This window comes from Phocoena phocoena, chromosome 4 (assembly GCF_963924675.1).
Source record: "Phocoena phocoena chromosome 4, mPhoPho1.1, whole genome shotgun sequence".
NCBI lineage: Eukaryota > Metazoa > Chordata > Mammalia > Artiodactyla > Phocoenidae > Phocoena > Phocoena phocoena.
In genome coordinates this window covers 140,730,756-140,874,934 of record NC_089222.1, presented here as the reverse complement: position 1 = coordinate 140,874,934, position 144,179 = coordinate 140,730,756, and the positions used below count along the sequence as shown (strand labels likewise).

General features: G+C 42.0%; 1 protein-coding gene and 1 pseudogene across 1 annotated transcript; one reads left to right on the top strand and one right to left on the bottom strand.

Annotated features, from left to right (window-relative positions):
• Positions 1 to 75,034: 75,034 nt before the first annotated feature.
• SH3BGR (SH3 domain binding glutamate rich protein) lies at positions 75,035 to 138,575 on the bottom strand. Its single transcript, XM_065876046.1, has 8 exons — positions 138,353 to 138,575; positions 130,302 to 130,487; positions 115,443 to 115,523; positions 95,690 to 95,764; positions 95,096 to 95,188; positions 86,809 to 86,838; positions 79,490 to 79,654; positions 75,035 to 75,455 (listed from the first exon to the last, which is right to left on the bottom strand). Exons 1-7 carry the CDS (start codon positions 138,395 to 138,397, stop codon positions 79,523 to 79,525), a joined length of 642 nt encoding a protein of 213 aa, XP_065732118.1. The 5' UTR covers positions 138,398 to 138,575; the 3' UTR covers positions 75,035 to 75,455; positions 79,490 to 79,522.
• LOC136122663 (dihydrolipoyllysine-residue succinyltransferase component of 2-oxoglutarate dehydrogenase complex, mitochondrial pseudogene) lies at positions 82,298 to 83,635 on the top strand (annotated as a pseudogene).
• Positions 138,576 to 144,179: the final 5,604 nt, after the last annotated feature.

Here is a 144,179-nt window from a genome sequence, read left to right as displayed (position 1 = left end):
TCTGGAATCTCAAAAAAAAAAAAAGACTATTATCTCTATAAGTGAGAAATGGAAAAAGTCTAAAATGGTAAGATAATACTAACTACCTTCTAAAGTTTTTGTGAAAGTCAATTAAGTACCTCACATTATCCAGTAACTAGTAAGCACCAGGCTACATTCTAAATCACTCCTAAGACTTCCATGACGTTAGTTTGTTTGATTCATAAAGCCCCACCATCCCTTCTTACATCTACTCAGGATATAATCACTTAATGTGGTCCTATTAGGTCCACTGTGCAGGGTGACACTTGTGATTTCATCTTCAAAATAACGCAATTCATAGAGATAGGTGAAAGGTCAAATTCTTCCAGGTTTGTGGTGGAACTGACATGGCTGTGTATGAGCTGATGAGGGGGCAGCTGACATGGAGTGATCTGACAAGGGTCAAAATGTCCTCCCCAAAATATGTCCATACATCACAGTTTCATGCTACAAGAAGCCTCCTACTAAAAGGTAGAGAGGTAACCTAGTGAGAATCTGTCTGCACAGAGGCAGACAATGAAATGACGACAGCAAGACAATGTCTAGGAAGAGAATGATGAGGAGCAAAGAACAGAATTTAGGAAACAAGAGTCAGGAGGGGAACAAATGGAGGTGAAAAGGGACCAACTGGACACATAAGAGAAAAACCAGATTACAGGCATCCCTCAGTATCCACGGGGATTGGCTCCAGGACCCCTGCAGATACCAAAATCCAAGGATGCTCAAGTCTCTTATAAAATGACGTAGTATTTGCACATAACCTACGCACATCCTCTTGTATACTTTAACTCATCTCTTGATTACTTTTTTTTTAATTTATTTACTTTATTTTTGGCTGCGTTGGGTCTTCGCTGCTGTGTTCGGGCTTTCTCTAGCTGTGGCAAGCGGGGGCTACTCTTCCTTGCGGTGCGCAGGCTTCTCATTGCAGTGGCTTCTCATGTTGCAGAACATGAGCTCTAGGCATGCAGGCTTCAGTAGTGACATGTGGGCTCCAGTAGTTGTGAGACATGGGCTCAGTAGTTGTGGCTTGAGGGCTCCAGAGCACAGGCTCAGTAGTTGTGGTGCATGGGCTTAGTTGTTCCATGGCATGTAGGATCTTCCCAGACCAGGGATCGAACCCGTGTCCCCTGCATTGGCAGGCAGATTCTTAATCACTGCACTACCAGGGAAGTCCCTAGATGACTTTTAATACCTAATACAATGTAAGTACTATGTCAGTGCTCGTAAATACAGTGTAAATGCTATGTAAACAGTTGCAGGTGCGAGGTTTCTATAATTTCTTTTCCTGAATATTTTCTATCTATGGTTGCTTAAATTCAAGGATGCAGAACCCACGGATATAGAAGGCCAAATGTAACATTCCAATAGTGTCTAAAAACTAACACTTCCTATGTGCCAACTACTGCGTCTAAGCAGGTTTTATGTGATGGCTCATTCAGTGCTCACCACACATCTCCGAGGTGGGTGCTAATGTTCTCCTTCACTGAGGGGAATCCCACAGAATGACATCACTAGAGTGAGTTCACAGTCAAAGCTAGCATCTACAGCCAGGCAAAGGTCCACAGGCCTAAACCCCACTGCTCACTCCCCTCCCCTCACAGAGAAGTGTCCTAGGGACCAAAGGAGCTACAAGGAGGAAGAGGTCATCATCAGTGTCAATCCCACAAAAAAACTATGGAGCCAGAAGCTCCTGGGCTCCCAAAATGCAGCTTCAGTGGAGGAACTGTGGCTAAAATCAGAGAGCAGATGACAATCCTTAGGAAGAAAAAGAAGGCAATGGGGGCCGTTGGCTTAAATAAAACTCTCTGTCCAAGGAACCAACAGCTAAAGAGACAAGAGTCCACAACATGGGATGTGGGAAGGGGAGGGAAGGAGTGGATCTGTTGGGTCAAGTCTGAGAACAGGACAAACTAGGACAGCAATAAATAATAACCAATGGGGAACTATGATGGAGAGAGAAAAGCAATAAAGAAATAAATGCCAGTCAATATCTTTCCCATAAGTTCATGACAGTGAGAGTATCTTATCTGTTAACAAGTAAGGGTTCATCAATAACAAAAAACAAACACCCATATTTAAAAATGGGCAAAAGACCCGAATAGACCTTTCTCCACAGAAGACATTCAGATGGCAAACAGACTCATGAAAAGATGCTCAACATCACTAATCATTAGAGAAATGTAAATCAAAACCACAATGAGGGGACTTCCCTGATGGTCCGGTGGTTAAGACTCCACACTTCCACTGCAGGGGGCATGGGTTCAATCCCTGGTCAGGGAACTAAGATCTCACATTCAAAAAACAAAACGAGATACTAGTTCACACCCACTGGGAAGGCTATTACAAAAACACAACTTTTTAAAAATTAACCAGTGCTGGCAAGTATGTGAAGACATTGGAACCCAACCTGTGCACTGCTGGTGGAACTATAAAGTGACATGGCAGTATAAAAAACAGTATGGCAATTCCCAAAATAAGAAACCCTAGACATACCATATGATCCAGTAATTCTCCTTCTGAGTATAAACCCACGAGAAGTGAAAGCAGGGACTTGAACAAATATTTGTACACCCACGTTCACAGCAGCATTATTCACAGTAGCCAAAATGTGGAAACAATAGCCCATTGATGGATGAATGGATAAACAAAATGTGGCATATTCATACAATGGAATAGTATTCAGCCTTGAAAAGGAAAGAAATTCTGACACACTACAACATGGATGAACCTCAAAGACACGATGCTAAGTGAAATAAGACAGTCACACGAGGACAAATACAAATGGTCAAAGCCATAGAGACAGCAGGTAGAATGGTAGTTGTTCAGGGCTGGGGGCTCTGGGGAGAAATGACTGATAACGGGTACCAGGTTTCCTTTTGGGATGATGAAAACGTTCGGCAACTAGATAGTAGGGATGGCTGCAAACCACTGTGGATGTACTAAATATCGTGGAATTGTGGCGAACGTGGTCAATTTAATTTACTTATATTTTACACAAATTTATAAAAAAGAGTTTGAGGGCCAATGAATTGTAAACTGTGCAAAAAAATATATGATGTGGATATTATACTCTAATAAAACTATTAAATAAAAAAAAAAAAAGGAAAGAATCAAGGGTTGAAGGGAAACCAAGATGAGAGTGAGTGGGAACATGGAGTCCTTTCCGTCAGTGTGGGGGAGGTTTGCCCACACTGCCGCACCGTGCCCACGTATGTGCCCACACATATGTCAAGCAGACTGTGTGTGTGTTGGGGGCAGAGGAGTGAGGGTGGGAGAGAGGTGGAACTGCAAGTTGGGGACCCATTGTATTAAACAAAATTAAACAGGCTTCTTTAATGCACGACTTCTGGGAAACTTTACAAAGACCATGTGCAGAGTGAACCTCAAGAGAAGATTCACAGGCAGAGTTGCCCAAATTTCTCTGATCTTCGAACAGTGTGAAACATATCCCACAGACTAATGAAGACGTCAAACAAACAAAGAACAGACTGACTGCGTGGGGTAACAGCCCAGATGGGGTGGGGCAACAAGACAGCAAAAGCCATCAGCCCCACGAATCTGAATAACCAACCACATGCAAAATGCCTTTCTAACCTCAGAAGTCTTTTTTTCTAACCATTCAAATCTCCCACATGGTGGTTGGCATCATAGGTTTTCATTAGCCTGAAAAAGCTCCTCCGTTTTACCTGATGGAAAAACAAGTACAAACTACAGGTGATCCAAGAAGGAGTTTCAATTAGACAGGTGTGCGGAGCACGTTAGAAGTCAGCAAAACAAGAACCAGGAAAAGTGGGAATGCGATACTGGATGTAAGTGCTATGCCCTAAGTCTAAAATGGGACGTGTAGATCCGTCAAAGCATAACGCAGGAGAAATTGCATATTTGCATGCAGTTTAGTTATCTTTCTTATAAATGATGTTCTCGCATGGGAAGCAACTGGTAAACTGACTCTCAGAGCAGAAGCAAACACGAGATATACAAGAGAATGTGTACAGGAGAAAAACTTCAATTTTGGAATAATGAATCTTACTTGCACTTTTCTGAGGGGTAAACTGATCAGTTAATAACTAGCAAGGAGGGAAACTGGGCATTTTGTCCTTGAGAAAGCCAAATAAGGGTATCCAAAAAATCCAGTTTCAGGATTCTCCAGAAAACTTTGAGAGTTAACTGTGGAGCATTCATGACAGGTTGTATCTATGGAATGTTGACCACCATTCTTCCATCTACACCTACACCTTAATAAGGCCATCTCTCCACCATTTATTTGCCTCATTCAAATTTCTCAGTTCCTTAATTCATGTCCAGTTATAGTAGGTACCTCTTTCTTTCTAAAGATTCCAATCACCTGGGCATGGTGCCAGACCTCATACAAAATAGGAATATTGAACACCCACTCTGACTGAAACCTAGTGGGGCCCTGTGGGATTCTCAGGCATGGAGGACTTTTTTGTCCCGTGTTTCTTGTAGGAAAGACTTCAGCCTCCATGGCCTGCCCTGAGTTCCAAAGGGCAGATTCGAACAGTTGCTAATCAAGGAAGGAACAGCCGGGAAACCACCCGAAGCAAGATTAAAGGGACCAGAGAAGCTCATCCAGATTAGGAGATCGACCACCTGAGACCCTGCACACATCCTCATCTTGCCAGCAACCCCACCCTTGAACCGTTGCCATAAAACTCCTCGCCAAACTCCCCTGGGTTGGGACACATAGTTTTCATGGGCAGGAGCCCACTGTGTCCCCCTTTGCCTCGCAAAGCAAGAAAGCTATTTTTTTCTACTTCACCCAAAATGCTGTCTCCGAGATGCGATTCGGCACCAGTGTACAGAGAGGCTGAGCTTTCAGCATCATGAGCCACTGCTGATGGGTTGAATAATATTAGCAATTATTGATATTATTACTTAAATGTGTAATAGGGTACTGAGACATTTCTTTTTCTACTTTGTCCACACTGAAATGAAACAATAAGTTCAAATGGGCCAAAATTATACAAGCAACACTCAAATGAAGGGACACAACTCTTGGCATACTCCTTGAAAGTGCTGGTCCAGGAAATACACTGGAAACACCAGAACTTTACATATACAGGTGAATGGGCAGGTGAAAGTGGGAAAAGGTGAGGAACTGAAATTCATAAAGGTCTTACTTGTTGCACTTCCCAAGCTGGAGAAAAGTGAACAGAGGTGGTAGGTAGGAAACCTGAGGGAAGTGATCCTCTAGAGCAGCGGTCCTCAACCTTTTTGGCACCAGGGACCATTTTCATGGAAGACAATTTTTCCAAGGACCGGGGTTGGAGGCGGGGGATGGTTTGGGGATGATTCAAGCGCATTACATTTATGGTGCACTTTATTTCTATTATTATTACATCAGCTCCACCTCAGATCATCAGGTATTAGATCCTGGGGGATGGGGACCCCTGCTCCAGAGTAAAATGAGGGTTAAACCTCCAGGCTTGCCTTCCCAGTTTCCATAGAGAAAGGTAGACCCTTACTGAAAGGAGAATCATTATCTCCCCTCAGAGATAACTCTCCAACAACCACCAGAACTTATCAGAAAGACAAAGGAGATGTTGCAAACAGATTAAAAGGATCAGCTTAATCTGAAAAGAGTTCCTGAAGAAAAGAACTGAGGGAATAGCAGAGAAGAAATATCAGAAGAAATACCAGCTGAAACTTTTCCAGAATGAAGATATGAGTTCTCAAATCAAAACGGCACTGGCACCGTAAGTACCCAGCATGATAAATAAAGACAAATCCACACCTCAACACATCATGGGGGCACTGTGGAACAGGGAGGATAAGGAGAAAGTCTCAAAAGCTATCAGAGAGAAAGGCAAATTGTCCACAAAAGCCACACAACTAGACTGACAGAAATTTTTCATGATGGAAGATAATGGAGTGTTATCTTCAAAATGCTGGAAGGAAATTATTGCCGATCTAAAATGTTATACCCAGTTAAACTAACATGCAAATGTAAAGCCATATTTAAGACATTTTCAAGCACACAAATAGTATGGAAGTTTACCACCCATGTAGTATCACTAAAACAATTATTAATGGATGCACTTCAGCAAGATGTCCAAACCCAGACCTACATCACGGGATATGGGACACAACAATGGCAGAGGAATTGACAAAATTTGTGATTAATAAATTAAGTTGTGTGAATAAATTAATTAATTTTAATTAATCTATGTCCATATAAAGAACTACTATTTCATGTTTAAAAAGTTAAAACCAAACTCTAGAAACAGTTACAGAATAAGGGAGAGAGGGCTTCCCTGGTGGCGCAGTGGTTGAGAGTCCACCTGCCGATGCAGGGGGTGCAGGTTCGTGCCCCGGTCCGGGAAGATCCCACATGCTGCGGAGTGGCTAGGCCCGTGAGCCATGGCCGCTGAGCCTGCGCGTCCGGAGCCTGTGCTCCGCAACGGGAGAGGCCACAACAGTGAGAGGCCTGCGTACCGCAAAAAATAAAAATAAATTAAAAAATAAGGGAGAGAGGTTGTTTGATAATTAAAGTGTGTTAAGGTCCTTGTCATGGTAGGGAAAATGATAGAAATACTGAAAAACTTTAAATTATATATGGTTAAAATGCATGACTCAAAATTAAGGATAATCACTAAAATAATGCAAATACAGTCTGTAGTTTGCAAATCAGCAAAGGGCTAATATAGAAACATAGAAAACTTTATCAATTCAACAGGAGACAAAAAATGAAGAAAAGAGAACTAAAGAAAAATGGGGACTTCTCTGGTGGCGCAGTGGCTGGGAGTCCACCTGCCAATGCAGGAGACATGGGTTGGATCCCTGGTCTGGGAAGATCCCACATGCTGCGGAGCAGCTAGGCCTGTGCGCCACAAGTACTGAGCCTGCGCTCTAGAGCTCGCAAGCCACAGCTACTACTGAGCCCGCACGCCACAACTACTGAAGCCCGCGTGCCCTAGATCCCACGCACTGCAACTACTAAAGCCCACATGCCTAGAGCCCATGGTCCGCAACAAGAGAAGCCACCTCAATGAGAACCCTGTGCACCGCAACAAAGAGTAGCGCCTACTCGCCACAACTAGAGAAAACCCATGTGCAGCAACAAAGACCCAACGCAGCCAAAAATAAAATAAGATTTTATTTTAATCTATAAAAAAATAGAAAACACTTTGGTAAAGAGAACACTCATGAGAAAATAGAATTCAATCCAAGTACCTCAGAAATCATACTTATTATAAGTGGATTAAACTCATTTATAAACAGAATTTATCAGATTGGGAGAAAAAGTCCATCTATATGCAGGTTCAAATAACACACCCGAAGTAAAGGTACAAAAATAGGTGGGACGGATACCTGCAGTACTAAGCAGTGAGGTGGGCTGGGGGAGATCCCTAGTGCAGCTATTTGAGACAAAGGAGAATTCAAGCCAAAAGTAGCAACTCAACACAGCAGTTCACCATTTAATCTTATAATACAGATCCTTGATATACCTGGAAGCCTTTCACAACACAGCCTCAAAACATACAACACAAAAAAAGACAGTATGACAAGTATAAATTGTGTACTTGTATACAGTATATCCAAGTATTACAAGGATAAATTGTATGTGTACACATTCCTCTCAGAAAGTATAAGACAAGCAAACCAAAAAACAGTAATAATAGTGACTTAATAAAGAAAACTAATGAACTTCATTTAATATATATGTAGAGAAATAAAGAATAAACACTTTTTTTAATTGCATGTGTACCATTTTTAGAATCTCAAAATCAACATAGGGGCTTCCCTGGTGGCGCAGTGGTTGACAGTCCGCCTGCCAATGCAGAGGACACAGGTTCGTGCCCCGGTCCGGGAAGATCCCACATGCCGTGGAGCGGCTGGGCCCGTGAGCCATGGCCACTGAGCCTGTGAGTCCAGAGCCTGTGCTCCACAACAGGAGAGGCCACAACAGTGAGAGGCCCGCGTACCACAAAAAAAAAAAAAAAACATAAAAACATAATGGAGAAAAACGTATGTTTTGAAACTTTTAAATTTATATATGAAATAATTTATGGCTGGGACTTCCCTGGTGGTCCAGTGGTAAAGAATTCGCCTTCCAATGCAGGGGATGTGGGTTCAATCCCTGGTCAGGGAACTAAGATCCCACATGCCATGGGGCAACTAAGCCCACATGCCACAACTACTGAGATTGCATGCCTCAACCAGAGAGCCTGTGTGCCACAAACTACAGAGCCCACGTGCCCTGGAGCCTGTGCACCACAACTAGAGAGAGAAAACCTGTACGCCACAACTAGAGAGAAGCCCACGCGCTAAAACAAAGAGCCCGTGTGCCACAACTAAGACCCAACATGGCCAAAAATAAATAATCAAATAAATCAAAAAAATAATAATAATAATTTATGGCTTAAAGAGGAATTCACAACGGATATTTTAAACCAAATAACAATGAAAGAACAACATATTGAAACCTCTGGAATGCAACTAAAATCACTTAAGAATAAATTTACAGATAGAAAAAGAAGGATTTAAAATAAGTTACACATATAATTCAAGAAGCTGGTGAAAAGACAATAAACATTAAAAAGGTAAAAATGATGGGGAAATGAGATGAGTAGCAATGAATGAAATAGAGAATAAAACAGAGGAGATACCTACATATTCAAAAACTGTTTATTAGAAACACCAATAAAATAAAGTTCTAGCAAGATTTAACCAGAAAAGAGGCACAAATGAATCATATTAAAAATTAAAAAGGTCCATAACCATAAAGAAATAAACATTTTAAATCATAATGGTATATTATGAACAACTTTATGCAATAATTTCAACTCAGATGAAATCATATTGTAAAAAAATCACAAATAACAAGGTTCACCGAAGAAGAAACAGAACCTGAATAAACAAACAGTAATTAAAGATATTGTACCTTACCCCACCCTAAAAGACAATAATTCAAAAAGATTTAGATTTAAACGTACAAAATTTAAAGGAACAAAATACTGATAAAAATCTTTCTTTTATACAAGCTGTTTTAGAGAAACAGAAATAAAAATTTCAACTTCAGAGAGCAAAAGTAAAAGAAAAGAAAATTATGAACAATATCTCCTTCAGACATAAATGATAAAGTTCTTAAATAATATATCAGGTTTCTATTAATATACTATATCAGTAAATTAAATGAAGGGAAAAATACATGATTATCTCTAGGGATGCAACCAAAAAAATGGAATCAATAAAATTCAGCACTAATTCATGATAGAGAAGGGTATTCATCAAACCCCAAGAATTATAAACATCATCCTTAATAGTGAAAATTAAGAGAATTCCCTTCAATGTCAAGATCAAGACAAGAATGTCTATTATCACTGCTTTTATCAAACATTGTACTCAAGGCCCCAGCCAATGCAATAAGACCAGAAAAAGAAATGAGATATAAGAATTGGAAGAAATGAAACTATGCTATTCTTATTTACAGAAAATACTGTATCAAACCAAATAGTCTAGATTATGCCACATTAACAAACAACCCCAAAATCTCAGATCTAAATCCTGTAAACATTTATTTTCACATAAGCAAAGTCCATTGTTGATCCAGGCTACTGTTGAAGGCAGCTATCCTTCATATGCTGATTTATCATTTTATGCTATTTTTCTTATGACATGTTCATATCAATATGTGCTTACACAAGCAGAGAATAGAGAGTTGGAAAATCAAGCAGCTGCAGTTAAATCTCTTAGCATTCACCACTTCAGTTCCCATTTCACTGACCAAAAAAAGTCATGTGACTATGCCTATCTTCAAAAGTTTAGAGAAGTAAAACCCTCTCACACGCTAGGAAAACACAGATAACCAAAATATCTAATACAATTTTCTATATAAAATATTCTAGAGAATCTACATATAAACGATTATAACCAATAAGAAAACATATCCAATTTATCAAACATCGGTGTTACTATTGTTAAAAATGCATAACTTCAATCTAGTCCTAAGAAAATGTCAGGCAAATCCAAACTGAGGAACATTCTACAAGATAACTGCCCTGGACTCTTCCAAAACATCAAGTTTGTGAAAGACAAAGAAAGACTGAGGAACTACTACAGATTGAAGGTGATAAGGAGACATAACAACCAAATGCAAAATGGGGTTTTTGGTGGGATCCTGGACCAGAAAAATGACATCAGCAAGAAAAAGGGCAAAATTCAAATAAGGTCTGAAGATTAATTAAGAGTACTGTGTCAATGTTAATTTTCTGATCTCAATAACTGAACTATTAGTGTTAACATCTTACATAACCATGTAAAGGAGAAGCTGAGTGAAAGATTTACAGGCACTCTCTGTACAATCTTTGCAGTATTTCTGTAAGCCTAGAATTGTTTCAAAATGAATACTTTTTAAAGCAGCACAAAAATGAACAAAAATCTCGTTCACAAGGGCATCAAAAACTAGAAGAAAGGTATCAAGGACTAAATCTAACTACAGATGTGCAAGACTGCTATATTTTAAAATGTTATTAAGGAACATTCAATGAACAATGCAACAGATAGCAATATAATAAATAACAAATATAACAAAAGGACATAAACTATGTATAGACATACGATGTTCATAGATAGAAAGATGCAATATCATAAATATGATTCCATTTCTCCCCAGAGCTATAAGATCTAGAAAAATGGCTTAAAAGAACAAGGTGGGGAAACTTTACAACTAATCTTTAAAACTAACCAATAAATTAGAAATGGTAAGAAACAGCATAGACAAAGCTGAAAACTTACATAGTAATGCCCAGGAATGGCTTCAAATAATTACAGAGTCAGAAGTTAAATAGAAGGCGTAGGAACCAAAACTGAGACATCAAATTAAATACTGTGGCCCTAACATTAGTCATTTTATTCCAACAATTCTGCTGTTGCTCAAAATAGTCTGGGCACACTTTGGGTGCAACTGCTTTTAAAACCAAGGTGCTTTTTTTTTAATTCAATAAAAGAAAACCAGTTTTGTTACTTCGTTTTCATTCTTGATCCAAAGCAATTTTTTTTTTTTTTTTTTTTTTTTTTTTTGCGGTACGCGGGCCTCTCCCTGTTGTGGCCTCTCCCGTTGCGGAGCACAGGCTCTGACGTGCAGGCTCAGTGGCCATGTCTCACGGGCCCAGCCACTCCGCGGCATGTGGGATCTTCCCGGACCGGGGCACGAACCCGTGTCCCCTGCATCGGCAGGCGGACTCTCAACCACTGCGCCACCAGGGAAGCCCACAAAACAATTTTATACAACATGGTTTTAAGTGCCTGGCACATAAAAGGCAAATAATAGTAATAGATATAAGTTCTATGGTACATATTACATAATGGCACTTTTGTAAAATTTTATAGATATGGAACCATCTAATCTCATAACCACCCCCAACGAAATAAATACCATTATGACCTCTGATTTCAATTGAGGAAACTGATGCAGAGAGAAATTAAGTAACTTGCCCAAGGTCACAGAACAAGTACCTGACAGAGCTGGCATGTGAACCCAGGCATTTGGGTCCAGCGACCAAACTCTTTATCCCTCCATGAATGCGTGAATAGATGGCCAGCTACTTCCTTTACCCAACTTGGTCTCACACAACTTCTGGCTCTTTTTCTTCTATTGAGGCTATGGGAAAACATTCAAAGTTAGATATAAAAATTCTGGTTGATGTGTTCTTTCAAATGAGTCTCATTCCACCATATCCATATCGCATAATTCTGGTTTTCAAGGAAGGCCACGTTCATTGTCAAAATCTCTACAAATCACCTCGCCCCCCCCCCCAATTCACCTTGTCGCTTCAGACACAGGTTCACTCCCTTCATAAACAAAGAAAAGTCTTGTCAAAACCCACAGGAGACCAGCCACAAAAAAACTCAAAGAAGCCTGGTCCTCAGGCCAAGGGCAAAGGAGAAAAGTCTGGAATTAGGAGGGCTGGAAGTAGCCCCTACCCATTTGAGGGGCTTTCCTGGGGGTGGGGAGGGGCAGCAGAGGAGGTCAACAGAGCACCAGGGCCAAGCCGAGTTTCTCGGCCATTGGAACCAGGACCCAGGATGAGGATCTAGTTCTGGCAGAGAATCAAGTAAAAATTTGATCAGAGGCTGGGTCAAATAGACAAGCATCCTGAGAAGGCAAAGGACTCCCCTGGGACACCAGTGCCTGGCTCGGAGCCCAAGTCCAAGTCCATGTCCAGGCAGGAGGCAATGGAGACCCTGACACCCTTCCAGAATTGGTCTGAACTGACCTGAGTCTGCGCTTGTCTTCTGCCTGAAGCTGGGCAGGCAGGACGGAGGAAGGAGGGCTGCGCGCTGGTGCCCTGATGAAAGGATGAACTTTGTCACCCACACAAGGAAGCCTGTCCAGGCATGTAGCCTCTCATAAAAACAGACATTAATCGTGGTCCTGGTTTATTCAAAGCACCTACTTAGAAATCATACAGAAGAAAGGGTGCCAGTGTCTGGAAGAATCTTCACAAAGACAGCACTGTCCTTGTCAATTTTTTGAGGTGACAACTTAGTGACATATATTTACACTCCGAGTTGCATATGCAGGAGTTAGATGTCAGTGGACCTCATATCGAAATCCTCTCTGCACGTATCAGAGCTTAATTATGTTTTAAGTTTACCTAACAAAGGAACTATATAAGATGAACTGACTTGAAAAGAGAAAGAAAGCATGAAAGGACAGAGAAAACAGGTCTTAATAGATGTGCAACCATTCCTTAAAAGGAAGATATACGTAGACAGATAGATAGGGTGTTTTTTTTACTATGTTAAAAAAAACCTTGTTTCTCTTGTAATAAGAACTTATTTCTCTTCTAACTGGAATCTGTACATTTTAAGCTCCTTGACCCACTTTGCCTATCGCCCACACCACCTCCACCCCTCAATTCCCTACCCCCGGCCTCTGGCAACCACCAATCTGATCTCTATGAGCTCAGTTTTTTTTTTTTGTTTTGTTTTAGATTCCACATATTAGCGAGATCATACGGTATTTGTCTTTGTCTGACTTACTTCACCAAAAGGAAGATATTAAATGCTCTCTCTTTGAAACAATTTGCCTATTACTTGTAGCTGTTTCAGAGGAAACACCATAAATGATGGCCATCTGCCAGACTAGACAACTTAACTGAAATATTTTAGTACATGTAAGGATGGGCAGAATCAGCATGCATTTAGCCACAAATGTGGTTCTATAAGACACTCTACACAGCCGCCATGTCCCACCCCCCAGCGCTCACTGGAATACGACACTTCCCCAGATCTCTATCTTCCTTAAATTCTACTCCTCCATTTCAAGAAGCGGGGGCAGAAATAGTAAATGAGGGAGACAAGGGGATGGGAGGTGATATTAATATTTACAAAGGGTAAAAACATAACAAAGATTTTTTTAAGTTTGTCATGCTAATACAAAGGAAGAGTGAAAAATAACTTCACAATATCTGATTACTGCTGATTTGGAAAGGGTTTTGGAAGCTGTATTTATCCCCAACAGGTCAGAAACCTAAACAAACCAACAAAAAAGTGAAACAGAAACAGGATTTTTTTATTTTTTAAGTTAGATGCAATATTTACCACACATACACACACACACACACACACACGACTGGCACAGATATTGCAAAAATGTTGATTATAAAATTGTAAGGCATCTCACCGCACTTAGAAATGATCTAAAGAGGCTCCCTTTCTCATCTCTTCCACAAAGTCAAAACCCTCCTGGCACTTGGTGAAAAGATGTCTTTTCATCATATTGTCTGTCAGCCCCTGCACACGCCCACGCTCTGCGGGAGCTGTCTGTGCAGACTGGTAAGCAGCTGACATCTTTTTTAGATCAGTTATTCACTTTAACTGTGAGACATTTCTATCCAATGTTAATTCCTTAATCTTCTGTTTGCACTGCGTCCGCCCAATAACCCAACTTCCTGGGTGTGTGATGTGAGTAGGGATAATCCTTCAGTAATACACTGTTATCAACAGCAAGAAATAAACAAATCAGGGCTTCCCTGGTGGCGCAGCGGTTGGGAGTCCGCCTGCCGATGCAGGAGACACAGGTTCGTGCCCCGGTCCGGGAAGATCCCACGTGCCTCGGAGCGGCCGGGCCCGTGAGCCATGGCCGCTGAGCCTGCGCGTCCGGAGCCTGTGCTCCGCAACGGGAGAGGCCACAGCAGTGAGAGGCCCGCATACCGCAAAAAAAAAAAGAAAAACAAATAAACAAATCATCCAATGGGCAAAAGATGTGAACATTTTTTCCAAAGAAGACATATGGCCAACAGGTATGTGAAAACATGCTCAACGTCAGTAATCATCAGGGACTCATCAGGGAAATGCGAATCAAAACCACAGTGAGATATCACTTCACACCTGTTAGGTTGTCTATTAACAACAGAACAAGAGATAACAAATGCTGGCAAGGATGTGGAGGAAAATGAGCCCCTGTGCCCTGTTCATGGGAATATATATAGGTGCAGCCACTATGGAAAAGAGTATGTAGGTTTCCTCAAGAAATCAGAACTACCACAGGAGCCAGCAATCCCATCTCTGAGTATAAAACCTAAAGGAAATGAAAACATCATCTCAGAGAGCTGTCTAGTCCCATGCTCCCTGCGGCATTATTCACAATAGCCAAGGTACAAACACAACCTAAGTGTGGACAGATGAACAGATAAAGAGAACGTGGGGGGACTTCCCTGGCGGTCCAGTGGTTAAGACTTTGCCTTCCAGTGCAAGGTGTGCAGGTTCCATCCATAGTGTGGGAGCTAATATCTCACATGCCTCGTGGCCAAAAAACCAAAACATAAAACAGAAGCAATAGTATAACAAATTCAATAAAGACTTTAAAAATGGTCCACATCAAAAAAGAAATCTTCAAAAACGAAAAGAAAATGTGATACACACATAGGAATGATGGAATGGAATGTTTTCAGCCTTAAAAAGGAAAAAATCCTGCCCTTTGTAACAACATGGATAACCCTGAAAGGCATTGTGCTAAGTGAAGTAACCCATAGGGAGAAAGACAAATGCTGCAAATACTGCATGGTATCGCTTACACGGGAAGCTTAAATTTTTTTTTTAAGTGGAAATCATAGAGAGTAAAAGAGTGGTTGCCAGGCGCTAGAGCGTGAGGGAAATAGAGCTCCTGAGGATCTACTGCACAGCAAGGTGTCTATAGCTGGTGACACAATATCGGATAACTGAAATTTGCTAAGCGGTTAGAACGTAAACGCTCTCAACAACAAAGGTAAATTTTTTAAATGAATACACTGTTGGACCAACTTTGATCACATCTAGTCTGTAACCACTGCCTTAATGTGCAAAGAAGAAAGAAAGAGGTCAAACCCAAGCCCGCCGTAGGCGCTCCTCGGAAGTGCGCTGAAGGGGAAATCCGCCCGGCCCCGGCCGCCGCCCCCAGCTCCCCCGGCCCCGCCCGCGCTCCCCGCGCGCCCGCTCTGCCCTGCTGGCCCTCACCGTGCGCCCAGCACTCCCCGCGCGGAGCCGGTGCAGCCGCGGGAGCTCAGAGCCGCATTGCGGCCGTCCGCGGAGCAGCGGGTCCAGGCCCAGCGCGGCTGTCCCCTCCGCTAGGCATTTAGGAGGTGGGAGGAGCGGCGCGCCGTGCGCACGGGAAATCTGATAGGTGAGGAGGCGAGGGGTGGGGGAGGGGAAGGAGGGGCGGGGACGCAGGGCGCTGCTGCTGCGGCTGCTGCTGGGGGGTGGGGGGTGCGGGCCGCCCTCCCCCTCCCCTTCCTCCTCCCCCGCGAATCCCCGCCAGCGCCCCGCGCGGGGCTCCGGGAAGTGGGGGGACCCCCGCGCCGAGCGCCAGGGGAGGCGGCAGGCACGCTCTGACTTGTTCCTCTTTGGTCGCCCCCAGGGGAAGAGCATCTTTCACGGAGCACCAGACGTTCACGACGGTGGAGTTTGCTCCGATGCCCCTCAGGCCGGGGCTTTGCGTTTACAGTCCTGCCCTCCCAGGGGACGATCCCAAAGTTAACTTCGAAAACGCTTTCCGTGCGGGGAAAAGCCCCGCGGTCCAGCACTTCCTAAACCCCAGAGGCCTCCAGAAAGAAGTCCCTCCCCCTGCCTTTCAGAAAAGAGATGCTATTTTCATAGCAAACAACTTGGTTATGAGCAGAGTCAAGGTCAGACGACGGAATGGGGAGTTAGGGGGGCTCTTAAATCCTTAGGACGGCCGAGCGAAGCTGGCTGTATCCCCATTCCCACTTCACAGATAAGGAAACAGGCGCGGGAAAGTTAAGGGGCGTGCAGCGGCTGAGGGGATGAGCAGCGAGATGGATGAGAAGATGCCGGTGGGCACCCAGCTCCCTCTGGCAGGGAAAAAATCGCTGGCTAGAGATTCATGCGCGAAAATATACATGTACGCTTGTTAAGAGCTGGGGACACGTCATGGATCATCTCATTCATCTCAACCCTGGCCGCACATTAAAATTGCCTGGGAAAGTTTTAAAATTCCCAATGTTCAGGCCCTACCCCATGCCAAAGGAACGGACTTCTTTTCCTTAATCTCATATCTGCAGTAACGTCAGAATAATGCCAGGCCTTCTTTTGCCACGGTTAGCATGTGATCCTTCTTGCACAAAGATGAAGTGAGCTCTTCTCGGGGGGAGGACGAACACCCCCCGATACTTGGTGAGCTACAGCGCCAGAGCCTGAAAGGTGCAGAACCGTTGCTGAGCTGGAGAGAAAGGAAGACACACACCCCCGCCCCCGCCCCGGGATCCAGTGCGCGGAGCTGAGGGTGGCTGGCGAATGCCCCGTGAAGAGGCTGATCAGACAGGAGTCAGCGCTGAGAGCAGGGTGGCGTGGCGCGATCACCAGCCTCACTCGGTAGATGCAGCTCGTTTCCTGCGGTAACCAAATGAGCGTCGCAGCTGAGCGCTGATGGTCCGGCACAGCCAGGCGGATGCAGCTTCCACAGCCTTTAGGTGAGGCGACCAGAGCCCAGGGGTGAGTGAGGAAATGCCTGGCCTCCCCAGGCATCCCCGTCCTCTCCCTCCCCCAAGCCCCTCTCAGTCTCGCGCTCCGTGTCTTGTGCCTCCTCTGTCCAGCGTTGGTACCAAGCCACGCCTGTCACACACACACACCTCAGCCCACCTCAGCTCAGAGGGCCCTAGGCCTCGCTTCTGGTATCCCGAGGGGCTGTGACACAGGGCAGATGTTTTTCAATCGAGGAGAGCAAGGTGGGTCCAAGACCTAGAGAAAAGGGTCTGGGGAGGATGGAACTGAGTGGTGGAAGGCCAGTGTCCCCTGAGATTGCAATGATGAAAAGCCATCCAGGCAGAGGGAAGGCTGAGACACGAATTTGCCTGCCCGTGGCTCAGTACTACCGTGTGGTGACACGGGTCAGTGTGCACAAATCACGTAGCTTTGGTTACACATGTCGGGAAAATGAAAGCACCATCCCTGGAGAAGAGCTCACTGAGGTGGGTTGGTGTTTGCTAAGCTCCGGGAGGACCCGGGTAGTGGCTGCTCTGTCCCCTTCACCGCGGGGTGGGTCTCACCTGTGAGTCACGCACAGCACTCCTCTTGAGGAAAGGATTTTGCAGAAGCAGAGGCAGCTCTGCCCCATGTCCCCCACCTCCACCCCACACCCTCTCCGCAGCAGGGGACCCGTGACTGCCAGTCGTAGGCTGCTGAGACCTAAAACAAGGGTTCCCAACCTCAGCACCATGGACATTTGGGATTAGAGTTGTGAGGACTGTCCTGTGTGTTGCAGGATGTCTAGCAGGAACCCTGGCCTCTCCCCACTAGATGCCAGGCGTGCACATGCGCACACATGGTTGTCTCCAGACGTTGCCACGTGTCCCAAAGGGAGCGAAGTTGGCCCTGATGAAGAAGCACTGTTCTAATAAGAAGGAAGGGGACCCAGTGCCCCACAAATGCTGCAGAACACGTATTTGTCAGTGATGGCCCCATAGAAAGGGGCTGTTTCTCAGATTGGAAGCCTTCACTACAGAACGGGGCCCCTGGCCAAAGTCCACTTCGTCCGGTCACAGCATCCTTCCTGTGCTCCTTGAACAGGCCGAGCACATCCCATGGCAGGGTCTGGGCACCTCCTCTTCCCTCTGTCTGGAATATCCATGGGAAGGCCACCTCATCCCCAGCAGAGGCTCGGCCTGGCACGCAGTGGACGCTTGAACCGTACTTATTGGATAGACAAGTGGGAGGATGGACATGGGGCAGAGATGTGCACAGGGGCTGGAGGGCGTGGAGAAAGCTCCGTTTATGCTGTTGGCTTGGGTCTGGGCGTTATGGGAAGCAGGGGGCAATCCTTTCCCTCCTTGGTGATCACAGCGGGTGGAGGTGGTGCCTACTTCTCACTCATCTCAGACTGGGGACAGCTGCCCCAAGCGGGAAGTCCTGCACTTCCGATAAAGAACCCGGTGGAACCAGCACCGTGACTCACACAGTCCCGGGGACCTGCATGGAAATTTACAGAACAGACCAGAGTTTCTTTGAGGCCTGGAAAACAGTGCTCCTGGGGCATCCACTACACTAATTAGAGTGATTGTGCCGGGGGAGGTGTTTCAGGCCAGCAGCAGTTTTCTGAAGCGTTAAGTAAAGCTCTCAGGGAGCAAGGTGAAGGGTTGTGGGGATTGATATCCCGAGCTCCGAGGAAGTGGCTGAAATTGGCTCGGGATCTGGTGTATGTGCTGGCTGTGTGAGGCCTCAGTGAGGAGATCCTGACTACAGCCAGGTTGGCCCATGTGGTCCTACAAGGCTGTCGCCAGTCACACCCTACATACTGGGATATTAGGACCGCCCCTCATTCTTATAGGTAGATGGGACCCCACCTTCCCAGACAATGAAGGGATTCACGCTCCGAGTGAGTCCAGAAATGACAGTCTACCCCGGTTTAAAGAGGGTCGGGTTAGGCAGAAGGACTGAGTTCCAATGACCCCGGCCACCTCCGAACAGATAGAGCCCTTCAGCCCTTAGGCCACAGCCGGAGTGTAGTAAACAGTGTATAAACTCGCATCAGTAAGTTTTGTATTTTGTACTTTCATGTAAGTATTTTGCTTTATTTTGGGATTTTTTCATCATCATGCAATTTTATGGCACATGGAAAACCCAAGGACTCAGAAAAAGACCCCTGACTTTCAGCTGCTGGCGTGGTCATTTGTACTTACTCCTCAGCACAATGAACACCATCCACGCAGGGACACGCTCCCCTTGACGTCTCCAGTGAGTGCTGGAGCATCTAAACCTAACCCAGAGAACTCCCTGGTGGTCCAGCGGCTAACCAAGCAGAGCAGGTCCTAAGCTTTCACTGCCAAGAGCTCAGGTTTGACCCCTGGTCAGGGAACTAAGACCCCACAAGCCACACAGCATGGCCAAAAACATAATAAATATATAAATAAATAAACCTAACTGGATTCTAAAGTCTAAAAATAAGTGTTCGCCTTGCCTCTTATTTTCTTTAAAGCATCTTAATTTTTTTTTTTAATTTTTGGCTGCATTGGGTCTTCATTGTTGCGTCTTCGTTGCTGCGCGCGGACTTTCTCTAGTTGTGGCGAGCGGGGGCTACTCTTAGTTGCGGTGCGCGGGCTTCTCATTGCGGTGGCTTCTCTTGTTGCGGAGCACGGGCTCTAGGCGCATGGGCTTCAGTAGTTGTGGCACGTGGGCTCAGTAGTTGTGGCTCCTGGGCTCTAGAGAGCAGACTCAGTCGTTGTGGCGCACGGGGTTAGTTGCTCCACGGCATGTGGGATCTTCCCGGACCAGGGCTCGAACCCGTGTCCCCTCTGCATTGGCAGGCGGATTCTTAACCACTGCCACCAGGGCAGTCCCGCCTTGCATCTTAAGGATAGAAGTTCCAAGCCAGGGAGGTGACAGAGAGGTGGGGCCAGTCATCCTGGTTCTGCAAGCTTCTGGCTCTGGGCGTTGGGTCCTCCAGCTCCCTCATTTGAACAGTGGACATCAGGACGGAGGGTTATGTGGAAGACAGCCACCAACCCTTGTCTCAGCCTTGCCTGCAGGAGCATTGGCGACCCTCTCAAGAAACCCATTCTTCAGAGGTATGCACCATCCTTGTCAGAGAAGCTATCTACCTTCTCTTTCTTGAGGTGTTGAAATCAACTCCACACTCAGAGATTCTTTTACGACTGAGGAGACTTTCACGTGCCCTGAGCTCTGCTAACAGCTCCTAGAGAGGCATTGAAGAGAGTCCCGGGGACCATTTGCAAGAGAGGACATTCATTTCAAGCATATAAACTCTGGAGCGTTGGCTTCATATATTGATCATCTTTTGAAGAGGGCACAAAAAAAGGTAAAAGTCATCATCTTTCTCCTTCAGGGAGCCCCCGTGGCAGAAGAGGGACCAGCTTGTCAGTAACTGTCCATTTCAGGAGTTGGATCTGGACGTGAATAAAGTTTAACAGAACGTGGTGGGAGAACAAGGAAGGGCCGCTCAGTTCTAAGTGGGGGACGAAGGAGGACTTGTATCCAGAATATATAAAGAACATTCAGAACTCAATAGTAAGAAAACAAATGCCTAAACTTAAATATGTACAAAAGACTTGAACAGTCTCCTCACTGAAGAAGATATACAGGTAGCAAGTAAGCTCATAACCGTTACCCAGCATCAGTCACCATTTAGAATCAAGACTTCATCATTGTTTTCCATCCTTTTTTAGCACTAGAAACTCTCTTTGCAAATGCAATGTGTGTGGGCCTCCAATACCCCAAAACGAGCTAGGTCAGAGTTGATCTGTAGGAGGTTAGCGGGACCCCCCAGCCCACTCAACAGCTCTCTTCCATCGTCCCAGGGATACCATCTTACACCCCTAGGACTTTGCCCAAGCGCTTCAGCATCTCTAGACCTGAGCACAGGGACGTTTCCTTCCGGTTCTAACCATCATGTCGGTTAAGGGGGAGAAGTACAGAACAGGGGGGAGGCTAAGGAAGTCAGGGCACTGGCCACTTGTTTCCGAAGCTGTATGCTGGGCCCCTCGCCCTCGACTCTGGCCTCTCAGACATTTCCTTCCCTTTAGCCCACAGGTGGGTGTGCCAGGGCAGGGCAAGGAAATCAAATATTAATCAGCCGTGACTTCTTGCCCGCTCCCTTCCCCGAGGTGGAATCACGACAAAAGCAAAGCTACAGTGCAGTTTGGAGGGCCTCTTACTTTGTCCGAACTCTCCTACTTTCAAAGCACCGTGTCTGTAAACCGTTTCATTCAAGCTTCCCATATTCCACCCCTCTACCCCTTCCACCCCTGGTGGAGTGCGTGGGAGGCTTTACTATTTTTCAGATGAAACTGACCCAGTGGTGACTGAGATCACGGGCTCCAAAGCCACTTACCAGCCCTGTGCCCTGTTGTCACCGCCGTTACCTGTGCCCATAAGGGAGGTGCAGGAAACGTGGAGGGGGGGTGGTTTTAGTTTTTTGCAGTTTTTTAATTCATACATCTTTGTTCCTTGAAGCATTCGTGGGTTTTTTTAACATCTTTATTGGAGTATAATTGCTTTACAATGGTGTGTTAGTTTCTGCTTTATAACAAAGTGAAACAGCTATACGTATACATATATCCCCATATCCCCTCCCTCTTGTGTCTCCCTCCCACCCTCCCTATCCCACCACTCTAGATGGTCACAAAGCACCAAGCTGATCTCCCTGTGCTATGTGGCTGCTTCCCACTACCTGTCTATCGTACATTTGGTAGTGTATATATGTCCATGCCACTCTCTCACTTCATCCCAGCTTACCCTTCCCCCTCCCCGTGTCCTCAAGTCCATTCCCTGTCCTCAAGTCCATTCCCTACGTCTGCAACTTTATTCCTGTCCTGACCCTAGGTTCTTCAGAACCATTTTCTTTTTTTTTTAGATCCTATATATGTATTAGCATACGGTATTTGTTTTTCTCTTTCTTATTTCACTCTGTATGACAGACTCTAGGTCCATCCACCTTGCTACAAATAACTCAATTTCATTCCTTTTTATGGCTGAGTAATATTCCATTGTATATATGTGCCACATCTTTATCCATTCATCTGTCGTAGGACACTTAGGTTGCTTCCATGTCCTGGCTATTGTAAACAGAGCTACAATGAACATTGTGGTACATGACTCTTTTTCAATTATGGTTTTCTCAGAGTATATGCCCAGTAGTGGGCTTGCTGGGTTGTATGGTAGTTCTATTTTTAGTTTTTTAAGGAACCTCCATATTCTTCTCCATAGTGGTTGTATGAATTTACATTCCCACCAACAGTGCAAGAGGGCTCCCTTTTCTCCACACCCTCTCCAGCATTTATTGTTTGTAGATTTTTTGATGGTGGCCATTGGACTGGTGTGAGGTGATACCTCACTGTAGTTTTGATTTGCATTTCTCTGATGATTAGTGATGTTGAGCATCCTTTCATGTGTTTGTTGGCAGTCTGTATATCTTCTTTGGACGAATATCTATTTAGGTCTTCTGCCCATTTTTGGATTGGGTTGTTTGCTTTTTTAATATTGAGCTGCATGAGCTGCTTGTAAATTTTGGAGATTAATCCTTTGTCAATTGCTTCTTTTGCAAATATTTTCTCCCATTCTGAGGGTTGTCTTTTGATCCTGTTTATGGTTTTCTTTGCTGTGCAAAAGCTTTTAACTTTCATTAGGTCCCATTTGTTTATTTTTGTTTTTATTTCCACTTCTCTAGGAGGTGAGTCAAAAAGGATCTTGCTGTGATTTAGGTCATAGAGGTTCTGCCTATGTCTTCCTCTAAGAGTTTTATAGTGTCTGGCCTTACATTTAGGTCTTTAATCCATTTTGAGTTTATTTTTCTATATGGTGTTAGGGAATGTTCTAATTTCATTCTTTCACATGTACCTGTCCAGTTTTCCCAGCACCACTTATTGAAGAAGTTGTCTTTTCTCCATTGTATATTCTTTCCTCCTTTATCAAAGATAAGGTGACCATCTGCGTGGGTTTATCTCTGGGCTTTCTATCCTGTTCCATTGATCGATCTTTCTGTTTTTGTGCTAGTACCATACTGTCTTGATTACTGTAGCTTTGTAGTATAGTCTGAAGTCTGGGAGCCTGATTCCTCCAGCTATGTTTTTCTTTCTCAAGATAGCTTTGGCTATTCGGGGTCTCTTGTGTTTCAATGCAAATTGTGAAATATTTTGTTATAGTTCTGTGAAAAATGCCATTGGTAGTTTGATGGGGATTGCATTGAATCTGTAGATTGCTTTGAGTAGTATAGTCATTTTCACAATGTTGATTCTTCCAATCCAAGAACATGGTATATCTCTCCATCTATTTGTATCATTTTTAATTTCTTTCATCAGTGTCTTATAGTTTTCTGCATACAGGTCTTTTGTCTCCTTAGGTAGGTTTATTCCTAGGTATTTTATTCTTTTTGTTGCAATGGTAAATGGGAGTGTTTCTTTAATTTCCCTTTCAGATTTTTCATCATTATTGTATAGGATTGCAAGAGATTTCTGTGCATTTATGTTGTATCCTGCTGCTTACCAAATTCATTGATTGGCTCTAGGAGTTTTCTGGTAGCATCCTTAGGATTCTCTATGTATAGTATCATGTCATCTGCAAACAGTGACAGCCTTACTTCTTCTTATTCAGTTTGGATTCCTTTTATATATTTTTATTCTCTGACTGCTGTGGCTAACACTTCCAAAACTATATTGAATAATAGTGGTGAAAGTGGACAACCTTATCTTTTTCTGATCTTAGAGGAAATGGTTTCAGTTTTTCACCATTGAGAACAGTGTTGGCTGTGGGTTTGTCATATATGGCCTTTATTATGTTGAGGTAAGTTCCTCTATGCCTACTTTCTTGAGGATTTTTTATCATAAATAGGTGTTGAATTTTGTCAAAAGCTTTTTCTGCATCTATTGAGATGATCATGTGGTTTTTCTCCTTCAATATGTGAACATGGTTTATCATTGATTGATTTGCGTATATTGAAGAATTGATTGATTTGCGTATATTGAAGAATCCTTTCATTCCTGGGATAAACTGCACTTGATCATGGTGTATGATCCTTTTAATGTGCTGTTGGATTCTGTTTGCTAGTATTTTGTTGAGGATTTTTGCATCTATGTTCATCAGTGATATTGGCCTGTAGTTTTCTTTCTTTGTGACATCCTTGTCTGGTTTTGGTATCAGGGTGATGGTGGCCTCATAGAATGAGTTTGGGAGTGTTCCTCCCTCTGTTATATTTTGGAAGAGTTTGAGAAGGATAGGTGTTAGCTCTTCTCTAAATGTTTGATAGAATTCACCTGTGAAGCCATCTGGTCCTGGGCTTCTGTTTGTTGGAAGATTTTTAATCACAGTCTCAAATTCAGTACTTGTGATTGGTCTGTTTATATTTTCTATTTCTTCCTGGTTCAGTCTCAGAAGGTTGTGCTTTTCTAAGCATTTGTCCATTTCTTCCAGGTTGTCCATTTTATTGGCATATAGTTGCTTGTAGTAATCCCTCATGATCCTTTGTATTTCTGCAGTGTCAGTTGTTACTTCTTTTTCATTTCTTATTCTGTTGGTTTGAGTCTTCTCCCTTTTTTCTTGATGAGTCTGGCTAATGGTTTATCAATTTTGTTTATCTTCTCAAATAACCAACTTTTAGTTTTATTGATCTTTGCTATTGTTTCCTTCATTTCCTTTTCATTTATTTCTGATCTGAGCTTTATGATTTCTTTCCTTCTGCTAACTTTGGGGTGTTTTTGTTCTTCTTTCTCTAATTACTTTTGGTGTAAGGTTAGGTTGTTTACTTGAGATGTTTCTTGTTTCTTGAGGTAGGAGTGTATTGCTATAAACTTCCCTCTTAGAACTGTTTTTGCTGTGTCCCATAGGTTTTGGGTCATCGTGTTTTCATTGTCATTTGTTTCTAGGTATTTTTTGATTTCCTCTTTGATTTCTTCAGTGATCTCTTGGTTATCTAGTAGTGTATTGTTTAGCCTCCATGTATTTGTATTTTTTACAGAGTTTTTCCTGTATCTGATATCTAGTCTCATAGCATTGTGGTTGGAAAAGTTACTTATACGATTTCAATTTTCTTAAATTTACCAAGGCTTGATTTGTGACCCAAGATATGATCTATCCTGGAGAATGTTCCATGAGCACTTGAGAAGAAAGTGTATTCTGTTGGTTTTGGACGGACTGTCCTATAAATATCAATTAAACCTGTCTTGTCTAATGTATCATTTAAAGCTTGTGTTTCTTTATTTAATTTCATTTGGGATGATCTGCCCATTGGTGAAAGAGGGGTGTTAAAGTCCCCTACTATGATTGTGTTACTGTTGATTTCCCCTTTTATGCCTGTTAGCATTTGCCTTATGTATTGAGGTGCTCCTATGTTGGGTGCATAAATATTTACAATTGTTATATCTTCTTCTTGGATCGATCCCTTGGTCATTATGTAATGTCCTTCTTTGTCTCCTCTAATAGTCTTTATTTGAAAGTCTATTTTGTCTGATATGAGAATTGCTACTCCAGCTTTCTTTTGATTTCCATTTGCATGGAATATCTTTTTCCATCCCCTCACTTTCAGTTTGTATGTGTCCCTAGGTCTGAAGTGGGTCTCTTGTAGACAGCATATATATGGTTCCTGTTTTTGTAGACATTCAGCCAGTCTATGTCTTTTGGTGGGAGCATTTAATCCATTTATATTTGAGGTAGTTATCGATATGTATGTTCCTATTCCCATTTTCTTAATTGTTTTGGGTTTGTTATTGTAGGTCTTTTCCTTCTCTTGTGTTTCTTGCCTAGATAAGTTCCTTTAGCATTTGTTGTAAAGCTGGTTTGGTGGTGCTGAACTCTCTCAGCTTTTGCTTGTCTGTAAAGGTTTTAATTTCTCTGTCAAATCTGAATGAGATCCTTGCTGGGTAGAGTAATATTGGGTGTAGGTTTTTCTCCTTCATCACTTTAAATATGTCCTGCCACTCCCTTCTGGCTTGCAGAGTTTCTGCTGAAAGTTCAGCTGTTAACCTTATGGGGATTCCTTTGTATGTTATTTGTTGTTTTTCCCTTGCTGCTTTTAATATGTTTTCTTTGTATTTAATTTTTGATAGTTTGATTAATATGTGTCTTGGTGTATTCCTCCTTGGATTTATCCTGTATGGGACTCTCTGTGCTTCCTGGACTTGAGTGACTATTTCTTTTCCCACATTTGGGAAGTTTTCAACTATAATCTCTTCAGATATTTTCTCAGTCCCTTTCTTTATCTATTCTTCTTCTGGGACGCCTATAATTCGAATGTTGGTGCATTTAATGTTGTCCCAGAGGTCTCTGGGACTGTCCTCAGTTCTTTTCATCCTTTTTTCTTTATTCTGCTCTGCAGTAGTTATTTCCACTATTTTATCTTCCAGGTCACTTCTCCGTTCTTCTGCCTCAGGCTCTTGATCAAGAGGCTCTTGATTCCTTCCAGAGAATTTTTAATTTCATTTATTGTGTTATTCATCATTGTTTGTTTGCTCTTTAGTTCTTCTAGGTCCTTGTTAAACATTTCTTATACTTTCTCCATTCTATTCCCAAGATTTTGGATCATCTTTACTATCATTACTCTGAATTCTTTTTCAGGTAGACTGCCTATTTCCTCTTCACTTGTTTGGTCTGGTGGGTTTTTACCTTACTCCTTCATCTGCTACGTGTTTCTCCGTCTTCTCTTGTTGCTTACCTTACTGTGTTTGGGGCCTCCTTTTTGCAGGCTGCAGGTTCGTAGTTCCCGTTGTTTTTGGTGTCTGCCCCCAGTGGCTAAGGTTGGTTCAGTGGGTTGTGTAGGCTTCCTGGTGGAGGGGACTGGTGCCTGTGTTCTGGTGGATGAAGCTGGATCTTGTCTTTCTGGTGGGCAGGACCATGTCCGGTGGGTTGTTTTGGGGTGTCTGTGACCTTAATATGATTTTAGGCAGCCTCTCTGCTATTGGGTGGGGTTGTGTTCCTGTCTTGCTAGTTGCTTGGCATGGGGCATCCAGCACTGGAGCTTACTGGTCATTGAGTGCAGCTGGGTCTTAGCGTTGAGATGGAGATGCCTAGGAGAGCTTTCTCTGTTTGATATTACATGGAGCCAGGAAGTCTCTGGTGGACCAATGTCCTGAACTCAGCTCTCCCGCCTCAGAGGCACAGGCCTGCCACCTGGCTAGAGCACCAAGACCCTGTCAGCCACTTGGCTCAGAAGAAAAGGGAGAACAAAAGAAAGGAGTGAAGGAAGGAAGGGTTATTAAAATAAAAAATTTATTAAAAATAAAAAAATTTAATGTAATTAAAAAAGAAAACAACGTTAAGAAAGAACCCTAGGACAAATGGTAAAAGCAAAGCTATACAGACAAAATTAGACAAAGAAGCATACACATACACAGTCATAAAAAGAGGAAAGGAAATATATATATATATAATATATATATATTTAAAAGAAAAGGAAGAGAGCATCCAAATCAATAAACACATCTACCAATGATAATAAACTCTAAATACTAAGCTAAGATAAACATAAAACCAGGAACAAATTAGATGCAGAAAGCAAACCCTAAGTCTACAGTTGCTCTCAAAGTCCACTGCCTCAATTTGGGATGATTCCTTGTGTACTCAGGTACTCCACAGATGCAGGGTACATCAAGTTGATTGTGGAGCTTTAATCCACTGCTTCTGAGGCTGCTGGGAGAGATTTCCCTTTCTCTTCTTTGTTCTCACAGCTCACAGGAGCTCAGCTTTGGATTTGGCCCTGCCTCTGCATGTAGGTCGCTGGAGGGCGTCTGCTTTTTGCTCAGACAGGACGGGCTTAAAGGAGCCGCTGATTCGGGGGCTCTGGCTCACTCAGGCTGGGGGGAGGGAGGGGCACGGATGCGGGGCGAGCCTACGGTGACAGAGGCCGGTGTGATGTTGCACCAGCCTGAGGTGCGCCGTGCGTTCTCCCGGGGGAGTTGTCCCTGGATCCTGAGACCCTGGCGGTGGCGGGCTGCACAGGCTCCCGGGAGGGGAGGGGTGGATGGTGACCTGTGCTCGCACACAGGCTTCTTGGTGGCAGCGGCAGCTGCCTTAGCATCTAATGCCCGTCTCTGGGGTCCGTGCTTTTACCGCGGCTCGCGCCCATCTCTGGAGCTCCTTTAAGCAGCGATCTAAATCCCCTCTCCTCGCGCACCAGGAAACAAAGAGGGAAGAAAAAGTCTCTTGCCTCTTCGGCAGGTCCAGACTTTTCCCCGGACTCCCTCCCGGCTAGCCGTGGCGCACCAACCCCTGCAGGCTGTGCTCACGCTGCCAATCCTCTCCCTGTGCTCCAACCGAAGCCTGAGCCTCAGCTCCCAGCCCCGGCCGCCGCAGCGGGTGAGCAGACAAGCCTCTCAGGCTGGTGAGTGCTGGTCGGCACCGATCCTCCATGCGGGAATCTCTCCACTTTGCCTTCCGCACCCCTGTGGCTGTGCTCTCCTCCGCCACCCACAGTCTCCACCCGCGAAGGGGCTTCCTAGTGTGCGGAAACCTTTCCTCCTTCACAGCTCCCTCCCACTAGTGCAGGTCCCATCCCTATTCTTTTGTCTCTGTTTTTTCTTTTTTCTTTTGCCCTACCCAGGTACGTGGGGGGTTTCTTGCCTTTTGGGAGGTCTGAGGTCTTCTGCCAGCGTTCAGTAGGTGTTCCGTAGGAGCTGTTCCACGTGTAGATGTATTTCTGATGTATTTGTGGGTAGGAAGGTGATTTCCGCGTCTTACTCTTCCGCCATCTTGAAGGTCTCTCCCCAGGAAATGTGTTTTGAACTGTGCCTGCCTGGCACCTTGCAAGCCCTCAGGACATGGCAGCTCTGGTGGCCGGGTCACTGACCCACGAACACATCTCTAGGAGGTGGGGGGCTGAGCACCAAGACCGAAGCCTCCGAGTCCCCCCTTGAACGGCCTCCCTAGTCCTGCTATTCCAGGGCCCTTTGTGTGGCTGTTTGAGTCCGCACAGAAGCACTTCTGGTCTCCAAAAGAAAGTAAAAAGTGTTAGCATTTATTTATTGGTGAAGGAATGAACAACCCTGTGATGTGAAGGCTCTGTTATCCAGAATTTTTAATTGTTGATTTCATTGAGTGAAGCCTGGGAGGAAGAATTAATCATAGTCAGTGTGACTAACTCACTGTTACTTTTTGGAGGTAAAATTATTATTAACTATTATCAAATCTCCATGCCAGTCATTACGCTAAATGTTTTATAAGCATTAACTGGTATCTTTCTCTCACTACAGTTGCGTGAGGTAAGTGCTGTTTTATCCCCATTTTATAGATGAGGAGACTGAACCACAGAGAGGTCAAATAATTGGACCCCAGAAAACAGTCTCTGGCCAACTAGAAATAACCTAAAGTAATCATGTATGTGCATCACTTTTAACCTGATGTGAATGGAAGGCTGGCAGGAGTTAGCAGAGATTTGTTTCAAAAGAAGAAACCCCAGAATCCATCATTAGTGCCTGGGCTGCAAGCTGGATCAGAAACCTTTAAAAAAGAGATAGGAAGCCAATTACCCTGCTTCCCTCTGAGGCAAAACATCCAGGAATAGGGTGGAGAGCAATAAGAAAAATTAATTAGAGACAAGGTAAAAAATGGAAAAGGAAGAGCCATGCGACAAATGATAAGATCCTCTTTAGATGTCCAGGACCAGCCCTGCATTCCATTACCCATGGTTTTCCCATTTTTCTTCCTTTTTTATGGACTTAAGAACATGACTTTTAAGGTTCTCGTGGTTTGTGTGTTCTAGGGCAGCATTTACAAAAGTCCATCCCCTGGGCGTTAAAAGTGTATTTTAAAAAATTAAAAACAGTGTCTAAAGTCTCATGTACTAACAACCTGGTCCATACAGTTTTTTAGTGCAGGACTTCTCAGAGCCTTTATGGTGAATTGTGAATGTTCAAGAGGGGCATGAGGAATGCAGGCTTTTCCAAATGTATCTAATAATGTAACCCATTTTTCAAAGAGCACGTTGTAGAACTGTTGTTCCAAGGTCCTCACTTTGGAGAATGATGTTCTAAAGCAAAATAAATCAAAGGGAAATAAATAATGGTGAGATACGTCCTTTTTGTCTATTACACGATGTCCATTTGACAACACATCCTTACAGCTGTGTCCCTGCCAGGGCCAGAAGCCAGCCTGAGCTCTCCATTCCCCCACATTGTCTGGGAACCCCATCTGCCCAGCCCTGGACTGACTTATTCCACGCAGTGCTCGGCCAGAAACAGAGCAAGCAAAAATTTAGATAAAGATCTGTTGAGTAGAGAAAGGAGATTAAATAGAAATATGTACAAATAAAATGAGAGAGCCCTATACAGTGAATCTAAAGGCAAGGCCCTTCCGTATACAAGCTCATAACCTTGGGCAAGCCTCTTACACGTTGTCAGACCTCAGGGCTGTCCAGATTCAGTAACAATGGGGCCTGGCATATGGTGACCCCAGCAAGTGCTAGATGAAAGAGGGAGGGAGGGAGGGAGGGAGGGAGGGAGGGAGGGAGTGAATGAGTGTAGGATGGGCTGAGTCCAGAGCAGAAGGTGTTAAAAAAAAAGGTAAAATTTTATTTAAATCTTTTATTGCTAACTAAAATTGTATGAAGGCTGGCCAAGACCCGTAGAGTTAAAACCAAAAGGAGTATATGTTTTTCTGGCAGGAAAGCAGTGAACTCTCCACACCCCTGAAAGCAGGATCAATGTGGATGTGGAAGACACCCCTTTCAGTGCAGTGCACTGAGGTCTTGGAGGGTCTTGCGTGGAAAGCCAAGTTCAGAGATTCCCACATATTTAGTAAGCGGACTGCTTGTTTTTGGGGGGGGGGAGGTTTCCTGACATAAAAAAGACATCCTGCATTCCTGACATCTGTTGCCTGGGAAGGTAAACACTGTTTTAAAAGCCTCATAAATTTTAAATGATTTTGCACCTTCTGTTTCACAAGTGTCTCTACACATAGTTGAACAACAGAGAACACGTAGGAGGAAAACTCTTTTTCTGGGACATGCACGATGCTAATGGCACACACATGGGTTTAAACTACCTTTACAAAGCTCTCTGCTCCTCAGGAGCTTGGACACCCTAATGAGGGGAAAACATCCTGGCCTCTGAGTCAGAGTGACATGTTTAAAGTTATATGTGGCCTCATAAAAGCTGTGTGATTGTGAGCAAGTTAAGAAAGCTCTCTGAGTGAGCCTTGGCTTCTGTATCTGGAAATCGGGGGTGATACTCATTCCCTTGTAGGCGTCCTCTGATGATGAACTCAGACAATGTAAGCCAAAGAGCTGGCATACAGCAGGCACTCAGCAAAGGCCTGTGTCCTCCATCTCAACAGGGGGAGGACGTCTCAACGTTTAAATTCACATCCAATAATAAAACCCCAAGAGAAGAGGCTCAATAAGATTTTGAATATTTTATATCAAAATAATTATTCGATAAATCAAGTTTTCTCTCTATACATTTGGAAATTATGCCTTCCCCTTTCTATTCTTTGGGTGGTTATCCTTAAAATTAGACTAGACATACATGGCAGATGCCCCAAATTAATCCACTCTCTCATCCCACCGGGCAGTGCAGACCTTACAATGTGGAGTCTCCAGCAGTCTTCCTGCTGTATCTCCCTCCCTTGTTGTCCTGCATCCTCATTCCCTTTATTTAGAGCCCCAAACTAGTCATCATTATTTTTGTTATTTTATATAGTCCATGCTTTTTTTTTTTTTTTTTCTTTTGCTAATAGCTGTTCTCTTCAGTGAATTCAGTGGAGGTCTACTGGTTTCCGTCTGGTTTCCATTTTATTTGTCTGAAAATGCCCTTGTGCACTCACGTTTTAATGATCCCCCCAGGTATAGAATTCTAAGTTGAAGCTATTTCCTCTCAGCTATTTGAAAATGTTCCTGTATGGTGTGAGAGTTATAGGCACAGGCTCTGCCTGGCTTCGCCAACTACTAGCTGTAGGAACTTGACACGTGACTCAGAGACTCTGGGCCTAGTGTCCTCATTGGCAACACCCGGATAATATAGGTCCTACCTTGTAGGATTGTTGTAAAGACATAGTAAATGTAAAACCCTGAGAACACAACAGTGCCTGCCACAAGGTTAGCTATTCTTTTCATCATCACTTTACTGTCTTCTGACTTTTACTGCTGCTGTTGAGAAGTCTGATGATGTCTAATTTTTGTCCTTTTTCTTTAGGTAACCTGACTTTGCTCCCTGCTTCCATGTAGGATCTTTGTTTTAGGTGTTTTACAATTTCGTTCCCATGTATCTAGCTGTTGTTTATTTTTATTTATTTAGGTCTCACCGAACTTCCTGAATCGAAGAACTTGTTTTCTTCCTTGAGATTGGAAAATTCTCAGCCATTATTTCTTTGAATATTGCCTCTATCTCTTGCAAGCTCAACCTTGCATTTAGAAGGATCTTTTTTTATGTCATCCAGTATTTCTAGGGTTTTCTTTAATAGCAGTAAGGTTTTCCGTGTATGTGGATCACCTCATTGACAGAAAGAAAAGTCCTAATCTGTGCACTTTTCAAGTTCTTTAAATTTAGCATTAAATTCAAATATAATACCAAAGAACTCTTTAGAGCCCCAAATTACTTATTTAAATGGGAAAATCTGTATACACTGCATACAATGACATTATTCTTATAAGAGTGCTAAGCTGATCATTGAAAGAAGGTAATGTTTGAACTTAAATTTCCTCTGACTGATGCTCAAAGGATGTTCAAAAACCTTATTGTGCCAACACCTTTTTCCCAAAAACTTATCTGCCTGCAGAAACCTCTTACCAAGGCCAGTGAGTAAAAGAAGATACACCATGCGTTTCTTTTTTCGGGTCACCAACCTGCCCATTTCTATTCTCTTGTCTGTGGGCTAATTAAGCATCATGATTTCATTCCATGAAACATACCAACATTAAATGTATATTTTTTCAGAATACTTGATAGCATTTTCTATACTTGCCAGCTTTTTTTTCTTTTTGCCTAAATTCACACTCAAAATCAAATTCCCCTATTTTCTTTCAACTTAACTCTGCTGAGAAAAAGAGAATATATTCATTTCTAAGTTAAATGTTTCGCTGCATAATTACATGCCTTCGGTTTTTCCATCTCCTGCGTTGGCATTCTTTAAGGCTGGACTTTGTTGAAATCATTAAATCACAAAATGTGAGCTCCAAAAGGGCAGGGACTCGTTCTTATTCAGCCCTATATCCTCAGCCCTGTAGGATGCACTCAACAAATATCTGTTGAACGAATGAAAGAAACTTCAAGCTTTTTCAAATGAACTTCCCCCTCCCAAAGCTGGAATCCCTTTTAGTGGCATTAGAGTAATCCAAACTCTACCTAAATATCTCCAGTGGCAAAGAGCTCTCAACAGCATACAGAAATCTATTCCACTCACCCCTAGACCTGTCCCCCACTAGACCCAGTTGTTTGGTTGGTTTGGGCTTTTTTGTTTGAGTCACTCTACTTCCTACACCTAGTCCATCGGGGTCCCAGTTGATTCTTCTGCAGCAATGCTTCCTAGGATTATACTTGATTCTGCATGATAACCTATCTTAAAAAACCTCTCCCTTGTCTTGTAATAGATTCTTAGAGTTGGACAGGATCTGAGGTTGGGTCCGTTTTTGGAATTTCCCCAGTGCCTTTGGATGCAATTGGTTCATGGGCCAGCACTAATTTGGTCACTATTCTGGCAACAAATTCTCCTCCAAATTTCTCCTCTCTTCAGTGAAACAGTCGTCATCCTTTTAACTGGGTCTGTAAAGTGATGTTCTCCAGTTGCCTTCGTCTGTATTCAGTCTAATCTGGACATTGCTTCAAAAACTATGTCACACATATAAATGGATTCAATACTCTATGTATGATCTGCCCACCACAGCCATAATGAGACCAGATGGACACCATTTTTCTATCAGTGTGGACTGAGCTTTTCCATGGCCCCAAGTTTTGTCCCATTTTTAACTCATTGTCAGTTAATTCACAGTCCACTTTTTTCTCATAGGCATAGCACCTGTAGTTGGAAGGGGTGGAGGAGACAATAAACTCAATGCAGAAATTTATGTTCACTCTTTTAAAATCTTATGTTGGCTTTTATCAAATGTTCCAGGAATTGGAGAGATATTTTAATCTTGAATATCCAATAGGAATTTCCATTCAGCTTTTTGTGATTTGCAAATTTAATTCACATGCATTCTGTTTCTTCATTTATTCACTCAACAAACCCTGATAACCCACCATGTGCAAGTCATTAGCTAAACCATCACGTGGGACATGAATTTCTACAAGACACAATGACTGTTTGCAGGGACCCTGCACTCTAACAAGCACATCTAAGCCTTCATTTGTATGACTGACAACAAAAGCCACCCCGGGGCAGAGACTTGTGGCCCAAGATTACAACTCTTTACCTCCAGACTGTGTCCTTCATCAACACTATTTGAAGACAGTCCTTCATCAGGTCAGAATCCACCTCCTGGACCTTAGCCCATATTTCCTTATTTCTCCACCGTATCAAAGAACATTTCTATAAGAAACTTCATCAAGTATTTTAAGGAGATGAAAACATGCATACAGTATTCCTAAATTCACTAATTAAAAGCAAGAAGAAAATGAGGCTAATGGTGATGGTTCTGTTCATCAGGAACCTCAGCTGGCACCCAGTGTTTGTTATCTCCTCTCGTACATATTCAGACGCCATCTGTTTCATGCACCATTCCCAAGGCTACCAGGGACTGACTTGAAGTTCACCGGTTCAGAGTCTCCATTTTCCCATTTTTCTGAAGGGACTCACATGAGTCCAGTGTCTGGAGCCCCTTCCCAGGACTGTGACTCCTCAAAGTTACCTGGTGGGAGCTTTGAGAAATGCTCTGGGATGTGACTGGTCTGAAGCTGAAGCATCTACTTGCCATTTAAATGCTCGACCAATTTTCTGACTATCTTTTCACTTCTCCTGTGTCTACCTCCCTTTCTATGTTGTTCTATGCTTTCTAACCAGAAGACCCCCTTTGGAAGAGCATAGATTGAGTGAGTCTGTTGGCCTTCCTCCATCTAGGGACAAGAGCATCTTCCTCATAGAAAGGTCTTACACTTCGCGGTCACCTGACCCTCTTCTTACAGGTCCCTGCCAAAGAGTTTTATTCTATTTATATAGAGCACCTCCCCCTCCATCCTTTGTACATTATTTCATAAAGTTGAGCTCAAAGACCTTTTTATGCAGCCTTTTGTCTTCTCTAGATGTCTTTCCCTTTAATATTATTTGTGAGTTCTAAATCATTATTTTATTTTTTCTCAAAGCTTCTATTCCTTACAGATGAATATCCCTTTTAAGAGTCTGTAGTCACAGCCATAAAAAGAAACGAAATTGAGCTATTTGTAATGAGGTGGATAGACCTAGAGTCTGTCATACAGAGTGAAGTAAGTCAGAAAGAGAGAGACAAATACCGTATGCTAACACATATATATGGAATTTAAGGGAAAAAAAGTGTTATGAAGAACCTAGGGGTAAGACAGGAATAAAGACACAGACCTACTAGAGAATGGACTTGAGGATATGGGGAGGGGGAAGGGTAAGCTGTGACAGAGCGAGAGAGAGGCATGGACATATATACACTACCAAACGTAAGGTAGATAGCTAGTGGGAAGCAGCCGCATAGCACAGGGAGATCAGCTTGGTGCTTTGTGACCACCTAGAGGGGTGGGATAGGGAGGGTGGGAGATGCAAGAGGGAAGAGGTATGGGGACATATGTGTATGTATAACTGATTCACTTTGTTATAAAACAGAAACTAACACACCATTGTAAAGCAATTATACTCCAATAAAGATGTTTAAAAAAAAAAAAAGAGTCTGTAGTCAGATCACTGAATCTTAACATCCTTTTAAAATAAATAGAAAAATCCAGAAAGTAGGGAAAGTTGTGTACAAGCAAGAGATTAAGTCGAGAGGATGCCAAGAAAATAATTTGAGAAGTTTGTAGCTGATGAAAAAAGCTCACATTCAAAATTTCAAATACAAGAATGTCAAAAGTAGGAAGGCACTTTAGTTATTATCGGAACGTAAAAGCGATATATGGGAATGAAAGCAAAGCAGCACATGATTTTTCCCATACTCGCACTAAAAACATCAAAAGTACACGTGCTTGCTGTAGAAGAACCCAGACGTTCCAGAGCTGCACTGAGTTCTACAAATGCCATGATCACTACCCAGTTACAAACCACAGTAAACAATTCTGTATGTCTCTTCCTAAGATGTAGGATTTCTTCGAGACAGTCTTTATTGAACCTGAAGATTCAAATGAGGTTTCATGGCAGAGAGATCAGAAGCATCAGACTTAGTAATGTTTAGCAAGTAGGATGTTCTAAACCCAAACTGACAAAATGATTTCTAAATAAGTCTTCAGGACACCTACCCAAGGTGAAATTCTAAAGCAGCCACTCATAATGTTGCTGAACTCACCCTCCCTGGAGGACAGAGGGTGGCAGCTTAGCCCCCAGGCAAATACACTTACTGAAGAGTTTGCATATTTTCCTATTTAAAAGGATGCCCCGTTCCTCATACATAAATAAAATGAGACTATACAAACATATGTATCTTCATCTGTGTCTGTATACATATGTACATATACATCCCTCTTTCTTGCCATCATACTTCTCTTGAACATGAGGTTTCCTAAATAGCTCTGAATCTGTCAGTCACCCCGTTTTAATGTTCTCAGGCTGCCATAACAAAGTACCCCAGATGGGGTGGCTTAACCAACAGAAATGTGTTGTCTCACATTTCTGGAGACTAGCGGTCTGAAATCAAGGTGTTGGCAGGGTTGGTTCCCTCTGAGGGCTGTGAGAAGATCTGTTCCAGGCCTCTCTCCTTGGCTTGTCCATGGCTCTTTTCATGCTCACATGGCACTATCCCCATCTGCAAGCCTGTCTCCAAATTTCCCCATTTTATAAGGACGCCAGTCATATTAGGTTAGGGGCCACCATAATGACCTCATTTTAACTTGGTAAAAACCCGTCTCCAAAAACAGCCACTCTGTGAGGCACTGAGGGTCAGGACGTCACCGTATGGTTAGGAGGGTTACACAATTCAGCCCGTAAAACATTCCCACCTCCAGCCCTTGCCCTGAAAGTCACTTTAATCTAAAAGAAGCAGCTCTTCAGCAACAAACAACAAAATCAGCTGAGAAGAACCAAGGCTCCAAAGACTATGCCCAGTTCTTGTAGAAATCCATGTTCTAGCTGGCTGAGTATCTATGGAAAACCAGCCTTTCCCAGGAGAGTAAGAAACACAGGAGACATAAGAAAGGAAAAAAAAATATGAAAGGAAAGAAAAGTATAGCAGAGAAAAGTCCCCCAAGCAGGGTGAGCGTTGCAGAGGGAGCTGCTGAGTATCTGTTTGTTTAGCCCATCCATGCAATCCCTCTCTGGGAAACAAAGTCAGCCGTGCCTGTGGCTGGAAGCCCCGGGCCCTGACAGCAGACAAGAAGGACTCCACACGCCCGCCATCCAGACCTGTACAGGCACTCGGGGTCGTTAGCTGCCATGTTTCACACCTACAAGGTCACAGTCGTAGCCTACCAACTAGATTGTTGTGTAGATCATTCATGGTCACTGAGATCCCTTCCACACTGTAGATGTGGGTGAGGGCATCACAGGATATGGGAGTGAATCTACATGCAGCCCAAGCGTTGGTCCACTACATGCCAACATGTATTTATTGAGCTCCTGCTCTGGACCAGGCACTGTGCTAAATATTGTATTTCAGTGTAACTGGGAGTCTAAGTGGAGATGGAGTATTGATGGGGTGTAGGACTCTGGTTCCTTCTATCCCACCCAGGCATCCATTTTCATAAGCTGTTTGGGGATGGGGAATGGCATTGGAGTTAATGAAGGAGGGGAGAGATGGTGCTTGGGGCCTGGGGAAGAGGCTTGGAGGGAACCAGGAGGACTTTGTGGGAGGATGTGGGGAACCCAACCCCTCCCCTACTTGCCCTTCAGAAAGTAGGGTTGTAAGTCAAGGGCAAAGAGAATGTTTTGATTAAGACTTTGTGACTTTGGGGCTCAGGGACAATTCTCTCCTCTTTCCTGTGTGGACCCTGTAGCCGCGGCCAGTTGGGGCCTGAGAAGGTCAGCAGAGCAGACTGCTCTTCCCTTAGGATCTTCTAAAATGGCAAATTTTCCCATACTTTGGTCAACAATTGATTTTGCAGGTATTTACTGAACCAGTTTTTCTTTCATATCCTCAAACTATTTTGTTTCCATGAACAAAGTTCTGAGACTTGTAAATAATTGCAAATGTTTTGACCTAACTGTGAATTATTGAATCACATACATTCTTAAATTACTTAGGTAGCCATTACAAGAGAAACATCTCCATGCTGAGTCTAGTCACTGGGGGAGTTTTTCAATGATGCCCTTTGAGAGCTTATAACCACACCTGTTTAAGAAGGAACCGCAGGACTTCCCTGGTGGCACAGTCGTTAAGAATCCACCTGCCAATGCTGGTGACATGGGTTCGATCACTGGTCCGGGAAGATCCCAGATGCCACAGAGCAGCTAAACCCGTATGCCACAACTACTCAAACCTGCACGCCTAGAGCCTGTGCGCCACAACTACTGAAACCTGTGCACCTAGAGCCCGCGCTCTGCAGCAAGAGAAGCCAGCACAATGAGAAGCCCACGCATCGCAATGAGAAGTAGCCCCTGCTCGCCGCAACTAGAGAAAGCCCGTGCTCAGCAACAAAGACCCAACGCAGCCAAAAATAAATGAAAGAAAGAAAGAAAGAACTTTTAAAAAAAAAAAGAAGGGACAGCTACATTATAAAAGAAAGCATATTAAATTCTTGGCTTGGTTTTAATATTCACAATACTGTTTTAGAATTTGCCTCTCCGCATTTCAAAAATCCATCTCTATCCCACTTAAATAGCCATGATCTACTCTGGGCTTGCAACCTGCAAGGGTATTTCAGGCTTAAGAACACCATATTGTCTTCTGTGCGTTTTTCCGATAAGGCTACTAAGTCATTAATTTTGCTTTTTTTCTCCAAGAAAAAGGCTATTTCCTAAAGTATAATTTCTCAAGCAGCAGTTTATGGTTCTCTTTCCTCCACCAGTATAGAAAGGTTTCTGTTATGATTGAATAAACTTGCCAAGTGAATTAAATCAGTGTGCAAAATGCAAATGTTACCATGCAAATGTAGAACCCTGTCTGAGTGTGAGGGAAACCCACCCACCCTCATGTCACAGAGCCAGGGAACTGCCCAAACACAAGAGAAGTTTGACTGAGGGCATAAAACAGTCGTTTTATAATCCATTTATTGGGTTCCAGAACAGTTCATAATTCAATTTCCTGTAGTCTCAACTCAAGGCTTTCTTTGTTAGTGGACTGATGCTCTGTGCCGTCTGCAGATGGGCCAGCCACTCGCCCAAGGACTGGTTTCTGTATGCTTCCAGCTATTCCCTGGAGAGTTCTTCTGATCTTTCACCCAAAATTAAAATAGACATGGCCATCAACTGGTTTTAAAGTTTGTACATATTTTTTCAGGATGCATTTATAAACAATAAATATAAACCACACTTCAAAAAATTCTAAATTTAGCCAAAATCGTCATTCCTTCCTTTCTCAACAATATTTAAATTTCTTCTCCCCATCTTCTTCTCTCTCACCCCACCCCACAACCGTCCATCCTCTCCTCCTGGTCTGTAACATTTCCAAGATAGAAATGGAGAGCAAAGAAGCAGTGCTGAGAGGAGAGGCAAGCTACCGTCTTTAGCTCCTCTCCCTACAAGATGTGCACCTATGGTACCCAGCTTCTGAGGGACTTTGGAGGAACTCAGTTGCTTGAAAGGAAATTACAGCAATGTACTGAGGGAGCATTTTTCCTCACTCATCTTTGTCTTTTGTCAAATCCCAAGTGCTGTCTTCTTCCCTGAATCCCTGATTAGAGCTGTGAGATGCTCTCCCTAAGGAGAAAGCGTTTATTCTTTCTGTGTCTTCCTTAGTTCCTTTTTTTTTTCTTCCAGTTTTATGGACATATAATTATATAATAATTATATAATCTTATAATCACTGTATTATACAATAATTATTATTATTATTATTATATTATATAATAATTATATAATCTTATAATCACTGTATTATACAATTATTATTATTATTATATTATATAATAATTATATAATCTTATAATCACTATATAAGATTAAGGTGTACAGCATAATGATTTGACTTACATACATCATGAAATGATGACCACAGTAAATTCAGTGAACATCCATCCTCTCATATGGATACAAAATTAAAGAAAGAGAAAAAGATTTTTTTCCTTGTGTGAGAACTCTTAGGATTTCCTCTCTCAACACCTTTCATATATAACGTACAGCAGTATTACTTATATTTATCATGTTGTACGTTACATCCCTAGTAGTTAGATATAACTCAAAGTTTGTACCTCTTGACCACTGTCCCCCAACCCCCTCCCCCCACCTCTGATAACCACAAATCTCGTCTCTTTTTCTATGCGTTTGTTTCTTTTTGAAGTATAACTGACCTACAACACTATGTTAGTTCCTGTTACCCAACATAGTGATTTGATATTTCTATACATTTAAAAATGATCACCAAGATGACCTAAATGGGAAGGAAATCCAAAAAAGAGGGGATATATGTATACGTATAGCTGATTCACTTTGCTGTACAGTAGAAACTAATGCAACATTGTAAAGCAACTATACTCCAATAAAAAATTTTTTAAAAAAGAAAATTAACAAAAATGATCACCATGATAACCCTAGTTGCGATATATCACCATACAAAGATATTATAGTTATTGGCTATAGTCCCCACACTGTACATTTCATACTTGTGACTCATTTATTTTGTAACTGGAAGTTTATACCCCTTAATCTCCCTCGCCTATTTCTCTCCTCCCCCAACCGCCCTCTCCTCTGGCAACCACTTGTTTGTTCTCCGTATCTATGACTGTCTTTCGTTATGTTTGTTATTTGTTTTGTTTCCTAGATTCCACATATAAGTGAAATCATACAGTATTTGTCCTTCTCTGTCTGACTTATTGCACTTAACATAATATGCTCTAAATCCATCCATGTTGTTGCAAACATCAGGGTTTCATTTTTTATAACATATATTTTTATGTATCACTATGTCACATCTTCTTTATCCATTCACTTATTGATGGGCACTTAGATTGCTTCCATATCTTGTCTATTGTAAATAGTACTGCAATGAACATAGTGGTGCATATATCTTTCTGAATTAGTGTGTTCGTTTTTTTCAGATAAATACGAAGAGTGGAATTGCTGGACCATATGGTAGTTTTAGTTTTAATTTTTTGAAGTCTCTCCCTACTGTTTTCCATAGTGGCTCCACCACTTTACATTCCCACCAAAGTGCACGAGAGTTCCCTTTTCTCCACATCCTCACCAACACTTGTTATTGGTTGTCTTTTTGATGATAGCCATTCTGACAGGTGTATGGTGATATCTCATTATGGTTTTGATTTGCATTTCCCAGATGATGAGTGACATTGAGCATATTTTCATGTGCCTGTTACCAAAATCTTCACATTATTTAGTTTCAAGGAGCAAAATTGTATATTCTGCTGTTGTAAAACTTGGGAGTGCTTAGGAAACTGAGTACTTAGCAGACCACAGATTCAAGCAATGAAGGTCCATACAACAACAGGAATGAACTATCTACAACAACATGCAAAAATGTAGACAAAATCTCACACATATAATGTTGAGAAAAGCCAGACAGCAAAGAAGACCTACAGTAAATTTCTAATGACACAAAGTTAAAAAAAAAAAAAAAAAGGCAATATTAACCTCCAGTGTTAGAGGTCAGGAGAGAGGTCACCCTGGTGGCATGGGAGTGAATGGAAGGGGGCCTGAGAGGCGCACCTGGGGTTCTGGTTATGCTCTGAGTCTTAATCTGAGCTCATACACAGGTGTGCTCTGTCTATGAAAATTCATTGACTTGAGCACTTAGGATAACTGCTCTTCTCTGAATGTACATTATATGCCAATAATTTTTTTCAAGTGTGTGCCTTTTTTGGTCCATTTCCTACTTTGGCCCTCACTAACACTTTTTTCCTCAACTTTGAATTTCAACACAGATTTTCAGAGACAGAATCCAAGTCCCACTCTACCGTGAATGTAGTTCAGTATTTGTGCTACCTCATTGTCTGAGTACTAAGCCGCACAGATGGAGAGGTGAGCTCTAGGAAACCAGGCTTGAAAACAAAACACACAAAAAAATGTTTTTAAAGAAAGCATATTCAACAGCAGCTGGATACCACAGGGGAAAAATGTCGATTTGCAGATTTAACCAAAATAAGTCACTAAACAAAGGAACAAGGGAAGAAAACATTTGGGGGAAAATCAGAATTGAGAGTTGATACAATATACAACCTCAGAGATCAAGTTTTCAACAAAAAATTACAAGATGAAAATAAAACAGTGACCCATACTCCAGAAAAACAAAAATTCAATAAACACTGTCACTGAGTGTCCCCAAATGTTGGGTTTAGCTGACAAAGACTCCAAAGAAGCTATTATAAATATATTCAAGGAACTAAAGAAAATCATGTGTAAAAACTTTAAAGGAAATTATGAGAACAATGAATCAACAAATGGAGATTTTCAATAAGGAGATAGAAAAATTATAAATTCTGAGGGTGAAAAATCCAATAACTGAAATGAAACTTTCACCAGGAGGACTCAGCAACAGATTTGAGAGAGCAGAAGAAAGTTTCTATGGACTGGAAGATAGATCAATAGAAATTTCCAATCTAAAGAATAGAGAGGAAAACGATTAAGTAAAAATGAACAGAGCCTCAGAAACCTATGAAAAACCATGAAGTATGATATCTGCATGCAATGAGAGTCTCAGAAAGGGTGAAGAGAGAAAAAGAAGCAGGAAAAAATTGAAGGAATAATGGCCAAAATTTATGAAAAAGCATTAATCTACCATCTTAATTCAGTCTGCTAAAGCAATTACCATAAACTGGGTAACTTAAACGTCAAGCATTTACTTCTCACAGTTCTGGAGGATAGCATCCAAATCAGCATGCCAGCAAGGTTGGGGTCTGATGAGATACAACTTCTTGTTGTATCCTCAGATGGCAGAAAAAGACCACGCTAGCTCTCTGGCCTCCTCTAATAAGGGCACTAATCACCTAATTACCTCCCAAAGACCATCCCACCTCCAAATACCATCACACTAGAAATTCGAATTCAGCATATGAATTCAGTCAATATTCAACAAATATACAGTCAATAACATCTATATATCCAAGAAGTCCGATGAATACTGAATAGGATACATTCAAACACTGCATAGTCAAATTGTAGAAAGACAAAGAGAAAATCTTGAAAGTATCAAGAGAAAAACAATTCATGTACAGAGAGGCATCAGTATGATTGATGGGTATCTTTTCATCTGACAAGTGGAAACCAGAAAGCTGGAGAATGACATATTCAATGTGCTTAAAATTGAAAAAAAAAAACTATCAATCAAGAGTTCTACTTATTGTAGTAATCATTTTGCAATATATCGATACATCAAATCACCATGTACACTTAAAACTAATACAACTGTTAGATGTCAATTATATCTCAGTAAAACTGGTGGTGAACACAGGGAAATCAGCCCAGTGCTGTGTGACCATCTAGAGGGGTGGGATAGGGAGGGTAGGAGGGAGACGCAAGAGGGTGGAGATATGGAGATATATGTATATGTATAGCTGATTCACTTTGTTATAAAGCAGAAACTAACACACCATTGTAAAGCAATTATACTCCAATAGAGATGATAAAAAAAAAAACTGGGGGGTGGGGGAAGAATTCTATATCCACCAAATCTGTTCTTTGAAAATGAAAGCAACATAAAGATATTTCCAGATGAACAAAGAGTAGGAGAATTCGTTGCTAGCAAAACTGCATTACATGAAATATAAAAGAAGTCCTTCAGGGTGAAAGAAAATGGTACCAGATGATAAAAAAAAAATCCAGGGAAAGAAATTAATAGTTCAGGAAATGGTAAATATGGAGGTTAAAGTCTATAAATATATTTTTTTCTCACTTATCATCTTAACTTCTTCAATAGACATAGATTCTACAAAGCCATAACTCCAACACTGTATTGTTGGATTTCTAACATCTATAGATTGAATATTTAAGACAATAACAGTACATACAATTGGAGGAGGGAATAAAAGAAGAGGGGAATGGAACTATATTGGAGCAAAATTTCTACATTTTTGCCAGAATTAAGTTAGTATTAGTCTGAAGTGGGTTAGGATAAATTAACAGTCATTTATAATCCCTAGCTCAACCACAAAGAAAAAAAACTCAAAAGAGATATAACTTTTTTACATCAGCAGGAATTTAAATATGTTTTAAAATACTTATTTAAAACAAAAAGTCAATTTTTTAAAAAGAATAGAACATTTATATTCATAATATGATTCTAAGCATTGTAAGCAGCATTATTGTTTTCAGAACTTTTTTCTCATCTCAAGCAGTTTGGTTGGAAGGAACATCAGATCCAGTAAAAAGGTGGTTTAGAAACATGCCTGGGCCTCCCAGGCACTGAGGACATCCCAGGAGCCACTCCCTTTCTGAGACCCCAAGGATTTTGGTCTGTGCTCCTTTCCGCACATCTGCCTCCTTCACCGTCCAGCTTCGGTGTTGGTTTATCAGCACATACAGAGCTCCCAGTGGTCACCAGACCCTGGGCTACGTGACCTTACAGACCTGACTCTCCTGTCTGACCAGGTGCATTCCTTTTCTCAAATGGGCTCAGAAGAGGTTCTGGTTGGATGCTGGTAGGCAGTGGATAGGCAGGCATGTGTCAACCCGCGGGGATCACCTTTCCTTCTTGGTGGTGGGAGAGGCAGGGCAGGAGAATCTCAGCAAGGGCTCAGAAGGGGCCAGCAAAACGACTCATGTGGCTACACTACTTCCTTTTACTGAAAAAGGAGCATCACTTTGCCTTTTTTCCCGTGTGCTGGCTTGTTTGATGGACACGTTTGGTTCCATGCATTCCTTTTTAGTCACAAATCTTAACAAACGGCCAGAACCTAAGCAGTGGTTGGTGGCCCACAGAGGGGCCTCCCCTGGGAGGAGCAGTGAGTGTGAGCTGCAGCTGGGGCCTGGGGGCGGGACCCCACGGAAACTGGAGGAGGGCAGACAGACCCTGGCAGTCGGCCTCAGCCCTAGATGCACAGCAGAAGCACCAGGGGAGCTGTTAGTACCAGGAGATGCCAGGGCCTTAGCCAAGATGGGCTGAATGGAAATCTCTGGGCAGGGAGGTCCCAGGTTGACTTTAATGTGCTCCTAATGCTGAGAACCACTTCTGTAAAGGAAAACCTTGTCAAAATAGTGACGTCAGGAATTTTAAACGACCTCAGAAAAACTCAGGTGATATGGGGAGGAGTGTGTGAGAATATAGCCAGGGAAAGAAACATACTCCAAAGGATTGTATATCATATCCTGGACGTTGTGAGCCTTGTGTTGTGGAGACTGAGTCCTCTGAAGGATGTGGATGTTTGTTTGTGGAGCAGGTCATTCATTTCTTTGGACTCAGACTGCACACTCTGTCTCTCCAGCAGGAGCTCGTTTCTCAGTTGATGTCCTTTCCCTTAGCTGGGCTCTGTCCCATCTCTGCTCAGTTCAGGGAATCAGGCAGGATGGTGAAGCTTCCACCCAGAACTGGGGACACCCTCCCTCTAGTCCCCTCCTTCCCAGGATCACCCCTCACTCTCCAGTGCCTGTAGTTTCACCAAACTCTGTCCTCTGACCCTTCAGGAAAGAAAGAACAGGGGGTTTTACTGGGGTTTTGTCTTCTCCACAGGGCTTGGCCTGCTGCCAGACTAAACGCCATGGAAATGGGGAGCTCGTCCCAGGCCACTCTCATCTTTCAAGGGTCAAGGCTGAATTGTGTGCTTTTTCTCATTCTCGTGTGTTGCTGTTGTGTTTTGGTCCAGAGTTTTACTTGTCATCTGTTGTGTGATCGGAATGAGGGGGGCAGGAACAAGCTGGGGTTCCAGGGCACCTGGCAGTGACTGACACAAATAAACTAAAAGACACACGGACATGAGTCACAGGGAACACAGGCCAGTGCCTGTTGAGGCTGTGGGTGTTGGAGGTGAAAGAGGTACAAGATCCAGGTTCCCTCCACCCCAACCCGCCCAGGTGGAGGCAAGGATTCTGGGAGAGAACAGCACCTGAGGCTCCCGCTGGGGCCTGTTGAAACCCATTTTGGTGGATTATACAGACCAAGAGAGCCGTGCTCCTCTTCCGGGGCAGGGATGCCCCTAACACTGTGGACCAGATCAAGGGAGCAGGTAGAACAGCAGGCTCACAACCTGCGCCCCTTCCCTTCTCCTTGTAACTCTGTCCCTTACCAGCCCCCACATCCAAGCAGCCTCCCAGCCCCCCTCGGGTCTAAGGTGGACACACTGGCAGTGTAGTCTACCTTCAAGAGAACGGACCCATGGGACTTCCCTCATGATCCGTGGTTAAGACTCTGTGCTTCCACTGCAGGGGGCACGGATTCAATCCCTGGTCAGAGAACTAAGATCTCTCATGTCCCGTGGTGCAACCAAAAAATAAAAAGAAGCAAAGAAAGAAGGAAAAAGAAAGCACTGGGAAAATAATCTAGAAAGGAGTGGATATATGTATATGTGTGACTAATTCACTTTGCTATGCAGCAGAAGCTAATACAACGTTGTAAATCACCTATACGCCAATAAAATTTTTAAAAAAGAAAGAAGATGGACCCAGGAAGCACTCACACTGGCCCCAGAAGTGGCCTGGGACACTGGGTTTGAGGTGTGCTCAGTGGTGGTGCCCCAAACTTCCCAAACTCGAGATGTAGAACTTGAATCATCCACCAGCTACCCTGCTTCGGAGATAGTTCCTGCTAAACCACCACATCTTCTGGAAACTGTCTTCTGGAAACCTCTGGATAAACAAATGGATGGGAATATGGGCACTAAACTTACATAGGAAAGAATCAAGTGATATTGAATCCGGTCCCAGTCCAACCTACACTGTAGGTAAATGGGGGTAGATCAGGGGCTGGGATGCAGGAAGCGGAAATGAACCAGTACTGCCCAGGTGCCACCCAGTGAGATAGCTGCTTTTCGAGGCTCCAGAAACGAATCCTCTAGTCCCTGGGTTGCTGCAGGTTACAACAGGTCACATCCTTGGCAACGGGCGATTTTGACTACTCACGTGACAGTAAGCCCAGAGTTGTATCTTTCCAGAGGACCCAGGAGGAGCTGCCTAGGGTTATGGAAGTGTCTGCAGCCAGTCCTAAAGTGATATTTCCCACATTCTTTCATCCTTTGCCAGAGGTGACAGAATCCATAAGCCCCTCGGTGAAGGTCTGGTGCTATTACCAGAAGCTATGCCAACGTGTGGTCATTATAGATGATGCTAAGCCACCATCTGTCTCTTATTCAAGAGAATATTCTTGAATATTATTCTACAGAGAGGATGTGCCACAATCTGACCAAGAGCCCAAACGATAAAGAGAGTGAGTCAGGTACCTTTCAATGTACCTCCTCAAGACCCGCTCCCCAGACTTCTCCGCCATGGCTTTCATGGGGATTGGGTTGACGGCACACACAGCCCTGGTGATCAACAAGCCCCGTGCTCTCTGGCTTCAAAGTTGATTCAGCAAAGGGGAGCCCCACAGGAGATTATAGGGAGGAAGAGCAGTACTTTCTTGGCATTAATTCTCTTGACTGCCTCCTGCAAGGTGACTTGGTCACTGCTCTCCTTAAGGCAGGATTAATCATTCTAGGTCATTCTAGGAGAGAGACTCTCCCCTTATTGATCCTTTGGAGCACTTCCTCTTTCTCATTCTTTGGTCCTAGTGCGGCAACAGCTATTACACCTTCCTCCTGCTCTTACTACTGCACTCACCCTAATGGTTTCCCTCTACCCTGCCTCCACACCTTTGTACCTGGTGCTTTTATTAAGCCCTTCTTGGCTTTGCCCTGTGTGATGTACTTCCTGCAGGGACTCGGACTGATATTGATACCCTATCGTTATGATAAGATCCACGTCTCTGTAACTGAGGGCCTGGGCCCTCAAATGGGCTTATTTAATGACTTGCTTTTAAGAAACACATATATCACCAATCATTTTCATTGTGTATGCTTTGCTGGAGTCTTTTCTCAGTTCTTTAGAGTTTTAAAGCTGTCCTATATTGAACCTTTATGATATTCCAACTAAGCACCTAAACACTCCAAATGCATTTTTCCTTTTTAACTCACACAACTCCAATAAATAAAGCACATCGTCATCCTCATTTTGTTAATGAGGGCTCTAAGGCTCTTGTCAAGATCACCCAGTCAATAAAGATTATACTTATCTATGGGACGTTACCAAGACTCTTTGATCAAGATCTTTACTGATTTTGCATTATCATTTTGTGGAAAATTTTGCTGGAGATAAGTTTCTTCTCAAAATGGCTCGGCTTGTAATACTATTTCAAATTTCCGTCAACAATTGTCAGTTCTGTACCAGTTACTTGGAGCTCTCAGATAATTAGCATATTGAAAATGAGTCTACATTTACCTAAAGTTTTAAGATTATTTGCCTCAATTAATATAATGGACTAAATAGTGATGTAGTGAACCAAATGGACTAAATCCCCAAAATTCATGTCTAGCTGGATCTTCAGAATGTTGTTTTATATGGAAATAGAGTCTTTGCAAATATAATTAAGTTAGAGATCTCAAGATGAGATGATTCTAGATTTAGAGTGGATCCTAAATCCAATGGCTAGTCTCCTTATCAGAGGAGGGGACACACAGAGACATGGGGGTTGTAGGGTGACCACATGAAAGTGCAGACAAAGATTAAGGTGATGTGGCCACAAGCCAGAGAATACTGGAAGCCACCAGAGGCTGGAAGAAGCCAAGAAGAATGCTCCCTAGAGCCCCTAATGACTCCTTGATTTTGGACTTCTGGCCCCCGGATCTATGAGAGAATTGAGAGAATACATTTTTGCTGCTTTAAATCACCAAGTTATCGCCAACAAGTGATAGCTTGTTACCTAGGAAATTAATACGGTTAAATTAAATGTAGAGACATGAACCTTATTTGAATCATGGAAATACTTCATAAGCAAACAATCTGAAAGAATCATAAAAAATAATGCAAAATTGGAAAACTTTGGTGATTGTGGTTTGCTAACCTATGATTCCATGTCTGCAAGAGAGAGTCTGACCGAGTCGCTAACTGGACTAATGTCTCTGGATTTGTCTCAATTGACATCCCTTGGGTTTTCCCTGGAAAACCCAAGGAATGTCTACAAGGGAAAAGGAAGATATTTAGGTTGCCACACACCCTGCACCTATTCTTTGGGATTTTCACCCAAGCAGCTGTCTCAGCAGAAAACTCAGGAGCTGGACCAAGCAGAGCTTACCCTATGAACTGGGACCAAAGGCCCACATCCCATGACATTCAGTAAATCAGGCAGAGCAAGATCTCATTCCCATAGGAGACATCTACAGAGGTGTGCCCCCGCAGTGGGCTGCTAACCGCAGACCCAGAAGCATTCCTGGGAGCAGTAGGGTGGAGATATTTTGGTAAGACTTCCTGAAATTTCCTCAGGGTCACAAAGTAAGGAAAGCAGCCATTGTTCTACAATGGCTCAGCTACTTCTCCAACCTCAAGACCTTCAATAAATAAAGCACCGCCACTGCTATAGCACAAGGTCAACCTCAAGAAAGGGTCCTCCTTGGCTAGCTAAAGACTGCTGGTCCCAGCAGCCATAAAAGATGATGGTAATTTAACTCCGTAACCCTTCCGAACTTCTGTGTGAAGAAGAAAAAAAAAAAATCCTAACCAAGACAAATGACGAATGATTAAGCTGTTCTCAATAAGCATGGTGTATATACACAAGAGCCTGTTCCTCCATTTTCCAAAGAGGTCTTACAAATCAGTAAAGAGCCACCCAATAGCAGAAAAAAATGGAATTTAAATAGGTAGTTCACATAAAAGTATAGGAAAATAGTCTCAAACTGGCACATAATTACAGAAACTAAGACAAAAATAATAAAAATGATTTCCTTTCAATGTTGGCAAAAATTTAAAGGTTAGGTATGGGAAACAAGCATTCTTATACAGCACCGGCTGAAGTGTAAGTACAATATCTGGGGAGGAATTTGGTAATATGTATTTAAAATGTACAAACTAACACAGTTTAGATTCTTAAAATACTCTTTAAGAATTTAGCTTATGTGGGCTTCCCTGGTGGCGCAGTGGTTGAGAGTCCACCTTCCGATGCAGGCGGGTTCATGCCCCGGTCCGGGAAGACCCCACATGCCGCGGAGCAGCGGGGCCCGTGAGCCATGGCCACTGAGCCTGCGCGTCCGGAGCCTGTGCTCCTCAACGGGAGAGGCCACAACAGTGAGAGGCCCACGTACCACAAAAAAAAAAAAAAAAGAATTTAGCTTATGCAAAGAAGACATACAGATGACCAATGGGTACATGGAAAGATGCTCAGCATCACTAATTATCAGAGAAATGCAAATCAAAACTACAGTGAGGTACTACCTCACACCAGTCAGAATGGCCATCATTAAAAAGTCTATAAATAACAAATGCTGGAGAGGGTGTGGAGATAAGGGACCCCTCCTACACTGTTGGTGGGAATGTAAGTTGGTGCAGCCACTATGGAAAGCAGTATGAAGGTTCCTTAAAAAACTAAAAATAGAGTTGCCATATGATCCAGCAATCTCAATCCTAGGCATATATCCAGACAAAACTATAATTCCAAAAGATACATGCACCCCAATGTTCATTGCAGCACTATTTACAATAGCCAAGACATGGAAGTAACCTAAATGTCCATCGACAGAGGAATGGATAAAGAAAATGTGGTACATATATAGAGCAGAATATCAGCCATCAAAAAGAATGAAGAAACGCCTTTTGCAGAAACATGGATAGACCTAGAGATTGTCATATGAGTGAAGTAAGTCAGACAGAGAAAGACAAATATCATATGCTATCGCTTATATGTGGATACAAGTGAACAAAAAAATGGTACAAATGAACTTATTTACAAAACAGAAATAGAGTCACAGATGTAGAAAACAAACATATGGTTACCAGAGGAGAAGGCTGCGCGGGGGGAGGAATAAATTGGGAGATTGGGATCAACATACACACACTACTATATACAAAATAGATAACTAATAAGGACCTACTATACAGCACAGGGAACTCTACTCAATACACTATAAGGACCTGTATGGGAAAAGAATCTTAAAAAGAGTGGATATATGTGTATATATAACTGATTCATTTTGCTGTACACCTGAAACTAACACAACATTGTAAATCAACTATACACCAATAAACATTTTAAAATAATATAAATTAGATAAACAACAAGGTCCTACTGTATAGCACAGGGAACTATATTCAATATCCCATAATAAAACATAATGAAAAAGAATATGTATGTGTATATATATATATATATATCTGAATCACTGTGCTGTACACCAGAAACTACCATAACATTGTAAATCAACTAGATGTCAATTAATTTTTTTTAATTTAAAAATTAAAAAAGAGAATTTAGCCTATGGATAGTTGCATAAATATATAAAATGACGGCTCAAAAATGTTCATAATAACACTATTTGATAGAGCAAATAAGTAGAAGCTACCTCCAAATTCTACAGTGTATGTCTGGTTAAGTCAGTGTAGTAATATTATATGGTTTTTCAAAAAAATAAGCAAAATTTATATATGCTGATACGGAAAGATTGCCAGAATATTTTAAGTAGAAAGAAAAAAGTCAGAAAAGAATGTAAATCCCATAATATACTATATTTACTATACCATACATAGTCTTCTTAACCATTCTACAACTTGGTTTTTCACTTATAGAAAATATATATTTGAATTCCAGAAGAATATACAAAAACCATATTAATAGTTTTTATTCATTATGAATAAATTACTAATATTAGCCATTATTAAATGGTTACTTCTAAAGACTGGGAAAAGGATCAGCAAGACAAAGGGAATTTTGACTTTCTGTTCTGTTTGAACTTTTTTTTTTTACCATGAACATGTATTCTATTCATAATTTTTTTAAACTGACGCTAATGTTGAAGGGGATCCCGATAGTGGAGGGCTTGCCTTGTAGGTCAAGGGCACTTGGTGCAAACTTCTAGGCTTTGTTCCTGTAAGTCCTTGTTTATTGATATCCCAACATATTTTATACCCACATTTCGGAGCCTTCACCCCTTCAAGAAAGTTCTTGACTTTCCTTGGGTTGTTACTCTACATGTGTACAGTTAATTTGGTCTTCTGGAGTGTGGTAGGGTTTGCTCCGCCCTGTAGCTTCTATTGCTGCCTTACTGAGAGCGGCAGAGACAGAGACAGAGACAGGGACAGAGAGAACTACCTCTCTATTCCCAGCCAGCTTTGCAGAGGTGTTGGGTCCTGCCACAGAGATCTCTGAAGGCTCTAGGAGCCAACAGCATTTGGCAAGCTGGTTACTTTTCCCAAACATGTTGCCCAGGGGGACTCCATGAATTTTTGCAGCCCAAGGTGGTGGGGCAGGCAGAACGCTTGTGTCTACAGCCCAGAGTCCCACAAGTCCCTGCCCACCCCGTGCCAGCCCCACAGGGAACTCACCTAATTTGGAGCTACAGGGGGAAGTTGCAGGGAAGCCCTTGCATTAAGGCAGTTAGAAGTCCCTACACCTAATAGGAAGTCCTTATGCCTAATTTGAGCTGAGGGCTTCGGAGGCACCATGAGTTATGCTGGACACTTGGAGTATATACATATGATCAACACATCACCCCTGTGGGTTAGGTTCTGGTATTCTTCACAGCTCTCCTGATGAACCAAGGCTTCTCGAGGCCACACAGCCACAAAACAGAAGAGCCAGGAGGCCTGCCCTTTCCCCGCCCCCCCCCCCCCAGAGCTATAGACTCATGACCTCACACACAGGCTCCTGGCAGATCCCATTCTTGGGACCTTATGAATTGAGGAACCAAAACCCAAGACATCTACTGGAAGACACAGTCCGACTTCCAACTGTTTTCATGTTTGAATTTAAGATCCACAGCATACTCTGCTGTCAGGGATTTGTACCCACAATTCAAGCCTCCAGGGATGGATATGGGCTGCACCCTCGTCTATGATTCTTTGTCCTTAGAATTCCCCTTAGCGCTCCCTTTTCCTTGCTCTAGGCCCCAGGCCAGCAGTTGTCCAAGGAACACAGTGCATTTCTAACTCTTGCCTGTTGGAAAAAGAACTTCCTTCCTGTTACCAGGACAGGATGTTGCGTAAGGAGCAGAATGGTTTTCCAATCCCATAGTGAATCCTATGGTGAGCTGTCAAGTCCAGAAGTTGAAGCTAACATCTTGAATAACTTCCAATCCAAGCCAAGAGATGGGCTAACTTTTACTGTACCCTTCCACCACCACATTCTCTACTGTATAATAGTTGCCAAAGAAATGCACACATGATCTGATGAATGTACCCTTAATTGATCCATTAAGCATGTACCAATTTTATAAAGCAGTGCTGAACCCTTACTGTCACAGAACTAAGCACATCACATCGATTATCTCGTTTAATGCTCACAATATTCTGAAGGGTAGTGTTATTTTTATCCCCATTTTAGAACTCAAGAATCTGAAACATATAAAGAGCTCATACAACTCAACAACAAAAACCCAAACAACACAATTTTTAAAATGGCCAAGGGCTTCCCTGGTGGCACAGTGGTTGAGAGTCCGCCTGCCGATGCAGGGGACACGGGTTCGTACCCCGGTCCGGGAAGATCCCACATGCCGCGGAGCGGCTGGGCCCGTGAGCCATGGCCGCTGAGCCTGCGCGTCCGGAGCCTGTGCTCCGCAACAGGAGAAGCCACGGCAGTGAGAGGCCTGTGTACCGCAAAAAAAAAAAAAAAAAATGGCCAAAAATCCTTGAATAGACATTTTTCCAAAGGAGACACACAGATGGCCAACAGGCACTTGAAAAGATGCTCAACATCACTGATTATTGGGAAATGCAAATCAAAATCACAGTGAGGTATCACCTCACACCAGTCAAAATGGCTGTCATAAAAAAAGACAACAAGTAAGTGTTGGCAAGGATGTGGAGAAAAGGGAAACCTGCACTGTTGGTGGGAATGTAAATTGGTGCAGCCACTGTGGAAGCCATTATGGAGATTCCTCAAAAAATTAAGAATTGAACAAAAACACTAATTTGAAAAGATTTATGCACCTCCATGTTCATTGAGCATTATTTACAATAGCCAAGGTATGGAAACAACTTAAGGGTCCATTGATGGATGAATGGATAAAGAGGATGTGGGGGATATATATATATATATATATATATATATACACACACACACACACACACACACACACACAATGGAAAACTATTCAGCCATAAAAAGGAATGAAATCTTGCTATTTGTGACAATGAAGATGGACCTCGGGGATATTATGTTATGTGAAATAAGTCAGACGGAGAAGGACAGATACCGTATGATTTTACTCATATTTTTTTTACTCTAAAATAAAAATGAACAACCAAAACAAAAAAGAAACAAACTCATAGATACACAGAGCAATGTGGTGGTTACCAAAAGGGAAGGAGATTGCAGGTGGGCGAAATGGGTGAAGGGTGTCAGTTGTATGGTGACGGATGACAGCTGGACTTATTGTGCTGATCACTGTGTAGTGTACACAGATGTCAAATTATAATGTTGTATACCTGAAAGATAATAATGTTATATACCAAGTTTGCCTCAATTTTTTAAAAAAAGAAATCACCTAAAAAGAGGTTAAGTAATTAATCCAAAATCTTACACACAGAAGATTAAAAAAACAAGATCAGGGCTTCCCTGGTGCCGCAGTGGTTGGGAGTCCGCCTGCCGATGCAGGGGACATGGGTTCGTGCCCCGGCCCGGGGGGATCCCACGTGCCGCGGAGCGTCTGGGCCCGTGGGCCGTAGCCGCTGGGCCTGCGCGTCCGGAGTCTGTGCTCCGCAACGGGAGAGGCCGCGACAGTGAGAGGCCCGCGTATCGCAAAAAAAAAAAAAAAAAAAAACAAGATCAAACCACAAAGCCTAGGATTTACCGTTGTAACTTCCAACATAGCTGTTGTCATTGATCAAAATGAACTGGAATTCAGATACATTTTCACTGTCACTAAAACTTCCAAACTTAACAATTCTCTTTCTTTAAAATTCAAAATTAAACCTTTTTTCAGGCTCAATACTTCCCATCCCAAACATTTTATTAACTTGGGATCTATTTTTATCTTGAGTTTGTAACACACTGATTATCTGTTAGTTGACAATAAACTCCCTAAACAATGAGACTAAAGTAGAGAACTTTGGGAATCACACATCATGAAAAAGGTGCTACTTTGTTTTTAATTTTTATCAGAGTATAGCTGATTTACAATGCTGTGTTAGTTTCAGGTGTACAGCAAAGTGGAAAAGGTGCTACTTTTAATCCTACTTCATTTCTGAGTGGGGAACTAGTGGCAAAACCAACTAAAGCAGCACCTAATGGAAGCATAATATTCTAATAGTGGAGGTTATTTTAAAGCAAACTCTGAGAGACGATGGCTTTTACGGGCTTTTCTAGACATTCGAGCCAGCTTTGGCTGCTGTGCAATTGGTACATAAAATGAGAAATAGTTAAAGAACACATTCAGACTCTGTGGACCATCAAATGCGTTTATGTGGTAACATGCCGAATGAAGCAAAGATAACCTTTTAGGAGAGGAGCCCGAATCACATGGGCACATTCGTCGGGTTTGCTGGCATTTTTCATTCATCTTTTCATAAAATAATTAACGGTGCAACAATTAAGACACGTTTTTCCCTCACGGGTCCTCGGGCTGAAGGTCTGTCATGGCCACTGTCACAGCCGGTGCCTTTCCTGGGTCCACCTGAACACAGAAAAGACCTTGTTGTAGGAATTAGCCTCCCAGCCTGAGCCCCTTGAGCTCTGAGAGCCATTTCATGTGGCAATGCCGTTGCCACAGTTACCAGGCCCTCCTAGGGTGCCTTCCAGATTACAGATATTGCTTGAAAACAAACTGGCTTCTTGGTCTCCATTCACACAGTTTCCACTGTTTTATTCTTGGATGAAAAACCATCGTGACCTTCTGACATCAAAGAAAAATCCATCTCGGTTCCGGTACTCAAGAGCACTGTGAGCTTCATGTGTTTTTATCAACCATGGTGCACATTGCTTGGTTTGACAAATGGAATTTATGCCTTTATGTAAACGTCCTTACGTTATGTCTATTTCACATCTTGGTGGGGTTTCCTGCCGGGGAATCCTGTGATGAGTTACTTCAATAAGCAAAAGAAAAAAAAGAAAAACACTCCTCTTCAAACATGTATTACTGATATAATAAAGTAAGAATTGCAGTGACCAGCTAAAAACCATCGTTTATGGCTTGCAGGCATAAGTTCTTTCCCAGTGGTCAGAATTACTTAAGGTGAAGCACGGATGGACCATGCTGGGCCCTAGAGGAAAGCAAAGATCTCGGGGACATTGTCTGCATCACTTCAGCAGCCGCAGCTCCAGGAGGGCTCCCTCAGAGAGAACCTGCCGGAAGCTGGCCGCACACACCAGCCAAGGTGAGGGCGGCATATGCCCATATGGGCACCAGGTCCCGGCTGTCATTATGAAGTTAAGTCAACCCAATCTACGCTAGTATAAAACAATACCAGGGGCGTTATTACTGACCTTGGAATTTTTTTTAATTAATTTATTTTATTTTTGGCTGCGTTGGGTCTTCGTTGCCGTGCACGGGCTTTCTGTAGTTGCAGCGAGCGGGGGCTACTCTTCGTTGCGGTGCGAGGGTTTCTCATCGGCGGTGGCTTCTCTTGTTGCAGAGCACGGGCTTCAGTAGTTGCGGCTCGTGGGCTTCAGTAGTTGTGGCTTGTGGGCTTCAGTAGTTGTGGCTCGTGGGCTTCAGTAGTTGCGGCTCACAAGCCCCAGAGCATAGGGTCAGTAGTTGTGGCGCACAGGCTTAAGTTGTTCCGCAGCATGTGGGATCTTCCCGGACCAGGGCTCGAACCCGTGTCCCCTGCATTGGCAGGCAGATTCTTAACAACTGCGCCACCAGGGAAGTCCCTGACCTTGGAATTTTACAAAACGTACAAGGCCTGAGTACCACTGAACCCATGCCAAGAGGGAAAGCTATGTGCTTTTTTTTGCACAATTAAGATTTACAGATAAGTGGATATCAAGGCACTGTGCTTCATGATAGTTTAAGAGCACCAGCTATGAAGCCAGGGAAATCTGGGGTCAAATCCCAGCCCCTTGCTAGCCCTGAGAACTTAGGTGAGCCACGTAATGTTTCTGAGTGTCAATTTCCTCGTGGCAGAATGGGAATGATGACACCAGTTGTATGAGAAAATGTATTGAGATACTGTAGGTGAAATGCTTGATACAATACTCAAGACACAACATAGTATACATTTGATAAGTGGTGGCTATAATAATAATAATGAGAAGAAAGAAGGCCGGGAGGAGAGGGGGAGGGGGCAGTGGAAGGAGGAGCCCTGGGCGGGAGGAAGAAGCGAGAAAGAGGAAGAAGGTTCAGAAAATGAGTATTTACAATGCTTACAATGTTTACAACATCTGTCATGTATACACAGGGATGGAGATGGTGAGTCATGGCCTTGAGACACGGAGTGATCTGGGTTCAAATCCTGACTCTGATGTGTATCTATTCAGAGTCTGGAAACATCTCTATTTGTTTCACCTTCCCTTCAGACCATACAGATTCACTTTTCTGCTTATAGTTTAACTAAATGAAAGAATCCACCCAACCACCCCCAACTTTAACAAGAACATTATTTAGAGGATAGAACAAGGATCCAGTTTTAAGAAACTCTCAGTTTTACCCACTTTCTCTGCAGAACAGTCATTCTGTCCCAATGTCCATTCTCCAGAGCATAGCTAAGGAGGAAGCCTCAGAGACTGGGTTGTGACTCAGAATTCGTTGGGGCCCCTTAAGCATTGTCCTCATAAAATTGGCCCCTCCAAGTGCCACCAAGCAACAAGGAGCAGTAAAATCAAGTATTGACTAGACTTCAAGGAATAGGAACTATATGAGGTCATCTTCTGCCTTTTGCAACATTTGTTGGCTTCAGAACTGGGCCTGGGAGGCAGAGAGTAAAGATCACCAAAGAAACAAGGCTTAGGGAAACAATGCTGTGCTGATTTTCATCTTTCGCTGAGACATTTCCCCAGCATATTTCAAGCTAAGAAGCAGAGTTATTTCCCTGATTCCAGGAGCAGGGTAGCCGTGCCATTTTAGGAGTTTGGAGTGGCAGATCCAATTGTGTGTGTGCGTGCATGCATGCAAAGTGTGTGCGTGTGTGAGTGTGTGTGCGTGACCTAAGCGTTTGAAATACAATTAACAGTTAGAAATTGTTAGACATCAACTCTCAGTTTTCACACACAACAAACACTTTGATAAAAATACAAGCTGGCCAGAATAATAAAGTATGGCATACATTCTCAACTTCCAACAGAAAAACTTGAACAAGTCTAAGACAACCCTGGCAATCACAGATCTCCATTATATAGAGTAATAATGTCTGGGTGTTGGCCAAAATTTTAGTGAAGAGCTCATAACGTAGTTCAATTATTTTACAGTGTGCCTGGAACTGATAACATATAAGCCCCTGTGAACATTACAACCACTTTAGGACACAGGTCCCTGGCACCTTCCAGGATCTGTTCAGCAACTTCATAGACTTAAGGTTCTCATAGACTTGGCTTGTTCCATCTGGCTGTTATAATTGCTTTTCAGACCCAACTCCTCAATGCTTGGCCACCCCAACTGTTGGAAACCCCTTTATAGATGGCCTCCAATCACATTCCAGTATATACTTGACCCCCAAACCCTTCTGTATTCTCAAAACAAGACACCTCAGGATGATCTTGGTTTCCAAGATCTAAGACCTAGCGCTATTTACCCTTCAGGTGTATTAACCATGACATTTTCTGTGTCCTGATGCTTTGGCATCCAGGATCTTGCTGACCCTTGAAAGATTGCCCCTCCCAGGGCTAGCCAATTCCTAGAGATAGTCAACAACTCACGAGCTCTCCAAATGCACACCAACATGTCTAGAACCCACTCTGACCACTTCTTCTCACATTCTGGGCTACTATCCCCCTGTCCTAATCAGGGCCAGGTACCAGACAAGTAGGCAGTCCCTAGGCCCCAGAGTCCACTGGAATTATTCAAACTAGCCCATCCTAAGTCTGCTTGCCTGCCTAGGCTGTTCCTTTCCACAAGAACCACAGTCAAGCCTTTTGCCCATATTTCTCCCACTCCCTTTGCTTTCTGACCCACCCTGGTGCTTCCCCGTGTGGCCCCCCCCATGGCACAGAAGCACCCCCTCCTTTGGGAACTGTAATAAACTATCACTTCAATAGCAATCATTTCCTGATCAGTTGGCCTTAATGAACCTCAAGTTTTCTATTAATACACTATAAGTTTTCCTGGGGGGAAGAGAGAGTAAAAGATTGAACGTTAGTTGCTGGGCCCACACAGTTGTAGGCAAATTGACCCCAGAAAGGAGCCTTTAGTTACTCACTGAGAGAAGAGAGTCTTACATCTTATAAAGTCATAAGTCTATACTGAGGCTTTCAACCCAAACCTAGTTTCACTAAGTCATTTTCTTACGGTAACCTAACACGAAAGTGTCTCCATGTTTGCTCTCTTTTCCTCATCCAAGCAACAATCTTTTTATCATCTTTTGGAAAGGACATCTGTGCCAGCTTCAACGTATAGACAGCAGACCCTTGAACGACACAGGTTTGAACTGCATGGGTCCACTGATACATGGATTTTTTTCAGTAGTAAATACTACAGTACTACACAATCCAGGGTGGTTGAATCTGTAGATATGGAACCCCAGATACAGAGGACGGCTGTAAGTTATAGTCAGATTTTCAACTGTATGAAGGGTCATCACCCCTAAACCCCACAGTTGATATTGTTCAAGGATCAACTATATAGTCACACTCATTGAATCAACTAGACAACACATATTTATTGAGCACCTACTGCATGCACTATTCTAGGCTTATGGGATACAACAGTGAACAATACAGACAAAAATCTCTGATCACATGGAGTTTATAACCCAGGGATGTAAGACAGACGGTACACAGAATAAATGGTATAGTAAGTTGAGATTAGCAGGAAAATAAATCAAGAAAGGGAGATAATGAGTAGCAGAAGGACAGGGAGTTCACTTTTTTTCTAATAACAGCTCTATTGTGATACAGTTCACCCTTTCAAACTGCCCAGTTCTGTGGTTTCTAGAGTATTCACAGGGTTGGGTAACCAAACCCACAATCTACTTTCAGGACATTTTCATACCCAGTCTCCCCACAAAAAAAAAAAAAAAAAAAAAAAACATACCCATTAGCAGCCACTCACCTTTACCCCCTCCCCCCAGACCCTGGCAATCACAGATCTCCTTCCTGTCTCTGGATTTTCCTGTTCTGGACATTTCATATAAATGGAGTCCTACAATATGTGGCCTTCTGTGTCTGGCATCTTTCAATCACATAATGTCTTTAAGGCTTCTCTGTGTTGGAGCCTGTGTCAGCCCTCCGTTCCTTGCTGTGGGTGAATAATACTCCACAGTATGGAGAGGCCACCGTCTATTTATCTATTCGTCAGTTGATTGAACATCTGGGCTGTTTCCACTTTGTGGTTATTGTGAGTAATGCTGCTGTGAACATTTGTGTACAAGTTCTTACATGGACATATGTTTTCCTGTCTCTTGGGGACAGACCTATGAGTGGAATTGCTGGGCCATATGGTAACCCTATGTTTAATTTTGAGGGAGAGAGCTCCATTTTAAATGGAGTGGTCAGGGGAGGCCTTATTGATAAGAAGACATTGAGCAGACATCTGAAGGTGGTGACCTAAGTGAGTCATACATGGAGACGGAGGGAGGACATGCCAGGAAGAGAACAGAAAGAGAGAAGGCAAGAGCACACGTGGTGTGTCCAAGCAACAGCCAAGTACACTTGTGTGGCTGAGACAGAACAAGAAGAAGACCACACATTGACCTACAGGGCCAACCACCGAGTTAGAAATATCACATTTAAGTACAACTTGCTAATATGTTTTTGAGCAAATGGGGCCACACAGTCCAGCCTCATGAACTGAATTTCGTGCCTCCATACATTCAAAAGAGTTTCCTTGATTGACTGATTCCCACTTCATCCAGTGTCATCCATGATTCTGTGTTCTCCTGGCACGTTTCATAAAGGAATATGCATAATGTAAGAGCACAATGGTTATAGAACAAAGACTCAGTTACAGAGGTGTCTCTGGCTTCGGGGGTGGCATAGACAGGTACACCGCTGTCCCAGCCGGGTAAAGAAAGTGAACTGGAAAGCCCATCACCAAGTTCTGGTAGTGCCCACCATTTCCCAGCCCTGGCAAAGCAAACCAAGTGAAAGTTCAGGAACAGCTGCATGATAACAGACCCCAGGAGGCTGCAACGGTGGTCGCTACAGTTCCTCGATCACCTCTTCTTCTGTGCTGGTCAAACAGGAGAACTAAAGAGTGACCTGATGGGCTTAACCACTCACTCCTCCTGGAAGTCTTGATTTCTGTGACTATCACCCAGTTTCCCAGGACAGCCTTGGGTTATGATTTAATAGGGTGATCAGAGTTCTAAACAAATGGAGTGTGTGAACGGCTAGGGGAGGCTCACTGGACACAGAAGAGATGGGGGCAGGGGAGCTGTGGTCAGGTGATGCTGCACTGAGGAAATGATGTCTTGGCTAAGATCTGAACTAAAAGGTTTTTCTAGGTATGAGCCAAAGCACTCGAGGAGAAAGAATGGCACAGACAGTGGCTCAGTAGGACCCTTTAAAAAAGCAATTAACTATGACTCAAGTGTGATGGGGAATGCAGAGAGAAGACCAGCCCTGGAAAGCACAGCCTCACTGAGGAGCGTTTTTAGACACACAGAAGAGTCTGGACTTCATGCTAAAAGCAACAGGCAGGAAAGGGAGGATTTCAAGGAGGGAAGTGACATGATAAGATTTGATGTGGCTGATGGTTATGGATTGCATGAGCAAGACCAGAGGAAAGGCACTCAGATAAAATTCACAGTTCTCTCCATGACTTTGGACTGACTGAGTGTGCCACTTTGGGATGTCATAATATGCAGATTTGAATCCCACCTCTGCCACCAATGTTACTTAATATGAAGAGCATAAATACTCACTGACACAACAAATACACCCCAGTGAGCCAAATCTGACAAGATCAGGCCAGTCCAACTTCAGCCACATGAGCGCTGTAATTATTTTAAAAAAGACCCCTGTTAAGAGGGTTGGTTTGCCTACCTATCCTTGCTGAGTCCTTCTTTTTAACTTAAAAATTATTTTAATTGAGTGAAAGCAACTATAACAGATATGTGTATAGATGCATGTTATATGTATACAGAAACATACAATCATTGTAGTTTTTCTCTCCACTAAACTAACATGTCATCAAGATAATCTTTTGCTTTGAAAACTTCCCAATGGGGGATGGGTTTTCTTCTATGAATGAAACAGGGGTTTGAGCCAAATTTAAGTAGATCTTAAAGGACAGCTACTCTTAGCTGACATCGAGATTATACTGGTAAAAGGAAAGAGGACTCTGGGACCTCCATTGTATTACTATTTTTCATAAAACAAAGAAAACTTTATCTGGAATTGCATCTTTGAAAATAATCTCCCATCATCATCACTTACCAAAAATAATCTTTCCTTTTCTTAGGTATATTTCTAGTTTCTTCCTTTGTCTTCCCCAAGATACATCCAATGAACTTTTAACCAAGAATAGGTGTTCACAAGGGAAGCACTCATATGAAAATGGTCATAATCTTTTAGAAAACCTTATCTACCATCTATAGCCCTTTCTCCTTTGGTCTGTGTGTGGATGAAGGAAGAAGCGGTGGCTTAATGCACTGCCATCATGAGGACTGTGCATTTGAGCTGGAAGCTCCCTGCTCTCCAGTTCTTGCTCAATGCTTCCATTTCTTTGGTGTTATTCTTTTCTACACACACACACACACACACACACACACACACACACACCACACCACAAAGCCTATCTTTCCATCTTATTTCTTGACACTTTTAGGACGAAAGCTTCTATATAGTTTTTGACCTTAAAGCTGTGCCTGTCACATAAGATGGCCAACAGGCACATGAAAAGATGCTCAACATCACTAATTATTAGAGAAATGCAAAGCAAAACTACAATGAGGTACCACCTCACACTGGTCAGAATGGCCAACATCAAAAAGTCTACAAATAACAAATGCTGGAGAGGGTGTGGAGTAAAGGGAACCCTCTTGCACTGTTGGTATGTAAATTGAATGCAAATTGCTGCAGCCGCTGTGGAGAACAGTATAGAGGTTCCTTAAAACACTAAAAATACAGCTACCATATGATCCAGCAATCCCACTCCTGGGCATATATCCAGAAGTGATGAAAACTCTAATTCGAAAAAATACATACATCCCTATGTTCATAGCAGCACTATTCACAATAGCCAAGATATGGAAACAGCCTAAATGTCCATAAACAGATGAATGGATAAAGAAGATGTGGTACATCTATCTAGTGAAATGCTACTCAGCCATAAAAAAGAATGAAATAATGCCATTTGCAGCAACATGGATGGACCTAGAGATTATCATATTAAGTGAAGTAAGTCAGAAAGAGAAAGACAAATACCATACAATATCACTTATATGTGGAATCTAAAATCTGACACAAATTAATTTATGTGCAAAACAGAAAAAGCCGCATAGACATAGAGAACAGACTTGTGGCTGCCAAGGGGAGGGGAGGTGGGGGAGGGATGGATAGGAGTTTGGGATTAGCAGATGCCAACTATTATACATAGAATGGATAAACAACAAGGTATAGCACAATGAACTACATTTAATATCCTGTGATAAACCATAATGGAAAAGAATACCAAAAAATGTGTATATATATGTATATGTGTGTGTGTGTAACTGAGTCACTTTGCTGTACAGCAGAAATTAGCACAACATTGTAAATCAACTATAGTTCAATAAAATAAAATTTTTTTTTAAAGCTGTGCCTGTCATTTCAATTCAGAAATACGGTCTTACCAAGGAAAAGAATGGCTGGGAAGAATAGGAATCTCGATATCTGTCATTAATGATTTAAAATCAAAGATTCAAACCCCAAGGAATTTGCAGGGTTTCTGCCCAGGAAGCCATATACTTCTTTGCTTTCAGTTGATTTTAGATGCAAAGCCCACAGTGATTGCCTGCTTCCCTCCAAATCTATAGGCGAAAAGAGTAAAGACCAAAATGCAAAACTCAAGCATTATGTTTGTCTTTCATTTTTAAAGCCTGTTTTCTCTTTAACTTTCTACTATTTTGAACCAATTAATCCTTAGCGAAAGAATCTCTGACCAAAAAATGAAGACGGAAAAGCATGGAGGCAAAATCAACTTCAACAAAGTTGGTCTGAAGCCACAGAATAAGCTCTTTTGGAATCCACAGCTGCAGCCTCAACTGTCTGCAAGGAGCGCTCACTGAGCAAACCCACAAGAATTCAATGGAAATACAGTGGCCAACACTTTGGGAACACCTGGTGTGAGGTCTTTGCACCCATTAATTCATTTCTCCCTAGCAACAACTGTGAGGTAGATGTTACCATAACCATTTTACAGATGAGAAAACTGAGGCATAGAGAATCCATAACTCACCAGAGATCACACATTCTAGGAAGTAGCAGAACCAAGAATCAAAAGAGAAGCTGTCTAACCCCAAAATCAGTGCTTGTACTGCTGTGTTATAATGTCTGCTTGCACTTTGGCACAGCCAGAAAAACTTGGAAATAGACTTTAACTAATTGTTTATGCCTAAAGCACATGCATGCATCATGAAGGGATAAAACAACAGGTAGCTGGTTTTTTTAATAATGAAAAGTGGGGTAAAAATATGATTGACCCAATGCCTGTACATTTCTGTTTTGAAAATGACTTTTAGCCAGGAGTTATGTTCTAACTTCTTAACAATTGCATCTCATGGGGCCAACCGGTGGGAATGGACAGTGGCCAAGACATTGGAACAGGGTCCTGGGGGCCCCCCTGTGGAGACAGGTGCTAACCCTTTAGTTGCTGGATTGGGGGCAGTGGAGAGGAGGGTGTCCCAGGAAGGGAGCCAGAGCAGTATGCTATTTACCTACGGCCGCAGAAGTGTTTCAACATCTTGTTCATCGATAGGAGCAAACCAGTGCATCCCAGCAAGGTCAGCCCCGCTTCCAGCCCACCCTGTCCTTATCCTGGCGCTGTGTGCCACACTGAACTCTGGTAGTAACTGCCCTCCTATATTTCACGCCCACTTGAAGGAGATGGATGGATATAAAATCTTGAACCCTGGATCCCACAAAGATCTCATTTTTCCCCCAAAAGATTCCCACGGCTCAAGAAAAAGGCTCCAGAATACAGAATAGCCTATGAACATGCTGGAAGTGTTATTTATTGTGAATCAACACGTGAAGAGCCAGATAAACTTCCACAAGATGGCGATGGAGAATTCGTTTAACAGCCAAACACTGATAACAGGGACACTGCAGGCAAAAATGTTAAACCCACCTGATGATTCTCTTATTTTTAACCGTATATCATTTACAACAGTAGATGATACAGCATCCCAGGGTTATGGGCTAACCCTTAGAGGCCATCACAGCAGGATCTGACTTGTGTCTGTGGCCAGAGAGGCTCTACTGATCCCACAGAGGCTCTCTGGAGAACTTAAAGATTTTCCCACAAATTAAATTGCCTTAGCTGTTTGAGGAGGGACCAAAAATAGTAGGAACAAATAAACCTGCCCTTTGGAGTCAAAGAGGGTTTGAATCCTAGTTCTACAACTTCCTAGCTGTGTGCTCCACTTAACTTTTCTGAGCCTCCATTTCCCCAGCTGGAAATAAAATTCTGTAAAAATAACACTTAGGTCTTACAGTCACTGGAAGGATTAAGTAAGGCAATCAATGAAAAATCCTTTAAAGAGTATCTGACACCTAGCAAACATTCATTAGGTATTAGTTCTCTTTTCTGACCAAGAAATTCACATAACACTTGGGCTCAAGGCGCTGTGCTCTGGGTCACAAAGGTGAATGACAGATGCGTTCTATAATGCATCTACAACCGAAACCTACAATCGAAACTCCCTTACTTGGTATTTCCTCAAGAGAAATAAAAAACATTTGTGTACAAAAAAGACTTGTCTGTAAATGTTCATGGCGGCTTTCTTCAAAATAGCCAGAAACTGGAAAAGACTCAAATGTCCATCAACAGATGTATAAATAAACAAACTCTGGTAATCCCATACTCAGCAGTAGAAGGGTACAAACTGAAGTGAGAGGCAAGGGGGCAGGGCACAACCATCAAAAGGATGACAAAAGGACTTCCCTGGTGGTGCAGTGATTAAGAATCTGCCTGCCAATGCAGGGGACACAGGTTCGATCCCTGGTCTGGGAAGATCTGACATACCGTGGAGCAACTAAGCCCGTACGCCACAACTACTGAGCCTGCGCTCTAGAGCCTGCGAGCCACAACTACTGAGCCCAAGTGCCACAACTACTGAAGCCCATGCACCTAGAGCCCGTGCTCTGTGGCAAGAGAAGCCACCACAATGAGAAGCCCATGCACTGCAACGAAGAGTTGCCGCAGCTAGAGAAAGCCCATGCACAACAATGAAGACCCAACGCAGCCAAAAACAAAAAACGAAAAAGATGACATAGCCATAGGACATGACAAAAACTAGTTAGAACCAGCTAGGTCCAAGATGGCAGAAGAGTTGACTTCCAGGGGACATTGAGCCTCATACACTCACTGTAATACATTAAAATAAGCTAAATGACACACCCACCGGCAGCATGACAGTTCTGAGACCAACCATCATAGATCAAAAAGTGGGCGGTGGCCCAATTCCTGGAAATCTCTGCCCCTCCCCCAAAATAGCTGGAATACTCCTCCCACTCATTAGCCTATGAAATTACCCAGCCCATAAAAAATAATCACCCCATATTTCGGGGCCTCTCGCCTTCTGAGATGGCCCACCCTCTGTCTGCGGAGGGTGTTTCTCTCTAAATAAATCCACTTCTTACCTATCACATTGTCTCTCACTGAATTCTTTCTGCAAGGAGACATCAAGAACCTGAGCTTCATTAAGTCCTGAGACCAGGTGTGTGATCTTAATTAAAAGATGGTGGGACTTCCCTGGTGGTGCAGTGGTTAAGAATCCACCTGCCAATGCAGGGCACATGGGTTCAATCCCTGGTCCGGGAAGATCCCACATGCTGCAGAGCAACTAAGCCCGTGCACCACTACTACTGAGCCTCCACCCTAGAGCCCACAAGCCACAACTACTGAGTCCGTGTGCCACAACTACTGAAGCCCGTGTGCCTAGAGCCCGTGCTCTGCAACAAAGAGAAGCCACCGCAATGAGAAGCCTGCGCACCACAACAAAGAGTGGCCCCCGTTCGCCGCAACTAGAGAAAGCACGCGTGCGGCAACGAAGACCCAATGCAGCCAAAAATTAATTAATTAAGTAAAATAAAAAAAGAAAAGACCATGGGTTCAAGTCCCAGTCTGGGTTGCACGGTTTCTAAACTACCGATTCAAGCACCAACATGGATGAATCTCCAAAACATTTTGAGGAGGGAAAGAAACCAGACAAAAGAGAGTAAAGAGTTGTTTTACTCATGGATGTGAAGTTCTAGAAAGGGAAATCTATAGTGTCAGAGAGCAGTGTCGTGGTTGCCTGGGGATGGGGTGGAAGGGAGGGATTAGCCGCAAAGGAGCACAAGGGAATTCGACCAGGTGATAGAAAGGTTCTGTATCTTGACAGGGGTGTTAGTTACGTGGATATGCACATTTGTCTGAACTCATCAAACTGCACCCTTAAAATGGGTGCTGTGGTATAATACGAAATATTTCTGGTCTTTGTCTCCAATTCCTGGCACAAGGCTCCCAAAACCCTTGGAATTTCCTTAGTGATAAAAGTGGATCCAAAAGAGCCCCTTTGAATCATGAGGTGACTCACTGAGGAGTGGCGGGGGGGGGTCTAGATGGCTTCAGGATGGGAGTTGATGGACAAGAAAACCAACCACGTGATTAGAAGGTTAGAACATACGTCGCTCCCCACCCTACGTCCCAGGAAGCGAGAGGAGATGGAGATTGAATTCAGTCACCAGTGGCAATGGTTTACTCAACTGTGCCCACATAAGGAAACCTTAATTTTTCTATTTTATTTATTTAGTTTTAATTTTATTGGAATATAGTTGATTTACAATGCTGTGTTAGTTTCAGGTGTACAGCAAAGTGATTCCATTATACATATACATTCTTTTTCAGATTCTTTTCTCATATAGGTTGTCACAGAATATTGAGCAGAGTTCCCTGTGCTGTACAGTAGGTCCTTATTGGTTCTCTGTCTTATATATAGTAGTGTGTGTATGTTAAGATAAAACAAAAACAACAACTCAGATAAGTTTCGGGAAGCTTCCCGGTTGCTGAACACGGTGATGTACTTGGAAGTGGTGCTGCCCTACTCCTTAGGGACAGAAGCTCCCGTACTCAGGACCCTTCTGGACCTAGCCCTATGTACCATTTACCAAATAGTTTGTGTGCCCAACACACAGTGAGGCCAAATAAACTGAAACATCGGAGTTTGGAGCAGAAGAAGTTTACTGCAGGGCCAAGCAAGGAGAACGCGTGCTCAAAAAAACCCCGAACCCCCTGATGGCTTGGGGGGAAAAGTTTTTTTAGGCAAAATTTGGGGTGAGGGCTGCAGGGTGTGTGGCTGCTTTCTGATTGGCTGGTGAGGTAACAGGGCAGTGCTCCAAGAATCTTACCCTGGGCCTGAAGTTACCATCCTCCACCCGGGTGGGAGCTCTGGTTCTACAGAAGAACTCAAAGATATTGTTATTTATATTGTATCCCTTGAGGGGGAGCCAGGACCCTATCCCAAGGCTGCACTATTGCTCCTTCACTGCTCCTCCCTTGTCTCTGCATCCCCTCCCTTCCCTGATAGCAACTGTTTGTATCTAACACTTTGGTACTCAGGGAAGGTCAAGGAGGCTGAATGAAACCTATTTCCTACAAACAAGAAACAGGGGACACAGAAGGCTTTTGTGACCAGGAGCCCCACAAGGTCCTGCTGGGTTTCATACCTGTGTATCTGGCTGTTCCTTTGTATCTTACATAATGGATTATAATTATACGTATAGTGGTTCCCTGAGTTTTATGAGTTATTCTAGCAAATCGTCAAACCTGGGGGTGGGGTGGAGAGGAGGAGCCTCTGGATCTGTAGTCCACCGGACAGAAATGCAGAAAGCCTGAGGACCCCATTTTCCGCTGGTGTCTGAAGTTGGGGCAGTCTTATGGGACTGAGCTAACCCCAAGAGACAGTGTCGGAATTGATTTGGAAGATATCCAGTTAGTGTCAGAAAATTGAAACATTGGCTAGTGTTGGAAAAACAGCACAGGTACATATTATTGTATAAATTAAGCTCAATGTGTAAATCAACCTAAAAAGAAAAATCTACAACCAAGCAAAGGGTTTTCAAACTGTACTCTGAATTGAGTCCCCTTGGGGGTCAAGGTCCCTGTAATTACATTCAGAGCAGCTCTCCTTCCACCTGATTTTTATGTGGAGATCCGTTTAAACAAAGTGTTCCATGGCTTAATATATATATATATATATATATTTGAAAACCACTGGTTCCTTTGTAAAAGTCCACGAGGAGTGATCAACTTTATTGTCCCATACAGGTGCGGGAGAAAGAATTGGGTGTTTCCCAGGATCTAAATGCCTCCTGGCCAGGATTTCTTAAACCCAGCTTCACATCTGAGGAGCTTCTAAAAATACTTTGGTGCCTGACCCCACCAAGAAACTTCACAGTGAGTCGAAGATGCCATCATTGTGCTAAAAACATTCCAGGAATTCAATCCAGGTGGATAACCACCAACAGGTGTGTTCAGAAACCAGGCACAGCTCCCATTTTCGTACCTAGATATTTTGCAGATAATCTCCACATACCATGGAAATCCTCCGGTAACCACTCTGAAACACCATCAGGTACATTTTTAGTGGATTTGACCTACCAGTATTTCAAGGTTTAAATCTCTCTGAATGTAGTTAAATGCTGGAGAAAGTTATCTATAGAGATATCTATCTAAGGAGTAGCCCTTAGAGAAAAATAAAGCCAGGTTGCATTTCTCTGCTTTAATTTTGCAGGCTCAGGAGAAATTATTCTATGAGTGTGATGTTTTCTAGTAGGAGCTTTATTTTCCTCCCTAGATAACTTTTGTTTCATTCCAGGGGTAGACCAAGAAGACAAACATTTTTTATAACAGACCACAGAGAAAAGTGACCTGCTACAAAACAAGCAAACTAAAATTCATGTCCTGGGACGAAGGTATACTTTACCTCATTAAGTCATTCTAGGAGCCTGAAGGAACCATCCCCTCAGCTACAACTACCGTGAGGGGTTGGCTGCTATGGGTGCATCACTGGACAGTGGTTGACAGGTCAGCCCCAGAGGACTTCTGGGCACTCCTTCAGCGTCAGTGAGTGGAGTGTACCCAAGGACAACCAGACTGGAAAAGACAGACGACAATTTTTAGTTTTTCTCTCTGCAACATAAGACTTGGGGTCTAAAGCCACCACCAGGCAATTTCTAGAGTATTGTCATCTGACGGTGGTTCAAATCCCTCTAAAACTGGGGCTGGCATTTGCGGCCACAGTGAGCAGCCCAAGAACTTGAGAATGAGGGGAATGGAATTACCCTCTAATGTTTTTTTTTTTTCTGTTTGTTTTTTGGGGGGTTTTGTTTGTTTGTTTGTTCGGATGCTCGGATTGCGGGATCTTAGTTCCCCGACCAGGGATCGAACCCGGCCCCGGCAGTGAAAGTGCTGAGTCCTAACTACTGGACCGCCAGGGAATTCCCATTTTATCTTATTTTATTTTATTTTTTTGATGGCTTAGCTAAGAAACCAGCACACAGTGGATCACAGCCAACAAGTACGAGTCACCTTACTCCGGGGCCTGGCCCTGAGTCTAAAGACAGAACACGTGGACCAGAGGAGACCAGGGAAGGAGGCGCTCTGTGGGCAAGGTCCCACTGCCCACCGCCCAGCCAGGCACTGTCCCAGGGGTGTGGCAGTGGTCAAGGGCAGAGAGGAAAGTGTTTGTTGGGAGGCTGGTCCTGGCCTTGGATCAGAACACACATAGACCTCCGTCCCAGCGTGGCCATTTTCAGGCTGTGTAACTTCACACGAGGACTGGACATCCCCGTGCCTCAGCTTCCTCATCCGTGAAATGGGTACCGTGTCCACCTCACCAGGTTACTGCAGGGATCACGTAGAGCCCTTGATACAGAGCCCGACTCACAGCGGGCACCCCATAAATGTCAGCAAGCAAAAGTACTGTGAAACGCAATTTTAATCCTAAGCGGTGAGTTTGCTTCCCGTGAGTCGGTGAGAAAAGGCATCACCCTCCTGAGCTGACAAGACGCGTCTGCTGGACTTGACCGTGTTCCCCCCGCGTTCTTTCCTGACCCCCGCGGCCTCCGCGCTACTCACACCCACCTGGCGCAGCCCTTCCCTGACTGGAAACTTCCACCCCTGAGAGCATTACTACATCTGTAAACAAGCTCCAGATGTCTGGCTCTGGAAGACCTGTCTGACCGACTGATGTGTTTTAGCGATTTCACAACTCATTTTTTTCTACTTACGAGAAAGTCCTTCCGAAACAAATAGTCAAAAAGCCGAGTATCTCAGGCACCAGTGAAAAGAAGGCTTTTGCAAGGATCATGGGTCTACTTCCAAACATCTGGAAATATGTTGTATTAGGATTAAAAGGCTTGAAACAGGAGAAGACAATCGGCCATTTGGCTAATCGGGGTTCTGTTTACACGTCCGTGAGGAGCTAGAGCCATTTACAGGCTAAAGGACAATCCTATATCTTGATCAAAATTGTCGGTAGGCAATCAGTTGTTGACCGACTTTAGACTCCTATGTAACGCAAGGGTGTGAAATTCAAACATCAATGACTGGTTTTAACGGCTTTTAAGAATGCACAAGGGGCTTCTCTGGTGGCGCAGTGGTCGAGAGTGCGCCTGCCGATGCAGGGGATACGGGTTCGTGCCCCGGTCCGGGAAGATCCCACATGCCACGGAGCGGCTGGGCCCGTGAGCCATGGCCGCTGAGCCTGCGCGTCCGGAGCCTGTGCTCCGCAACGGGAGAGGCAACAGTGAGAGGCCCGCGTACCGCAAAAAAAAAAAAAAAAGAATGTACAACATTTTGCCCAAAAGTAATTGTCTTGGATAAAAACATTATAAACAATATACTGATTAATTGACCAACGGGTTTGGAGGCGTTTTGTTTGTTTTTCTTCTGTCTGGTGGACAAATACTTTATGCCCACCTTCTTTTGTGTGTGTGTTTGTGTGTGTGTGTGTGGTTTTTTTGTTTTGCTGTGTTTTGTTTTTGCTTTAATCCAATAACTTTATTCCTTGGCATGTATTATAAGAAAATACTCCATTATCAAATGCTTTACATACAGAGACGTTTGTCATAAAGTTATTTGTAAGTGTAATGATGTATGCCCACCTTCTGACCTCAACCCTAAACAGCACACGTAGCCAGCGGCGCTCCGGGACAGCAATGCTGTATCAAGGAGCTTGTCTTTTATCACCACCTAGTGGTCATTCTCTATTATTACAACTCACTAGGGTCGCCTTACCCTCACCGCCCTTGCACAGGTTTGACACTTACATTGTTTTTTAAAGAAAACTTTTCTAAATATTCCTCAGGGGACTTTGCAGGCAAAACATTCCACTCCCTTTCTGCACCTCTCACATTTTAATCTAGAAAAGTCGATGACAACAATAAACCCTCCTTATTGCATACCTTGTATCCTTGTAACAAAGGAAGATTACAGCCCAAAGAAATGCAAGGAAACCCCAAAGAGGAAAAGTGGAGAAGGAAGTATTTACTGTTCAGTGGTTTAAAAATGCACTCAAATTTTTGTGTACTTGCTTTTCAAGTTAAAGAATCAAAAAGAAACAGCTACTTTGAATGTTCAGGCCCTCTGTAGACTAATCAACTCTTTGAAACTCTATTAGCTTCAGATCATCATAGAATTGCTCCATGTCTCTGGTCTTTTCTCTTTTTTTGCAGACGGATTTTGCTTATTCACTTGGGTTTTTCTTTTGAGTTATTCTTTTTTGCATATTTATAATGCTGTTTAGTTTCTAGAAACTTCCTATATTGATAAAGCAAGTGGACTTTTTAAACTATATTTTGATATCACACAGCCCCTATTTGTCACTGTGCCACTGGACCCACTAGCCACTGGAGGTTATAGGTGAAACCAAATCTGAAAGAGAACTGATACTAGCTACATGGTTATTATTGACCTAAGTGATTTTTGCATTTTAATAGTATTTAATAGAAAATGAGATGTGAGTGACTAAAGAATATTTATGAGAATACTAATTTCCTAACTACAGGAAGACAACATAAGAAAAAATTAATTCAATTTAAATAAGTAGTCTACTCTGCTTATTATTAGCACAAATATTTACCTTCATTTAAAAATATGAGAAATAGGAGGGAAATTGGCACCTAGCTAAATAAATCTATCTCTATCCTACTCTACCACAAGAGCTAAAAGTCAGCCCAAGCAACAGCAAAAACTTAAAGCCTATTTGGGTGTGGAGGTGCTATAAAATTGTGATGCTTTTTAGACGGGACATAATTTAATGCAACGAGGTATAAAATAGGAACTAAGTTTTAATTATATGAATTTCCATCTCACTGCAGTCTCTCACCCTATTTTTTTTTTTTTTTTCAGTACGCGGGCCTCTCACTGCTGTGGCCTCTCCCGTTGCGGAGCACAGGCTCCGGACGCGCAGGCTCAGCGGCCATGGCTCACGGGCCCAGCCGCTCGGAGGCATGTGGGATCTTCCCGAACCGGGACACGAACCCGTGTCCCCTGCATCGGCAGGCGGACTCTCAACCACTGCGCCACCAGGGAAGCCCCTCTCACCTTATTTTTAACTAGGGAGAAATGTCTTCAAAGTAGTCTACTTCAACAATTTGGAATAAAAACATCTTCATTCTCCTCAAAATGCCTCTTTTTGTTACTAAGGTAACAAGAAAAGAGCTGTTTGCCAGAGATCCTGTGAGCCACACGACTTCTGCCACCAGAGACTACATTCCCCAAAGACACCAAGAGGCTTAGCTGCAAAATCAATAGGCAGATTCGGAAGGAGGAAAAGCTCATGGCCACTCCAATCCGATGGCCATCATTGTCCTTAATTAGGAAAACAGCAGGGGAAGGGCCCTTCTGAGAGTACAGAAGCAACGTTGGCTGCAAGAAAAAGACACGGAGAGCAGCACATACACGGGTAGGGGAGAGATGTCAGCAACTTCTTACCATAAAGAAAAACATAGCTATCAGACACTGAGATGCGACAGGTGAGCAGAGAATCGCTTCAAACCTACCTGGTGAACAAGTCATGGGGCCGGACCAGCTCTTGCTGAACAGACACTCAGCATCAAGAGGCAAAATTACAGTCACGGGCTTCGCACGTAGCAGCCATGACTGCAAATCAATCAATGCCAACGCGAGAGAAGCAGAAGCAGCCACTCCCTCCAGCACAGAAACGAGCAAAGGGCACTGGGTGGAGAATTTATTTGTCTGCATCCTGACCCCTACACATGTGGACGGCAGTGACATTTAAACAAGGCTTCGGAGACAGTGTATGCAGCGGTGTGTGATATAAATACGACATAACAAGACATGACATTTGAAAACATGGACCGAATAATCAGTGCAACAAAAAGGATCCATCCCAATGGAGACAGAAAAGTTCTGCTGAGCATTCAGGCTCTGCAAGAGACAGATTGAGTTCAGGTTATACACAGAGAGACTAGAAATGAAATCTCCTCCTTGGGACAAGGTATTTGCTATTCATCTTTATTAGTATGATCGTTCTCTATAAATCTCTTCATTTTCAAAGCTAATTCTGAGAAAAGTAGCATAAGGCACATACAAAGAAATACTTTTGTCATATCACAAAGAGAAGTTCTATATTTTGAAATTTTTTCAGGGTATTAGAAGGTCTATTCACGCAGAGCAAAAAATTAAGCAAAGGCCACAAATGTCAGGCCCATGAAGGTGTGCATGTGCTATCTCCACATTTGATTTCATGTTGATATGATTAAGCAGGTATATGCATGGAGATCTAACCGTGTCGGATCATACAATTCCTCGGTGAACCCTGGATGTACTGACAGACGTGTGCTAGCTTCGAGCCAAAGCATTTTGTTGAATTTGGTTCGTGGGAAGAGAGGCGAAATGGTGCTTCGTGGCTTGGGTTTCCTAAAAGAAAGGGAAAATATTAGGGAGAAGACTGTTAACGAGAGACAGAGAATGTTTATCAAAAACTGAACTCTTCAACATGCAATCAAGGGAAGTATTGCTTTTTATTCCAGAAACCACTACTCATCAAGTGCAAAGAAAGGAAATTAATTTTTTCTCATGGAAAACCAAATGACGTTTATATCCTTTCTCTGTGCTAAACTATCAAACATAGAAGGAAGTTGATATCTTCCACAGACGTAGAGGACAAACTTATGGTTACCAAGGAGAGAAGGAGGGGCTGGGACTAATTGGGAGACTGGAATTGACATATATACACTACTATGTATAAAATAGTTAACTAATGAGAACCTACGGTATAGCACAGGGAACCCTACTCAATGATCTGTGGTGACCTAAATGGGAAGGAAATCCAAAAAAGAGTGGATATATGTATACGCATATCTGACTCACTTTGCTGTACAGCAGAAACTAACACAACATTGTAAAGCAACTATACACCAATAAAAATTGATAAAAAATTAAAAATTTTTTAAATGCAAAAGGAATTGAGAATGTTTAACAGGGAAGTGTTAAGTAAATACTAAGCAGATATTATCGTAAAAGGGATGTAGACATTGTCTCCTAATACTGGTAGGGATGTCTGTGGGCCGTTTCTCTTATAATTTTGAAATTAAATAGTCATAAAATACCATTGCTTAAGGCAAGAAAATGTAAGAATGTAAAAATAAAGACATAAGAGCCTTTGGAAATAAATTGGATTTCAACATTAAAAAAAAAAAGAAGGAAGTTGACACCTTCAATTACAGTTTCCCCACCGCATTTTCATGGAAAATGGAGAGGCTGAATTTACAGCTTAGTCCTGGGGGAGGAAATTGAAATGGTCCACAGCTAGACTGGAGGACAGTATTAAGCAACAGCCTGTTAGGAGACAGAACTCAGTCTCAGACTATACACTGTTTCTCCTGGGGCATCAATTTAGCATCAATTTCAAACACAGGAAATGAGAAATGTTTCATAGTTCCATTCATTGCTACAGTCCTAGAACCATCTTTTCAAATAAAATGCCTGGCAGATCCATGAGCTATGAGATGGGTTTGTCTTTAGACACTGAATGGTCTGCCCAGTGAAATGCCTGATTGCACGGCCATGTTGCATTTTCATGAAGGCCATTGGATCTCTCTGGGGGTCGGGAGTGGGTTTTAGGAAGCTGTCTGATTCCCTCCTTCAGTGTCAGGCATTTTGACCTCATGACAAATATAGTAATTCCAAACCAGAAGCCATCAGAGAAACAGTCAAAATGGGCTGGCCACAGCGATATATGCCTTTCTTTTCCCCATAATCAGCCTATCAAGCCATCTGGCTACGTGAAGGATTCCCTCTCAGCTGTGTCATTTCACATTCAATATTTTTTTATAATTACATTAAAATTGAATAATTTTAAAAGAACTTTACAAACAGAGTGAATGGAAATGAATTTAAACAGTATATATGAGTCTTTTACTGTTGGGGGAGTTGGCATAATGATAAATATTGGCATATTTTCCTTTCCCATCATTCTTCAGATAAAATTTCTAAAAGTAAAACTCGCCAGTTTTCTTTTTTTCCAAAACTGAGCCCCTGTTCATTCCTTAGAAATGGGATTAGGGACACTAATCAGACTGACAACAGACTGCTCAATAGTAATTTTTAATTTTCTTTTATTTAGAAGAAAATCAAGAAAGGAAATGGGATCACTTCCAAAAAGACAATCATTGGCCCTAAAATAGATGTCTATGTGTCCACAACATGAAAGAAACCACCTGGGAAAACATCAAATGATGGGCTGGATTTGCTTTGTAATTTGAATAAAGGAGTGATGAAACTTTCGTTGTCCGATAATAAAATGTGATGGCTACTCCTACCAGCTCCAAGATTTCCTAAAAATATATTCATTTTTTAATAGTAATATTTTATGTATAAGTGTAAGTAAATTAAGAGGGGAGATTCTAATATTCAAATCAGTCTTTGGTACATAGAGCAGAGCTGTTTGTTAGCCGATATTTACAAGCACTGGGGATTCCTTTTTCTTTATCCAGCGGAAGCCTTTTGTCCGCCCTTCACTAGGCAGGCTCCAAGTGTAACCGCAGACCTTAACTGAAGACCTGCTGTGTGTCCAGTGCTCACTCCGTCATCCTCCTCTTCTTCCTGCTCCCCTGATATCAACAGCCCCCAAATCTATCTTACATGTTTCAGTGGAGGCATAATATGGACAGAAAGGAGACTAAATTTTTTTTAATTTAAATTAACAAGAACACTTATGGCACCAGAGCAAACTGTAAGCCTCACTGCCCTAGAGAATAAACAGCTGCCTTGGTTGCAAGGTCAAATTAAAAAGGTCAATAAAAAATAAAATAAATTAATTAAATTAAATTAAAATAAAAAGGTCAATAAAAACATAACATTTACATGGGTATTTGCTAACTGTCTGTTAAACCAGATATTTTTATAGCTCTTAATGATTTTTTGATGTTTTCATACCTACTGTCTTATCTGTATGGCCCACAATATTTGAGCATTTCCCCTGTGATCTCAATATCCACTATCATTATCTTATTAATATATTTATGTGGCACTCACCAGACTATTAAGAAGTACATAATTCTTTTTTAATGGTCAGTATAAGTTTAAAATTACAAGGCAGCACTATGGAGAACAGTATGGAGGTTCCTTAAAAAACTAAAAATAGAACTACCATACGACCCAGCAATCCCACTACTGGGCATATACCCTGAGAAAACCATAATTCAAAAAGACACATGCACCACAATGTTCATTGCAGCTCTATTTACAATAGCCAGGACACGGAAGCAACCTAAGTGTCCATCGACTGATAAATGGATAAAGAAGATGTGGCACATATATACAATGGACTATTACTCAGCCATAAAAAGAAACTAAATTGAGTTATCTGTAGTGAGGTGGATGGACCTAGAGTCTGTCATACAGAGTGAAGTCAGAAAGAGAAAAACAAATACCGTATGCTAACACATATATATGGAATCTAAAAAAAAAAAAAAATTGGTCTGAAGAACGTGGGGGCAGGACAGGAACAAAGACGCAGACACAGAGAATGGACTTGAGGACACGGGGAAGGGGAAGGGTAAGCTGGGACGAAGTGAGAGAGTGGCATGGATATATATACGCTACCAAACGTAAAATAGATAGCTAGTGGGAAGCAGCTGCATAGCACAGGGAGATCAGCTCGGTTCTTTATGACCACCTGGAGGGGTGGCACAGGGAGGGTGGGAGGGAGGAGATATGAGGATATATGTATATGCATAGCTGATTCACTTTATTATAAAGCAGAAACTAACACACCATTGTAAAGCAATTATATTCCAGTAAAGATGTTTAAAAAAAAAATTACGAGGCAGCAAGTGTACTTGTCAAAGTTACCTTAAGTGACTTCATCATATTCCAAAGTGTTTCCACATGAGTGTTTGGGCTAATATTGAATAAATGAATATTTTGATATAAGTCAATGAATATAATTGAATAAATGTAATATCAAGCACTTATCGTTGAACCTCTAGTAGCAATAATTTTTTCATGAGAAGCCAGCTCCGTGGTATTTTTAGGTTGTAATTTATTGCCATTGTTATGAACATCGATTGTAAACTCTCCTATGGATACGTAAGTGTGTTGATCAGTAAAGGAGTCCATGTGATAGAACGCTGATAACAGAACACATCCTGTGCTTTCACTTAAATAAAGAGGAAGAGGAGGGAGCAAGTACAAAACAAACTCTTCCTCACCTCAAAGTTATGCTTTTTCCTAGAAATCATACCAACCACAGGCCTTCCTTGCCCTAGCGCTCAAGAAACGGGTCCAGTAGAGTTCACCAGCCCTGTGGCTCCAGGAAGGGGCAGCCCAGGGCCTCAGGAAGACAGACAAATAGATCGAATTGAAATCCACTTCTATCACCAAGTGAAATGTGCTCTACATGGCAGACTGTAATAAACAAACCTTCAACCCCAGAGCGATGTGGCTACCTGGACAAGTGGAAGAATAAAGCATGAAAAGGCCTAAGAATCTTCTTCCTCTTCTCCTTCTTCCTCTTCTCCTTCTTCTTCTTCTCCTGGCCCCTCCTCTTCTCCTTTCTCAGCTTCCTCTTCCTCCGCTTCCCCTTCGGCTCCCTCCGCAGTTATTTCTTCCGTCTTATTCTAACAAAAATTACATTATTATTGAAAAGTGTAAGGGTCAACAGATACAGTGAGGAAAAGAGTGCAAAACATCAGACTAGAGTTGAGGGCCTCCTACACACCCCACCCAACACACACACACACACACACACACGCAAAGACATCATCTTTGTCTTTGTCATCTAAACACAGACCCCAGGCTGGGATGGTTTTGCAGGGCAAAGCATTCATTCTAACAGGTTTCATGACTCCCCTTAAGCATATAGTCTTTACTCATATTAACAGACTGCTCTCATCTTGTTGCCTTTAAAAATTCAGAAGGCAGTTGGAAGAATAAAATACAAAAAAATCTCAGCAAATAGAATTTTGTCAGAAAAGATGAAGGTTTTAAATGTATAAGCTGGTTATATTTGTTATAGCAAGCTAATTTCTTGAAGCCAAAGTTATCAGTAACCTACATATATAATCTGAAACTACTTTCAAATTAATAATACGTTTGTCTTATTTTTATACATAAAAATGGGATTTTAAATAATGGAAACTTGTCTAGTAAGAGAGAAACTAAAGAAATTATTATTGGAAAGATATATAGATAATGAAAAGTCACTGTATGGAATAGGCTAAAAATAACTTTTAGGTCTAAGAATAGGGATTAGTTTGATAAAATAATATTAAAAATAATGAAGCAGATCTATATTTACCATCCCCCAAAAATACATAGATTGATTACATGAACAAAAGTAGATTACAGAGCGTATCCATCAAAGTTTGACAAATATGTGTATGCGTATGTAGCTAGTGGTTGTCTCTGGGTAACGGGCTTATAAGATGTTTTTATTTTCTGTTTTTATCTGTATTTTCTAAATTTTCTATAAAGATTATGAATTTTTTGTAATTTCGAAAATCAACAGAAGTTTTGGGAAGGAGTTTCTTTTGACATTTGGGACCTTCTTTAATGTTGATGACCTTCCACCGAAATACCTAGACAATACATGTGACCTTTGGTAAATATTCTCTCTGTCCTTGAGTTTTCATTTTTTTTAGCCCTCTGATTAGCATTTTTAAATGATTAACCCAAAAATGTTCAAAAACAATATTCTTAAAAGTCGTGATTACAATAAAGGTCACTGAGATTTAGCTAACATGAGAGGATGGAATAGAAGTAGAGAGAATCCGAGAATGTCACTTTGGACCTGCCCCCAGAAACCACTAACATCCTCGGAAAGGATCCACCCTCACATTCACATGATGCCATCGTTGTTAGGGGTTAAAGTGAAAACTCCCCAACACCCAGCTAATGAAGTGCAGACCCCACAGGCAAGTGGCAGGGTGAGAACCTCAGTCCTGCTTCACTGTGACACATAGTACCTCTTCCCCATTGTCAGCAAAAGGGGACAGCATGCTGACCTTGCCATGCTCAATTCATGAAAATTATCAGAAAGTTCCTCACCATGGAGTCCTCCCCCAGTGCCTGTGAGGAAGCAAAACAAAATTTCTCAAACAGAAAAGAGACCATTCTTTGAAGCTTTCACAATAAAACCAGTAGAACTTGAGTGTTTCAACAAGCAGGGAAAGGATGGGAAAGGAGAGGATTCATCTGTGAAAACTTAGATTGAGTTAAAGCCTGTCCTCGGTCTTGGCAGTCTGCTCTTCCTCCTCGCTCATTTTCTATTACTCATTTCCATCACCGAAAGAAACTGAAAAGCTCTTTTTCTTTCAACCAACTGCAAGTTCCTGATGTAAAATAAATATGATTGTGTTGGAGATTAGACGGACTTTTTATCATGAGCATCAGAACAGTAGGAGTTCTTGTCTCGACCTCTACTTGGCAACGCGTGGGTCACCTAGAACCTATGTTCTAATCCAGTGGTTCTCAGCCTCGATGGAGCATCAGAATCGCCTGAAGGGCTTCTCAAAGCAATCTGCTGCCGGGCCCCACCTCAGGATTTCTGATTCAGTAGTTGGGGGCCAACCCTGAAAATGTGTATTTGTAGAGGTTCCGTATCCCTTTAAATTTTATCCTTAATAACACTAATCCTGTTTTCTAATTTTTCTTTTAATGTTTTAAATGTACTTTTAAATCTTATATCCTCAGTACTCAATTTTTTAATGCTTCTTATTTTGTGCAATTCTTAATCTTTTATCTTTGTGAAACTTGATTCCCTTATATTTCAGTTCCTCTTATTCTACCTTTATTCATTAAGACATGTCTTTCTTAAATTCTTTATCTTAAACTGTATATGTTTCTTTTACATTCCTAATTTTAATTCTTTTTATAATCTTTTTATTTCTTGTCGTTGCTGTTTCCTCTCACGGGCATAGGAAGGACAGCAAAGAGGAAGGCTCCGTCCCAAACAGGTGGAGGCTCTTATCATCTCTCTGTTTGTCTCCATGCGCTCTGTCATCCCCTTCGATCCTGGCTCCCCACAATGAAGATTCTCCACCTCAGCTCTACAGGCAAGCTGAAGGCGTGCTCGGCCCTGGAGGGTCTTATCCGTTGGCTGACAGAGGCAGGCTTCTGAAGGTTCAAACACACCACGGGTGATTCTAACACACACCACCAGATGAGAACCACTGTTCTACTATAACCTCAAGTTGGGGAGGCAGGTTAAAAATTCTTCTCAAGCCTCTGCCATCGCCGCCGCTGCTGCCGCCGCAATGCTGTCCCGGTCCCGCTGCCTGTCCCGGGCGTTCAGCGGCTCGCTCTCCGCCTTCCAGAAGGGGAACTGCCCTCTAGGGAGACGTTCCCTGCCTGGGATCTCCTTATGTCAGGGACCAGGTTACTCTGACAGCAGGAAGATTGTCGTTTACAGCAGTAGTGTCTTCAGTGTTCGCTTTTTCAGAGCTACAGCTGTGTGCGAGGACGACGTACTTGCAGGATCTGTCACAGAAGGGGATGTCAGGGGGGAGAAAGCTTCACCTTGCAGAAGGTGAAGTGGTTTGTGAGATTGAAACTGACAAGACATCTGTGCAGGTTCCATCACCAGCAAATGGCACGATCGAAGCTCTTTTGGTACCTGATGGGGGAAAAGTAGAAGGAGGCACTCCTCTTTTCACACTCAGGAAAACTGGCACTGCTCCTGCTAAGGCCAAGCCAGCCGAAGCTCCTGCTGCCACAGCCCGAAAAGCAGAACCTGCGGCATCGGCAGTTCCTCCTCCCCCTGCAGCATCCGTACCCACTCAGATGCCACCAGTGCCCTCGCCCTCACAACCTCTCACTAGCAAACCAGTGTCTGCCGTAAAACCCACTGCTGCCCCTCCAGTAGCTGAGCCAGGAGCTGGCACAGGTCTGCGTTCAGCACATCGGGAGAAAATGAGTAGGATGCGGCAGCCCACCACTCAGCAGCTAAAGGAGGCTCAGAACACCTGAGCAGTGCTCACCACTTTCAGTGAGATTGACGTGAGTAACACCCAGGAGATGAGGGCTCGGCGCAAAGATGCTTTTCTGAAGAAACATAACCTCACACTAGGCTTCATGTCGGCATTCGTGAAGGCCTCGGCCTTTGCCTTGAAGCAGCAGCCTGTTGTAGACGCAGCGATTGACGATACAACCGAAGAGGTGGTGTATAGGGATTATATTGACATCAGCGTTGCGGTGGCCACCCCTCGGGGTCTGGTGTTTCCCGTCATCAGGAAGGCGGAAACTAGGAATTATGCCGATATTGAGCGAACCATCAGTGAACTGGGAGAGAAGTCCCGGAAGAATGAACTTGCCATTGAAGATATGGATGGTGGTACCTTCACCGTCAGCAACAGAGCCGTTTTGGCTCGCTCTTTGGAACGCCCATCATCAACCCCCCTCAGTCTGCCATCCTGGGCATGCACGCCATCTTTGATAGGCCAGTGGTCGTGGGAGGCAAGTTGGAGATGCAGCCCATAATGTACGTGACCCTGACGTATGATCACCGGCTGATGGATGGCAGAGAGGCCGTGACTTTCCTCCGCAAAATCAAGGCAGCGGTAGAGGATCCCAGAGACCTCCTATTGGACCTGTAGGAGGAAGCCATGTGCCCTACACATCAACCATGCAGGAACTGAAAACCAGCCTTCTCCCTGCGCCCTCACGGGCCCCGGGTTAGCCTGGTGACAGACAGGCATATGCTGTTGTTCTGAAGCAAGGAAACCAGGGCACTATGTATCCAGCAGTCACAACTCTCTCCTTGGTGCTCCTGCCAGGCTCTCTCCCTCTCTGCACCCTTCTCTTACATTCGAATATCTGATTTCCTTAGGCTTGAGGGAGAGAGAGAGCCTTAATGGATGCTCATTAATATTCCTGCCTTTCCTCCATCAGCCCTCCGCAGAGATAATTTTGCTTCTCCCCCGTCCAGTATACCACAGGGAAACTGCCGGGGACCAAGTGATTAAGTTTCTATCTCTTGAAAGTCTGTTCTCCAGAGACGCCTAGGAGGGTGCTGTGCCTCCCGAGCTCGGAGCAGCCTGTGCACGTCCTTACTCGGTTCCACCCGTGTGGAGGTATTGACCAGAGGCCAGGAGGTGCTGCTTTGCTTCTTAAATGGCACCTTCATTCTCAGCTGTCACTGACTTCAAGCTGCCTCTTCTACCTTTTCCAGGAAGCACAGGCTGGGGGATCTGGAGGGGCAGGGGATGGGTAGGCAGTGTTGAGGGGGAGGACAGATTCTGAGGTCAGAGGTTATCAATGAGACTGGAGCAGAGCCCAGGCCTGCCCTCACACTCTCCATCATAGCTCTGTACCAGGAAGACCCACTTTGGCACAAGCACGCCCAGCTGTTGTGGTGCCAACCTTTCCAGACCACTGGGACCATTCTACCATATCGTTCTCATCTAGAGCAGATTCTAGCACATCTTGGCAGTGAGACAGAGCGTGTCCCAACCAAGGGCTGGATGGCGCCTGGCAGAGATTGGAGTGAAGGAGGCTTCCTGTGGACTGGCTCACATTGTCTTGAGCTTTTAAATTCCATTGGTTTAAGGCTGTGAGCTGAAGAAGCAGTTCTGTTCCTTCCTGTATCATGGCCTTTAGGGGGCAGAGCCTTAGCTCTTCCGCCACAGAACACAGGTCTGGGAGAGGATGGATTGTGGTGGAAACCAGCCCAAGATGCCAGTACACAGTGGGGAAACGGCCGATGTCAACTCTGAGGTACTGCCTTGGGTCTGGGCACAATCACTGGCGTTCTTCGGAGCATGGTTAAATGCACACATCCTGTCATGAAAGCTACTGGGCTTCATCGCTTCGTATCCAACTGCATCCAGTCCTGAGGCTGCTGACACTGACACGGGGAGCCATTTATTTAGTGCAGGATGTCCATATGCATTTTGAGCAAAGAAGCAAGGCTTGGGGGTTGGGGTAGGGGGAAGGGGTGGGAGCCAGTACTGATTGCCTGCAGCATCTCCTATGTCTTCATATGCAGAATTTGTAACTAAAATATTTAAAGAAGCTGATTTTAAATGCAAATTAAAGGGCAAATATTCCCAAACAGGGTTAAAAAAAAAAAGAATTCTTCTCAAGTCGCTACTGCTCCCCTTGTGGGAAGGGATGAATTAGGAGCTCAGGATCGACATATACACACTACTAGGTAAAAAACAGATAACCAGCAAGGACCTACTGTATAGCAAGGAAATTATACTCAATAGTTCATAATAACCTATAAGGGAAAAGAATCTGAATATATATATATATATATAGAATATATTGAATATAAATATGGATATATATATATTCTATATAAAGAATATATAGACTATAGATATGGATATATATTTTTTCTATATATAGAATATATAGAATATAGATATGGATATATATATTCTATGTATAGAATATATATATCGATATCTATATTCTATGTCTGGAATACATAGAATATATATATGCATATATATATTCTATGTACAGAATACATAGGATATATATGGATATATATTCTATATATAGAATATGTAGAATATATATATTCTATGTGTAGAATATATATGGATATATATATTCTATATATGGAATATATAGACTATATGGATATATATATATTCTATGTATACAATGTATAGAATGTATATATGGACATATATATTCTATGTATAGAATATATATGGATATATAGAGAATACATGTATTTATATATATATATACATCACTTTGTTGTACACCTGACACTAACACATTGTAAATCAACTCTACTCCAAAAAAAAAAAAAAAAGCCCCCCATACACACATACAAATAATAATGCTCCCCCTGGGTAGATCCCCACTAGAAATTCTGGAACCATGTGGTTACCTAATGTCAAATATCTTCCAGGTGCTAAGCGATGAGCTGCATGTTTAAACCTCATGGTGTCTAAGGTACACACCTGTGGTACAAGACCTAAAATTAAGACTCAGTACTCTCTGCTGCCTTAACATCTGGTAAAAGCGGGAAGACTTAAAATGGCCTGACCACTGGTTCACCTCCCCTTCTGCTCCCACAGATTGGGTCTCCCACCCGAGCAGCCCTCCTTCTCAAGGCACCAGACACAGTGCCTGCTTATCCCCCAGAATTATGCAAACAGGTCAATCACATCCTCCACGTGGACCAGGGGACACCCCACCCTCTTGATTACTACAAAGCCTGCCTCCCACTGCCCCCAATTGTTCACTCTGGTCCCAAGTGACGCCCCCCCCCAGTGGGGCCCTGCATGCATGGGTCGCCTCATTCCTTGGGCTTGGAGAACGTGTGACTAATAAGCCACTGTCCATCTCACTTGTCCAGTGGCAGGTGTTGTGCCATTCCTGTAACCAGAGGGAGAGAATCCCTCCCTCACCAACAAAGTGAATAGGAGGCAATCAAACAACACCAGTGAGCACCATGCAAGCTGCATAACGTGTGTGCTACTCAAGGGGGTGAGAAGAAAAAATGGAGAAGAAATCTCCACTGAAGGACTTGGCCCAGCCTGGCCTGACTTCACTGACGACACCTTCACCACAGGAGGCTCAGAAAGCCACACCCTGTTTCCCCATCAATCTCCCTTTGATAAATGTAACTCCATCTTATTTTATTTCTCTTCTTGGCAGGCTAAAGGAGGACTTTCTGGGAGTGTGGGTTGCATCCGCTTCTCTGCGTCATGAAGAACAAGGAGAATGTGGCTAAAGCTGCAACTCTCTCACCTAAAAGATGCGTTTGTTAAGCACAGCACGACTGTGAAATACGCTACTGTACCTCTTCTGTTGCTGTCTCTCCCTCTTCTTCCTTAAGTCCATAAACAGAAATGAAAGAAAAATATAAATTCGCATACGTTTTTAAGTTGAATCTAAAAATTAAGCAAACTGTAGAGCCAATATTTTGTAATACTGTAAATGAAAAGTAACCTTTAAAAATTGTATAAAAATAATTAAAACACATAAAAATTTTTTAATTTAAAATATAAATGAAAATTAAGCAAACTATAATAAAATGCATGTTTATCAAAATGAAAGACATCTATTTATTGAGAAAACATATCAATAGCAAAGATATGATAACTGAGCAATGCCTACCTATTTCATGCATTAGATTTCAATATTATGAAATTAAAGACATATTTTCATCACTCTTACTCCTGAGAAAATATAACTAGTTAGTAATACTGCTTAATTATATGTTTGATCCTGTATCTATATCCAAAGCATATTGCAGACCTATAGAGCTATCAGGGAAAATTCAAACCATATACGTAAGCAATTAGAAAATTTGAACAAAATTATGGCTTTTTGGCTTTTATGTCCTTATAACCATGCCTTTAATTAAGTTTTGAACCAATTAATAAAAACACATCAAAACCTTTTTCACCATCAGAACAAAATGATAACATTTCTGAACGATGTAATATTTAAACACGGATTTCTGGTTAAAGAAAGAAACTTTAAAGTAAGAAAGGATGAGGCCATCCTGGGCTCAAACAGGTCTCCACTCTGCCAACCCACTGGAAATTCTATTTCCCCCTGATCAAAGTGGGAGAACCAGGTGATATCTCCTAAAATTGCAAAGAAATAAGAATCTTCCCATCCCTGAGCTCATGGAATTTTGGACTGAGGGAGTTGAAAGCAATCTCATATTTGCTTCTATCCTCTTACCCAGTCCCTTCTATGGACAGATGAGGACACCAAGACCATAGAGTTAAGTAATTTGCCCAGAATCAGAGCACAAGTAAGTAACATGATCAGGACTCACTTCAAGATTCCTGGTTCCTAATAAAGTCTCTTTCCTACTCTACCATGCTGCCTCTCAAGATTCTCGTGGAAGGCAAGTGGTGGAGGAGCCACCACACTGCCACCTTCTCTGGCCCAGCCTCACGTTTTTGGCCAGTTCCAGAACAATACTCTCAGATTTCTGAGACTGGCAAAGAAAATACAAAATGTGAAAACCTGATCCAGCCAGCCAAGACTGAGTCAGCCCAAGACGTTCCCCAGCACTGGGAATCTCCAAATCAATTCTGGCAACATAGTAAGTTTTAAAGCTAAAATAAAGTCCAGGAAAAGAGAGTCCTTCACTTGTTGCAAAATCCGGGTGTTGGTTTTTCAGCGATGTGTTGATTGCACCTCTTTAATATTGTCTCATTCTGCCCATGCCTTGTCCTTCCTTTGCCAGGACTGCCATCTTCTCTCACCAGGGTTACATCACCTCTAGTCTTCCTTATCTCCAACCTGTTCTCCACACAGTAGCCAGAGATACCACTCTGAAAGACAACCCACCTTACCATGCTGCCCTCGCGTTGAAAACTTTCCATCTTTCAAGATAAATCCATAATCCTTAGAACGGTTGAAAGGCCACCATGATCTGGCCCCTGCTCACCTCTCTAGCCTCATATTCTTTATTTCAGCTAACAGTCACATACAACTTTCTCACATCAGTGACACCTTCCGGGACACTGCTTAAACCGATCTGTGCAAGGAAGACTTTCCTGACCCGTAAGCCTGAGTTAGGGGACTCCCTTATTTGCTACCATAATCATCATTTATTTATCTGTCTCCCTAACTAGTCTGTGTACCCCTTGGGGCACAACTTGTGTCTTTATTCATTTTTGGATCTCCAGGACCCAGCCACTGTCTGGAACCAAGGTATAAGCTCAATAAATGTGTTAAGTGACTAGATTAATGAACCTATAAAGTCTCCTATTGACTCTTTAGGTCTCAAAGAACATTCATTTTCTTCTTATCCACGTGAGATCAAATTAAAATTCACTATATACAACACAGAATTGTTAGCTATGTAGAGTTTTACACTTCTCTAAATCCAGTTATTTTTATTAATTGTGTACAGCTGAAACAAATGAATTAACAAAAAACACACTATTAAACATGGGATTATCCTTAGAGCTAGGCTGGAGGGCAGTAGGGGTTCTTACAGGAATAAGTGCGAATCTCAACTTCTACAGGTTAGCTAGCAGCAATTACCGAGGGACCTAGGGCTTTATCAGTATCTGAATTGACCTTAATTTCTTGAAAGAGACATTAAGTAGAGAAAGTAACTGCTCAGAGAATTTATAGAAATACTTAGCCTCAAAAGGTCAGGTAAGCTTTGAAGAACCTTGGCTATGACCATCACCAGCTCCACCAGAATAGAAGCTCATTTTCAGTCCCTGGACTGCCTCGCATATGGCAGCATTCAGTCTGTCAATAAAATGTTGAATGAAGGTATTTATGTATGCCACTCATGCCTCAAATCTTTCTTAGGAGGAGGTGGGATATATTAATAAAATAAACTTAAACATCCATCCTTAGCTCACAGAATTATAAAGTGTCAGAATTAGGTAGATCCTTAAAAGTCATCTATATACAACGCTTGAATTGATTTTTATGGTTGGCAAATAATTGTATTGGCAAAAGGTTATTTTTAAGGTAATTATAATCACATGGTCAATTAAGTTGAGATTCTGCAGGATCTTAGGATAGGGTATGAATCATTCACTTGACGAAGCTACAACTTAAAATCATTTTACCTTGTTGTTCTTCTAAGAAAGCTAATCAGAGGAAGCCCTCAAAGTCTTAGAACCTCACCAACAGCTATTTCTGTTGGGAACCTGGCCAGGGAGGCAGGCTGCTGATATGGCACGTGGCCAGGACTAAGGACAGGTGTCAGCCACGGTGGGTGTCAGGCAGTGGCTGGTTAGGACAAGTGGCTGGTGTGGAAGGAGGGCGGGGGCCGGTCCAGAGGGACCTGAGGAGGGCAGCCAGCCTCAGAGCGGCTGAAGGTCAGGGGCAAGAGCAGGGTTCTCTCCATCTGCAGACAGTACAGGGACGCAGCCTTAGGCTCACGAGCTTGTGGAGGACCTAAACCAATGCCCACCCCTTGGTTGAGCAACTATCCTCAAGATAGATTTTGGAGAAAGCAAAGTGGGGAAGATTTATAGACCATAATCATGCAGTCAGTCAAGCCAAGGTCTTAGAAGATTTTGGAGGGGACCATTGAGTTAGCAGAGAATACCATGTAAAATACTTTGACCTCGATGGAAACCAAACACCAAGATGAACAAGCTGCGTCTTCTCCATTTCCAGGGTTTCATAATGTTCTCATGACACCCGCAGTCTGTAGTGCCCTTCTCAGCGTGCCCAGAAGCTGAGGTGGCCTGCTTTCCTCCTTTATTCTGGTACTGTTCACAAGCCTCCCCTCTCCTCCTTACCCCCTCATCCCTCCCTGGGTCAGCGAGGAAGGGGACCATGAAGTCCCCTCTCTACAGGGGGACTGAAGCTACAGGTGACATCTTCTTAGGCAGGAATGAATGATCTTTTCAGTGTGCACCATCTTGCCTCCCGAATGCTGCCCCAACCTGTCAGCAAGTAGGAAATATACATCTCGGCATCTTGTGTGTAAGAACCCCAGAGGCTTGTGGTCAGGGGAAGTCCATCTCGCTAAAGGAGATAACGGCTTCTGTCCTCATCTCTTTTTATCAGATCAACGTGATATTCTTCGGTAAATATTTTCCCCATTAAAATGGCATCCTTTGAACATTTGCAAGTGTGTACTGAGTAAACATGTACAATAGCTGAGATCAAATGAACACAACTCAGACACTCACTAAGCTGGTCTGTCACTCGTTTTAACGCCGCCAGCTGCTGGAGGGAGCTGTTACCACTGCACACCTGAAAATGGCTCTTAACACACAGAGGAATGCCTTTTAACATACAAATGAAAGGTTTGAAAAAAATGGCCAACCCTGAATAAGCTCTGCAAGTCTACTTAACAGAGATGCACCGATGTCATACTCCTGGTTTCCGTCTCCTACTGCAGCCGTCTGAGATGTCATCATTAGCGGAAGCCCGGCAAAGGGCACACAGGACTCTGTACTATGTCCCTGTGGGTCTGTAATCATTTCAGAATAAGAGGTTAAAATACATCTGTGTTCCTTGTCATGAATAGTATGGCTGTATATGCCAGAATAAGAATTCTCATTTTGTTCTCCCTACTACCCCAAATTAGGGGGCGGGAATAGAGTTACTGTTATTCCCCACACTCCAAGAAGATAGCCACATACTTGTTCTGGTTCTCCACCTCTAGGGAAGAAGTTATAAGCCTTGCTTATCAAAATCCTGGGCTGAAAGGGGCGAGGAAGCTAGATAATCCCTGGAAAAACGAGCTTGGAGCTTAGGGCTTGGAGCTGAGGAGATGAAGCAGATTGAAGAGAGAAGGGGGCAGAAGGAGGTGGGTGTTCCAGGAGGTGCTACCCAGGCCCTGCTTGATGTAGACGCTGAACCAGGGACCACTGGGGCATCTGGGTAGCACCTGGGCACAATGTACGAGGAAGCATGTGACTGGTCACTGTGAGAGGCATGGCCACTTCCAGCCAGGGCAGAGGTCCTGAACCAAGCTGAGGGACCAGTGTCAACAGCTGCCAATAGGCAGCAGGAAACCCATGTCAGAAAGTCACCACCGCAAAGAACCAGGGCCCTCTCCCCTCCAGTCACCACTGAAGACCCCATGATGACTCTAAGTCCCCAAGAAGGAGTGAGTCTCCAAAACGCTTCACCCAGATTGAATCTCCTGCCAGCCAGGAGGTGGGGGCATAAAGCAGATATTATGGTGTCTAGAGAAATTAGTGATGCTGATGGTCCACGGCCAGAAGTGTTATGAACAAAATCTGAACCCGCAAAGATTATGTTATTTATATCCCTCACGGAATGTTGGTTAGAGAAGGAAGCACAGGGAGCTGCTGTTTAGATACAATGGGCTAGAGGAGCAAAAGGTACAAATCCATGAGATTTCCCCAAGATGGTTTCAACAGAGCCAGAGATTTTATCTAAAAGCCTTGGATTTATCTAAGAAGAATCTACTGGATGTGACTGGTACTTTAAAAATTTGCATTAACAATTTATTGGGTTGGCCAGAAAGTTCGTCCGGCTTTTTCCCATAACATCTAAGGGAAAAACCCAAAGGAACCTTTTGGCCAACCTAGTACAATAGCCAACACATGGAAACAACCTAAGTGTCCATCTGCAGATGAATGGATAAAGACGATGTGGTACATATATACAATGGAATACTACTTGGTCATAAAGAAGGATGAAATAATGCCATTTGCAGCAACATGGATGGACCTAGGGACTACCATACTAAGGGAAGTAAGTCAGAAAGAGAAAGACAAATACCATATGATATCACTCATACGTGGAATTTAAAATACAACACAAATGAACTTATCTACAATCAAAAACAGACTCACAAGTATAGAGAACAGACTTGTGGTTGCCAAAGGGAAGGGGTGGTGGAGGAGGGAAGTATTGGGAGTGTGGGGTTAGCACATGCCAACTATTATATAGAGAATGGATGAACAAGAAGGTCCTACTATACAGCATAGGAAATTATGTTCAATATCCTGTGATAAACCATAATGGAAAAGAATATGAAAAAGGATATAGATATAATATGTATAACTGAATCACTGTTAAACACAACATTGTGAATCAACTATACTTCAATAAAATTTTAAAAATAAAATAAAATAAAAAATCACATTAAAGAGGTAAAACACATGATCTAATTGGCCTTTCTGATCATCACAAATAAGCCCATGTAAGCCTGGGTGCTCAGCCGGGAAAGATGTGATGTCAAATAGCCAAGACAGCCTTCCCATCTTAACCTTGAAAAACAACCCCAAAACCAGAAAAAGACAGAAGGTTCTTGAAGCACAAAATGCAAGCATCCCAAATATCAGATAGTTTTTGTCTCTTTCTTAAATGTCAATCGAGTTTCCTATATATTCAGTCCCAAAGCTAATCATGTTATGTCATTTTTAATGTTTGCTGACCAATCATAGTTTTTTCCTTATTCAACTGAATTACAGCAAGTCAAAGAGCACGTACCACTTGTCAAACGGGAAAAAGTCAAAATCTCTCTTTATGTAGAATAAATATTATTAAAGAGTTGGTCATTAATGTTAATATTATATTCATCTAAAATAAAAATGTCTTCTATGTAGTCATTTCTTCATCACAGCCCAAGCAAAAATAACACAGCGATGTTTTCAATTCCTATTAGGATTCACAAGACTATAATTTACTTTGTAAAGGGTCCACAATTTTTTGAAATATTAGCAAAGAGAATCCCCAAGCTGGATGGCTTATCACTTCATTGAACTAACCAGCCCAGAGGCTGAGAAGCTGAAGCCAACCCTGCCCTTGCTGTAGAAGTCAGGGTCTGATTTTTAAAATGCTGTCTTCCTCTTGGTCTCATGGGAGAAAGGGATTGGGGTGTAATGTTTTTACCTTTGTCTCTCTGTCTTAAAAGGAGCAAACTGAATTTCAACATGTAAATCAATAATGCTGTACCAGTGCATTAGGCAATCCATGGAAAGTTCAAATTAAAAAATGTTTTTAAAGATGTTTATAAATTACAGGATAATTAAATTGTCACTCTATTTCACCTTAAATTGATTGTTTCTGAATTAAACAGGCTGCCATGAAAGCCCACCTAACTTCCAGATCAAGACAGAAGATTTCATCTTTCTTCAAAACAGAAACGTCAAAGGGTCTTAAATCATCAACATTTTGAAATAGCAGTATTCAAACATAAGGGAATTTACCGCCTTGGTTCCTCCCAAATTTAAATTCCTTATGATAAAGACAAACTGATACCACCCCCATTCTCCGCAACGTGGTTGTCAGTCTTGGCCCCTTTCCTAGTCACATTCCATCTGCTGGGAACAAGAATCCAGTGACATTAAAAGCTGTCCACATCTCTCCTGGAATCAATAAATAGGTTTGTACCATCGGGGTACAAACCATCGGGGTTTGGTAAATAGTCTTTGCTACAATTGGCCCAAGGCAGAAGCCCACTGAAATTCTCCCAAGAGGAGGCTCAGCCCATTCAAGCTCCCTCAGTAGCTCCAGGGTTTCCCCTTTGCCTGGCTTCCCAACCACATTTTCAGAATTCCTTGAATAAGTAGCCCATCTGATCCACCATTATCTTAGCTTGGTGCTTCCAGAGCCACAGCCTCCCCTCGGCCCTTTGCCCTGCGGCCCCTGCATTGGAACGCTTTAGAATTAGCTCACGGGCCTTGCGTCAGCGGGGCCCTGAGAGTCCCCTGATTGGCTTTGAATTGGTGTCAGTTTCCCTCCCCCAGGGACCCTATTATCCTCAGCTCCCATTGCCTTCCCACAAATCCTCTTGGTGGAGTATGCCAACTACAAACTGGCACTTGCCATCTGCCTCTACAAGGATTAAATCATGAGCTGTTGCAGTTGCTGACCTTCAACACCCCTTGAAAGGAGTTCGGGGTGGAGATCAGGAATGAGGCACTCTGTGATCTGGGAAAAACTGGCAGAACAGGTCTTCAGATGGTTAGATGCTTTCAGGAGAAGATTTTATGAGCCCAATTCTTGCATCTCCTCGTATCTAGAAGAGCACTAAAATCCTTCACGGTGACGTCTGCTCCTCGTGACTAGAAGTAACCTTCACGAGACGAGCAGAACCTTCTGCAAAAAACATGCTCTTGATGGCATGGACTCCCTTTATCAAAATCACATATGTTCTGACGTTCCCCGCTACCTCTTAGGAGCAGTTTCTCAGAGCTATCTGAGATGCTATCTCCCGGGCTATAGTCCTCATTCTGCCCCAAACAAAACTTAACTCACAACGTTCACGTTGTACATTTTGTTTAAGTCGACAAGTGTGATAGGAGTCCATCACTACGCATGACCGAGGCATAAGGTCCCTTGCTTTAGAAAGAACATGAACCCAACCTAACCGTAATAACACAATGACAAATCATTAAAGCCTTGCGTAGCCTGTCACTCCAGGCCTGGGTTCAGGGTCCTTCCTCTGGCTTCCTTTCAGCCCTCTACTCACCTTGAACACAGCAGTTAACACATTAAGTGAAAATTACCTGCTGCCTCCTGGCTAAACCCTCAGTTCCTTACTTTCACGCCCACTCTCGTGTGCCCAGAAAGATTCCTGGCACCTGGCAGAGCTAAATAAATGCTTGTTGAACAGAACTGAATCCAGTGAAACTACAGTGAAAACAGCAAACACTCACATTCTTCTCTGGGGATCCGGTGAGGTCGCCCGCATCTTCACTGCCTTCTTTTTGTGCCTCGTGTTGTCCACTTTCTTCAGCCTTCTCTGTTCCCTAGTCATAAAGGAAACCCATGGTATCACTAACCTTGGGTAAGCTTCTAAGGCGACACCAGACCACACGTGCTGTGGTTTCCTTATTTAGATACACAATACATAAACAAAGCAAACGTGGACGTCTGTGTATTAGTCACTTAACCCCTACAGTATGGGATCACCAACCCTCGACATTGCTGATTGGATCTGTCCGTGTAAGTCCATAGACCCGACTCATGTGCATGGTAGAGTAATAAAGACCCTAATAGGAGTTAATTCACCCATTTAAGTCCTGTGAAGAGAACTCCAAAGGATTCCATATTTAGGGAATATTTATTTTCTATTGCTTGTGTGGAAAGAAGCTTTATAATTTTAGAGATTAAAAAAGAAAGATAGATGATACATAGATGATAGATAGATGAGGTAGACAGATAGACAAACAGATATGAAAAGATCAGAACCTAGTAGACATTCTGAGTAAACGGGTCTCCAGGAGATGGTTCCAGATACCAGCTCTTACCTCTGTGTTGCTCTGTGCTTCTCCTGCCACATCACCATTGGGAAGGGAAGATGCTTCCTCGGACGATTTTGTCACCTGCATCATAGAAATTGAGAATGTCTGAGAATTTTCTCGAGGATAAATAGCTTGCCTTTCAATACCATTTAACTATCCAAATTATGTTTGTCTTCATCCTTCATTTTATCTTCACTACAACACTGTAACCTAATTCCATAGGTCAGTCACCACCACTCACACCTTAGAGGCAAGAAAATAAAGGCAAAAAATGTCACACTGCAAGTTAGGGGCAGGGCTAGGATACACCTTCTACTTTATGTTCTCTTGACTTAACCAGTGGTTCCCAGTCTCTTAAAATATTAGGTTATTTTTCTCATCAGAAGGAAAACAATTGTAACTATGTGAGGTGATGGATGTTAACTTATTGTGGAGATCATTTCACACCACCTACATATATTAAATCATTATGTTGTACCCCTTAAACTCATACAATGTTATATTTCAATTATATCAATAAAAATGGGGTAGGGGTAGGATTTGGTGATTTTTATTACAAAGGCACTTCAAGCTCGTGGGAAAAAATTAAGCCATATACACAATTTCCAGTTCCAAGCTTCTATGATACTCAATATTAAAAATTTTATATGTACCTAACTCTACCTACATAGAGGCTATTTTTGTTTCATTTTTGTGTTTTTTTTAAACAGATATGGGAACATATTATGCACAATTTGATTTTTTAGCTTAGTACATCATGTACATTTGTCCAGATTAATTCATATGGTTGTAACTCACTGTTATTAACATCTGCTTAATATTAAATATATAACAACTTATTCAAATATTTCCCAGTTGATGGTTTTTCAGAAAGTTCACACATTTGTGCCTGTACAAACAACGCTATATTAAAATGAATAAAATGGTGGGGAGGATTAGATTTCTTTCTAAAAAAAGAAATTGTAGAAATTTACATTCCCATCTTAATATGTGCCTGGCCCCTTTTCCTTTATCTCCATGAGCAATGAAGATGATTGCTCTTTTTAATCTTTGCCAACCTGTTGGGACAAAATGGAATTTCATTTTTGTTTGTTTGTTTTGTTTTGTTTGCGGTACGCGGGCCTCTCCCTGTTGTGGCCTCTCCCGTTGCGGAGCACAGGCTCCGGGCGCGCAGGCTCAGCGGCCATGGTTCACGGGCCCAGCCACTCCGCGGCATGTGGGATCTTCCCAGACCGGGGCACGAAGCCGTGTCCCCTGCATCGGCAGGCGGACTCTCAACCACTGCGCCACCAGGGAAGCCCTCATTTTTGTTTTAATTTACGTTTTCCTCATTACTGGAAAGGAAAGGCATATTTTTCATGAGTTTTAGCCACTTACGTTTGCTATTCAGATAAATCCCTTCATATGTTTTGCCCATTTTTACGAGTTGTTTGTGTTTTATTATCAATTTTTAGAGGTTCTTTATACAATAGAAATATTAGCCCTTTGTCAGTTTACAAGGGATTTTTTCCAGTCTATAACTTTTTACAAATTTTGTTGGGTTTTTTTGTTTTGTTTTGTCGCCCTTTATATACATAAATTTATCTAAGTTTTATTCTCTGAAATGTATTTCTATTATTTTGTATTAATTATTAACATCTAGAGGCTTAACCCACCTGGAATCTAATTTTGTATATGCTATAAAGTAGGGCTCTGTTTTCTTCCAGATAGATGACAAATTATGCCCATACCATTATTTTTCCCTTGAATTGAGATGTTATTTTTGTCGTTTATAAAGTTCTATGTATGCATTTGGATCTGTTAACACACTAGTCTATATATAAATATATAAACATATCCATGGATGTATTTATCAGTTCCCATGCCAATATACAGCTTTTATCACTGTAGTTTTTAACATAAATTTCAATATTCAGAAAGGCAAGACTTTGCTACACAAAGTCTCCTTTTTCAAAATTTTCTTGGCTCTTCTCAGACATGTATTATTCCAATTCATTTTAAGATCATTTTTCCTAGTGTCAAAAATATTAAATAGGCTTTTCATTGAAATAGCACTAAATGTATTTATTAGTTTAGGAATTATCACTTCTTATTGTTAGGTCATCCTACTCAGAGCATCATAGGTCTCTCCATTACTTTAATATTTGTTGGTGTCTTTCAGATAAATTTATTCCTAAACGTTTTAGAGATTTTTATCACCATTGTGAATGAGGTATGTTTTTTACATTTTAACTTCCTATCCATTATGGTTGATATAAATAAAAGCTACTAATTTTTGCATTTTTTTAATCCAGAAACGTAATAAACTCTAATACTAATTCTAATGGATTTTATTGGAGTTTGTTGAGATTTCTAGGCATACAATTACATCATACACAAATAAAGATAATTTTTATATTTCATATATGCTACATATATATGAGATATTTCATTTTCTTATTTTTTTGTTATAACTACAGCTTCTAAAACAATGTTTAATAATATGGTGATGACAGGCATGCCTATCTTTCTTCTGATTTTAATGTTTCAGTATTTCATGGTTCATTAGGATACAGTTTTCTTTTGATAATTGGTTTTTATAATATTTACTCAGTTTCCTTCTACTTATATTTTAATCCATGTTTATTTTAACTAGGAATGTCTGATGAATTATATCAAATATCTTCTTGGTATTTATGGACACAATCTTACAGTCTTTCTCCATCAATAAGTTCATGTAATGAACTATTTTGATAGAAAAAATTCTGCTCTAATTTGGTGTATTACCTTTAATTCATTGCTGGATACAGTTTGTTAATATATTATTTAGACTTCCCATCTGAATTCATAACAGAAATTGATCTAGGTATAACTGAAAGTTTTCTGAGTAATATATCAACTGGTCAGGGATTTCATCTACTTCATTTGTCTGTTCAAGTTATATATAGTCAAATTACATATAAATGTATTCAAGTTGTATATATTCAAATTATATATAAATTGTATTCATATATGCACACACAGAGGCACACAGACACACACTTTCTCTTTTGTATTAAATTAATCTTGGTTTTTCTTTTTATTGATTCACCGCCTACTCTTTTTTTTCTATTTTCCTAATTTTATAAGTTGAATATTTATTTTACTAAGTTTTTACCTTTCTGCTTTAATTATAAGAATATTTAAAGTTAACAATTTTCCTCTGTATAGAGATTTGGCTGTATATTGGGGTTTGTGTATGAAATAATAACTTTTGCTTATTATTTGATGACTTGTAATATCAGTTATGTTTTCCCTTGGATATGGAGTTATTTGAAATGGCATATATTTATTTCTTAAGTTTTTATGATATTTCTCTTCCAGATTGTAATTCTATACTTGGGATAAAAATGTATCCTGTAAAATCATCCCTTTTTGAAATTTATGAAAGTTTCCTTTGTGACCAAGAACGTAATAGATTTGGAAATTGTTTAATAAGTGTAAGAGAAGAATACATTCTATTAATATCTATCTAATATATTCTTATTCTTGTGTGTATACATATATCTATACATATCTATTAAATTGTTTGCTGTCACAGAAGACCCCAAGTAACCAAAATAATCTTAAGAAGGAAAGACAAAACTGGAAGTATTATGCTCCCTAGTTTCAAACTATATTACAAAGCTACAAAATCAAAACTGTATGGTACTGGCTCAAAAACAGACAAACAGATTGATAGAACAGAATAGGGACACTGAAAATAAACCCACACATTTAGGGTCACTTAACCTATGACAAAGGAGGCAAGAATACACAATAAGGAATAAAAAAGTGTCTTCAATAAATGGTGTTGGGAAAACTGCAAAGCTACATGGAAAAGAATCGAACTGGACTACTTTCTCATACCATATACAAAAATAAACTCAGGGCTTCCCTGGTGGCGCAGTGGTTGAGAGTCCACCTGCCGATGCAGGGGACACGGGTTCGTGCCCCAGTCCAGGAAGATCCCACATGCCGTGGAGCAGCTAGGCCCGTGAGCCATGGCTGCTGAGCCTGCACGTCCGGAGCCTGTGCTCCGCAACAGGAGAGGCCACAACAGTGAGAGGCCAGCGTACCGCAAAAAATAAATAAATAAAATAAATTAATAAACTCAAAATAGATTAAAGACTTAAATGTAAGACCTGAAACCATAAAACTTCTGGAAGAAAACATAAGCAGTATGCTCTTTGACATCAGTCTTAGCAATATTTTTTTGGATCTGTCTCCTCAGACAAGGGAAACAAAAGTAAAAATAAATAAACTGAACTACATCAAACTAAAAGACTTTTGCACAGTAAAGGAAACTATCAACAAAACAAAAAGGCTGCATACCAAATTAAAGAAGATATTGCAAATACTACATCTGATAAGGGATTAATATCCAAAATATACAAAGAACTCATATAGGGAATTCAGTGGTTAGGACTCCACTCTTCCACTGCAGGGGGCATGGGTTTGATCCCTGGTCGGGGAACTACTGATAAGATCCCACAACCCACATGGCATAGCCAAAAAATAAAAGTTAAAAAAACCCATGGGCTTCCCTGGTGGCTCAGTGGTTAAGAATCCACCTGCCAATGCAGGGGACATGGGTTCGAGCCCTGGTCTGGGAAGATCCCACATGCCACAGAGCAATGAAGCCCGTGTGTCACAAATACTGAGCCCATATGCCACAATTCCTGAAGCCCACACACCTAGAGCCTGTGCTCCACAACAAGAGAACACCACAATGAGAAGCCTACACACCACAATGAAGAGTAGCCCCCACTTGCCACAAGCAGGGAAAAGCTCACGTGCAGCAATGAAGACCCAACACAGTCAAAAATAAAATAAATAAAATAAAATAAATTTATTTCTTTAAAAAGTTAAAAAAAATAAAACTCATATAACTCAACATAAAAAAATGTTAAATGGGCAGAGGACCTGAATAGACATTTTTCCAAAGAAGACATACAGATGGGCAACAGGCACATAAAAAGATGTTCAACATCACTAATCATCATGGAAATGAAAATCAAAACCACAATGAGATATCACCTCTTACCTGTCAGAATGGCTATTATCAAAAAGATAACAAATAACAAGCATTGGTGAGGATATGAAGAAAAGAGAATCCTCATGCACTGTTGATAAAAATGTAGATTGGTGCAGCTACTAGAGGAGACATTATGGAGATTCCTCAAAAAATTAAAGGTAGAACTGCCACACAATCCATCTACTGCACTCCTGGGTATTTATCTGAAGAAAATGAAAACACTAATCTGAAAAAATATATGCCCCAATGTTCATCGCAACATTATTTACAATAGCCAAGGTATGGTAGCCACCTCAGTGCCCATCAATAGACAAGTGGATAAAGAAGATGTGGCATATATATATATGGAATATTACACAGCCTTATAAAAGAATGGAATTTGCAACAACATGGATGGACCTAGAGGGTATTATGCTAAGTGAAATAAGTCAGAAAGAGAAAGACAAATACTGTATGATTTCGCTTAAATGTGGAATCTAAACAACAAAGCAAATGAACAAACATAACCAAACAGAAACAGAGTCATAAATACAGAGTGGTTGCCAGAGTGGAAGGAGATGGAGGGAGGAAGGAAATAGATGAGGGAGATTAAGAGATACAAACTTTCAGTTACAAAATAAATGTCACTGTTATGAAATGTACAATATGGGGAATATAGTCAATAATTCTCTAATATCTTTGTATGGTGACAGATGGTAACTAGACTTATGGTGGCCATTTTGTAATGTACAGAAATATTAAATCATTATGTTGTATACCGGGAACTAACATAGTGTTGCTCGTCAGTTATACTTCAAAAACAAACAAACTCATAGAAAAAAGTCTGGTTACCAGAGGCAGTGGGTGGGGAGAGGGGAATTGGATGAGGTAGACAAAAGGTACAAATTTCCAGTTACAAGATTAGTAAGTACCAGGGATGTACTGTATAACATGATAAATATAATTACCACTGCTCTGTGTTATATACGCAAGCTGTCAAGAGAGCAAATTCTAAGAGTTCTCACACGAGGAAAAAAATTTTTTTTCTAATGTCTGTACAGGATGATGGATGGTCACTAAACTTCATTTCATGATATATGTAAGTCAGATCATTATGCTGTATACCTTAAACTGCAGTGCTATATATATACAGCGCTGCAGTTATATCTCAATAAAGCTAGAAGAATATTTTTTAATTTTTAAACTTTTAAAAATTAAGTTGGCTGATTACATTTGTTTTTTTTGCTGTAAATTGTGCCTGATATGTAATAAGTACAATATATTTATTGAAAGGTATATTTTTAACAAGTTTTCATTGTATGCCTAGGAGTTTCTGATTTATGAATTTGACTGCCATGTAGTATGATCCATAAAGATCCATGACTACTATATTTTCTTTATAGATTTTTACAATTTCTCATAATACCTCTTTTACCTAGTTAATGCTTTTGGTCTTGAATTTCTCTATATCTAATATTATTAATGTCACTCCAGCTTTCTTTTTGTTTGTTTATGCCCTTCATTTCCAGTTTTCTTTGAATTATTGTTTTATTGTTATAAATAACATATGTCTCAATCTATGTTAAAATCTAATACCACTGACAACTCCAATTCCGGTGTAGGCAAGTAATATCCTATAAACTCTCTAACAAATAATGACTATAAACTCTGGGTGAATTTTTTTAAATAAATTTTCTTTAAAACAGAAGTAAAGGAAAAACAAGAGGAAAATGAACCAAAGTAAGAAGAATTCAAGAGGAAGTTGACTTAAAAGATGAGAATGATTTGCACACTCAGGTTCACAGCTGCATTATTCACAAGAGCCAAGAGGTGGAAACAATTCAAATATCATCAGTGGATGAATGGATGAGCATACATACAATGGAATACTATTCAGCCTTAAAAAAGAAGGAAAGGAAATCCTGACACATGCTACAACATAGATGAACCCTGAGTACATTATGCTAAGTGAAAGAAGCCAGTCACAAAAATACAATACTGTTTGATTTCACTTATATGAGGAATCGAAAATCAAAAAATTCTAGAAACAGAAAGTAAAATAGTGGTTACCAGGGACTGGGGATAGGGAGAAATGAGGAGTTGTACAAGTATAGAGTTTCAGTTTTACAAAATGAAAAAGTTCTGGAGATCTTTTGCACAACAATGTACATATACTTAACACTACTGAACAGTAAAGTTTTTGAAAAATGGTTAAAAAAAAAAAAGTGAGAATGGCACTGGGTGAGTTGCTGTTCTCAGGGCTTAAGCCTGAGAAAAAGCAAATCTTGTGAGAGACATAAAACCACAACAGTAAACCCACAGGTTTTTTGCCTGAAAAATCCAAAAAAACAGAATTCGGGGCACCCACAGCCCCTAGAAAATGAGGACAGAATCCTGGACAGGTGAGAGGCAGATGGAGGGAGCCCCAAATTCTGTTTATAAACTCTGTCAAAACCTCCAGCTGAGCCCAGAACAATGTGTGTATGGGACTGGTTTCAGCTAAAGAAAAAAGAGCTCAAATCAGATTTAAGCTGCTACTAGAAACATAGAGTTTGCAGTTTGAGTACGACAAAGTAAATGCCTACTGAAACAAACAAACAAAAAAATCAACATTTTTCAGAGGAATGTAACAAAATACAGTCTGCACAACACAACCTTCACTATCTCCAAGTATCCAAAACACTTGAAGTATAAAGAACAGGAAAATGTGACCCATCCTCAAAAGAAAAAACAATAAATAGAGACCAATCCAGAAAGAACCCAGATGTTGGAATTAGCAGACAAAACTTTAAAGCAGCTATTATAACTGTGCTCAAAGATGTAAAGGAAAATATGCATACGATGCTGAAACAATTAGAAATCTCAGCAGAGAAATAACAACTATAAAAATCAAACAAGTGGGACATTCTATAGCAGAAAAAATACAATATCTGAAATTTAAAACTCACTAGACTGGATGCAGAATGAAGATGACAGAAGAAAAAATAAGTGAACTTAAAGATAGACCAACAGAAATTATCCAATTTGAAGACCAGAGAGAAACAAGATTTTTTAAAAATAAAAAAAGCTTCAGGGAAATATGGGATAATGACAAAAGACTTATCATATGTAATTAGAGTGTCAGAAGGGGAGATGAGACAAAATGGGACAGAAATAATATCTGAAAATATAATGGCTGAAAACTGCCTAAATGTGGTAAAAGACATATATATTTACAGATTCCAGAATCTCAGCAGATCCCAATAAGGATAAACAGAAAAAAAACTATGCCCAGGTACAACATAATCAAACAGCTGAAAACCAAAGATGAAGAGAAAATCTTGAAAGCTACCACAGAAAAATGACATATTACATACAGGGAACAAGGATTCAAGTAATCTTCATGTCTCATTAGAAACAATGAAGACCAGAAGACAGAAAGAAACAACATATTTAAAGTGTCAAAAAATTGTCTGAGTAAATGTAAAAGGTTAGATTTACTCTTTTTAAAAAAAATACATAGGATTGTTCAATGCAAAAATTATAATACTGTATAGTTGAGGTGATGATATACAAAAATGTAATATACATGATACATATAGCACAAAGGATGGGGGATGGTAAATGGATATGTATGATTGCCATGTTTGTTCATATTATAAAGTGTTATAAGATTAACTATAGACCGTGAAATACTAAAAATGTACACCAAAATCACTAGAGCAACCAAAAATAGTTTTGCATTACAAAAAAAATGAAAGAATTATCACTAAAAAGCCAAAAAATAAAAGGGAATTCTAAAGCACATCCAAATAACCCAAAACAAAGCAAAAGCACATAGAATAGAGGAATAAAAGGAGAGGGGACAAATAAAAAACAAGTAATAAATGATAAATCTAAACACAATTAATTCAACGATTACTTAAACATTAATAAACTAAATGGCCCAGTTGACAACAGAGATTGTCAGAATGAATAAAAAATGCACAAGATCTAATTCTATGTTGTCTACATGGGTAAGTTGAAAGTAAACGGATGGAAAAAGATATACCATGCAAACAGTAAGCATAAGAAGTCTGGAACATCTTTTTAAAACAGCTTTTTTTAAAAATCATAATATACAGATAAAAAGACAAAGAGTATTACCAGGGATTTCAAAAAGATATTTGATAATAATAAAAGGGTCAATTCATTAGAAAGTCATAATCATAAATATGATTGTGCTTTTAAAACGTATGAAGCATAAATTAGCCAGATTAAAGGGAAGAACAGACAATTCACATAACTGGAGATCTAACACCCCTTTCTCATCAACTGTACAGCAACTATTCAAGAATCCAGGCTAGGAAATTTCAGCCTCTCCAAATTTTTTAGAACAACTGATAGAGTTGGTTTGACTCTTTCTACCATATTAATTCATTAGAGCTCGTCTGTCTTGTCTCATGTTTTTCCTTCCCTTCATTTTGCTGACTTAAGTTTGTCTCCATTCTGTTTTCCTCAGCTCTGCCCCCGTTCTGCTAATCTAGATGTTCTGAAACGCTTTTCTATTTCACTATTGCTTACCTTTCTGTTCATAAAACTCACAGCTCTCTCTTAATAAATGACAGTTACATAATATGAACGATCCCCAACAAAATGATTTACCTCCGCTGCCCCTCACTGAGCCCAGACCTTCAGAACATTGGTATTTCCCTCCTTTTCTCCATATCCCCAAACCAGAATGGATATTCTCACATATGTCATTGTTCCCATATGGCCTTCCACAACTCCTGGCTATTTCTGAGGTTGTTTAAAATTCCTGACGTCACTATTTTGACAAGGTTTTCCTTTACAGAAGTGGTTCTCAGCTTTAGGAGCACATTAAAGTCCCCTGGGGCCTCCCCGCCCAGAGATTTCCATTCAGCCCATCTTGGCTAAGGCCCTGGCATCTCCTGGTACTAACAGCTCCCCTGGTGCTTCTGCTGTGTATCTAGGGCTGAGGCGGACTGCCAGGGTCCGCCTGCTCCAGGTTTCTTGGGGGCCTGCCCCGCCCCCAACCCATCTCACACTCACCGCTTCTCCCAGGGAAGACCCCTCTGTGGGCCACCGCCGGGACTAAGGGCAGGATGGAGGTGGGGGGTTCAGCTGCCAGGCTGCTTCAAATCACTGCCCAGGGCCCCTCCTGCAGTGCGAATGCCCCATCTGGGCCTGCAGGGCCCTGAGAGCTGAGCCCACCTTGGCCAACACCAGGCCTCAGTTCCTCCTTCAAACCAGCCCTTTCTGCTTTCCATCTTGCAGGGACTCTTGCCTAGTTTCTGGTCCTCAGACAGCACCCTCTGGTTTTCCTGCCCAGTCAGGCGCTGAGGGGCTGGAGGGGAGGCTGCAGCATCACCTTCAAGTGGAGGGCCCTCTGCTCTCTCTTAGTCATGAGTTCTCTTCTCCTGCTCTTCATGCTTTTGTTTTCTCCTCACGCTTTTTATTTATTTTTGCAGTAGGTCCTTGTTGGTTATCCATTTTATTTTTTAAAAATTTTTTTTACTGTGCTAAAACTCACATAATCTAAAACATACTATTTTAACCATATTTAACTGTACATTTCAGTGGCACTAAGTACATGTACATTGGTGTGCAACTCTCACCAACAACCATCTCCCAAATGTTTCACCTTCCTAAACTGAAACTCTGTCCCCATTAAACACTAATTCCCATTCCCTCTCCCCATCCTCCCCACGCCCTGGCCCCTGGCATCTACCGATGTACTTTCTGACTATGAATTTGACTATTCTAGGTACCTCGTATAACTGGAATCAAACAGTATTTGTATGCACCTAATGTATACTGGAACACATTTTAACACATATATTACATTTTAATATATTTCCGGCAAACAGATTGTACCTTCCTTTTTTGCCCCTGTGCTATTCAGTAGGCCCTCACCAGCCATCTACTTCATACATAGGAGTGTACATACGTCGATCCCAATCTCCCAATCCATCCCACCTCCCCAACTTGGTATCCATACGTTAGTTCTCTACATCTGTGTCTCTATTTCTGCTTTGCAAATAGGTTCATCTGTACCATTTTTCTAAATTCCACATATATGCGTTAATACACGATATTTGTTTTTCTCTTCCTGACTTACTTCGCTCTGTATGACAGTCTCTAAGTCCATCCACGTCTCTGCAAATGGCACAATTTCATTCCTTTTTATGGCTGAGTAATATTCCATTGTACACATGTACCACGTCTTCTTTATCCATTCCTCTGTTGATGGACGGTTACCCATTTTAAATACAGTAGTGTGTACATGTCAATCCCAAACTCCCAATCTATCCCTCCCCCTGACAATTCTCCCCAGTAACCATAAGTTCATTCTCTAAGTCTGTGAGTCTCTTTCTATTTTGTAAATAAGTTCAATTGTATCATTTTTTAAGATTCCACATATAAGCAGTAGCATACGACATTTGTCTTTCTCTGTCTTACTTAACTTCACCTAGTATGATAATCTTCGCTATTTCTGGAACTACTCTTGTTCATGTCCTAGGTCTCCTGTGGCTGACTTCCAGGCTCTGGCTTTCCCAAATGACTTCTATTTCTTTGCATTTTATTTTGTGTTGGAGGTATTTCCTCCTGTTGATCTTGAACCACATGTGGGTCTCAATGGCATCCACTCTCTCCACCGCTCATCTTGCAGTTTTAAATTAGGAAATTTCAGAATGTCTGTTTCTGCTTCAAATTCATGTCTTGTACAGTCCTCATCAAATGTTTCTGTCTCCCTCTCCTTCTTCCTTTCACGCTCCTTCCTTTGAAGGCACCTGGATTCTCTGTTCAGTCTGGTCTTCCTCCTTCAGGTTACTGGGAAACCCTGCACTTACTGAAATATTTTTGCCATGACTCAAAATTGCTTTCAACGGAAGCTCACTAGTCACACCAGAAAATGAGGATCAAAACTTTTAATCACACGTCATTTTGGGCCCCAAATTACATTATCCAGACATATTATCTGCACCTTCTTCACCAGACTTGGATGCGTCCTAAGAGAGAATCCATCTTCTGCTAGAGGATGCAACCATGACCCCATCAGACGATTGGAACCCTCTTGAGCAATGTCAGTGTCACTGTGGGAAATGTCAGAACATCCTGGGGTGGCTGCTGTGACGACGGTCCCCACTGGGATGTTCAGATTCTGACGCTGAATAGTCACACCCTGACAGCATTCTATAAACGTGATGCTTTGTCATTGTGATGACTGTACGTACCTCTACCAGTTACAGGAAAATCTATTTACATATATACATATATATAACTGGATATTTTCCATTGGTGTCTTAATAATACTCCCCTGACTAAAATAACATATAGAAGACGTTGGTCCTAGTGGTTCCTTGCATGATATTTGACAATGATGGTATAGGGTATCAATCCTAACTTTAGTTATTTGCTTTAAATGTTAACTCGATCATCTTTTACTTCTTTAATTTCAATCTAGCATGATCCAGGGTAGTAATTTTCAATTAGAGATTCCCATCATATACTGTAGTGGAATAACTGAGGACGTGGAAAGGAGACGTGACCCATGAGCCCCCCCGCCCCAGCAAACTGGGGGCTGGCGAATAAGCCAGAACTGCAAACAGTCCTGATTGCTTTGAGCGCCCCCCCCGGCAAACGGGGGGCCTGCGGAGACGCATTGAGTGCTTTGGGCACTGATCCATGAGATGGCCTCAGTATAATCAGAGTGGTGGGAACGCAAGGAAATGTCCTTGTGCTACTTCAGTATAATCAGAAAAACGGTGGGAACTTTGTGCTGCTTTTGCGCTCAAGGACGAAGCACGGCAGGTGCTCACGAAAGCCAGTTATTGCTTCTATAATTAATAAAAACATAGGCTGCAGCTTTGGCACTTCTGAAATGTTAAGAAAACAAGTCTTAAAATGTAAACCTAGATAATGCTTTAATAAAAGCTACCACAGCAGGACAGACGGCGCTGTTTTGCCTGAGCGAGCGGCAGCCCTCTACTGCTGGGCTTCGGCACAGTTCATCTCGTGTGATGAGCTGACTTTCGGCCCTGTCCTAAGATAAACGACAACAATATACTCATGTAGTTTTACTAATATATAGTTGTTCAGGATCTACTGCAGACCGACTGAATCTCATTACTTGATATTCTTGATATATTCCTACCATATATGGTAAGAATACGCTTGTCATTCATGGCATGTTGCATGGTACATATGCTTGGTATATTCACAGTATAGCTCTCTGGATAATTTTGTTGTATCAAGATTTTTCCTCTATTCATCCATTTTTAGAAATAAGATAGAATGATTGCTGTTGTCTTTGAAAATAGACTTAGTGATTACATTTATATTTTGCCTAAAACTTTTTTGGAGTGACTTTATTACTTCATTTTGCATGCCACAGAAACAGCCTATACTTTTTTTTTTTTTTTTTTTTTTTTGCGGTAAGCGGGCCTCTCACTATTGTGGCCTTTCCCGTTGCGGAGCTCAGGCTCAGCGGCCATGGCTCACGGGCCCAGCCGCTCCGCAGCATGTGGGATCTTCCCGGACCGGGGCACGAACCCGTGTCCCCTGCATCGGCAGGCGGACTCTCAACCACTGCGCCACCAGGGAAACCCACAACCTATAATTTTTTAACCTATCACTAAGTACTTTTTGAGGTAACATTGATTTATAACATTGTATAAGTTTCGTGTATACATTACATTTCTACTTCTGTATATCCTACAACGTGCTCACCACCAAAAATTTAGTTTCCATCCATCACTATACAGTTGACCACCTTTACCTGTATCGCCCTCTTCCTCACCCATCCCCTCTGGTGACCACTACTCTGTTCTCTGTATCTATGTGTTTGGTTCTGTTTGTTCATTTATTTTGTTTGTTTGTTCATTAGATTTTTATGTTGCACATATTGAGTGAAATCATACAGTATTTATCTTTTTCCATCTAATTTATTTCACTTCTCATAATACTTTCAAGGTCCATCCACGTTGTCACAAATGGCAAGATTTCATCTTTTTATGGCTGAATAGTATTCCAGTGTGTTAGTGCATGTGTGTGTGTGTGTGTGTGTGTGTGTGTGTGTGTGTGTGTATCACATCTTCTTTATCCATTCATCTATTGATGGGCACCTAGGTTGCTTCCATATCTCAGCTATTGTAAATAATGTCACAATAAACATCAAGGTGCATATATCTTTTAGAATTTGAATTCCTTTTTGAGGAATCACCATACTGTCTTCCATAGTGGCTTCACCAACTTACATTCCCACCAACAGTGTATAAGGGTTCCCTTTTCTCCAAATCCTCCTCAATACTTTTTACTTGTTGTCTTTTTGTTGACAGCCCTACTGACAGGTGTGAAGTGATATCTCTTTGTGGTTTTGATTCACATTTCCCTGATGCTTAGTGATGCTGAGCATCTTTTCATGCAACTGTTGGCCATCTGTATGTCTTCTTTGGAAAAATGTCTATTCAGGTTCTCTGCCCATTTTTAATTGGGTTGTTTGTTTTTCTGATGTCAAATTATATGAGTTCTTTGTATATTTTGGATATTAATCCCTTGTCAGATACATTGTTTGCAAATATCTTCTCCCATTCAGTAGGTGAGAGAAGAAGTAGACTTTTTGTTTTGTTGATCTCTTCCTTTGCTGTGCAAAAGCTTTTTAGTTTGATGTCATTCCGTTTTTTTATTTTTGCTTTTGTTTCCCTTGCCTGAGGAGAAAGATCCAAAAAAATACTGCTAGACCAATGTCAAACAGTGTACTACCTACGTTTTCTTCTAGAAGTTTCACGGTTTCAGGTCTTACATTCAAGTCTCTAATCCATTTTAAGTTAACTTTGGTGTATGGTGTGAGATGGTGGTCTGATTTCAATTTTTTTACATCTTACTGTCCAATTGTCCCAATAACATTTAATGAAGAGTCTATCCTTTCACAATTTTATGTCCTTTGCTCTTTTGTCTTTTCTTTCCCTAAGAGTTTCGGATTAGCAGATGCAAACTATTACATTTAGAATGGATAGCACAGGGAACTATATCCAATATCTGGGGATAAACCGTAATGGAAAAGAATATAAAAAAAGAATGTCTATATGTGTATAACTGAGTCACTTTGCTGTACAGCAGAGATTGGCACCACACTGTAAATCAACTATACTTCAATAAGAAAAATAAAATAAAATAATGATGCTCACTGAATCAGATATGACCAGATGCCTGTGAAGAACTGAGGTTGATTTTATGGAGGCAATGCTTACTTACAAAGCTCTCTTGGGAGAACCGGCCTGGTACTCGGCCTGGTACAGCCTCTGCCTAAGAAAACTGTTCCACAAGCAATAATGCTGCTTATACTGCTTAAGATCATTTTATAAGCATACATTTTCTCCATAATAGTCAAGAGTATCTATTTTTAGCTTGAACAAGATTGATTTCCTTGCTGACACTTCTCCACCATGTCGTTTGCTACAAAACGACACTGTGACAAATAATATCGCTTCCATAAATCATCAAGTGTCCGTCTTCCCAAAGGATACTTGAAGGACTTTGCCCCAAGTACACACCAACACCTATAAACCCGAGCAATGCTGACAGCACCAAAGGTTCTAGCATGGACTGTGCTGCTAATTAGTGGAGTATCTTTGTGCAAATCACCTAAACCTCTTGGGCTTCGAGTTCCTCCTTTGTGAAGAGAAGGCTCTGAACTGGATGTTAAGTCCCTCTAGGCTGAGCTCTGTAATTCCACGGCCATCCCTTTCTTCTACTTAGCCAAAAAGAATTTCACGCAATAGGACAAAACCTAAACACAAACCAGGGTGAGATCTAAAATCTGAGATTAGGTAATATTTTTAATGGGACAAGATGACGCAGAGCAGAGGGTGAGATAGAATTACATATATTAGGGTGGCTGTGCCTCAAAACGTAATGAAAAAAGCAATTTGCAGAAAATTCCAAAAAAAAATGATTCCAATTAAGCATTAAGAATACAAAACAACATATGTACTGCTTGTGGAGATGAATACATAGTTTTATATATAGTCTTAAAATACCCATGATGTTAGTGGCCCCTAAGGAAAGAGGGAAACAAGGATGGGGAGAAAAACAAAGTGAACTCATTGTTTCTCTGTAATGTGTGAGTTCTTTAACTAAAGCAAATATGATATCACCTTCACTTTGGCGAGGCGTATCTATGAATATTTGCTAAATGAGTCCTTAACTTAGTGCTTGTTAAACAGGAGTGTGCATCAGAATCAACTAACAAACGAACTTTTTTAAAAATGAAGGTCGGGCTTCCCTGGTGGCGCAGTGGTTGGGAGTCCGCCTGCCGACGCAGGGGACGCGGGTTCGTGCCCCGGTCCGGGAAGATCCCACACGCCGCGGAGTGGCTGGGCCCGTGAGCCATGGCTGCTGAGCCTGCGCGTCCGGAGCCTGTGCTCCGCAACGGGAGAGGCCACAACAGTGAGAGGCTCGCGTACCACAAAAAAAAAAAAAAAAAAAAAAAAAAAAAAGAAGGTCCCTGACCCTCTCCCCTTACAATTCAGGGTCAGTAGGTCTGAAGCAGAACTCAAGCATCTTAATTTTTTTAAAACTGTCCAAGTGATTCTTTTGCAGAGCAGCCTATAATACAATACTAATATTTAAGATAAAATTAAACAAAAGATACAAATGGTCATAACAGCATTATTCATAATAGTCCCAAAGTGGAAACAACCCAAATGTCCATCAACTGATGAATCAATAAATAAAATATGGTCTATTCATACAGTGGAATATCATTCTGCCATAAAAAGAGAAGAAGTACTGACACATTCTACTACATAGATGAACCTTGACAGCATTATGCTAAGTGAAAGAACCAGAAGCAAAGAACAAAATATTGTATGATTAGTCCAGGAGGCCCAGCGGTCAAATAAGAGGAATTTCAAAAAGAGCAAAGAAAAGAAAATGGAAACTAATGGGAAAAGAATGACCACAGAAATAGTACCTCCAACATCTTCCAGAACTGAAGGACATGACTTTCCAGATTGAAAAAAGGCCCAGCAAGTGCCCAGCACAAACAAGGAAGAAAAGACCACTCCAAGTACCTCATCATACAACTTCAAAGCAAAAGAGAGGAACCTAAAGTCTCCCAGGAATGAGAAAAACAAGACCAGACACAAATACAGGGTCAGTAGACAGACTGGCACCAGGTTTCTCAACAACAGCCCTGGAAACTACTAAGAATATGGACCCGCAGCTTTCCAGTCCTGAGCAGAAGTGATGTCTGGCCTGGAGCTCTGCACCTTAGCACACAGAAAAGTCATCCATGAGGGGTGAAGGCAGGACCTACCATTTTCTGTAATAACCCTTGACCTTTTCAAAATTATACATATATTAATTGGATAAAAATTAAATTTTAATATTCAAAAAACAGTCTTTTCAAGAGAAATGAAGATACGCATTGGGGTACAAAGATGCACTTAAGATAAAAACTCATCACGGTACAGTCCCTCTTCAGAGCACAACAGAACCAGAAACCAAATTGTAAAATAGAATCTGATGGCCCTAAAATCAAGGAGGTTAAACCCTCTCATTGCTGATTCAATCCATCAGCAATTCTTACCAATTCTTCCTCCAAAACAGATACTAAAATCATCCACTTCTGTACTTTTCTATCCCCACCACCCTAGTCCACACCACCATGACATCTCATCCGTTTTACTACAGTAATTTGTACCACTTCAATCCATTCATCCCATTGTAGCCAAAAAGAGTTCTAGACAAGGAAATAAAATTACTCCTCTGCTTAAAACCCTTACAATGTCTTAACGGTCCCTAAGATAGACTCCAGAGCACTGCTGTGGCCCATGGGCTGCCCACCTGCTGCTCCCACCTCCCATGGTGCCCCTTCCCTCTTCACTTCGGCAACTCAGGACTCAGGGTAGCCATGGCAGGTCCTAGGAGTCGCCAAGCCCTTTCCTGCCTCAGGGCCTTTGCATTCGCTCTTACCTTTGCCTTGAACACTCTTCCCTCCACCCTTCCTGTCCTTCTTCAAGACCCAAGTGACCTGAGTGTCCCCACCAAGAAATATACCTTAACACTAAGGTACCATCTCTTAAACATAATAGCTAAACTAACGTGACCCAGTTAACAAACTCCTATACCAAATAAAAAATATCAAATTGCATATAATAGCTCTTAGCACTTTTTTAAACGGTTAATAACGTGTACGAGATATGTTGCATTTAAGTTGACCAAAGCCAGAAAGGTATTTCATTAAAAGGGAAATAACTTTATTTCCCCGTATAGAACTATTATCCCCTTATAGTACATTAACTAACTGTAAAATCTACATGTTACCATTTGGAGAAGGAATTCGTGTTACACCTGCATGTGTTAACCTAAGCACTAAGAGACCTCAGGTGTCATTACCTAAAGAATGTGGACACATGGAAGACAGCACATCCACGTGCCTCTGAGACACACCCATCTCTATAAGGTAGGATTTTTAGTTGTGTCTCCTATGGTGAGAATTAATTGGGACTCAGTCATCACAAATCTCTTTTGAAATGAAGCTGGGCACAAACAGATTAGTTAAGAAATAAATGGGGCTTCCCTGGTGGCGCAGTGGTTGAGAGTCCGCCTGCCGGTGCAGGGTACGCGGGTTCGTGCCCTGGTCCGGGAGGGTCCCGCGTGCCGCGGAGCGGCTGGGCCCGTGGGCCGTGGCCGCTGGGCCTGCGCGTCCGGAGCCTGTGCTCCGCAGCGGGAGAGGCCACAGCAGTGAGAGGCCCGCGTACCACAAAAAAAAAAAAAAAAAAAAAAAAAAAAAAAAAAAAAAAAAGAAATAAATGAATTAGACAAATGTGTGCTTGTCTTGTATCTACGGAGAGTCATGTATGAGACGCTTGGTAGAGGTGAGGAATGCAGTGAAGGTAAGGAATAAAACCAGGTGATCTCTGGTGCTTCCCTGGTGGTGCAGTGGTAGAGAGTCCGCCTGCTGATACAGGGGACACGGATTCATGCCCCAGTCCGGGAAGATCCCACATGCCACGGAGCGGCTGGGCCCGTGAGCCATGGCCGCTGAGCCTGCGTATCCGGAGCCTGTGCTCTGCAACGGGAGAGGCCACAACAGTGAGAGGCCCGCGTACCGCAAAAAAAAAAAAACAAAAAAAAAACAGGTGATCTCCACCAGACATTCAAATTCATGGTATTTGCTTTATTAGCATAATTCTTTATTTAATTGATATAATTGTACATAATCAAAGATGAAACAACACCAGAGGGGAAAAGAAATCTGATGAAATTTATCTATTCTTGAGTCTAGATCTTACTTTTTCCCTCCTCATCAGACAAAAAAAGCAAAATTCATTTTCAATAGAAATAATTAATATAGGAGTACATATCATTATAAAATTAACTAACATAAGCTGTCATGAGAAATTCATAACAAAATAATTTCATAGACACAACCTGAGAATTTATACTTTTACATATTTAATTAACGCATTTAAGATTATTGAATGCAATGATATTTCTTAGGTATTGTGAAGCTTACTATAACAAGGTGTAAACAGAGCAAAAATAATAAAAGCACAGTTTTGAAACATGCTTTAGTAGAAACCATGCATTATCTCTATGCATAAGACTTCATCAGAATAAGAAGTGTATTAAAATCATGGTCATTTAAAGATCATCACTTATTAAACAGTGTTGGTGCTGATTTTATCCTCACTTCTTATGAACTATATTGGGTCATTGACCTACATTGGATCCCAAGAGGGTGTTCAAGCTTACCTTTGAGCCTGGAGGGGGAGCCAAGCCGAGGAAGGAATAAATAATATTCTCTTCTTTTGCAGAGAAGAAAGAGTCAAAATCCTTCAAGCAAAGAAAAAGAATGATTAAACCCAGTGCACACTTGTGAGCCAGTATATTGACCTAAGTTAATATCTTTTATTTATTAGTCATTAAGCGAGGAGCTAACACAAAATGCTATCCCCATTTGCTTTGCCAAAGTGATCAAGCCCAAATTTAGGAAATTGAAGCATGAAGTTTACACTTGTTTTTACACACCTTCATTGTGCCTATTACAGTACAGTGAAAACACACACACACACACACACACACACACACACACAAATTGTTCCTGCTCAGGAATTGCTGACAACACGCAAACATACATACTGAGGAAGAACCTAGGGGCAGGACAGGAATAAAGACGCAGACGATGAGAATGGACTTGAGGACACGGGGAGGGGGAAGGGTAAGCTGGGATGAAGTAAGAGAGTGGCATGGACATATATACACTACCAAAGGTAAAATAGACAGCTAGTGGGAAGCAGCCACATAGCACAGGGAGATCACCTCGGTGCTTTGTGACCACCTAGAGGGGTGGGATAGGGAGGGTGGGAGGGAGACGCAAGAAGGAGGAGATATGGGGATATATGTATATGTATGGCTGACTCACTTTGTTATACAGCAGAAACTAACACAACACTGTAAAGCAATTATACTCCAATAAAGATGTTTTTAAAAAAAAACATGCATAGTGGAAGGCTTCTCTAAAAGTTTCACATCTTTAGCTGGTTTCCTTATAATTTGACCCTATGGATTTGGACCCTAATCAGGGTCCAAACAACACAGGACTAAAACAATTAAACCAACACCGGATTTCTCTGCTGTTGTTATAGTAGCTTCTAAGGGCCCAGACCTGTCTCAGGCCCTTCTAAGATTACAGAGGGTTTAGAAAGGCGCTTGTTTTGCCAAAATGGGAAAAACTGCACAGCGATCTGAAACCTGGTAGCTGATAGAAACCGGAAGCTCAGTGAAACTCCACCCCCATGCCAGACCACATCCAGGTCAGTGCTTCACCAGGTGGGTCCAGCCCTAAACCAACTCTCCAGTAGTGTAATTGTCAATAGCTCGGAAGAGTTTCACTTTTTATCATTAAACATAAAAGATACTCCCTGGCCACTTTCTTACTGCCAATCTTTGTCATTGGGGCTGTGATGCAATTTCAACAGTGTTGCCAAAAGGCTCAGAAGGTACAGGGTTAGTCTGGCCTGAACCGAACAGGACACTGAAACCAACGAGGTCATGTTATTGCCTACCCTCCTCTTATGTGTGTTAAGAGCTTAAAACCAAAGACAGGCCACCTATATTGGGAAGAAAATGTTATGTACTTCTCGTGTGTTCATCTTAGCCTAAGATTTATTTTCCTACCTGTATCCCTGATTCTCTCAGTGATTAATTTTCTTCTTTTGTACTGAAGGTGTTTTTGTAAACTGCCTCAAATCTTAGCTGAGGGAAATATAGCATGGTAAGTGATTCTTTGGTATCAGAAATTCTCACTAATTCCCAGAGCACATACTTACTAGGTGGTTGTTAAAGATTACATGATAGAATTCATTAATAGTATAGCACTAGTAAGTAGGTAAAAGGTAATAAAGTAAATTTATACCAGTTTCTTAAACTTCCATAGATAAATATCTGACGATCTCTAGTTGTCAACTCTAGAAGCTTTCAAGTCAAGATAAGTTTTCTTATAATTGAACAAATTGTGTTTCGCTTCAACTTAAGTCCATATAGCTTCTTCAGAATTTCAGAGGACTGAAGAAGTTTGTTCATATTTTTTACTTGATGTTAACAAATAGATATAGAAAATAATGAGTATGAAATGGGTTTTCAACTTCCAGTTACGTTAGTGTGGCAGATTAGATGCCCTAAAACACCATCTCGAAAAAGAAATTTTTAAGCCAGATTAAGAAAAAAAGTATAAATGCATTGCTAAGCTGGTACCGGAAAAAAAAAAAAAAGTATAGCCAAGTGAGATCAAGAATCCTAAGAATAAGCACACAACAAGGCCACCATCCACGTTGAGAGTTTCTTACAAAACCAGGAAATCTTTATCTTCCACTCTGATGCCACAGAGAGAAAAGAGGCAAGTGGATAAAGCCTGGGCCTCCTTAAGGTGGGGAGTTCTATAAAACACACACACATAAAGATACACACACATACATACACACACAGAGATATACATTTGCACATATAGACACATACATACACGTATATACATAGATGTATAGATACACATACAGACACATATATATACACATACATATGCACATGCATACACACATATACATAGATACACACATACATGCACATATATACACAGACACACACACCAGAACCCCACTGAGGGCTCTACCCTCAATGTAAATATAAATGAGAAAAAACTTTGCCATGAAAAATAGAATGGAAGAAAACGTCCCTGATTCAACTTTGGTGCTCAGTGAAAAAGAAAACATTCTCTGAGAATTTATAACTACAAGCCAAAATTCATGAGAGTTTTTGATCCAAATTCCCACGACATGTGTTGTCCAGAAAATCTTCAAAGGAAATCAAGTTAAAAGGGTTCTAACTTTTATAGATCTCCCAGGAAACTAGCAGAAACAAATTCCAGCCTCAAAGAGTATCTGAAAATAGCATTTTTTTAATGAGCAAATCAGAGTCAAAAATCACAAAATAAATAAGGAAATAAAAATATACCGTGTGTGAAAGCCAGCAGAAATAATGGAAAGCAGAATCAGACACTGGAATTATCAGGCAGAAAATATCAAATATCTATATTTAATATACATAAAGAAATGAAAGAAAAGCTTGAAAACACAAGAAATAAACTAGAAAGAACAATTAAGCAAATTTGGAAAGAACCAGAAAGTCCTCCTAACAATGAAAATGTGGATTAAATAGCTAATTAGACCACATCAGAAGAAAACAATTTAGCTAACTGGGAGATTCAACCAAAGACATTATCTGGAGAGGGGGGAAAAAGGATGAAAAATATGGAAGAAATATTATTATAGGAAGACAGAATGAGAAGGTCTAACACACATCTTATAGGAGAAGCTAACAGAGACAATGGGGGGAAAGGCATACTCAAACATATATGGCTAATAATCTTCTAGACTTGCTGAAGATACCAATCCTTAGACTCAGGAAGCCCAAAAATAATCCTAAACTGGATAAATAAGAAGAACTCTAGGGAATTCCCTGGTGGTCCAGTGGTTAGGACTTGGCGCTTTCACTAACATGTGGCAAAAAAAAAACCTCTAAATCTAGACACATCCTAGAGAAAGATTATAATGCAGCCCATGGAGGGAGGGGTAGAAGGGAGGGGAAAAGGAAAACGTTTCCCCCGCAAAGTATGACATTAGATTGACAACTGGCTTCTCAATAGCAATGCAGAAGTCAGAAGAAAGTAAAATAATTTCAACAAGCTTACAAAAAAAATAACCCTCGACTCAGAATTCTAGGCTTAGTGAAACTATTTTTCATACATGAGTGAAATAAAGACACTTGTCTGGAAAAATGTCTTTTTTAAACAAAAAACATTTAGAGGATTTACCACCAACAGACCCTCACTTAAAGAAACTCTTATAGGACACATTTAGGCAGAAGGAAGATGATTCCAGGTGGATTATCTAAGATGCAAGAAGAAATAATGAGCAAAGATATTAATAAATATGTGGGCAAATCTAAATCTAAACAAACCTTGACTATAAAAACAATAAGTAGAAATGTTGTGAGGTGGTATAATGGCCAAAAAATTAAAATACTAAAATAACCGAACACATGTAAATAGGGAAAGGGTGATTAGGGTTAAAGTAAAGATACAATCTTACCTAATTTAAATTAAGTATGGTTGTTAAAATAACGAAAGTAACCACTAAGAGAACAGATAGCTTATATTAAGTAAACGGAGAAATATAATTAGGAAAAAAGACTTTAGTCAAAATAAAGTCAAGAAAAGACAAAAAAAGAAAGAAACTGCAGAAGTTGGAAAAATAAAAAGTACATAACAAAATAATAGAAGTTACTCCAAATATATCCAAATCTCAATGCATGGATCAAAAAAGAAATCATATTATGGACTACAAATGTTTTAGAAACAACAATGAAAATATTGCATATCAAAATACATGGAATGAGCTAAAGAAGTACACAGAGGGCAATTTATAGCCTTAAATACCTACATTAGAAAAGAAAAAAGCTTTAAAAGTAGTGAGTCAAGCATTAAAGTTGGGGGAAAAAAGAAACCAAAGAGTATGGAAGGAAAAAATAAAGATGAGCAGAGATTTAGCAAATAGGAAAAAACTTATATATAGATAGAGATGTATATAGATAGAGATCAGTAAGAATCAATAAGACAAAAAAAATTGAAAGTTGCTAAGAGATCAGATCATATAAGTTCTCATCACAAGGAAAAAATGGTAACTATATGAAGTGATAGATGTTAATGAAATTTATTGTGGTAATCATTTTGCAGTATATACATATATCAAAGCATTGTGTTGCACACCTAAAACTAATATAATGTTATATGTCAATTACATCTCAATTTTTAAAAAAGAAATAAGGGTAAATTTTTTAATAATTTTTTAAATTTTTTTAAATCACCAGTTATTTCATCCAATTGTTTCATCCACAGTTATTAAAAAGTCCATTCTTTCCCCATCTATCTGCCACGCCAGCACTGTCTTAACCAGTTGTGTATTGTGTGGGACTCTATTTCCGGACATTAGGTCTACCTGTTTATTTATCCTTCAATATCACACTGTCTTCATGATCAGAGCTTTATAATGAGACTTGCTTATTTTCTGCTTCTTCTTGCTATTCTTAGACCTTTCCTTGTTCATTTTAGGTAAATTATCTTGCTTGGTTCTACAAAAATTCTTTCTGGGATTTTGATTGAAAAAGTATTGGATCTATAGATCAATTTGGGAAGAATTAGGATCTTTAAGATACTACCTTTTTATAGAGATGGTCAACCCAAGGATATGTTCTATAGCATCATTTATTTAAGTCTTCCGTAACATTTAAATTTTCTCCAGACATCTCTTGTTAGATTCTTTTGGAGGGACTTCACATTTTTTATGCTCTTCTTAATTATGTGTGTGTATGTATATATATATATATATATATATATATATATATATATATATATATATATATATATTATGCTTGTCCTTTTATCATCATAAGGAAAAGGCCAAAACTCAATAGAAAAATGTTCTAAATATATACAGAAGAGGACACAAAAACATGAAGAGCTACGCAATCTCTTTACTAACAGCCACAGTTAAAGGATGCCTCCTGTGGGGCCTACCCTGAGCTGCCACAGGGAGCCAGAGCAGATGGTTTAGAACATTTTTTAAATGGGAGAGGGGTTGAAATAGAGTTGATGGATTATTTTGTTAAGGAGGAAAATATTTTTAAATTGTCAGCCACTGTCACCATCTTTTTTCATAAAATTGAAAAATATATTTTACCAAAAAAAGTGGTAAAAATGTGCAACTCGCAAAGGTTCTACTCCACTTGACCCCAGTCCTGACTCCCAGGACCTAGAGGGAAGGTCAGATCAAAACAACAACAAAAACATTCTTAGAGTGACTGGAAATGTGGGGGTGATCTCACCAGTGCTTCAAACATCCACGAAGCTGTCTTCCCTCTCCTGGAATCACTGCCATCATTAGATTCAAAGTGTGACCATCCCTCACCTCAGCTTTAAAAAACTCTTTGTATTGTCTGTTAGAGCTAAACATACTGAGAGTGATGACCTAGGTCATGAAGGTGGAGCCCTCGTGAATGGAATTAGTGCCCTTTATGAGGAGATCCCCCAGAGCTCCCTCACCCCTTCCATCACGTGAGGACAAAGCAAGAAGGCACCAGCTGTGAAACGGTGGCCCTTATCAGAACTCAACCACGCTGACACCTTGATCTTGGACTCCCCAGCCTCCAGAACTATGAGAAATAAATTTCTCTTGTTCATAAGCCACTAAGTCTGTGACATTTTGTTATAGCAGCTCAGACAGACTAAGACACACACCAGTGTCCACTCTGAAGCAATGAAAATGAATAAACTAGGAACAACAACAATCAACATGGTTGTATCTTTGAAATATGTTGGTGAAAGAAGCAACTCAAAAAATACAGATAGTATGAGTCCATTTATATAAAGCTCAAAAATAGGCAAAACAAAACAATGTATTCCTTGGGTATGTATACATGGGAGATGGGAGAAAAGGAAAGGAACGGTAAACACAAAATTCGCTACCCTGGCTTCCTCTTGTGCAAAAGGAGCTGGACACGATCAGGGAGAAGCACGCAGTGTGCTTTTAAATTTCTGGAGATATCACGCTACTCAAACCGATGGTGTGCACATGGTTGTTCATTTTTATTATCCCTCTTGAAACTACATATTTTTTATCATCTATGGCACATTTCATAATAAAATGTTAATAACATAAAATAGCTTGTTCAAGACTTGTGGTTGCCAAGGGGGAGGGGGTGGGGGAGGGAAGGACTGGGAGGTTGGGATTAGCAGATGCAAACGATTATATAGAGGATGGATAAACGACAAGGGCTTACTGTAGAGCACAGGGAACTAGATTCAATATCCTGTGATAAACTATAATGGAAAAGAATATGAAAAGAATATATATGTATAACTGAGTCACTTTGCTGTATAGCAGATATTAACACAACATTGTAAATAAGTTATACTTCAATAAATTCTTTTTTTAAAGGCAAGGAGGGCTTCCCTGGTGGTGCAGTGGTTGAGAGTCCGCCTGCCGATGCAGGGGACACGGGCTCGTGCCCTGGTCCGGGAGGATCCCACATGCCGCAGAGCGGCTGGGCCCGTGAGCCATGGCAGCTGAGCCTGCGCGTCCGGAGCCTGTGCTCCGCAAGGGGAGAGGCCACAACAGGGAGAGGCCCGCGTACCGCAAAAAAAAAAAAAAAAAGGCAAGGAAAAATTGCCCATAATGGCAAAACAAAAAGTAACTTTTATTAACGTGTTGGTATATGTACTGTCAAAGTTATATATAAGATATAATAAAATTGTGATCATATTGAAAAAGAAATTTTAATTAAAAAATAAAATAAAATAGCCTGTTCAGTAACATCAGGGTGTTGAGAACGCCCTCCCCCTTCCCTAATTGGACGGGCATCCTGTCCTCCCTTGCATTCCTGAGTCCCCACAGATACTTGCCTCTCTGCTGAATGGTCAAGGTCTCCTTTAGCTGCTGCGTCCAGACCCAGGCAGGCACCCCAACCCTCACGTAGGCGAAAATGCACAGACTCCGACTTGGCATCAACAGACAAGTTGGCTACTTCCTGTTAGTGTTTTTCTGCCAGGTGGGTGACCCAGCCTCCACTGTGCTGGCTTCCCGGTGGTGTGCCCTTTCTGCAGCCAACAGTTGTCTGCCATGCCCTCACGATAACATCTTCATCTATTCTGCCCAGAGCAGCAGGGTTTCAGGCTGGCAGGGACACGATGGTACTCAGAACTACCTGTGACACCCAGCCCTCTCACTGCCCTGGTGCAAAGAAAGCCACTGCTTGCCCTTGAGGTCCCCTCTCCCTGCTGCCATCATCGGGTACGGCATATAGGTGACCATTCAAGAATCCAGAGTCCAGTGATTCAACTTAAATGGTAGCATTATTCTGACCGTCCACATTTCAATCGCGTGGAAAGATACATTGACCATCCAGATTTATGCCATTTTATTTTTTTAAAGCAGGTTTATCACTTTCTTTTTTTATTTAATTTTTATTTTATATTGGAATATAGTTGATTTACAATGTTGTGTTAGTTTCAGGTGTACAGCAAAGTGATTCAGTTATACATACACATATATCCATTCTTTTTCAGATTCTTTTCCCATATAGGTTATTACAGAATACTGAGTAGATTTATGCCATTTTAAACTTGACATATCCTTCATAACCTTTGAGTCTCCTTTCAAAATCAGAACCTACAATACAAATAGTCATTTTTACCTACTTTCTGAAAACAAAGTCCTTTGCCTCATTAATGAACTTTTGTTAAGAATATCCACAGACTGCAGAAAAGCAAATTTAGCAAAGTTTCTAGTAAGAAAAACATATAATACCTCTCTGAAGGCAGAACTGAAAAGAATTAAAAACAGTTAAACATAAAATAATTTGTATGCTTATCTCATTAGAGCCATACTTGTAATAGGAAAATACATCTTAAAAATAGAAGCCTTTGTTCTTACTTGGGAATTCTTTTCTTCTTCTTCCACAATTAAAATGAAAAGCATTGCTAGATCACAGCAAAACAGAATAAAAAATGCCTTTGAGGTTTTATTTTTATAGCAGAAAATAACTGCAGAACTTTTACCCTGGAAGTTAACATAGGTTGAAAGAAAATGCTTCAATATTGTTTCTACCGTAACTAGCCTTGATTGAAAAGGACAGCTACAATAAGCAAAAGTAAGAGGTTTTAGGGCTTCCCTGGTGGCGCAGTGGTTGAGAGTCCGCCTGCCGATGCAGGGGACACGGGTTCGTGCCCCGGTCCGGGAAGATCCCACATGCCGCGGAGCGGCTGGGCCCGTGAGCCACGGCCTCTGAGCCTGCGCGTCCGGAGCCTGTGCTCCGCAACGGGAGAGGCCACAACAGTGAGAGGCCCGCGTACCGCAAAAAAAAAAAAAAAAAAAAAAGTAAGAGGTTTTAAATCCTACTTTCACTGGAAAAGTACTAGAAGAAAACATGAGATGATTCCTTTGATTTTAGAGTGCAGAACAATTTTCTAAACAAGACAGGAACCATTTTTTTAAAAAACGATTAATAGATCTGTCTGCACACAAAAAAAGATAAGTCCTGCATTCCAAAAAAATCACTTTAACAAGTCAAAAGACAAATAAGAAACATGGGAAAATATTTGCAACATGGTAGTGACAGGGCTACTTTCCTTCAAAAGTAAAGACTCTTACAAACCAGTAAACGTTACCTGGAACCAAATAGAAAAATAGTAAGTCATAGAAAAAAACACAGAGAGCTTATAAACAGAGAAAAAGATGTTCAGCCTCACGCATTAAGATAGAAATCCAAGTCAAAGCAATGAGAACACATTTTTCACTTAACAGATTGGCAAAGATCCAAAAGTGTGCATATAGAGTGTTGTCAAAGTCACAGGGAAACAGCCACCATCAAATTACATTTGAAAATGTAAATTGGTGCAACTATAATCCAGGTTTAATATCTATGGAAGGGTGAGACGCGTATATGCTGTAACTCAGCACACCTTCTAGGAATTTATCCTATACATATACTCAGACTGAATACAAAGCACTGTATCCATAAAGAGGTTTCCTGCAGCATCTTTTGTAGCTAAGAGAGACTGGAAACAACCTGAATGTTCCCCATTAGAGGACTGTGCCAATAAATTATGTCACATCCAATGGAATGTTGTGCATCTATTAAAATAAACAGTATATGATCCGGCAATCCCATTCCTGGGCATATATCTGGAGAAACACATGGCTTGAAAAGATACATGCACCCCAATGTTCATTGCAGCACGGTTTACAGTAGCCAAGACATGGAAGCAACCTAAATGTCCACTGACAGATGAATGGATAAAGAAGATGTGGTACATATATACAACGGAATATTACTCAGCCATTAAAAAGAATGAAATAATGCCATTTGAAAAATGACAAATACTGAATCGATCAACCAATAAATAATAAAATTAAAAAATTAAAAATGATACAAATGAACTTATTTATAAACAGAAATAGACTCACAGACATAGAAAACAAACTCATGGTTACCAAAGGGGATAGGGAGGGAGAGATTAAAAAAAAAAAAAGAAATAGTGCCATTTGCAGCAACATGGATAGACCTGGAGATAATCATACTAAGTGAAGTAAGTCAGACAGAGAAAGACAAATATCATACGCTATTACTTATATGTGGATTCTTAAAAACTGATACAAATGAACTTATTTACAAAATAGAAAAACACAGCCCTAGAGAATGAACTTATGGTTACCAGGGGGGAAGGGTAGGAGAGAGGGATAGATTGGGAGTTTGGGGTTGACATGTACACGCTGCTATATTTAAAACGGATAACCAGGGATTTCCCTGGTGACTCAGTGGTTAAGAATCCACCTGCCAATGCAGGGGACAACGGTTCGAGCCCTGGTCCGGGAAGATCCCACATGCTGCAGAGCAGCTAAGCCCGTGCGCTACAACTACCGAGCCTGTGCTCTAGAGCCCACGAGCCACAACTACTGAAGCCCGCGTGCCACAACTACTGAAACCCACACGCCTAGAGCCCGCGCTCCACAGCAAGAGAAGCCATCGCAATGAGAAGCCCACACACCGCAACCAAGAGTAGCCCCACTCGCCGCAACTAGAGAAAGCCTGCAGCAATGAAGACCCAACGCAGCCAAAAAATTAATTAATTAAAAAAAAACAAAAACGGATAACCAACAGGGACCTACTGTATAGCACAGGGAACTCTGCTCAATATTCTGCAGTAACCTAAATGGGAAAAGAATTTGAAAAAGAATAGATACATGTATATGTATAACTGAATCACTTTGCTGTGCACTTGAAACTAACACAACATTGTTAATCAACTATACTCCAATATAAAATGAAACTGTTTTTGAAAATAGAGTATGTGCAGCTATGCAATGATCTCTGAGATATGGTTATTAAGTGAAAAGAACAAAGTGTATAGAGTACACCCCCTTTTTTAAGTGATGTGCAATTGTTAACACACATAGAAAATTCCTGGAAGGCCAAACAAGAAGTTTGCCAGCATTGGTTGGTCAATAGCAGGACCGGCTACATAATTTGCAGGCCCCAGTGCAAAATAAAAACAATGCTTCCCTTGTTCAAAAATCATTATGAATTTCAAGACAGCACCAGTAGAGCGTGAAACCAAGCTGAGAGCTCTCTTGAACGGGGTCTGGTGTGACTTCCCAGATGGCAGATACATGAAGCTGGCCCACCTGAGAGGAAGGAACTAGAGGGGTCTGAAATGGGAGCGAGAAGAATCTTCACTGCAGGCAACGTTGGAACCATTGTAATTTTTCCGTGTGCACATCTATCAATTTTTCAATTGTCAAAAAATTTTATGAAAAATAAAAATTGCTTATTACCACTACCTCCCCCGATAAAACTTATTCTCCCTTTCTTTATCCAAGAAGAGTTGCAGTTCTTAAAAATTCAGCTCAGGGACTTCCCTGGTGGTGCACTGGTTAAGAATCTGCCTACCAATGCAGGGGACACAGGTTACAGCCCTGGTCCGGAAAGATCCCACATGCCACAGAGCAACTAAGCCCGTGCACCACAACTACCGAGCCTGCGCTCTAGAGCCCATGAGCCACAACTACTGAACCCTGCATGCCACAACTACTGAAGCCCCTGCACCTAGAACCCACGCTCCACAACAAGAGAAGCTACCGCAATGAGAAGCCCGCCCACCACAACCAAGAGTAGCCCTGTCTCACCACAACTAGAGAAAGCCCACATGCAGCAACAGGGACCCAATGCAGCCAAAAATATAAATAAATAAATAAGTAAATAAACAAACAAACATATGGTCAAATTCAAAAAAAAAAATTCAGGGCTTCCCTGGTGGCATAGTGGTTGAGAGTCCACCTGCCGATGCAGGGGACACGGGATCATGCCCTGGTCCAGGAAGATCCCACATGCCACGGAGCAGCTAGGCCCGTGAGCCATGGCTGCTGAGCCTGCGCATCCGGAGCCTGTGCTCTGCAACGTGAGAGGCCACGCAGTGAGAGGCCCGTGTACCGCAAAAAAAAAAAAAAAAATTCAGCTCAGGGTTGAGGAATGTCTGGAGGCCAGGAGGTCTGGACTGGGTGGGGAGAGGAGTGTGGGGTACAGGGGAGGGACTTTTCCTCACAGAGCAAGTGCTCTCTACACTCTGGGAAGCTCCAACTTCAATCCCAGGAGAGCTGGACTGGACCATATGTTCCACTAAATAACTGCTTGCCACATTAAGACTGTTTGAACACACTCCCACATTCACAGGACTTTGAGCTAAGCCTCTGAGGGATCCTAACACAGCCATGTAAATTCACACAGCCTGTACTGTCCCCTATAAAGCCATGTCCACCCAGGACCTCAGAAAGTGACCTCATTTGGAGATAAAGGTATTTACAGAGGTGGTTAGTTATGATGAGGCCATGTGGTACTAGGATGGACCCTATTCCAATGAATTTTTGTCCTTATAAGAAGGCCATGTGGGGACTTCCCTGATGGTGCAGTGGTTAAGAATCCATCTGCCAGTGCAGGGGACACGGGTTTGAGCCCTGGTCTGGGAAGATCCCACATGCTGCAGAGCAACTAAGTCCCTGCGCCACAGCTACTGAGCCTGCACTCTAGAACCTGTGAGCCACACCTACTGAACCCATGTGCCACAACTACTGAAACCCACACACCTAGAGCCTGTGCTCTGCAAGAAGAGAAGCCACCACAATGAGGAGCCCGCGCCCTGCCACAAAGAATAGCCGCCACTCGCTGCAACTTGAGAAAGCCCATGCACAGCAACGAAGACCCAACACAGCCAAAAATAAATTATTTATTTATTTATTTATTTATTTTAAAAAAAGAAGGCCATGTGAAGACACAAAGAGACCTGCAAGAAGACCATGTAAAGATGGAGGCAGAGATGGGCATAATATGTCAACAAGCCAAAGGATGCCAGAGATTGTCGTCAGCCACCAGAAGCCAGGAGAAAGGCAGGGAACAGATTTTCCCTCAGAGCCTCCAGAAGAAACCAACACTATTGACACCTTGATTTCAAACTCTGGCCTCCAGAACTGTGAGAGAATAAATTTTTGTTATTTTAAGACACTGCAATGTCTCGGGCTGCCATAACAAAATACCATAGACTGGGTGGCTTAAATATCAGAAATGCATCCTGGATGCTGCATAGTTGGGTTCTGCTCTCTTCCTGGCTTCCAGAGAGTTGCCTCTGGCTGTTTGTTCACATGGTGAAGAGAAACCGTTCTCTCTCTCTCTTTCTCTTCCTGTAAGGGCACTAATCCCATCATGGGGACCCCACCCTCAGCACCTCATCTAACCCTCCCAAAGGCCCCATCTCCAAACACCATCACATTGGGCATTAGGACTTCAACATACGAATTTGGGGGGGACACAAACACACAGTCCATAAGAACCACCAGGTTTGTGGTGTTTTGTTACATCAGCCCTAGGAAACTAATGCAAACCCCCAACAACGAAACAATTCATGATTCAAATAAAAGGCCCGAAAGCTTTTCTGTAAATGGGCAGATCATAAATATTTCTGGCTTTGTGGGTCACATGGTTTCTGTTGCAACTACTCAACTCTGCCATCATGCAAAATTAGCTATAGGCACTAGGTAAGTGAATTAGTGCAGATGTGTCTAATAAAATTTTACCAAAACAGGCAGCTGCAGGCCTTGGCCCTCTGGCTATAGTTTGATGACACCTGCTTTAGGTGAGAAACGTAACAGTAAAGAGAAGCTAAACTAAAGGACCAACAGTTTTGTGCAGCAAGAAGAGAAGAGGTGAGTGAAGATTCCTACACCAGGCTCTAGCTTTCAGAAGTAGTCAGCTCTGGGACTTCCCTGATGGCACAGTGGTTAAGAATCCACCTGCCAATGCAGGGGACATGTGTTTGAGCCCTGGTCCAGGAAGATCCCACATGCCATGGAACAACTAAGCCCATGAGCCACAACTACTGAGCCTGCCCTCTAGAGCCCGCGAGCCACAACTACTGAAGCCTGCGCACCTAGAGCCCATGCTCTGCAACAAGAGAAGCCACCGCAATGAGAAGCCCATGCACCGCAACTAAGAGTAGCCCCTGGTCACCGCAACTAGAGAAAGCCCACGCGCAGCAACGAAGACCCAATGCAGCCAAAAGTTAATTAATTAATTAATTAATTTTTTTTAAAAAGTAGTAGTCCGCCCTGGGCAATTGATTCCCTCTGCCTTCCAGAACCCGGATTGCTGTGTCTGAAAAACAGCCTAGAAGACTTAGAGGACCCCTAAGATAACTCCAGTTCTCATGCTCCAAAGCCCTTTGAGTTTTTAAATGTTTCCTTTCAACAATTTGATTTACTAAGCAGAATCTATAAACTCTGAGGAAAAAGTGATTTTATGGTAAAATGGACTACTAAATGTATAAAATAAAATTGTTATTATAATGAAATGTCCAGAACAGATTTTGGGTTTTGTGTTTGGGTGGTTTATGAACAACAGCTATTTATTTCTCAGAGTTCTGGAAGTCCAAGATCAAGGCAGCAGCAGATTCAGTGTCTGGTGAGCCCCCTTCTTGGTTCATAAATGGCCATCTTCTTGCTGTGTCCTCACAAGGAGGAAGGGTGTCCAGACCAGTTTTTAAACTGTTTAGATACACTTACACCAAACTCTACTTTTGCAAATTATTCTTCACAAAATTGAAAACATACCCAGTGTCCCTGTGGGAGCATGTATGTGTACCCTGCCAGGTTGACCAGAATTTCTTTCCAACCAAATGTGCATTTTGCTTGAACAAGTGACCTCAATTCTTCAAAACAAAGTAAGGAAGCTAAAAGAATCCCAAGAACTTCTGAATCATTATTTTATTGTTTCCATCATTTTGTAAGTCTTAACTATTGATCCTTCACCATGGATCTACCATCCAGGTACTGAATGGTAGAAATAGATCATGACCTGAAAAATGTCAAAAAATTCAAATGCTGCCTCGAAATTGATCTGCTTTAAATGACTTCTGATAAACACACATGCAGAAGACTTTTCCAAAAAACCAAACCTCACCCCACAGTACTGCTCTTCGTTGAATATCTGTGGGGGCAGAGGAATCCCATTTTGAGGTTTCTTCTCTCCAGGAACGTTCTCTCTCATCCACCTCCGATTGTCTTCATCTCCAGCAATATCGAACTCCTTAAAATCGATTTTATTAGCTTCCAAAAAGCCCACTACTTCTTGCTGTTTCTTCCTAATCTGGTCAAGAGTAGAGAGATTACTATTAGACAGTTTGTAAAAAACCATTTTATTTATATTTACATAAATTAAGCCCTTCCTTCAACTGTACCACACAACACAAATAATATCGCTAAACATTTAAACAAGGAAATCCATAAAATCATAGCCCTTCACTCCATAGGATCAACAGGGTCATCATTTAAATTCTGAAATCTTAATCTCATCAATGTTTAAATCATTGATGTATAATTGACATAATAAAAATGGCAATGCTCTCATCATAGCTTTTATTTGAAGCCTTCAAAATACTTTTCATTCTCTGCTAAGCTTTAATGCCAAAAAATAAGTAAGAATTGTTTACAAAGAAAAAGGTGATAGAGAGAAGGAAAAAAAGACAATTTACTATGAAACTCAAATACCAAGTACACCCACATTAAAAGGCACTTTACTCACAGTTATGAAAATAGGAACAAGTCACACTGAACAAAAGCAGTTTTAGAAATAATACAGGAAACTGAAAAGCCCACATGGAGATTATTAGAAGAGAAAGAGAGGAAAAAAGCTAGAAAAGTTGGTGGATATTTCTCCCAGAATATTGAAGAGAAATGCAGTAAAATGACCCTGTTCTCCTTTCGCACGCACACCCAGCTCTTCACCTGAGATCAGAGTGCCAGCCACACCTAAGAGAGAACATCCTAGGGCCCTTTTCTCTACCCTTGGTTCACGTACAAGGACTGTATCTACCAAATGCCATTTCTTTGTGAATGTGGCCATCTTGAAGGCTTAGAACTCCTTCCCCAGAAACAATTACAGTTTTCTCTCTTCAAAGAATTCACTCCCAGAATGAATGATGCCCTCTTTTATTTTTTTTATAAATTTATCTTTTTATTTATTTATTTTTGGCTGCGTTGGGTCTTCATTGCTGTGCACGGGCTTTCTCTAGTTGCAGCGAAGGGGGCTACTCTTCATTGCGGTGCACGGGCTTCTCATTGCAGGGGCTTCTCTTGTTGCAGAGCACGGGCTCTAGGCACATGGGCTCAGTAGTTGTGGCACGTGGGCTCAGTAGTTGTGGCTTGCGGGCTCTTAAGGGCAGGCTCAGTAGTTGTGGCGCATGGGCTTAGTTGCTCCACAGCATGTGAGATCTTCCTGGACCAGGGCTCAAACCCGTGTCCCCTGCATTGGCAGGCGGATTCTTAACCACTCAGGCAGATTTACTTTTAATTAAATATTCAGAAGGCAACATCCTTTATTCTGTCCAAACCCCTGTCTTCCTTCCTCCTCAAATACCCTCCTGCGAGCCTCAGCCTGGCTGAGGTCCACTCCCTCCCCAGCGTTATTTCCATCTCTATTAATCATGCCTCAGGACTTAACTGAATCACTGTGCTGTACACTTGAAACTAACACAACGTTGTAAATTAACTATACTTCAATTTAAAAAAAGAACTTTAAAAGAAAATCATGCCTCCGGACCCAAGGTGGGATGGAAAAGGATTTCATTTTGTTCCACAGTTTCCACACAGATGAACATTTCCCAAAGTCTTGACTTACGTTTCTTCTGCTGGAAAGTCAAAGAAAGATGGAGAAAACAGGAGAGGAAGATCTATTTATTATGTAAAAATAGAACTACCATACGACACAGCAATCCCACTACTGGGCATATACCCTGAGAAAACCATAATTCAAAAAGAGTCATGTATCACAATGTTCATTGCAGCTCTATTTACAATAGCCAGGACATGGAAGCAACCTAAGTGTCCATTGACAGATGAATGGATAAAGAAGATGTGGCACATATATACAATGGAATATTACTCAGCCATAAAAAGAAACGAAATTGAGTTATTTGTAGTGAGGTGGATGGACCTAGAGTCTGTCATACAGAGTGAAGTAAGTCAGAAAGAGAAAAACAAATACCAGATGCTAAGACATATATATGGAATCTAAAAAAAAAAAAAAGAAAGAAAATGGTCATGAAGAACCTAGGGGCAAGACAGGAATAAAGACGCAGACCTACTAGAGAATGGACTTGAGGACACGGGGGCGGGGAATGGTAAGCTGGGACGAAGTGAGAGAGTGGCAGGGACATATATACACTACCAAAGTTTGTGGTCCAACAAATTTTTAATTTATATGCATCAGTTAATTCAATTGCTAAATGTTTTCCTATAATATCTTTTTAGAATTAGAAATATAAAAATGGGGCAGCTCAGAGCAAACTGGGATGCTTTGATAAACAGAATATATTCCAGAATTTCTATGCTACCAGTCTCTACAAAAGAAGTTTTCCACTCTTTGACCATTTCATTGAAAGTAACAGTTACAGTGAATAAGTATTCTTAAATTTCAGGACTCCAGACACTTTTACTCCATACATTTTGCCTTATAAGATTGGGATTTGTGAAATTATTCCTCCTCTGCATTATTACGTTTGCTTACCAAACGTAAGATAGATAGCTAGTGGGAAGCAGCCGCATAGCTCGGTGCTTTGTGACTACCTAGAGGGGTGGGATAGGGAGGGTGGGAGGGAGGGAGATGCAAGAGGGAAGAGATATGAGGACATATGTATACGTATAGCTGATTCACTTTATTATACAGCAGAAACTAACACAACATTGTAGAGCAATTATACTCCATTAAAGATGTAAAAAAGAAAAAAGAATCTGTTTATGATGATTCCTCTCAAGAAAAGCAATTTCGTCTACAGGAAATTGACTGACTGTTGGCTGCACGGTATTGTGCTACATTTTATTTCTCAGCACTGCCCCCAAATAAAGAAAAGAAAAAGAAAATCTGCCCCTCCGGACTCCCCAAACACCAGCAACTTAAACTCAGTCAAGAGCATGGCTCTCCTGGCTGTTTGGAGCTCTTGGCTTCTGTCTGGGTCTGGAGAAGTGTCTTAGGATGAGCCCAGAGGAGGGAGAGGGGGAGCAGGGAGTGCACGAGCTCACCTGGCTGGCACGTGCGTGGCCTTTGCCCGCATTCTGATGCCCATGAGAGCAGGGCGCACCCCCCGGACCACCCCCCGGTGGTCCTTGTTCAAGGGTCCCTACTAGATGCTGCTCCCACCACAAAGTACAGCCTTTCTCCGTGTGGCCTCCTAAGCTGACCCTAGGGACACAGCATCAGCCCCCAAAGGTCACCCCCCCTTTATGGTTTCAAGGGTAGGGGTGTGCACAGCACCCCAGTAGCCCTCACCACAGATGCACTCCCCCCTGCACCTCTCACCCCCTCTCCCCTCTCCAGGGCACCGCGGCCATTGCTGGTCCCACAGGCTGCACCGTCCTTCTGGGCAGCCCCTCTGGAGGATCCAGGGTCCTTGGGGTGTGTGTCACTTGGAGGCTTTGGGACCTCAGTGGAGGCTGAGAGAGTTCTGTTTTCTTATCCTGTTACATTGAGAATTCCCTGGCGAACCAGTGCTTAGGACTCCGTGCTTTCACTTCCTATCCTGTTACATTGACTCGCAAGAATGTGCCATTCTCCTAGAGAACAGACTTGTGGTGGCCCAGGGGGAGGGGGTGGGGGAGGGGCGGACAGGGAGTTTGGGATTAGCAGACGCAAACTGTTACATAGAGAATGGATCAACAACAAGGTCCTCCTGTAGGGCACGGGGACCTATATTCAATATCCTGTGATAAACCATCATGGAAAAGGATCTGAAAACTGAATCACTTTGCTGTACCGCAGAAATTAACACAACACTGTAAATCAACTATACCTCAATAAAATTAAAAAAAAAAAAAAATCCTCCTCTGTCCTGAAGTCACCAGCCAGTGTTGGTGACTGTGCTGCCTCAGAGTGATCTTTGGGTCTCTCGCTTGGCATGTTCCGTTTATTGTCTTGTACAGTGAGGAACCTTTCCGAACAAGCTCACCGTATTGTAGTAAAAGCACGGTGCATTTGAGTGAGAGGTGACCTGCATTTCCATCCTGGTCGGGAAGGTTGCTATCTGAGCACAAGTTCTGCCCGTCCATTGCCTCATCTGCAAAATGGATAGAACGCCGCCTTCATCCTGGGTGCTGGTGAGAATTAAGAAAGCGTGGAAAAGCATTTTGCACCACAAGTCGAGAAGCTGTGCCGTCGGGCACCCTGGCGTGATGCGTCCTGACTGCCATGCCAGGCAAGAATTCTGATCACCATTTTTTTTTTTTTTTTTTTCGGTACGCGGGCCTCTCACTGTTGTGGAGCACAGGCTCCGGACACGCAGGCTCAGCGGCCATGGCTCATGGGCCCAGCCGCTCTGTGGCACGTGGGATCCTCCCGGACCGGGGCACGAACCCGCATCCCCTGCATCGGCAGGAGAACCCCCAACCACTGCACCACCAGGGAAGCCCCTGATCACCATTTTAAGATAACAAAGCTGAGGTGCCAGTGAATTAAAGAATTTTCCAAGGTTCACATCCAGATCCATCTAATTCAAGAGCCATGTTTTTCCCTCTATATTTACACTCAATCAAGACTGGAAAAAGGATTGCGAAATCCGGGGGCCACCATTAGGGTCTGTCCTTAAAGATGGTGGTCCAGGGTCTGTGCATCTTGAAAACAGGGAAGACCGTCCTCTCTCCCTTTGTCCCCCAACCCCTGTGGCGATGGCCTTCAGGAGGAGAGGAGGGTCATCCACGAAGATACAACAACTTTCTCCGCTACTCCCAGGGTCTCTTCACCCAAATCTGTGTGTAAAGTGGTAAAACATGGAACCATGCTTTGGCACCAACTGTTAAAATAGAGATGTGATACACAGCTGCATGCCTAAACCTCATCAAGAGGTTACAATTGGCTTTTTCCTTTTTCATTTATTTCATTCACCCAACAGAAGTCATAATGCCCTCTTTGACGAGGTCACAGGCAAGAACCTGTTTTTAAAGTATACAGACTGAAGAAATAAGTAGCAAATACCAACTGCCACACAGCGTAAGTACTGGCAGCTGCTCTGGGGTCGTCCTGCAAAGAAGCTTCTGGGTGAAATTCCCCAGCCGGGAAAAATCATTAGCACTGACACCGTGGGAAAAAATCAGTTCTCATTCTTTAGGATAAGACAGAAATTCTTCCATTTATGTGGCTTGAGACAATTCTTCTGAAACATCGTCACAGATGCAGATCTTCTAATATTAACTAATAAATATAACTACAAAAATATTGATTAATATTAACTAACATTAACTAATAACCAATAGTTATAATAATTATAATACTAACAGACCATAGCTGATAACCATAACATTAACTAATAATGATAGGACTTCCCTGGTGGTGCAGTGGTTAACAGTCTGCCTGTCAATGCAGGGGACACAGGTTCGAGCCCTGGTCCAGGAAGATCCCACATGCGGCGGAACAACTAAGCCCATGCACCACAACTACTGAACCTATGCTGTAGAGCCCGTGGGCCACAACTACTGAAGCGCGAGCACCTACAGCCAGTGCCCTGCAAAAAGAGAAGCCACCGCAATGAGAAGCCCGTGCACCGCAACGAAGAGTCGCCCCCGCTCGCCACAACTAGAGAAAAGCCCGTGCGCAGCAACGAAGACCCAACGCAGCCATAAATAAATAAATAAATTTTAAAAAACTAATAATGATAATATTTATTAAGTACTTGACACTCTGCTGGGCACCCTTTGCTTATTTCCTAAGTCCTCATGACAACACTATGAGTACTATTCTTACCCTCATTTTACAGATAAGGAAATTGAGGCTTAGCAAGGTGCAATAACTTTCCCAAGGTCACATAGTCCCAAGTGCTTTGCTTCCGGCAGCAGAATGAACTTGGATTTTCTAAGATCCTGGAATAAACAGTACCCCTCCAGATGCCCCCAGGCGAACTAAATCATGCTCCCAAACTTCAAGAATGTAGGACATCAGATTGTTCTAAGAAATCCATCAGTTTGTTCACTGTCTCCGGAAGGATGCATGGGGCCACACAGACCTGATCTATGGAACATGTAGAAGATTGGCAGATTAGTGGTAAAAGTTTCCAGCAATGAGTGTGTCAACAGCATATTTGAAGCCCACGAAAGCCACTTTCTACAAAAAAAATTTTTTTAATCTGAACAATCCAAAAATGTGCTTTTTTTGGGCTTCCCTGGTGGCGCAGTGGTTGAGAGTCCGCCTGCCGATGCAGGGGACACGGGTTCGTGCCCCGGTCTGGGAGGATCCCGCGTGCCGCGGAGCGGCTGGGCCCGTGGGCCATGGCCGCTGGGCCTGCGCGTCCGGAGCCTGTCCTCCGCAACGGGAGAGGCCACGACAGTGAGAGGCCCGCGTAACGCATAAAAAAAAAAAAAAAAAAAAAAAAAAAAATGTGCTTTTTGTAGATCAACTAAAAGTTTCTGAGGTCATCAACAGCCACAAAAGATTTTGCAGTTTTGCATTTGGAATTGTTCCTCATCGTTTTCTGTTAAAAGATGTTCGAGAGATCACTAAACAGTTGCCCACCAGTTGTGCTCAGAAGGAACGACCAGGCTCTTTTCTCGCGTTTTCCTCTCGTCCTCTCAGGAAACCGCGTGAACTTTCAGGGCTGGAGGGGGCGAGGCGGGGGCAACGCGGGTGGCATTGAGGAGCTGCCATTAGGACACTTCCCTGGGCCAACCATTTGTCTAGGGTATCATCCCTGGCTGATGGACCACTGAAACCCAAGCTGCAACCCGAGAAGTTCCAGGAATCAGATATAAAAGGAAACAGCCCCTTTGCTGGTCTTCAACTCTCAGGATTAATAAAACTCTTTTTCTCTCCACAGCCTCCTAGATGCTAAAATGCTGGTCGAAATGTCGGTCCCAGATAGACACTGCAGGTTTAAACCTAAAATCAAAGCCTGAATCATTTCCAAGGATAAACGAGTCCCTGCCTTACTCCTATTTCTTAAGGCACAGAATGAAAGCTGGACTTAGAGAGATCGACGCGTGGTTCCCAGCCTGGTCCCAAGGAAATGAGACAAAGCAATGCTTTGGAGGTCGGCTTTTAGTACCTGTTTTTGGTCTGTCTGGATTCCTAGAGAATTTAAACCTTTAGCCTTAGAGATGTTTGTTCTTGTCACTGTGACATTATTATCCTCAAATAATAGCATTACACATGCTAACTTTACACTATCATTAGGATTTGCATACACAAGTTATTACACCCAGGAGTCATTTTAGTAATCTGGCCCATCATACGCTCCAAATATTGTTACACAAAGTGTTATTTATTTGCAATTTTAAATTAGTCTGTCTCGCAAAAGGAATGGCAGAAACATTCCACCAAAAAATAAAAGCCTCCCATTCTATCATATATGAGACACAACACGACACAAATCACATGTTAAAAGTTCTAGTATCGGGGACTTCCCTGGTGGCGCAGTGGTTAGGAGTCTGCCTGCCAGTGCAGGGGACACGGGTTCGAGCCCTGGTCCGGGAAGATCCCACATGCCGTGGAGCAGCTAAGCCCCTGCGCCACAGCTACTGAGCCCGTGCTCTGGAGCCTGTGCGCCACAACTACTGAGCCCATGTGCTGCAACTACTGAAGTCCGCGCACCTAGAGCCCGTGCTCCTCAACAAGAGAAGCCACAGCAACGAGAAGCCCACGCACCGCAATGAAGAGTAGCCCCCGCTCGCCGCAACTAGACCCACGTGCAGCAACGAAGACCCAACGTGGCCATAAAAAAAAAAAAAAAAAGTTCTAGTATCAAACACACCCCCTTCCTTGAATCCCCTTCCACACCCAGCTGTCCCAGATCACACACATTTCTTCAACACCATTCAAACCAAGGCAGAAAGCAAAGGGCTCACAGGCTTACTTACACACGCCCCAAAAAGACATGTAAAGCCAGCACTGGGCCATACCCCTCCTTCTACTTCCAAGTCTGAGTTATTCAGAAAATAGGACAGGAAGAAAGCCCCCAAATTCCATCAGACACCTACCGCTATGGACCCAGATGATGTGGCAACAAACACTTTGATAACCATTTTGAGAGTTGCAAAGAGGACTCCCCCCAACACACCCCTGCGAGGGAACGCGGAGTCAGACAAATCCTGACAGTGACACAGACAAGTGCCAGGTGGGGACTGGCCAGGGGCCCAAGCCTGTCTGAGCTCACGCCTCTCAGCTCGACTGAAGCCCTGCCTCTCCCACGAGCGGCCCAGGCACCTCGGGCTCTCCCCGCCATTGGCCAGGGAATATTTGGGGATCTGTCAGGAAAACAGTTGATTGGTTGATATAAGCAGCCGCTGGACCCTTTCCCTAATCACTCTGAAAGCCCGACAACAGTCCCTAAAAGGCAAGGCTGCGCTCCGCACCAATCAGAGACCTGCGGGGAGATGCCTCGGGCAGCGGGAGGTGGAGCCCCGGGTAGCGGAGGAGGAGAGAAGAGGAGGGAGGCGCTCGCCGGAGCTGGAAAAGCCCAAACAACACCAGCTCGTTGCCGGAGGGGGACTTGTTTACAGGGTTTTTGGCAGGCACACAGCGCGGGTCAGAACAGCCACAGAAGCCTTTACCTAAATAAAGAGCGGCTTCCTTACTTTAAAATTTTCTGGCAGTTTAAAAAAACTCAATGCCCTTCAACTGGAGTCAGCTTTAATTAATCTCCACTTTAATTCTGTGATGCATATGTCATGCTTTATTATATTTTGCTTCAGATAAATTTCACTGAGCAAGAAAAATCAAGGGAGCAGAGTGGGTGAAAATTTAGTCGAGAAATGAAGTTTGTCATTAATACAAAAGATAGGCCATCTGGATCAGCAATAAGTCTCTGTTACTAAAGAGTGTTTTTAAAGGCTGCATGATTTTTATTCTTACACCGCTCGGCAATGGCACCTAATGTACAAAGCGTGTATTTTAATCAGACAAGGCGGCATGCTAATTAAACAATACTTAATAATTGTCATTATCATTTATGAATACTCACCTTTTACCACATTCAAGTCTACTCTGAGGAATACCTGGAAACTTAATGAAACCTTCAAACACAATTCCTATGGATAGAGTTAAAAAGTAAAAATAATCATTGTTTTGCATTGAAAAAAAAATTCAATGAACTGTCATACAATAGATTCCTTTAGGAGTGGCCTGTTCCCAGTTTTCCCCCTTTACCACCTGTTTCTCCTGAAGAACAGAGGCCGACAAGCTGAGGACCGTGTCAGGTTTCGCTGACATCCCCAACCCGGCAGGGAGGGCTGGCTTACAAGCAAATTGCTTGCACTGTTTTAGAGACTTTGGGGGGAAGAAATGAATGATCTATTTGTAACAGGCTCTCTCTCTGTGTCTTATTTGTATAGATAATTTGAATTGTGTTAAACGTTAGAGACATTAAAAATCTACTAAGAAGCCCAAATGGTAGCCACCCCACTCTCCTGGTGGGTTTCAAAGTCAAGATCAAGGTCTTTAGGGGCAAAGGCAGGAGGGTATATTTAGTCTTCTTAAGATGGCTGAGTCACTCTCTTAGTAAGTCCCTGACTGATCATGAAGGTCGTGGCTGTAAGATCCTGGGACCGGGGAGGGATCTTTGGGTTTTGACCTCCAGCCCCTTCACCAGAGCCCAGAAGGTCTGGAGGCCTGCTCCCCTTCCCCTCAGGTAGATGCCCTCCACAAAAGGTCACCGTGACCCTAGAATATAGCTCAGCTTCATTTAGATCAGGATGAATGGTTGAGATGACCCCGCAACAATTTAACTTAGGGCATGCAAAGTTTACTCCCCAAATTAGGTGAAGATGACTCATGGTTCCCCAAATTTAAGTAACAAGCATTATAAATTTTATTTATTTTTAACATCTTTATTGGAGTATAATTGCTTTGCAATGGTGTGTTAATTTCTGCTTTATAACAAAGTGAATCAGCTATATATATACATATATCCCCCTATCCCCTCCCTCTCGCCTCTCCCTCCCACCCTCCCTATCCAACCCCTCTGAGTGGTCACAAAGCACGGAGCTGATCTGCCCATGCCATGCAGCTGCTTCCCACTAGCTATCTATTTTACCTTTGGTAGTGTATATACGTCCATGCCACTCTCTCACGTCGTCCCAGTAAATTTTATTTTAAAGCCCACCAAAATTTTATTTTAAAGCCCACCATCATTTTTGCTTTTCTTCTTTGCTGTATTTTCCAAAATTTCTACAGTGAGTATATACTATTTTTGTCATACGAAATATTTTTTCAAACACCTTAGTCTTAAACCCACCACGTGAGCATACTATTTTGCTGCAAATATTATTTAAGAAAGTAATAAGCTCTGTGTATTTCTTAATGCCTTTGTAAGTTAGTGACATAAACTGTGGCTCATGTGCCCTAGAGAATATACATCTGCTGATCATATAGTATAACTGAGGAAGACCCTATGGGGCCTCCCTGGACAGACCCCTCCTCCCATATCCTCTGCCTGCCTCTTGTCTGTAGAAAAGCTATAGTTATCTCAGGCCTCCCCTGAGTCACAAAAGCCTGGCTCAAGAATTAATGATTGAAAGGATGTGAACATGTAGTGACAAAAGTATCAGCTGGGCCAGGAGAACTGGTAACAATTTAAACAGTAAATCAGCCATGTGGCAGTCACAGAACCTTTAGTTCCTCCCTGAAGGACATGGATAAAAGTATTTGATGCACATTCCTGAGCTGTTTTACGGAGACTAAAGCCTCCACCAAATGGAAGAAGCTAACTGCATGATGATGGTGAGCACGTAGCCCCCAGAGCAACTGGAGCCTGAGGATTGATGATGTTAACTCCTATGACACCATCCTGATGACTGGTTCCCTCACCATCAACTGGTTCCCTCATTATCATCCCTCATGATGACTGGTTCCCTCACCATCAACCAATCAGATAATTGTGCACAAGCTGATCACCCACCCTACAGCACCCCCCTCCCTCACTTTACCCTTGAAAGCACTTTCCTGAAACCCATCAGGAAGTTCTGGGTTTTTGACCATCAGTTGCCCACACTCCTTGTTTGGTGCCTACAATAAATCCTGCACATTCCTTCACACCTGCGTGCCACAACCCAATAGATTGTCAGCAGATTGGCTTCACTGCACACAAGGCCAGAGGACCCAATATTGGTAACAACAGGGCAAAACCTACCTCAATCTTGACACCCCCTCCAGCTGCCTGCCCTAGGGAGAAACAAATTTCCTACTTGAAATAATAGCTAACAATTTTGAGGTGTTTGCCAAGCCAGACCTGCTCTAAGGGCTTTGCATAAACCACTCCCTTAAACCACACAACAGCCCTAAAACCGGGTCCTATTACTATCCATCCTCACCGGTGAGGACTTAGAATGGGAGATGAGGGAATTCCCTGGCAGTCCAGTGGTTAAGATTCGGCACTTTCACTGCCAAGGACCCGGGTTCGATCCCTGGCCAGGGAACTAAGATCCCACAAGCCTCGAGGTATGGTAAAAAAAGAAGAATGGGAGATGATAGGAAAGGTAACGGTGTATCCAGGATTTGAACCCAACCCCATTTATGTCCACACCACACAGGAAAAACTCCTGATTTCCTACCCTCAAATTCCCAGTGCTCCTTCATTTCACTATGAATTACTTTTAGAAGCTTATCCTTTTAATAATGACCATGAAAATGTACAAATCAGAAATTTGAAAACTCCAGCTGACACATCTTTTGTTACAGCGACATCAGTGAGCTTCAAGATAATTAAAAGGAATACAAAACATTCCAAATGAGTCTTAAAAGAAAGCTCAATGAATCTCCGACTTTGAAAATTCAATTCAGAAATAAGTTGTCCACGGCTTCCATGGTGGTGCAGTGGTTGAGAGTCCGCCTGCCAATGCAGAGGACACGGGTTCTTGTCCCGGTCCGGGAAGATCCCACATGCCGCGGAGCGGCTGGGCCCGTGAGCCATGGCCGCTGAGCCTGCACGTGCGGAGCCTGTGCTCCGCAACAGGAGAGGCCACAACAGTGAGAGACCCGTGTACCGCAAAAAAAAAAAAAAAAAAAAAAAGAAAGAAGTTGTCTAATCGAATGAAGATGCAAGAGGCTAATTATTTCAGACCTCTAATCCTTGATGTTAAAGTCAAATAACAGTACTTTTAGATCTGACCTAATTTTTAACAGAATTTACTTTTTTTTTAAACTTTATTGAGGTACAGTTCACAAATAAATTGTAAGATATTTAAAGTGTACATTGTGATGATTTGATATGTGTATACATTGTGAAAGGACGATTTGACATAATTTTAGTGATAAAAGTATGAGGTACTGGCTCCATACTTTGCAGAGATCCTCGAGGGATCTTATAATAAATGATACCAGATGCTATGTTTGGTTTACTTATATAATTTTACAGATAAAATAAAATGAGAAATAAAGGCTGATTTTTATTCTTTTTAAATTTTTATTATTTATTTATATTTTTTATTTTCCTTATTTATATTTTTATTATTATAACAGTGGTGACCACCATAGTAGCAGTATTGGGTAGAATACTGTCCTGCCAAAATTCTTGTTCCCCCCAAACCTCAGAATGTGATCTTATTTGGAAACAGGGTCTTTGCAGATGAAATCGATTAAGGATCTTGAAATGAAATAATCCTGGATTTCAGGTGGGCCCTAAATCCAATAACTGATATCCTTATAAGAAGGGGAGAAAACACACAGAGAGACACAGAGAAAAACACTATGTGAAGACAGAGGCAGAGATTGGAGTGATGTGGCCACAAGCCAAGGAACACCAGGAGCCACAAGGAGATGGAAGAGGCAGGAAGGATCCTCCCCAGGAGACTTCAGAGGGAACACGGCCATGCTGACACCTTGATTTTGGACTTCGGTCTCCAGACCCATGAAAGAATAAATTTCTGCTGTCTTAAGCCATCAGTTCTGTGGTAATTTGTTACAGCAGCCTTAGGAAACTCATACAGAGCTATAAAGGCCTATGTTAATATGTAGCATGATGGAGGTGACCACCATAATTACTAAAAGGCAGTTCTTCAGCTTCATACAGTAAGGGTCTCTCCCCCTTTCATAACACACAGACAGGAAAGAAGTACTTCTTTCCAAGGCAGAAACAAAGGTGATAGACTGGAAAGAGCTAGCAAAAAAGAGAGGGAGAGACCATTCAGATGGGAAAGGACGTTCTGAGGAGCCTCCATCTTTCAGGTTCCTCCAGTCCTGAGAACCAGGGTTGGGATGTTCTCTTAATAATAAACAGCCATTTTTGGACTTCCCTGGTGGCGCAGTGGTTAAGAATCCGCCTGCCGATGCAGGGGACACAGGTTCGAGCCCTGGTCCGGGAAGATCCCACATGCCGCGGAGCAACTAAGCCCATGTGCCACAACTACTGAGCCCTCACGCTACAACTACTGAAGCCCGTGCGCCTAGAGCCTGTGCTCCGCAACAAGAGAAGCCACTGCTATGAGAAGTCCGCACACTGCTACGAAGAGTAGGCCCTGCTTGCTGCAACTAGAGAAAGCCTGCATGCAACGAAGACCCGATGCAGCCAAAAATAAATAATAAATTTGTTAAAAATAATCATAATAATAAACAGCCACTTTTGTCACTGTCTTGGGAGCACCAGCAGCAATGAACCAGCCATCTTTCCATGAATGACAAGTCTAGGGCAACACTTGTCTAATGTATGTCTACTTGGAGATGGTGCCCAGCTCACCCACAACAAAAACCACTACCCACCTTATATGAATAACTCACCACCCAAGGTTGTAGAAACACATAACGCAGCAAAATTAAGAGTGCCTGCCGATGCAGGGGACACGGGTTTGTGCCCCGGTCCGGGAGGATCCCACA

What these genes read in the sequence shown, in the direction of transcription:
- SH3BGR (XM_065876046.1), bottom strand. Translation starts at nt 138,397, where the DNA reads ATGGTTATCAAAGTGTTTGTTGCCACATCATCTGGGTCCATAGCG. An exon ending in ACGAAGAGCAGTACTGTGGG is followed by an intron (nt 115,524 to 130,301) that starts GTGAGGTTTGGT and finishes CTTTGCTTGAAG; the next exon opens with GATTTTGACTCTTTCTTCTC. An exon ending in GAGAGACAGCAACAGAAGAG is followed by an intron (nt 79,655 to 86,808) that starts GTACAGTAGCGT and finishes TGTTAGAATAAG; the next exon opens with ACGGAAGAAATAACTGCGGA.